Below are 114,428 nucleotides of genomic sequence, written 5' to 3'. Positions count from 1 at the left end.
TCCAGACCCTTTATCTATCAGGGTAGAGGTCTATACTTCTATTGTATTTTTCTATCACGTTTTAGGAATAAGTCTATCTCTGAGTACTGACAAAATGAATCAAATGTGTGACTCTTAGTAGACTTTACATGGACCCTCCTCCTATGTCGTGAAAAAGGTGTGAATGTCGAGAACAAGACCTCTCCCTTACAAAAAAGAGAATCCAGACTCGTGGATCATAGCCCATTGACTTAAGGTATAGAGAGGGAGAATGAAAAAGATGTATCTTACTCTTTTTTTTTTGGTAAACAATACTTCATTCAATACAGAAAGAAAAGAACAGACACACAATTGCATGAAAGCACAAGGTTCACACCGAACCAATGTACCTTACTCTTTCTAGTGATCCCAAATCTCTCTTTTGTTGAAAATTTTTCCCTGTTACTTTACCTACACATTCAGAATTTGCACAAAAAGGAAAACCAGTGCTCCTAGCTTTCCAAGAAAATGCACCCACCCCACTTTCAATCTTCCTTGCTCATGTCCATTACCATTTTCTATATAGATTTACAAAAACCTATACAAAATAGCTTCTCTTTTTGCTAAAAGCCAACTAGCTTATGCCCTAATCTTAAGCAAACATTAATTTATTTTTCCATGGTAGAGCGTTACCCTTTGCACATAAATGATAGAATTGTGTTATGCTACCAAAAAGAAAAGTTACATAATTGGATTTGTTAGCATTTTCTACCGTAAATCATGTTCTAATGAAAAATTGTTCAAATCTTCAATTTGCAAAGGGTCAACTCTGTTTCCACTTTCTATCATGTTTTGGGAAACTAGCTTAGAATTTCAACCCTTCTGTGGTGGGCCCAAACTTGGACTTCTCATTATAAATAAAGTTGAAAGCTTTTTACTTTTCTTCAAATATGTCTACATTTCTACCCAAAAACCCAAAAAATAATTTATCTACAAACTTTTTCCCTTTTGTCATTTGATGGGTTCTAATTATCGACACTGCATTTAGTAAAAAAAATAAAGAAATTCTTGAGAAAGGTGAAACTAAGGATATCAAAGTGGGCAGGATGAAAATTCTAACATTTGTGATTAATTACTTTCATAAAATAAGGTACAATTAGATTTAGTATTCATATGGTGAGTCTAGATCGGATTGTGCTCTTCTGATACCTCTCCACCATATATTTAAAAGAGGATTCTGAGCATATGGTCTATGTAGTCAATGCTAAGAGGCGAATCATCCCTTAAAAATGTGTAGGGACAAGTGGCTGGAGCAAAATTAACAGGGGGAAGATCTCAACTCATGGAATAGATCTGAACTCTGTATAAAACATAGAGTTTCACACTTGAAGGTGAGTTTCAACCCTTTGTAAAAGATAGAGATCTGCTTCCATTGTTGTGAAAAAGATGGAGACAGAAAGTGAAAAAACTGTTATATGAAAAGAGTGAGGAAAATATGGCAACATGTTGTGACTAAAATATCCCAATCCTGGTTCAGGCCGGTTCGCTTCGGTTTTGTGATGAATCAATCCATCAATGGGTTCACCCAGAAAGTCAAATGAAGGTTTGATCACGACCGACCAGTTCATTATTCCAATCTAACGGTCATAGTTAAAAGGAGATCAGACGAGAAAAGTTCTATATAAAGGCAGCATATTCGCTCAAAAGGGAAGGACATTCGAATTCACTGGAACTCTCACTCGATTTCTATCTATCTCCATTAAACTTCTTCGGAAGCTCTACCTGAATGATCATCTAACAAAATCGTCGGAGATGCGACGCCGATCAAGATGATCGGCTCCACTTCTGATCAGTTCAGTGTTTCGCAGGAGGTGAGAGCTTGATTCAGTCCAATGAAGATCCAAATCGATTCAGATCTGCTTGGTTCGGTGCTAGATTCTCGGTCTAGAGAACGCGGTGAAATTTGCCAACACAACATTATTGTAATTTATGTGAATACTTGAAAGCTTTTAATTATTTATCAGTCCAATCTGAAAAGATTGGCTCAATTAACAAAAGACCAACATTTTATAGTATGAGATTAAGATTTCAAATCTCTTTTGAGCCAAAGACAAAATTTTACCATCTACTTAAATTATATATAAAAAAATATATATTTTAAAAATATAATCCAAATACACATAAACAAGTCTGAATGAACCTCAAACACAACATAAACAGAAGATGATTAATGAACTAAGATTTGGTCAACAGATGCTCTAAACTAATAGGACTGTTAACATCTTCATCTTCTACCATTTACTTAATTCTAATAAATAAATAAATTAACTAACTGTGCTATGATGACTTTGATTATTTATTTTTAATAGATCTCTACAAGACATCAAAGTCATGGTAATCCACGAAAGGAGAATCCCTTTGCATTGGCCACATTTCTAATTTTTCTTTGTTCTGTCAATTGGCTTTTTAGCAAACAAGATCAACATTTAAGATAAGCTTTTCCAATAAGAAAAAAGTATTTCACTTTATTTTATCATCTGACATGTGTTTTTTTCACTTTTTATGTTAAATTTTTTTGAATGACTTAAAGGTTAATATGGCCAACAGGTGGAATTCTTATAAACCAAGGAATGACTTGTACTCATCTCTAAGGGAAAATTAAGGAAATTTCTTTCTACTAATGTTCAAGAATTACAAGGGGTTTTTCCTCCTCTTGAATAACAAAGAAAGGTCAAAAGAGATGACGAGCTAGTTGGTTGGGAGAGCTAGTTGGTAAGGCAGATCGCCACGAAATGCAGACAGCACGTAATAGAAAATAATCGACATAGAGTATAAGGCATAGAGCGTGAGCCACGTTGCAATCTTTGTCTAAAAAATCTTGGTGAAAATCCTTCCAGTTTGGAACTGCTGCCACTCGTGATCCCATCCCTGTAAGTCGCTGCAGAATATTAATTCTTGATTAGAAGGGTATATAAGAAGTAAGAATGAAAAGAAAAGGAACTGAACTGAAATTGTTTCATTTTATTGTCATAATAGTACAACTTGAATCCAAGAAAATACAAAGTCGGTGACATTATATAACATCTGAAAATAGACATTAAGGTCATCTACACAGCCATCAGCATCATAACACAAATACAAACAAAGTCCCATACGTTTCCAAGTTAGAACAATAAAACTTACAGCTCCCCACAACAAAAAAGAAAACCTCATTCCATATGATTCCAAGTTAAAACTAGTCATTTTTGGGGCTCTCAATCCTAAAAAGTTCCAAATCACGGGATGGTTAAGTGGAATAATTCTATTACACTATTTGGTCTTAGTAGATGGTTGCACCAAAGAGGTTGATGAATGAAACAGATTTTACAAGAAAAACAAGCGCAGATAAATCTTCTGGTGTTGCCAGTTACATATCTTTAGACCCAAAACATGCGCATATCAACCAAAAGTATCAGAAAAGCTGCAAAAAATGATAGTAATTGAGAAAACCTTCAAATGCAGTGGATGATCTTAGTCTTCATGACAGAATTTAATTATAAACCATATTCCTTTGAGATTTATAAGAATGAACTACAAAACACAGTTTACAACTCATGAAATCTAATGAAACAGTCGATCTACAATAGCTTCAGAAGCTTCTAATAGATCACAGAAACACATCATTGATTGCCAACCAAATAGTACTGATGAGGAGTTCCTTAGAAAAGAAATGGTCATCTAAAGTCCTGGTTTTTAGGAAGTTGTTAAATGTGACTATGACTTAGTCCAAACAAGAAATGGGTGATCTGAACTTTGTGATCGATGATATTATTGTCTTTTATGTTAATTCTTTGCATGGTTAGAAAAATGCTACGAAGCATAATGGTGAGACAAATATACATAGTTTACACAGCTTAATGAAATTTTGGATGAGTGGAGTTTTACGAAGGTCGAAATTTGTACTTATAAACGAAACAATAAAATTACATAGCTATAATAGCACACAAAAACACCTAAACAAATTGAGACAAAGAGTGGACAACCAGATTGGGTGGAGATAATCTAGATTCTTCTATTGCATAAGTGGAAATTAGGAAGTCATCTCAGCAGATTTGGCAACCCAAATAAAAAAAATTCATCCTCAAAAATCTAGAAATTGGTACATAATTTCAATATGAAAGTGGTACAACATACAAGACAAAAAAAATGATTTGGCTTTTAAGTTTGGTAGGTCAGAATTTGATAAAATGTTTTATCTAATTGTGTATGAACATGTTCAACACTTCAGACTTTAAACATGAATGTTCAAGTCTCATTGATCTATCTTCTAATCTTCTTTTTTCCTCTGGTAAGAAATTTTTTATGCATGTATCAAATGGTTGAACTATGTGACTGACTGTATTATTACAATATCACATAACAAGATAAGATGGAATTTCTTTATCCAAAACACATAGCACAGAGTGTTGAGATCAAATCAACAAAGCAATTACTATTAGTACGATAAAATGCACAACAGAATCCTCGAAGTCAGTCCCTTGAAACAGTAAAGAGATTGATTTCTGATAACGTGAGTGGTTGTTCTATGTATACCTTGTATAAGTAGATGAGGACATTATTTAGTGATTCTTGGGCTTGTGTGGGCAACAATTCGTAAATGATTTGATGATTTCGATTACTTCCTTAGCTTTCTTTTGCTGTTTCATCCCAAAGCCATGTTTTTCAGAGTATTTTCTACTCTATCTCTTGCGTTAATTGCTTTCCAGAACAACACCAAAGACATTTGAGTTTTTCAAAACTCGCTGAAATCATGGAATCAAGAAGATGAAAGAGGATGTTTTAGAAATTCAAAGAACAATTATAGATGATAAAGGGAATAAACAAGTCAAAGAGTCAAACCACGAAGAAACAAGGTTGAACAATACATGCGGAGCCATGACTTATGGAAGTGAGTGACTCATCATGAAATTAATTACAATCAGCATTATTAGATTAGATTAATTTAATTAAAAAAAATTACATTGAGTGATCAAGTGGACAATAATGAATGGTCAGATTGATGAACTCGACCAAAATCACCAAGAAAAGTCTCGCCAGAATTTTGAGATGCAATTTGGTAAAATGAAACTAGGCAACAAAATGCAAAAAACAAAGAAAGAAATATATTTTCTTCCTCTCATACATTAAAAAATACACAGAGAACAACTGAAGAATGCTAATTTCCCAAAAGGAAGTGCATATCATAATCAAGAAACGTGCACACAAACAACGACCATTAAACTGATTTCCCTACAAGGAACAGAGGAAGAACCAAAGAAGGCAAGAAGCTGAAGAAAATTGAACTCCGGAGGATGAACGATGATTAATAAGGATGATATGGCACTAGAAACCGGTAGCATACCGTAACGAATTCAAAACTGAAATTTTGTACTGTACCATACCGAATTTTGAAATGGTGCAGTTCTGCTTCGGTATGAAATTGAGGTCCTACGATGAACATAATTTTATAATTTAAAACCAAAAGATAGTATAAAAGTTTTATGTTCAACATATGCTTACCAAGTTAGTTTTCTCCAATGTCTCAATCTTTGTAGTAAAAAAATTTAACATTAATTTTTTTTTCTCATATTATTCTCACAACTTTCATTTAGAATGAGAAGATGAAACAAAGAAAGAATAAAAATTATGTATAGAAAAAACTATTTTAGACTTAATTTGTACTTATAACAATATTTTATTCCAATAATACATGCAAAGTTACATGACTACTGTTCATGATTAAAATACCTTCTAATAGTTATTCTAACAACATCTAGTTTACATTTTGTGAAGGCAAAGAATAATTACTATTTACTATTTTCATAAAAAAAGTTAAAAAAAGTGAGAAATTATAAGCTTTTGATAGATTGGATTATGACAGTTTTTTTTTTTTTTTTTTTTTTTTAAATAAACCTTAGCTCTTAACCCTAATTTAACGTTGGCTAGACCTTAGCCAAGTCAAACTCCTGGTCATAGCAACTTGGTTGAATTGGGAGAACCAGTAGGGATTACCGCAGGTCAATCTATTGGGAAACCCAGGACGACCGAACACTAACCCTAATTCAAGGTAAAATGTTCCAACCCTCATCTGACTCCTAGTGCAGAATTTTGAGCCCAAATCTCTTGGGCCATCAAGGTCAAATTCGCATCCGCATCCGCTAGCATACAAGGCTTGATTAAACTTTTAGGGATTTAAAATGTCTAATCTGCCAATGGTGGGTCAGTTGAGTGTTAAAAGTCGAGATTTCCATGGGGAGGTCTTGGGTTTGCACCATCCAACGGCATTTCATTTTCAATATTAAATAAAGCACCAATACCCAAAAAAAAAAAAAAAAAAAAAAAAAGGTCTAATCCAGCCACTTTAATTCATCAATGGGCTAGAGTTGATAGGGGTTAAAGGAGGCCAGGCCCAAATTTTGGTTTTCACTGCAAACTTGGGCTGGGCCGAATTAATTGAAATAATTACATGTAAAGCCTCGTTGTCAGCTTAATTTTATAAATATATAATAAATAGATCGAAAAGGTTTTACCATAAATAGTTAGGAACTAAATAAATCTCTTCGTATTTTATAGAGTACTACGATTTACAAGAACATGATCATGTGATCGTAGGTTCGACCCTTGCGAATCGCATTACTAGCATAAAAAAAACATCAATTCCCCCAACAAAAAATAAAATAGAATATTACCCAAGGTACTTGATTTAACAATTTCGATCTTCGAAAAAGGGAAAGAAATTCTTTAAAGGAGGTAGATAGAAATAATGAGAAACAAAAAGCATGAAGAGATGAAGATAAGAAGTGGAAAGAAAAGTCATTGACCGTGAGGTACATATCTATGGAATTGTAATCAAGTAAATGGGTCAAATCCATCGGATCATTTGGATTGCCTGTCGACAAGGCCAATCTTTCAAGTTAGGCATCATAATTTGAATTACATGCACATAATACTCAATTTGATATTTTTTTTGGGGTAAATTTGATATTTGTTTCATGGAAGAGTGAGATGGTGGAGAGGGGTGAGGGGCAAATGGGTCATGAGTCAAGATTCTTTATCTGCCAGGGTAGATGTCTATACTTTTGTTACGTACATTTCTCTATCACACATTAGGAATAAGTCTATCTCTGAGTACTGACAAAATGAATCAGAGGTGTAACTCTCAGTAGACTTTACATATGTCATGAAAAATATCGAACAGTTTGATGAGAGAGAAACCCTAAGAAGAAGTTGAGCATACTTCAGATCGCCGCTGCTCCTCCTCCCTGCAACTTCTGTTCTCCAACCTCTAAGCGCTGCTGCTCCTCTTCGCAACGACGGGTTTTGACAGCCTAAGCGCCGCCGGTTCTTGAGGCGGAGAGCTTGCTGTCTCTCCGCAGGCTCTCCGCCTCTGTTGTTTCTTGCCCCCCTCTCTCCACCTTTCTTCTCTCTTTTCATCCCTCACCTCCGTCATCTCTCCTCTCACTATTTGCCCTGTGTTTTCTTTTTTCCTTTTCTTCCCTCTGTCTGCGTTTTCCTGCTCACCAGATCTGCTCGCCTCATCGTCGGATCGTTTTCTCTTCCATCTCTCTTTCTCCTCTTTTTCCATCTCCCACTTCGTTCGGATCCAACAAAAAAAAAATCTCTGGTTGAAGCGACCTTGTGCATCCCCGGAACAATTCTAGATCTGGACTTACAAGTTTTTCTGTGGTGAGCTTTACAGGTATCCTCTACGGATAGTGATAAATGGCAGGTCAAAACCTTCTCTGCAGTCTGGATGCTACCAACGTGACAACCGAAGTTCCGCCTTGTGGCGTGTTTAGTCTCCGCCCTTGTGGCTTGTTTTGTCTCTGCCCTTGTGGCGTGTATCCACTTATGTGAATGTAGAGAACAAGGGCTGTCCCCCTGAAAAAGAGAATACTGATAGGTCATAGCCCATTGACTTAAAGAGTATAGAGAGGGTTTTAGTGGTCCCAAATCTCTCTGTTGTTGAAAAATGATTTTTTTTTCCTGTTACTTTAACTACACATTCAGAATTTGCACAAAAAGGAGAACCACTGCTGGTAGCTTTCCAAGAAAATGCTCCCACCACACTTTCAAACTTCCTTGCTCATGTCCATTACCATTATCTATATAGATTTACAAAAACCTATACAAAATAGCTTCTCTTTTTTGCTAAAAGCGAACTAGCTTATGCCCTAATCTTAAGCAAAACATGAATTTTTTTTTCTATGGTAGAGCTTTACCCTTTGCACATAATAAGAATGATAGAATTGTCATTACCATTTTCATTGTATACACTCTGCTATGCTACCAAAAAGAAAAGTTACATAATTGGATTTGTTAGCATTTTCTACCGTAAATCATGTTCTCATGAAAAATTGTTCAAATCTTCTATTTGCAAAGGGTCTATTTTGTTTCAACTTTCAATCATGTTTTGAGAAATCAGCTTAGAATTTCAACCCTTCTGCGGTGGGCCCAAGCTTAGACCTCTCATTTTAAATAAAGTTGAAAGCTTTTTACTTGTCTTCAATTTGTCTACAAACTTTTTCCCTCTTGTCATTTGATGGGTTCTAATCATCAAGCTGCATTTACTAAAAAAGTAAAAAAAAAAATTCTTGAGAAAAGAGAAACTAAGGATATCAAAGTGGTCAAGATGAAAATTCTAACCTCTGTGATTAATTACTTTGGTAAAATAAGGTATAGTTAGATTTAGTATTCATATGGTGATACCTCTCCATCATATATTTAAAAGAGGATTCTGAGCAATGTGGTCTATGTCGTCAATGCTAAGAGGTAAACCCTCCCTTAAGAATGTGTAGGGACAAGTGGCAGGAGCAAAATTGACAGGTGGAGGATCTCGGCTCATGCGATAGATCTAAACTCTTCATTGAACATAGGGTTTCACACTCGGAGGTGAATCTCATCCCTTTGTAAAAGATAGAAATCTGCTTCCATCGATATCCATATGGGTAGATAAGTTGGACATAATAAGTCGGAGACAGAAAGTAAAAGAAGTGTTATATGGAAGGAGTGAGGAAAATACGACAACATTATCGTAATTTAAGTGAATACTTGAAAACTTTTATCAGTCCAATATGAGGGGATTGGCTTAGTTGGCAAAAGATCAACACTTTATAGTGTCAGATTAAGAATTCAAATCTCCTTCGAATCAAGGACAAAATTTCACTTTTTTTTTTTTGGAATAAACTTCTTCTTCTTTTTTGGTTTGCCAACCCCGGTTTCCAAGGCTTTGTTCTGACTAATCTGGTGTTCGACCCGGGTAGCACACTTGGCTGTGATAGGTGAGTCTCCCAGCAAGAATTTTTGCATCCACAAGGTTGCTTAAGCGGACCAAGCTGCTTACCACTTGGACCAACCCCTGTTGGTGGAATAAGCTTCTTCTACCATCTACTTAATTCCACTAAATAAATAAATTAACTGTGCTTTGATGACTTTGATTATTTATTTTTTAAAGATAAACATCTAAGTCATGGTAATCCACAAAAGGAGAATCCATTTGCATTGGACATTTCTCATTTTCCTTTGCTCCGTCAATTGACTTTTTAGCAAACAAGATCAACATTTAGGATAAGGTTTTCCAACTAGAAAAAATATATATATTTCACTTTATTTTACCATCTGACATGTGTTTTTTTTTACTTTTATGTTGAAACTTTTTGAATGACTTAAGGTTAATATGGCCAACAAGTGGAATTCTTTTTGGTAGCAAAGTCAAGATTCCTTAATCACTTAATAATACTTTTGATTAGTTTGATGCTTAAGTTAATTAGACGTGTCTCTCCTTGTCACTTCACAACATATTAAAACATTTTATTGATTTGATTCAAAATAATTTATTGGATATGAACACATAATGTCTAGTTCTCAATGAAATCAAAGAAGGCAAAGAGCAATCGAATGTATGAAATGAGTTTTCATATAGATTGATTCTTAGAAATAAAAAAATAAAAATTCATATGTATAGAGTGGAATTTAAGTTTGTTCGGGGTCGTTTTATAATTATTTAATTATTCAGTGAGGTCTCACTCCGAGTCACTGGGAGATTCAAATTCTTGACCTAATACTATAAGGTGTTAGTCTTTGCCAACTGAGCCTACCCCTTGAAGTTACCAAAATCTATTTTGCATATCAATACATTATCTCTGAAGTAGTAATTAGGTCACTCACAATGGACCTAGCCTCGCCCATGGGAAAGAATCGGGCTTCTCTGCTTCCTGAAATTGCATATCCATTGTGTGTTCTAATCCTATGGATGTAGTATTGTCTCGACAAATAGATCGATCCAATGGTTGGCAATTGATCTCAAATTGAAAGTTTTAATTTTATAGCTACAGGACCCAATGTTCGAACTCTACTTTAAAGACCCATTGATCAATCGCTAATTTGATCATTTTATATTATAAATTTACAAGTATAGATGTACTTCTAGTACAATGGTTGCATCTTTCTATCTAGAGATAGTGAGATTAAGGAAGTCTTGGTTTGAATATTTATCTTTCTACACTTCCTCCCTAGAACGGATGGATCTTCGGTCTTTGTGAGTGGGTTGATGATGACAAAAGAGAATAATCTTACATCATAATCAAACAGTGTCAAGTCTATGCCATATGCTTGCATTCATTGCCAGTGCATCACTATAGATCATAAGCTTAAATTTTGAAAATTCCATTCGACGAGACTTGCCATTTTCCACTCAGGAATTTTTCCTCTCCTCATCAATCGCAATCAAACAACACAAAAGGTGAGGATTAGTCGGTCGATCATGGTCGTCTGATGCCCTCTTCGAAATAGTAATTCCACAAGGCAGTTATCCAATGGGGGACCAAGACCTCTATCTTAATCCAATATTCTTATCATCACAAGGTTGCTCTAAACATAATGACCAACACCTCTTTAGTGAAGAGGCTTTATTTTCTGTCCTAAACAATTGAGGGTAGTAGTATAGTGGTCCCAAGCTTACTTCCATGCAGTTTGGTTATTCGAATACTGTATTAGTAAAAGGTACAACGTCGCCACTACTGCATTGGAATTCGGTTCACACATCGTTGATATGCATCTAAGGAGTAACTCTGTAGCTTAGATGCACATTGCATATGGTCTACATTAGAGAGAAGATGAACACCTTATGTTGTTCCAAAATTCTCTGGTCGAAATTTCCATCTAATCTCGATTCAAGAGACAGTAATCTTTGTAAATCTCATTAGCTACGTCTGATGTTTCAAAAATTTCTCTTCCTTCAACTATTAAATGTCAAGTCATCATAATTCAAGTTTTGCGAGTTTTATTGACCATTTCATTACATTTGGAATTTTAACCCAAAAATTCTTTGATTTCAACATGTTCCAATCCATCTTGCCATATTTTCATTCTTTGCTGGCCGAAACAATCACAAAAACCGAGTTCTTGATCCTTAGATATCTGCACTAGTTATTCATGCATGCGATATAAATGTCTCATATTCCACATTAGTCCTCACATATATTGATCCTATGATTCATTGTTAAATATTATTTTTCGTTACTAAAATCTAAATTCTATATTTAAAATTCAGTGGGATCTCCTAAGGGTAGAGGATTGTGCTTCCCTAATATGTTACATATCTATAAGGGACTACAAAGGTAAGTGGGGTTGGTCCAAGTGGTAAGCAGCTTGGTCCGCTTAAGCAAGGTTTCGGTATCGAAATCTTGTGGATGCAAAAAATCCCTGCCGGGAGACTCACCCACCACAACCAGGTGTGCGACCCGGACCGAACACCGGATTAATCAGGGCAAAGCCTTAGAAACCGGGGTTGGCAAAAAAAAAAAAAAAAGTTTGGGTCAGTGGATCATCTCCTTATCTGGGGAAAACAATGTGTTCCCTTGGCTCTTCTTAACCATACAACAAGAGTGAGACCCAATAAATTTATATCTCTAATATATTTTATCAATATTCAAAATATGGTTATCACCTTCGTTAGTACTTGGAGGCAAATTTTAAAGTATTCAACAATATCATTCGATACTAGCTGGTATATATTTATAGCAGACACAACCACAAGATACATACATGTATGTTACTATATTGGATTGCATCAAAATACATTCGCAAGTACATACAATACTTGATGCGAGACAATACATCTTTTAAACTGACACAATATTCGATATCGACAATTAAACATCTTAAATATGTGATAGATAAATGTGAAGGGAACACGAGACAGTCTTTTACTCATATAGGTTTGAGGATCCAGAATTGTATAAAACTGAGGAACGTTACCAAATGGTAATGTGTACAATTGGCAAAGGCAAACATCGGGCAGTGGAGCCCACTGTCCCAGTCCAGTGGGCCCACCATTAGAACCAGCTACTCCAGGACAGACTGCACAAGCCGTAAATTTTGAAAATGGGTAGGCGGCCGACCAGTTCTTCCCGTATTCAAAGAAGGAAGACGACGAAATTAAGAAAATTTATTAGTGTTGTTCCCTTCGTAATTACCAAAATACCCTTCAACAATAACGATATTCTAAGGTTCGCAGCTTTGGAACTTCTTAATTTTTACCTTTTTTTTATAAAAAAAAAAAATAGCTCTGGTTTCATTGGTTGAATTGCTTGATAAAGCAAAAGATTAAAATATCAAAGAAACCCAGAACGAATTTCCCATACATTTCCACTTTGATTCATGGGTTTACAATTCATGGATGATCAAGAAATTCAAACGTCTTTGATAGGAAGACTGATTCAGAGAAGAAGAATTTAGAGAACTAGAAGATGGTCTCTCGAATCTCTCAGAAAGATCTTGAACCCAACAAAAATGGCGGAAAAACAAGAATTTTATAGAAATCATCGGATGCAGTACATACCCTTTTGTTATTGTCAAAGGTTTTTCACGGATCCCCATGCTGTTGCCTCGGAGAACTCAGAGGAAACAGAGGTAGAAGCTCAGGTGGGTCTGAAACTCTAGGAGTACTCAACGGTGATGGATGTAAATAAAACCCTTTCTCTGCAATAGCTTTCTCTTCTTCCGAAATTGCAGCCGGTGAAGATGGTGACTCGCTACCCGAACCAGAGTACTGAACAGAGAACAAAGTTTCAGAACCGAGTGGAGTTACTGGACTTTGATTCGGCGATACAAGAAGGTGATTCTGGTTTTGTCTAGGTGAGTAAGGTGGACTACGAAGTGAGGTAAGTCCGAGCTTGATTTCGAGTTTCCTCATGTTCTGTCTCCTTTCTTGAAGCTTGAAATTTGATCTTCGAGGTCCAACGATGTCGCCTGAAAGAGATGATCTTGCAGCTAATCTGGCCGGAAGTGTTATCGGAAGCCTCTCCTGTAGATCCTCGCTGGCTCCGGTGAGCTTCTGCACGAGCTCTCTGAAGGTGTGTGCATCTGCTTGAACGAAGGTTGTTGGTGTTGCAGGTGCTGTTGGTGATGGAGATCCAAGACTAGTTGCGTTCTTTTCCATCTTGTCCAACCAAGGTTTCTTCACAGAGAGAAGGAGAGAAAGAAAGAAAGAGAGAGAGAGAGGGGCAGAGAAACAGATAAGACCACTTGGTTATATAGACTTATAGAGAGAGATATCAACTCAAGAGAAGACTCAAGTGAGACTAGTGTGACTTTTCAGTGAGTGTTCTCATTGGGTTTTGATAACTTGGAATGGTTAAAGTCTTACAAAGAAGAGAGAGAGAGAAAGAGAGAAAGAGAGAAAGAGAGAAAGAAGGGGTACTTGTTTTTGACTCTTCTTACTTGCATGGCCCACCCAATCTTGGATTTTACATTCAAATTTTTCTTTAGAATCTCACCCAAAAAATTTTTTTGATAAAAATTTACATTGGGGGGGGGGGGTTGGTAATGGTGAGTGGGGTGGTTTCATGAACCCAAGGGAATAGTTGGGGAGAAGGCTTGGATGCCATGGTCCAACTTATCGGTCTAGATGAGTTTTATTGGTTTTGATGTGAGTCTTAAACATGGACCGATAAGGTTTAATCGGTTTTAGACCTCATTGGTGGTACTTTTTACAAATTTGATAGTGGTTATGATGTGAATATATCCTTTGATATAGAAAAGTGGAGGGTTTTGTTATAAGTTTGTATTATAGGTCATATGTGGTTTGATTTGACTTTGGTGCTACAAAACCCCAGTTTGAAAAAGGATCCAATGAGCTTATATCGGTTCTGGTTTCTGTCAGTTCAATTCGGTTTTGTCGGTTCGAAGTTAGGTTTTGATATCTGTAGTTTTATATGATTGAGGCGTTTTGGAACTTTGTTTGGAATTTGAGTAGAGATGAAGTGGGTTGATGAGGTTTGTGGAGCTTTTAGAACTTTGGAAAAGGTTAACAAGTAGTGTGGGTATGGCTGATTGCATGATCAATAGATTAGTGTAAGCATCAAGTTGCTTTAAACACTAGATTAACTTGTTTAATGTTCTTAGGTAAATAGATTAACTTATTTTATTCATGGTGCTAAATAATGTATCAATTTGGCTAGCGTGCAATGTACGAGATGTAGAGTCTCTCTCTCTTTCGTACATACAAAGAAGGAACATTATGAATATGAATCCTTTGACACAGGGCATTCAGTAAAACATCGAACGAGCCTATATACCTATGAGTACTCTACCACACCATGGAGAAATGTTCAATAATTAATTAAACAACTAATTAATTAAAGAAGAGAAAGAAAAGCTTAATTAATCATACATGGATTGTTCATTGAAGAATTGATCACTAATAGTTTAATTTGCCGTTCAATGAACAGTTAATAACTCATTTTTAATAGTCAATTAACTCACGGGTTATTCTTTTAATAATCAATCATGAGTTCTTCATTGTCTTAATGGTTAGTTGAACAAGAGCCGTATGAGATGCATAGATTGGATAAGATTGTTTAATTAGGAGAAGAAACTCATGTGAAGAATGAGTTACTTAGACGGCTGCGTAGAAAATTATGGATCTGTTTGATAATTCATTTATTTATTCTTCAAGTGGCAGAATCAATTTTGAGTGCTTTCATAAAATTTTGTTTATGGAAGCAAAAATAGTTTTAGCAAACGTTTTATTGAAAGTAACCGGATATAGAAAAGATGAAGAAAATAATTCCTTTGGCAAAGAATGATGAACGGACAATCATTTAAAATCATTGAGCGTTCGGTGCCAGAGACCACAATTTAATCACAGTTCATAGTTTCAAAAGTCCGAATACAGATCACAAACTGCAATGGTTATGTAGTAATCTCTTTGATAAAGATCTTTCTAGTTTCATTCTTTGAATCTCTTCAAAGCGGTGGTTGTAGATGATGCAGGTGGTCAACATGGAAGTGATGGTGATGGAAATGGTGATTGCGAAGGTTATGTTAAGAGTTCTAATATTAGAAGAAACGATGCCAAGCAAGAAGAGGAAGTCAAATTTTTTGGACTAGTTTTATAATAAATTTGTATAAAACCATTTTCAATATATTTCTCTAGCGGAAATTTTTTGCACCTTCCTAAAAACTTGCTTCTGGAAACAAAAAGAGTTTTAGCATGTGTTTATCATGGTAACCAGAGATAGTGAGATGAAGAAAAGAGACCCCTTTGGTAAAGATCTTTTTTTATCTCATTCTTTGTGAGGCTTCAAAGTGCGAAATTGCTTAGCGGAATTTCAGACCATCGGATCTGAAATTCTGGTCGAGATTTTGATTATACGGCTTGATTTGTTTGGCATGACAGTTTTGCGCATTTAATGGGCAGGACTGAAGCAAGGTCGTTCAAAGTGTTGATAATAGATGATGGAGGTGGTTAGCGTGGAATTGATGGTGATGATGATGATGATAGTGACAATGATAACGAAGATTGTCTTCAAAGTTTTGATATTAGAAGAACTAATGCCAATGGGAAGAGAGAGAATCGGATTTATTGGACTAGTTTTATTAGAAATTTGTATAAAATCATTTTGAGTGTATTTCTCTAGCAAAAAAAATTTCACACTAATGTGTTTAAATTCTGCTCAACCTTTGGAAAATTTGACAACTTGCAAAACGATGTTAGATGCGGTCCGACCTTGGATAGTCAGGAAGTTGCCTCCGACGATCAAGTGAGTACCAACACAACACTCGAGGGACTTTGAGAACAAGCAAAGCCTCAGCAGAAAACTCTCTCACAAATGGGAAGTACCTTGTACGTGTGTCGGTGTGTGGTTTTATAGATGTAACCTCTTCAGTGGTGATTAAACAGGCTGGCGTCTTCCTTTTCCATTAGATCTAGGTATTGTATTGGGTTCCCTATGGCCCTCGGATCTCCCTCTCCTATTCGGGCTAGATCTCTTTCATTGTTTGGTTTCGGATTCCCTCAGGACATGATCTTAGTAGGATTTCCATACGAGTAGGGCTCTTCTTATCTATCTCACGATTCCCTCGAGAAAGAGGGATTCAATTCCTTATCATCCGCTCCATGCTCATCGCTGGTTCAACTGCCGGGCTAACCAGGGTTAATTGTTCCTGGTCCAATGATGACCTGTTCTAGTTGGTCCTCAAGCATACTTTATACTCATCAACTCCTTCCCAACAACTTTTTTTTTGCTCACTAGTGAGTGAAGATGCTAAAAAGAAAAACTACTTAAAGAATATCTTAAAACTGACCAAAATACCTCACATTTTAAAATTAAAAAATAAAATAAAAGAGAGAACAGTATGAGATGCTAACAAAAGGACAGTAGAGAGGAAATCTAGCTAAGAACCATAATATTTTCCATGTGTCCCCCTTATATGGTGCAAGGAATCCCAGCTTTAAGAAAATGCCCTTAAGAAGGTCTTCCTAGCAATCATTTCAATCAAAACCATTATGTCATAGTAATCCTACTAAGAGTATCTCCTTTCTTTTTCTAGTAGCATCTCTATGGAGAATCCATTTAAAATTGAAAAAGAGTTTCAAGCCTTCAATAGAAATCGTCAACTTAAAACAAAAAATTTTCTTCCTTTTTATTATTTGGATTCGTTTCATTCATTTGGATTCCAACATGACTATGACAATATATGTCATTTTCTCCGGTAGGTCCTCAATGGTGCCCATGGTATTCTAATTTAAAGGTATTCATTGAATTTATCTTAATTTCTAGACTCAAATATTGCACGTAATTGAATTTCGTAACTTATTAGACACTCATGGGTGAACCTTTTTAAGGGACGATACAAACTACGACCCTCTTTGCTTCACGTATATTTTTCATTGCCACTAAGGTTGTTTAACGTATATTGCATATTTTGTTATATGTGAGAGGATTCATCTTCACTTGTCACGAAAATTAAGTTTGATTCATATCGAATAACTAAAATCAATCTGACCCATGAAAAGTCGTGAATTTTATTTTATTTTTTACATCTTAGAACCTTTTTTCTGGTAATTTGTTCTTCTTCACATTTTTTTTGGGTAATATCAGAATTGATTCCTTTCATATTTCTCAGAAAAGAAAAGAAAAAATTGTTCCTTTCACCTTTCTTAGGGGTGTTGACTTCTTGCCTTCTTGGGTTGGAAGATTCCTTCTTTCATCTTTAGGATGGTCCCTATCTGACATTTGTAAAATAGATATCATGAATTTCTCATTTTTTTGAAAGGAAAAAAAATTTATAGATTGACACTATAGAAATAAAAATAAGAGAGGATGTTTTCTAATGGATTCTTTTTTAGTTTTAGGTCATGAAATCATGGTCCAAAGTATAAGATTTAAAGTTACAGGTAAAATTGACACAATGCGATCTAAAATGCACATTTAAAACATATTAATATTCCCATCCCCCGGCTATAAAGCCCCTTAGTACCAAAAAAAAAAAAAAAAGCTTAACCTTGTAAGTCTTTGAGTTGTTGGTAGAGGACTGTGTTTTCTTTATACCTTTTCATCACATGAATAAGAGGGAGTTCATCTCTGAGTCTACTTTGTTAGTGCTGATGGATCCCCTCCTAAATATGTTGTAGAAAAGTGTAAGAGGAGCACAGTCATCTATCTCTGCAGGTGAAGGATTTAGACTCTAGTATTTACCATTGATTTCTAGTATAGAATCCTACTTCTTCTTCTATAAATAAATAAACCAAATTTTGAATCTCCCTTTATTGGCTTTAACATCCGACTTTCACCATAGGACTATAGAAGGACGGAGTTAGGTCAAGCTTTTTAAAGCCATGATCCTAACCCTAAGTACTCTAGCCTAACCTAAGGCTAACTATCACCTTGACTTTATAAGGCCAAGCTCGATTGAGTTAGGTTAAACACTTAATTCTGACCTTAATCCTAACCCCCTAAGCACGAAATAATAAAAAAAATATTAAGTTAGCTAATTCTAATCAAACACTCAACCTTGACCCAATATTAACCGTAATCAGGGTCACATTAATCCAGCCTAGACCAACTCTTACGGCCAAAATTTTGAATCCAAACCTTATTTGAACTCAAAATATTGGTTCAATCCATCTAGACCATACTTCAGGGCCTAAGGGTTTTTCTTTGATCAAATTACGTTTGGTTAGGGGGGAAAATAAAATCAAGAAAACTGTAATGGAGTCCTTTTATCCACTTTATCAAAATTTTATCATTTTATTTGGATAAGAATGGATGATTGCATTGTTGTTTGTAAAATTATTATTATAATTATTTTTATAATTATTTTGTATTGGTGCATTTTTTTAATACTGGAAATGAAATGTCGCCGGATAGGTGCGAACCCAAGACCTTCCCATGGAAAACTGGACTTTTAACCGCTTTACTAACCCACCATTGACTTTTTAAAAAATAGTGTAGGGTTTGTCTCTTCGGAGACATCCAATCCGAATATCCGATAAAAAATATTATTTGATAATCGGATTATCTGATGATCCTTCCAGATCCATCCTTTTGCTCAAAGTGGTCAACCCATAATTAAATTATGTGGGCCATTAGGTGATAAAATGAGAAAAAGGAAATGTTTTCTACCTGTATGTTGGTTGATCCTGTGGCTGAGGATGCTTAAGAGGATTAGAAGATTTTCCACATGTATGTGGATGGTGTGTGGGATAGGGACACTTTGAAAGGTGGTAGAGGCAACATCTTGTGGGACTCGAATGGTAATTTTAATATTGTTAAGTGAGTACATGTACACCTTGTACAGGTATGTTGGCTATCGCGGTAGAACTTGAAGCCATAAGAGATGGAATCTGTGTTGTTAGGTCTGTTGGTGTATCATAGCTTCTCATTAGCTCCGACTGTCAGTCTGTAATTCATGCTCTTCAAAGGCATGGCCAACCTACAGATTGGACGAGTAGCAGCCTTGTTCGTGAGATATTGAAGCTGAGTTCTTTCTTTTCATGTTTAGTTCTTTGCAATGTTCGTAAATCAAATAATATGTTTGTAAACCATTTGGCTCATGGAGCCAAGCTTTTCTCTTTGATTAGGGTCTGGTGGGGGTGTTCCCCTCTTTTTATTGTGGACACTGCCTCTGGAAGAGTTAGCATGGGGAGTTTAATTTGAATTTTCTTTTAATCAAAATATTAAAAAACAAAAAATAAATAAGTATTAGTTTATCTATCTAGATTACAAGTTTTCATATTTTTTTTTTGGAACTAAGATTTGTCCAGATTTGCTTACATGCACCTCGACTAATCCTTAAAGATATAGTTGTATGTATTACCTTGGGAAAGGGAAGATAACTATTTATGTACATGAGACTATACCAAACCCAAGGAATTTCGAAGTTTTGATCTCATACTATGGTAGCATTTGGTCATTGCCATTTTAGATACAACCAACGTACAAGTGTCATGAGATGTCGCCATGTTGATGGTAGGCGACACGAAACGATAAGGCTGAACAGTGGCGGAGCCACGTTGGGACCGGAGGGGGCCATGGCCCCCTCCGTTTTGAATTGTAAATATCCTTGTTTTTTCCTTATTCCATCTTTAAATGTGAAATACCCTATTTGGCCCCCTCCAAATTAATAAATTTAGATAGAGGTGGGTACTATGTCTTCTAATCTTTTCTTGGTTTCTTAAATCCCTAGTTTTGGAATAAGGTTAATTATATTAAAACTAATTCCGATCCTGTTTCTCCTTTTTTCTCTCTTTTTCTTTCTTTTTTCTCTCTGTTCCTTTTTTTCTTATTTTTCTCTTTTTTCCCGTCTCGGTGTTGCCTTTGGTTTTCCTATTTTCCCTCGGTTTCCTTTCTTTCTCATTTTCTTTCTCTCCCCCTCCTTTTCGTTTTTCCTTTTTTGTGACTCCACTTTATAATATTTTTGGTGGGACCTCTGGGTCCCCTTGGCCCCTCTTCGGCCCCTGTTCCCCCGCCCCTACATCGATTTTTTTCAAAAATGGCCCATATATTGCAGAAAGATTAGCGATATATCGTAAAAAGTCGATTTTTCAATGATATATCATCAAATTCACGATATTTAGAAAAATTTTGCTAGATTTTTCACCGATTTTTTAATTTGATTTTTGCCAAAGTGACATAGGACCTCTACAACAACAAAATGTGAAGCATGAGCCATACTCAACATAATTGTATAATAAATTGTATACTTTAATATTTCTCTTCACTAGTTGTGAATTTGGTGTTATTTTTGCATGTTTATATTCATTTATATGAGTTTTCCAGACTTCCAGTTTTGCCCTCATATAGTCGGACATGTGCCAATTAGGAACTTTAGATTAAGTAATGTTTTAGGCCAAAATAATTCTCCCAATGTGTTTATTGTCCTCAAATAAGGCTACAAAACAAAATTTAAGCCGAAACAAACCTAAATACCCCCGAAACCAGGGGTCGAAATTTCATCGACATCCTGCCAAAAGTCGCCGACATATCAAACCTTGGATAGAACTATTAACTATGAGCGTGTGAAAAGATACAGAGGGAGAGAGAGTTTGGAAAACTAAAATTAATGTTTAAGTAATAAAAATCATGGAGGAAAACTTCATTGTAAGAAAACTTACCAGAAAGGATGGGGGACCAATCGACTAGACCCAAGAGAAACCCAATTTAATAGCTCCCTTAGCTAAGAAACTGGCTTTTCCTTTGGAATTATGGGGATCAAACACAAGAACACTATGGGGAAATGAGAAAGTAAACAAATAATGTTGAGAAGGAAGCAATCCTATCAAATTGGAGTTATCTAGCATGTCCTTGTGATTAGTAAAAAGAGAACTAAGTTTATCTTGAAATCCACAACTTGAAATTCTCCAGTATTCAGTTTACATACTCTGCAACTAGATAATAAAATAACACAAGTTGAGGATTGGTGCAAGAGTATAAGTCATTTTATTATAATCAAAGTGTTTATGACCTAAGTGTGGAAATAGTTTTATTGGGTTTCCCCCTTTTTTTGTGCAAATTTTGATTATCTATTCACATTCCCAATCATAATACCTATATCAGAGAGTGTTGGTTTCAGTGAGAACTTATCAATATCAGAAGGAGCTGAAAGATAACTCTCCTTCTTCATTGTTGCTTACAGTGGTAGTTGGACACTTATATCAGAGCATTGGTTTCAGTAAAAGCTTATCAGTCTCATAAGGACCTGGAAGATAACCATCCTTCTTCATTGTTGTTAAAGTGGTTGTTGGACATACAAGAGGAAATGCAGGAGAAGGGATGTAATGCCTCACATCGGTACTATTATATTTAAAGGGTTTATACATGTTATAATTAAGTCCTAGACTCCCAGTGTGAGTGGTCGAGACAAGGCATTGAAGGCTACAAGATGTAAGGAATTAAAAAAATATAAATATAAAAATAAAAATCGATGAATGTGTATTTGCTAATTTATTGTTTTATTTAAATGATGGGATGATGGACTGAATTAATTTGGCTCTGGTTTGGTTTAAATCTAAACCAAATCATTTGAACCAACTAGCTTTTTAGTTAAGAACTAAAAATACAAAAATAAAACCTCTTTTCCTTGGAACAGGAACAATTGAGATGGGAAGAGAAAGGAAGAGAGGAATAGGAGAGAGATTGATTGTTGTCATGGAGATCATATCATGGGCTGTTCACTTTCAATCTTGAACTGACTTGAGCAAGGAAGGTGAGGAAGCTTCAAGATCTACATCTTGAGGGCTTTTGAATTGTTAAATTGAGGTAAGATTCTATAAAATGTATATATATTTCTCTTGTGGTTGTATGCATTTAACTAGGTATTCGGTGAAAACTCAAATGCAAGAAATACATGATTATGAATTGTTTGTACATATATATATGAGTCAAACTCTCAAATAGATTATCCATCTTGATCCTTTGATCTGCTTAGTTTAGCATTTTTTTTTTTTTTTTGGGTGTGTGTGTGGCTTTTTAACAGTTTGATACTGAGAGGAACTGTCACGTGCCTTGATTAGGGTGCTTATAATGTGGACCCCACCAAGTCTTAAAAACTGGGGTCATGACAAGGAATCAATTATCCCCACCGGAGAAGGGGGTCATAGAGTGAGAGAATTGTCCCCACCCAAAAATGGGATGTAAACCCCACCTCTAAGGTGTGGAACCTATGGCCCATGGATGACTTGGATTGGTTCTTTCATCCCAAAGTGGATGGCGGATCCAAACTAGACTTACAAGCCTAGCATCCCACCACCAAAGGGTCAGGAACCATGAATCAACTTAGAATCACCACCCAGACTAATGTCTATAATATCCAGAAAATAAACAATGATCTCATGAAGATTAACAAACCATGGGTTCAAGTACTGGACAAGATTATCTCAGTCAGTCTGGTCTGATTGCATTTGGTTTCCTCAGTCTCATGTGTTCAAAGGAAAATGAAACCAAACCATTAGGGTATTTTCAGTTTCAGTTTGGTTCAGTTTAACCCTCCCCCCAAAAACAAAGTGTTTATGGCAACAGTTTTGAAACTGTTTGGATTCGATTTTGTATTAGTTTCTTATCATTTGCTTGAATTTGGTTTGTCCCTGTTTTCATTAATTCCATTTCACATCTCATCATCATCATCATCAAAGAAATGCTTTCTAAAACCAACTATAGGACTAAAGTATAACCACATGGAGACAACAAGCTCTGCCAACTGCATTCCAGAGAAAAAGCAACTTCATTATAAGTCATGGAATGACAAAACAAGCTTGCTCTTTCCATTCTATAGTGTTCTATGTCCATGAACAAACATATTCTGACTAAGATATGAAAAATGTCTTCATCCCTAAAGGGATTGATGAGCTGCACCTGCAGGGACTGTAAGGAACAAGCTTCCATGCCAGATAAAAGCTTTGCTCAATAAAATAACAAGGAGGCTTACAGAATAACATCAGTACTCATCTTGCTGTGTAGACATCTTTGCTTCCTTGATGGAGTATTACAGTCTTGTTAAGATGACAATGGACTCCCACTCCAAAGCACAGATCACATCCTGTTTCACATAGCCAACCATCAAATTTTGAACATTGTGGTATTTTTTTCTGAGTTTGTTCATAAATGTAACGTCACCCTTGTTATTTGGATGTTTCTTACTTACCGCTGGGTTCTGTTGGTTAATATCAAAGCTATTGATGGCACAGGGCTCAGCCAAAAGCTGATGGGGCTCGTCACCTGCAAAGTAAATATTTCTTTCTCAATTGATGCTTCAAGATCAAAACTTTATGGAAATCAACATTTTGAGAGGTCTAAGTTTAGAAATAAAAAAGGGGGAAATTATCAGGAGATCTACAAGGATTTCAAAGCACACAAGTTCTACAAGTGAGATGCATATAGAAATGAGACAATAAGAAACCACAATCTCCTATGGTCAAAGGAAGAGGGTAAAAAATGCTCATCAGATCTAGTAAAGCTATATCAGACAGAAACTAGTACCTTGCTCAATTACAGCAAGAAAACCATCTTCTGAACACATCATAACCGGTAGGATCTTAGCAGATGACAGGTTGCTAATATCAGAAGATTGCATGTAGCTATCATAATGAACCTCCCAAACCTCACTTTCAGAAAATGGAGTAGCTGTCTCACCCTGTACAGACCCAGAAAGAACTATTGGCTGCTGTTGCCAACGAAGATCCCAGGCAAATAGAGTACCTGAAGAACCTCCTGCCTGTAAAACAAAAGAACTTGAAACTCGACTCATTCATCCAGATTCATCCGACTGATAAACTTCTGCTTATTTATTATGCAACTGATTATCTATGTTTTTAACAGCTTTGGTAAAGTAAGGTGGAATGACATAACACTTTATTTACCAGGCACACATGCTTCCGTGATGGGTGAATATCAATAGAGTGTACAATTCCAGATGTGTTGCCTTGAGTCCTGCATAACATATTACTGAATAATCAACTGAACTGGTGAACCTTCTATAGCAATATAGCAAATGCATCCAAGAGTGAGAAAAAAGCAACTGTATAAAACTATGCATCCACAGAATGCGAAGATGTTTACCATATAAGAACAAAACCATCAAAAGGAAAAAATATTAATAGAACCAGGCATAGAAAGAAAGGTTCCAATTGAAGTGTTGAAAAGCTTGAGAATCTGTGGTTTATCTTCGCTAGCCAAGCTATTTAATAACATTATGAGCAAAAGGGAAATGCTAGATAAAATTAGGAGAAGAATTATGATTCTGATTTATAAAAATAACGGCTGACATTCAACATTGCAATGCCTATGGAGACATAAAAATATGTTTTATATTATGAGATTATGAGATTTATTCAAACTCACCTGAGATTAAAAAAATAATAATTACTAATATGGAAAGCCAATCTAGTTTTATGCCTGGATGATCCATGACATAAGCTATTTACTCATAAGACACATAAAGCTACGATAGAGTCTCTAGAAGTTTGTTTGGCAAGTACTAAAGAAGAGAAGTGTATCAAGTAAATACATGGGCAAAGTTAAGAATATGAATGATGATGTAATGACAAATTAGGAACTACAGGGGGACAGTCAAGGCAGGAAGTTCCTAATTGCAATAAAATTACATAAATGATCAACTTTAAGCCCTTAGTAATTTATTACTTTCATCATAGATGATTTAACCAGAGACACTCAAGATCAAGTTCCATGGTACATGTTTTTCCTTGAAAATATTGTCATAGTAATGCAGTTGGGGTTGGAGATCAACCTTGGAATCAAAAAGATTTAAGATAAGTAGAATGAAAATGGGATATAGGGTGTACAGCTTTAGCTACAGCAGGACAAATAATGAGGTGGCAAAAATTAAGTGGAGATTCTTTCCACCCAAGTAGGGTAATCTTCCAGTTCTCCCAAGCTCACATAAGGCCTGACACAAGACCTGCTCGTGGAACATTGGTAGGCCATATGTGAGTGTAGGAGGATGATAGATCGGCTTGGCCAGGTGAATAGGATATGGACTCGTGAAAATTGATGAAAATGAGTTTCCACACAATGATTATTTTAGGTATACAGGCTCAATCATTAGTATAGAAGGTGATATAGAGGATAATGGATTATGCTTAATAGGAAATTAAAGTAAAGATCGATGAAGGTGGGGATGTGCATCCAAAGTGTTGTATGATAATGAATTACTTTAAAATAAAGATCAATATTTTTTTATAGGACAATCATACTAATGGTTATAATGTATGGGTCAGAATATGTTGGTATTCAAGAAGTATCAATAGATAAACTCAGTGTATCTGTGATGAAGATGCTCAGATGGATATGTAGCAAAGCTAGAAAAGACAAAGAAAGATCATATAAGAACCAATCTGGAAGTCGCTCCAATACTGCGAGGGTTGTCTGAGGACTGTAAATGCCTATTCCTTCCCCCCCAGAGATGGTTGAGCTGAATGGTTATAGAGTTACAATTCATCTGAGATCACCTTCCTTTGAAATTCAGTTGGACAAAATAACTACAAATCCATGCCCAATTGGAAGTGCATCTTCAGATCCATTGTTCCTCTTGGCCATTCAATCTCTAAGTTATACCAAATTGCTGATTAACTAAACAACATCATAACCAAGACCAGCATTGCAGTCTCATTGCAGTCATCTTTCAATTGGGAAATTATGGTCCCCTCTTTCAGGCATTTAGCAAACAAATTCCTTCAGAAACATGTATAATCAACCCAATGCTATTCAGACTTATGACCATTCAAGTCCGTGAATAATGAACTGGTTCACGGTAAACCAATTAAGGAATTTAGATGATCAACAAGAAGACCCAAATGTACGTGAAATTTAAATTTTAAAAATTTTAAAATAAAAAAATAAAAGACAAAGAAATTAAGAAATTGACTGCTATAGTCTCACCAGTTACCCTTGAACTGAGACACTGCTCCACCTGGTTTCCTCTGATCCCACCACTGAAGACTAAACCCTAAGCCACCAGTCGCAAACTCAGTCGGTGAAGCCCATTTTACAGTGGTGTAAGACACTAAACCCTGGCTATCAAACAACCGACGATAGTTCAGCCTTGAATCTCCAACAGTTATCACATTCACTCTCCCAACTCGATCTACACTAACACATTCTAATCCATTCCCTTGCAGATCGATTCCGGAAATGGGTTCTCTATGGAAAGACTTATCTGCAAGAGAGAGCTCCGATTCAAGAGAAGCATCAACAGGGTCAACAAGTAAGAAGTGGAGTGAGCCACTACAGGTAGAGGCCGCTAGAATGGGTTTTTGTGGGGTCTGTGAAACACTGAGAGAAGAAACTCTTGAAGGACAAACCCATGAAGATTGAAGTTGGAGATTTGTAGGGTTTGAACGGTTTAGAGCACGGATTTCAATCGAAGAAGCAGAGGTATCGGAGTCAAAGAGTGCAAGAACAGCGAATTTGTCGAATGCAGAGAGAGGTGAAAGCCATCGAACTGAATCCACGTATCTTGATTGTGGGATCCTGTGCACTTGCAAGTTCTCCTCAGCTTCAATCACTGCCATTTTCAGGGTTTCTTTGAGGTTTTTGCTTCTCCAGTCTATTTAGGGAGTTCAGAAGAGGACCAGATAATCTGGTCCAACCAGGTTGGCTCATATTCCGATCCAACCCGTATTTCTTGTGGTTGGTCCAGTACACAAAAGGCTCCGGAGCACCACAGAATGATCCTAGTAGCAGAAAATGCTGATCACAGAAAAGAACTTTTTCACCTGCAACTTCTCTTCTTATCTTCTTCGAAAGCATAATGGAAGGAAATTCAGACCCATATGGGCTGAAAAACGAGATTTAACTGAAAATTCAAGAACACAACGACAGCCAAATTTTCCTTTGAGGGTCCCAAATGTCTTGATAGCTCGATCTGCTGTTGCTGTTTTAGCATTGGGCTTCATCGATGCTGGGTATGTTTCTTTTTCTTCTCTCTCTCTTTCTCTCTCTCTCTGTTCCTGCACCACTGGTTGAATCCGTAGAAACTATTTGTACAGGTACAGTGGAGATTGGTCAAGAATAGGGGTGATTTCTAGAGAAACAGAGGACTTGCTGAAAGCTGCTGCTTTTGTTGTAGTTCCTCTTTGTGTTTTTCTGATTTTTTCTTTATCTAATCAAGAAGAATCTTGAATTTATATTGCAAATTCAATTTCATTGTGATCTGCAGACTACTTCTTCTTTTAACTTCTTTTTTTTGGGCCAGATAGTTTTACCTTAAGTTTGATCACTTTAGACTTTAGAGCATTGTAAGAAAATCTGTTCAAAAATCATCTGAATCTGTCTCTCCAAGGGATCATGACTCTCTTGAGTAGATTGATGGGTTTGGAATATGAGAAATAATTCCCTGCTTATTAAGTGGATGGAAGTGGTTGCTCCTTCAGTTCTGGTAAGCAAATCACTATCAGCTTCATGTAAGTGGAATTAGAATATATTTAGATGGCATTGGAAATTAGATTGGTGTCTGTGTTATAACGGTAGCTGCCATAGTTACTGTCTCACTACTAGTTTCTCTGTTTTCTATCGTGTTATAAGGGTAGCTGCCATTGTTACTGTCTCACTACTAGTTTCTCTGTTTTCTATCTTTTTTTTTGTTTGGAAAAAAAATGGAACAGTTCTGCATGCATCAACTTGAGTCCAAATGTGTGCTCTCTTCACACTCCTTCACCACATGATTAGGAGAGAGTCCACCTCTGCCCATATATGATCTACTAAATCAATGCTCAGAGGTCGGCTCTTTCTTAAACATGCTATGAAGGTGTGTGAGGGGAGAGCACAATCCTCTACCCACCTAACTCATTCAAATCTTGATTAGCTTGATTACAACTGGTTGAGCTCTCTTTTGTAACTCCAAGACCATCAGATTGTTTTAGTAAGTAATAAACATAGGTTGTTTACAAAACACCGCAGAGGACAAAGCTTTAGAGATAGAAAGCAACACGCTACAAAGGTATTAAACGTAAGGGCCAAGGTTGCATTGGATGCGAAAGAAATTGAACGCAACATGGAAAAATGATAGAGATAGATAGCAACAAGCCAACAAAGGTACTAAATGTAAGGCCCAAGGTTGCATTGGCTATGGAAGAAACTAAATGCAAGATGGAAAAATGATAAAGTTTATCAGCCTCTCGATAGCGAAGAACAATGTGTTCCCTTGACAGTTTTGAACCACACAGTAGGGGGATGAGGTCCACCTGTAAATAGTAATAAAAAAAATTAGTAGGGTCCACCCCCTACTATGTTGTTCAAAACCATAAGGGGGCACGTTGTTTTTCCTTGATGGGAAGTTGATCTGGACTCAAAATGATAAACCTATAAATTGTGGCTGTCTATAAATCTTGGTACAGTAAGCACTTCCAACTGCTGTTGATAATCTTACATCCATTATATACAATGCCAAAAACCCATTGACTAAAACTTAAGTTTGCACTTATGAATTTTGCATGAGAAGAGTAGTGTTAGGATAATAATTGATGATAATTGAATATTCCCTAACCTGAGCTTCAATTTTATGTATGGAACAAATATCCTTGATTGAGCTTTACTTATGCAAAGTTAAAACTAAAAGAAAAAATGAAAAATTTGAAGGACACTTTAACATAATTGGCAAAAAGCACATATACTCCAAAACTATGCCAAATTTATAATGACGAAGATACTCATAGTTGTATTATCTATATATTGAAATATAAAATGATGAATCGAGGAAAAAAAGGAACTTATTAAAGAAAAAAGAATATGAAATTTATGATTCTATTTTATTAGGAGAACATTGTAAAGTCACAAGAGATTAAAGGCAATATAAGAGTTATGAAATTATCTAATTATGACTTAAAAGATTTTGCTAGAGAAGTGTATCCTGTGCCAATTTAAGAGTTTTACCAAAAAAAATAATAAGAGATGTTTTAGTGGGTGATAGCCACCTTGTAATAGTTTGAGTAGATACTCTGTGGTATTAGCCATTATATGACTTGAAAAGTGGCTCCAAGAGGTGATGAGAGAGGTTTAAAGTGGATTGGGTATCCTCTATGAAGGCCATCAAATGTATCATTAAGAAGGTTGATAAGGAAATTAGAGGAACGTTTAGTGTGCAAATGCTATGGGTCCTAATACAACATGAAATAGAGTTGAGTAGAGATATGGTATTTGTGTAAATTCCATTAAGTTGGGATAAGATATTTCTGAATTGAGTTAAGTAATTTTTGAAAGTTGTCCCTTATAATCACATTATTCCAGTTGAAACCTTGCTGACTGCATCCAAGTTGTGAAGGTGAGTCAATAGCAATGGAATGATCTGTTGTGGATAATATCAAAATAATGCACTTCACATGTGTTATGGATAAACCATCAATCATCGGACTACGTCAAACCAATCCGCGGTCCAAACATGATATGAGGCTGAACCACGAACCATGGGATAAGATTCTAAATTGAGTAAGCCATTTTTGAAAGTTGTTCCATAATCACATCATCGGGTGACAATCTAGATAAGATATGGTTAGTAAAGAAAGTCTATAAATAGAGATCAGACCCAAACAAAAGGTAAGACACTTCCCTCACTCGAACCTGCAACTTCTGGCTTTTAAACACTTGAAAACCTATAATCCACTCGAGATCTAGAGCGACCACACTTTGTCTTTGCTGACTTGACCGTCAGAGACAGACTGGCGATCCAGCTGATTGGCTCTGTTTCTAACAGCTTTTTCCAATGATCTCGCGGGTGAACGAAGCTTGGACTAAATCAAACCAGATTTAAATCGATTGTTGTAAACTGTGGTTTGCAACCTCGGCAAATTCGACACCAACAACACGAGATAGTCCCAATTCTGTTGAAAGTTCGAAAAGCTGAAAAAAAAAAAATTCTTTCTTTTGGGGGTTACAAATAAAAGTTTTTGTACTTTTCTCCTTCTTTCCCGTTTGGAGAGTAAAACAGTAAGGAATAGATTATATTGGCAATTCCGTTGGTTTCAATACTCAATCTATGAAAGATGCGACAGAAATGAATGAAATTTAGCAGAGATAAAATATTTCCAGAAAATCTTTCAGAGGTCCAAACGAATAATTGACCTCTCTATGCAATAAAAACGTATCTCTTTGAATTATCACCTATGGTGCAAAAAGGAAACAAGTTCTAAGAATTAAGTAGCAAAGCGGGTAATGTTTATGTCGCAATTTAGATAGTGCCAGGAGTCTTTACTCAGATGATCTTGTTATACACACTGCAGTCTAAGTTGTTGATAAAGTTGGTTTATAGGCAATTTTACATAATAGGGGTAAAAGTTGAAGTTGAGGAAATTCACATGTTTTTTGCTTGAGGCTCTTAAAAAAGGAGAAGAGGATTACATGATTCTTGCCTGGAAAAGCAAGTACAAAATGGTGCTTTAATGATTTTCTGTATGTATCTTTTACTTGTCTTTTTGTGATTTAGCTATCACTTTAAAGTTGTTCAAATTTTGACTCATATGGGCCAACATTTTAGTTCAATCTCCGTTTTTCAAGAAACTGAGATGAAACCTATGGATTAGTTTTAGAAGTTCTAGGTTTGGACAAGTTTCGACCAATGATGGATTAGTAAAGCAGTTAAAGGCCCAACCTCCCTAGGAGAGGTCTTGGTTTCGCATTAAAAAAAAAAAGTTTCGACCAATATTTCAAAAAATTTGATAGTTTTGACCAATAAATGCCAAGTTCTAATCAATGTCAGCCAATTTCAGCAGTTTCAACAAGTTTTAATCAGCCTATCACATATTGAGTTTTACACCCAAAGATCCTTAAGTTTCGACATGATTCCCACCGGCCTATGTCAATGTCAATTTCTGGTTGGTCAAAAGACTCAAAAAAGGCCTCAAAACTTTTGATCTTGATGTTTGCGTACACCATTGCCACCCAATATTCTTTGAATTCAGTAGAGGCCAGTTTACTAAAAAATGTTTTCAGTCTTACTGAGAAAATTGTTTGTAGATTTGATTAGTAACAATAAATGTTAGGATTAGAGCAATCAATTAGACACAATCTCAAATAGAAAACAATGAAAAAAAGAGACGGATTTTATCTGGTTCACTCCAATGTGAAGCTACGTCCAACATTAGGTTTTTCACTATATTCTTATCAAAACAACTACATAAGATGTTTTGTTATAAAAGAATATATATCTACGCGCTTAAAAATCCTAAGCCATAGCTATTCATGGCCCAATCCCAAACTGTAAAGAAACTCCAAGGCCTAAAGAAACTTGAATCCTCTATAGACTCTGAGGGTGTTGCCTCCACACCCCCACCGGGACAGCCTCCTCAAACCTCCGCCTCATCACCAGGGAGTGGGACCTGTGTGAAGCATGAGCCATACTCAACAATGAAGGCCCATAGAGTCCAATGCAAATCTGTGGCTGTTGTTAGTTTCTTACTACAATTTTTTGTTTAATGAAATTACAGAATTAGGCAGTTGGAAAATATGCAAGGTTACAAAAAGAATTAAGGTTGTGACTTTAATAATTTGATTTTCGCTGTAGTTTTTATCCTCACTGAATGAACACCGAGTACAAGAAATTCTTGACTTTATTTGTTTGAGTTCTATATGATTTTTATCACCTTTTTTGTACTAATTGTAGGAGACTATGGCTGTTGTGTCATTCTCAATCAGGTTGGTTTCGCTAGCAGTGGGGAGAAGGATGGAGATGATGGTAATGAAGGTCCAACTAGCTCTAGTTCGTGGAAATTCTCACCAGATGGTGAAGACAACAATGAGATATTTGGCAATGAAGACATTGACGGTGATCCATCCGGGATTACAGACAGCAACAATGTACTTGATGTAGATAGTGTGCCTCCCGAGGGAGCTAAGCTAGTGACGAGTCGTGGTTGAAAGATCCGACTGAGAAAGGTGATATTTTTAAGGATATTGATTAGGAGTTTGGCTTGAAGAAGGGTGGCACAGGCGATGATCTTGATAAGGAGTTTGGCTCGAAGAAGGGTGACACAGGCGATGAATGGGAGAGGGTTATGTTCCCTGGGATTTTGGTGATGAAAATAAAGAAGAGGTTTTTGACATCGGAGAGAGTGTTGAAGGGCTTTCAGGTATTGGAGATGAGAAGCTGGAGAGAAAAATAACTGAGGAGGATAAGCAGCTTGAGCGTGAAGAACAAGAACCTTCTTTGCAATTGAAAGGTAAGCCAAAAAATTTATATTTTTTTCGTTATTACTTCTGTGTAGAATGCTTTATGTTTTGCCGAAGCTATCTTTTGTAGGTTTTGGGTCTTCAATTAAATGTGTTGGATTTTTGTAATCACGTTTGTAGAGTCCTCAATTTTGGAAAGTGATCCTTTCTATAATTCCTTTTTTTGTTAGGTAGGGATATCGAAGTTTATCTTTTAGGCCATACAAGTGAAGAGCTGGAGTTGTTGTGTTTAGATTCTCATTTCCCTGTTCTTCAGTGCGACTGTTTTTTCCTTCGTTTTTCTTGTTTTGTATTTTCTCATCTCTTATTGGTACAGGAAGAGAGTGGGGTTGAATTTGCAAGGGGATGGGTGGTGTTGCAGGTATGGAGTTAGTAAAAGTTTGCTGCTCTCTGGACTTTGTGGGTACAAGTAAGTTTCAGCAGCTGAAAGTGCTCCCTTTTTTTTTTTGGTATAGGTTTGTACTCTTTCTCATCTTTCCTTTACCTGCTTTTGTGGAGCTCCAGTGTGAGTCCCCAAGTATTGATTAGCTCTCTTATTCTCTTATGCCCTTTGAGTTAATATATGTTACTTCTGGAAAGAGTAACAGTTGTTATAGACAAGGAATCATCAGTTCAAAATAGCCTACAGATGATGGGCATAATAAAGGAATTAGGGCTTCATTTAATTGAAATATGTAGGAAAGAAACTAACCAATTAAAAAAGTTTGGAATTTCATATAGTAGGTTTAGGGCTTAATTGAGGGAAACTTAAATTTCAACTCTCTTCATCAGGAATCCACAAAACTCATTGGTTTCCTGAGAAGGGGATATTCTGGGTTTTTTAAGTAGTCGGAGCATAAGAAGAAAAAAGAGCATAAGGTATTGTGGGGCAGAAGAATTTGATCATATTTCCTCCTAGGTGTTGGCTTACCTTCCAATCAAGGGGTTATGGACACTCACAACTAGGATCCGTTATATTTAGGCCCACCCCAGAACACTGATGCAGGCACACAAAATAAAATAAACAAAAGAGAAAGAAAGAGGTTAAAGTAGATGTTTTAATGAACTTGCTCTCTGAGCTTTGAGGGTTTTGCTGATGGAAAGGGAGGGTCAAGTGTTGTTTTAGAGTTTTGATTTCACAACAGGGTCAGTATCTGGGCTTGATTTAGGAGCTTCAATTGTCTTAAAGGTGTGACCCAGCCTGTTGAAAATTGGGACTTCTTGGTTTTTGGCTGTTGTTAAGATATGAAAGAGTCCTCGTCTAATGAAAGAGTTGGTTTAATGGATTTCAAATGAACTCAACCAAATCTGGAAACTGTTGGTAAAGAAACACGTTATGGCCATGGTAGAAACCAGTTACACTGTGCTTATTATGGACTTCTAGCCACTAAAAATAGAAACTTATCATTCTAGGCAACATCTCAGGTGAAGAAACTACAAAACTACTCACACACAATTTCTCTCAACATATGGGCCTCTTGCGTCTAAACTTGGGTCTCCAAAGTAGGTCATTCTAGTCCAATCATCCTTAAGCAATGTCAGAAGTCCTTCTCATTTTCCTATACTCATCTAGATTGATGTGTAAGATGCTATGCTTATGTTGAATCTATCTGTATTAGTGACAATATTATTCCTTGGCACACTTCGCAAAAATAAAGGTATTATTGGCCACCATGTGGATTGCAGGTCCAAACCGTGCATTTGGAGACCTCATTACAGCTTCAGGGATTACTGAAGAAATGTTTGACAGTTTGATAGTTCTAAAGGACTTTGAAGGTGTCGAGGGGTCGCCTCCTCTGAGAGAAATTGAAGATATATGTCTAGAAAAGGATGAGAAAAAATCTACAAGGGCTGAAATTGAGCACAAGAAACAAGAGGAAATTGCAAAGCACAAGTGAGGTAAGTTGATGAAAAAGGTCGGGCTTATGGAACAGGAGAAGGAAATGCAGTATTGGACGTGTGTGGATTCAGCCTGGTGATGGACAATTTATTTTCAACGATAAACCCTTTGATGCATACTTCCCACTTCTTGACCATCATGCTGATGTCCTTCGGCCATTTGCTGAGACAAAAACCTTGGGTCTGTGGGACGTCAATTGCGCAGTGAAGGGGGTGGCATCTCAGGTAAACAACATCTATCTGATCCATAGAGAGCTGTGGGTATGATGGAGTGACAATACTTTTCCTATTGTAAGTTTGTAACTGTGCTTCACTTTGTTCCACGTCTTCTCTGGCCTCCCTTGCATTTTTGTGTTCCTTGCGAGAGATGCTGTATGGAGTGCAATAGAGCCTGTTGAATATAACAGGTGATCAGACAACCAAGACATGTTGGCTTGGAGACTGCCCTGTACCTAACCTGACCATATCGAATTCATAGACCAACTAAGCTGTTAGGCTTTATGTTGCCTGCATATCAGTTCATTGTTAAATTTGTGCCTGCATTTAATCCTATGCATGCATAAAATGTAAGTTGGTATGATGTGCAATACCTTGGGCCTGAAGTGTGTAAAAAACCCTTTACTTCTTAGGGAAAAAAAATCATTATTAAGTGTGTTGGACATGATCAGCTAATATACAAACTTAATCCTTTGTTACCTTCCAGGTCATGGTATTTTCTTTCTAACACATGAAATGCTGTTGATTTTCTATGTTCTTGACATGTCTTAATTGTAGTCCTTCCAAATGCTTGGTTTTTATTACTTTCTCTTTAATCAGGACAAGTTGGAGCAATTTGCCTAGGGGTCAGCAGGGCCTTGGAAAGGTGGGAACCTGATTTACGTCCATTCCTAAAATCAGGTAAAGCCCGAGGGAGTTTATTTTCATATTCACTTTTCTTCCATTTGACCTTGAGTGGAATATTGGAATAGGATTCTCGTCGTCAACCCCAAGAGATTTATTTTTATATCCTCTGTAGTCTTTGAGTTGACATATGTTATTTATCCCCCCTCTCTTGTCTGGCATGGCAACCTAGGGTTTTAAGGGAAAAAAGAATGTCTAACAATGATACCTACTCTTTGGCTAAATTTAAAAAGGTATTTTTGTTAAAGAACCAACAAACTCAGCCTTATACCAATGTAGTGAGATTGACTACGTGGATCAAATCATTCAAACAAGATATAGTGGGGAAAGTTGGGATAGAACAATAAGGGGGAAGAAAGAGATGGCAAAGTAGGATGGGGAAATGAAAAATGGAAACGCCAATTGAAAGATGGAAAAATGAATGATCAAAGTAAGAGGAAGTAGGCACAACCCAGCAAAATCAGGAGAACCTTAGTATGTTGGGTCAGCTACATGATCATATTGGAGGATAGAGTCACAACCCCCAATGGGCTCCATTAGAGATCATACTTGGTACATGAACTAGATTATGCATGTCTTCCACAACTTCTCCTATGGTTATTTAGGCCTGCCCTTTTAGCTCATTCAGTTGAGGTCATATCACGCCTTATTGGGCTCTTGTGTCCCTAAGCCTCTGTTGAATATGACCATACCTCAATGACTCTCACAGAGCCTGTTAGTGATGGTACTACTCCCCAAGTCAACCCTGATGTGATCATTTTCTACTTATATCCTTTGTAGTCTTCCATGCATCTTTCTTGACATCCTCATCTCTTCTATGCATACCTGGCCAACATTCTGTCTCATACATCATAGCCAATAATACAACATCAATTTAGAACTTTCTTTTAAGCTTTGAGGAATATGTTGGTTGTATAGCACTCTGACACACCTCACCGCTAAATCTATCCCACTTTAATACTTTGTGAAACATAATCCTCTATGTCACCTTTGGTATTTTTTGATGGACCTATTTTTTCTTGTTGGCTTAGATATCTAAAACAATCACTTTGCAGTATGCCTTTTGTAAACTCGTAGTGGTGGATTCTACTAGGAGTTAAATTAGAGTTTGTGTTCATGTAAATTTCTATTTTTTGTTACCCAAGTAAGGGTACTTTATTATAAATAAAGGGCTTGAGATCACACTGATTACAATAAGCCATTCTACCACTATTAGTTTTTTCAACATGGTATCAGAGCCTAAGTTTGATTAGGATCTTCTTCTTCGTTTTTTTTTTCTTTCCTGCAAAACCCATCGCAGATTTTCTCCAATCGTTGTAGAATTTTATGCGTAGAATTTTCTCCAACGGTTGTAGGAATTTTCTGCAACCATCACAGAAATTCTCAATTTTCTGTAACCTATTGTTCGATTAGGGAAGTGACCTACCTTCTTCTTCTTCTTATTTTTTTTAAACCCATCGCCAATCTTCCGTTCTACTGCTGGGCAGTTTTTCAGTACTGTCTTGGTCGTTGTTGATACGAAATCTTGCTCGTCCTTCCCTGTCAGGAACCTGCAAAATACGAGCTCGACCTTGGTGGGTCGAGGTACGTCTCCGACGAGCAAGTCAGTACCAATGATATAATTTCAACTACTCAATAGAGAATTCAAGTAATTGATCACACAGATTATGAATACTTACCCCATAGTGTTTACCTGGGGTGTTTATATAGTATATGATAATAGAGTTATATTCGGAATGTAACTCTAATATGAGTTGTTTTAGGAAAGTGACTCAAGAAAGAGTTCTTTACCTAGCTTACTCTCTCCTTCAGTTGTTAGGTGGTAGGAGTCTACCTTTGTGAGGTTCCTTCATCCTGTTAGGTGAATGTGCTTGTCATTATGGTCGGTCCTACCATGACCCGCCAGGTCGAACCTTACTAGGTAACGAACCTGGTCGGACCGTTCAACCACAAGTTTAGACTGGAAAATATAGAGTGACCATTTTAGTCATTAACATAAGCCCCCCAGTCCATTGTGGTCGAGAACTGTGTGCTCGGCTCAAGGGAGTATATTTATTCTTGTATATATTGGATGATTGGTCGGACTGACCAAAGCACTCTTTCTCGAAATCCGTAATGTCCCACTCATGAGTAGCCATCATTTTGTGCACATATATCGATGCTCGTTTTTCAAAATCTATACGCGTCCGCCACGTGTCATATTTGTCGTATCACATTAAATGCTAACATCATGACGAATTGACTCTTCATCTCCCACCATTCACCTGTGTGTCATCATAACTGTTGGATGTGAATTTTAAAAATTCTATCTTTTTACCGTCTGATGATGCACTTATATTAGTCCTTAGATTAGAATCTAAGGCTATATATATCTCTCTCCCTTGTCTATCTTCTTCTCATTTCTGCATAATCCCCTTAGTCCGAACACTTCGTGTTTGGTTTGATGGATTATGTCTTGTTTAAGTGACAACTTCTTGATCGGTTCGACCAACCACCTCATTGGAAAATGTAACATTTTCATCATGAGCAGCTGTCATTGAGACACGACTTCCCATACACGTTCTCCCATATCCACACGATAGGTGCCACGTGTCCTTCCCATTATGTTCCATTTAATGCATGTTAGGAATTTCAAATGTTAATGCTTTAATCATCGTCCATTTGTAGCATTTTAAGGACGTAGGATTGGAATGTGACTTGTGTAGAATATCAGGCCATTGATGAGCTTGTTTTAGATGGCGTTGATTTGGAATCTTCCCTGACTATAAATCCGTGTTACTTTCTTCTTCGTTTTTCATTTCATCTCTTCTTTCTTCTCTGCAAAGTTTCTCTCCTGCGACTGTTGAGAAACGAAGTCTCCTTGTCCCACTGTGGAAGGTCTTTGCTTTCGTTTATTCTTCATTTCCTCTGGACAGCTTCAAACGAGTAAGTCTTTTTCATCTCTTTTTCCATTTTCTTTTCTGTTGATGGCAGTAGTTGCAATGGCAGTAATAGTGATATCTTATTTGTTTCAAAACCTTATATGTTTCCCTTTGTTTTCTGTCCTTGTGTATGCTTTTCTTCTTTATCCTTCATATTCACATTATTTAGAGAATCATGGTAATAGTGAAGAAGAGTTCTACAGCTTTGAAACATAGGAGAGACTTAGATGAGGGACACTCTTTTTCTGAAACTCCCAAACATTCTCTAGATCCCGAGCACAGCCTTGATGATAGGTCCGAAGAGGTGCCTGAGGCATCTCTTGGTCGAGAAAACATTAGCAGGGATGGTGAAGAGGCAGTAGAGTCCCGTTCTATTATAGTCGGTCAAAGTGCTCTAGCCCGTTTTAAAGCTGAGAGGCAACGGTGGAAAGACAGTTTGACTCTCGAGGAATATAAGCTTGAACAAATTAAGGATTTGACTCCCGATCACATAGACTATGACCCATATTTGTCTGGTCCCGACTTCATACTTTCCCAAATGTCAGAGGAACGTCTAGAGTATCTTCGAGTAAAATATGAAATTCCTTAAGATCATATTGTTCGTGTCCCGACCAGAAATGAACGTGCCAACACCCCTTCTCCGGGCGAGTTTGCCCTTTACGAAGATGCTCTGAAGAGTGGTTTTCGTCTTCCCGTACAATCACTGTTTAGGGAAATAATGTTACACTTTAAAATGCGTCCGGGGATGTTTGTGCCGAACAGTTGGCGCAACGTTATTTGCTTTTGGGGCTTCTGTCAAAAGGTAGGGGTCCGACCATCCCTTGCTCTATTTCTTCATTTCTTCATGGCGAAGAAGCAGGAACAAGATGGTTGGCTTTACCTTTCTAAGCGTACCTTTTCCCAATGTGGTTGGGAAGGCAACTTTGTCTGGACAGGGACTCTTCCATCCAACACGAAAGGATGGCGTCCCAAATACTTTTTTGTTCGGCCGCCATCCAAACCTTCCTTTCCCATCTTCTGGGTTCGTGGACCGACTATAGGTTCCAATGACATCTCTATCCTTTCTGGAGCTGAGCAATGTGCCAGGGAGAAGATTCTTCGGCTTCCGTTCGAGGATAAGAACATGTTTGCCGTTCACAGCCATTGTCCAAAATACCCCAATATACTACGTTTTTGGGGGTTCCTTCCTGGTGAGTATCTTTTGTTGGTGTATATATATTTTTTGGAACTATCTTTTTGTGTTCGGTGCTAACTCCTCTATGCTTTTCCAGTGATGCTTAATCGGGCAAATTGTTCCCGGGCAGCCGATGAGGATATGGAAGAGGCTGAAGCCCGGATCCCTACCAAGCCTGATCGTCCTCGGTCTGAAAGAAAGAAACAAGTTCTATCTGGCCCGAAAAGATCGGCTGATTTGTCCAACATGCCCATTAGACCGAACAAGAAAAAGGCTCCTTCATCTTTTATTGCAGGTTCGGGAGTAGACGTGGATGTCTCTCCTTCCGCTCCTCCCAAGGATCCTCTGAGCACACAATCTGGCGATACTCCCTCCTTCAGACCACTCAAAGCTGGATCTTATGTTTTGAATTACACTACTGATGGTACTGAAGTTGCCAAGGCATGGTTGCCAACAGTTTTGCTTCCAACCGATCAACAATTTTTTCAATAGATTGGACCCACCATAACTCAAGACATAATGACTAGGTATGTGGTTTCTGCACAAGATAGATTTTCCCGTACAGTCCTCCTTTATCATTTTTTGTTCTTTCATGGTAGGTTGCTTTGCGCCTTGACCCAAGCTTGGGGAGGCAACTTGGAGATTGCTCAGAGGGATCAATCCACCATCTATCAGCTTGATGATAAAGTCAAGGATTTGAGTGGTTGACTGGAGAATGTAATCAGTGAAAATGAAGGATGAGAAGGCGACCTCTGATGCTCGGGCTTTGTTTGCTGAAGAACTAATATTAGCTCTCGAACATGAGGTTGCAAGTTTGAAGAACTCTTTGGAAGATAAAGATGTTGCCTTTACGAAGGTCGAGCAAGAGAAGGATCAATTTATAAAGGATTTGACCGATCAACTTGCTCGAGCATGCCCGGCCTCCTTCGAGAATCTTTCCGAGGAATTACGTCAGGGGGAGATTCAGAGATGGGTTCGTACAAAAGGTTGCATAGCATTCGTCTCCAAAGTTGTAGCCTCAGGCTTTAAATATGGTCGGAGAGATGCCTTTACTAGAATCATTAAAAATTATCCAGAGGTCGATCTTGAACTGTTACAGAAATAAATCGATCCGAGCATCTTTGATTAGCTTAAGCTTCCCCGACCATCTTGGGCTGTTGGTAAGAAGGCTTTCCCTTTGCTGAAGAGGGTGAATGTACAGGATTTTTTAGACTTCGACTGGGAACTGGCCCTTGAGGAGGAGGATGAAGCCGGCCCCTCGACGACCATCGATCCCACCGATCCCACCGACCCTGTAGCTTCGGATGATGTAGTTGCCGAATAGTCTTCTTTTTGTTTTGATCAATCTTTTTTGTTGTTGTTAGTGATAGCTTTTAAACAATGATAATTTTGTAATTGGTATTTCATATTTATCATACACAATGCTTGTCAATGATATTTTCCCTTTTTTGCACCAAGTATACTTCTTCGGTGAGATATCCTTGTTCGGTATGTAAGGTTTGCTCGTTCGTGGCATGCATTTGTATCATTCCAAGCCATGCTGTTCGGTATAGTAAGGTTTGCTCGGTCATGGACTAAGTAGCTGTTCGTCAACAACTGCTCGTTCATAACCCCTACCTCCCGGGCATGATAACTTGGTATGATTTTGAAGTTTTCGTGCCTAAGGAATGTTAGGACTTTATTGCCTATTGATTTTAGGTCTTTTCTGCCTAAGTAGTATCTTAGGTCTTTTATGCCTTAAGATTCGTAGGGCCTTCCTAAGAATCTTAGGTCTTTTCCGCCTAGTTATATTAGGTCTTTTCTGCCTAAGAATTTCAGGTCTTTTATGCTTGAGAATTTCAGGTCTTTCTGCCTAAGAGTTTCAGGTCTTTCTGCCCGAGAGTTTCAGGTCTTATCTGCCTAAGAGATTTAGGTCTTTCTGGCCGAGAGTTTCAGGTCTTATCTGGCCAAGAGACTTAGGTCTTTCTGTACGTCTTGTTGAAGTCGAGTAGTAACTTGTACGAATGTCTTTATTCATATATATAAAAAAATCCGAAGCCTTGGGATTATGAATCTCCCATGTTGCCTACACACTGAAATAAATAACAAGACTGAAGTAAATAACAAAATTTGTCGTGTTCGCGACATTCTCGGAGACTATGCTTATTGATAGTATTTTCGGAGATTGTTTGAATTCCATGATCGAGGGATCTTGTCGCTTGTTTCCTGGATCTTGTAAATGATATGCTCCAGGGGCGACTTGTCGTATGACTATGTATGGTCCCTCCCAATTTGGGGATAATTTCCCTTGATTGGTTGGATCTGAAGCAGCCGTTTGGCGAAGCACCAGTTCACCGGGCAAGTATTGTTCATTTCGAACCTTGGCATTATAATATGTCGCTATCCTTCGCTGATATTCTTCAAGTCGGAATTGGGCTTTGTCTCTTACCTCATCAATCAGATCTAGATTGGTTCGCATTCCTTCAATGTTTGCCTCTTCTTCGAATTCTATTTCCCAAAGTGATCCAATTTGGATTTCTACTGGGACCCTAGCCTTTGCTTCGTAGGCTAGTCGAAATGGTGATTCACCAGTGGTCTTCTTGAGAGTTGTTCGGTACGACCACAATACACTAGGTAGTTCGTCTACCCATCTCCTTTTGAGCTGGTCGAGCCTCTTCTTGAGCCCGTCAAGCATGGTCCTATTAGTAACCTCAACCTGGCCATTATTATGGGGATATGCTACTGAGGAAAATTTGTGCTCGGTCCCTTGTTCTTTGCAGAATGTTGAGAATGCTGCATTCTCAAATTGTTTTCCATGGTCGGTTACTAATATTTTTGGGACTCCATATCTGTATGATATGTTATGCTTGACAAAGCGTTTCATCTGCTCGGTATTGATAGTTGTAAGGGGTTCAACTTCTACCCACTTTGTAAAATAGTCTACTGCCACTACCTAAGTATTCTCTTCCTTCCAACGCTTTAGGTAACTTCCCTACTAAGTCTATTCCCCATCTTGCGAAAGGTATCAGGGATAGAATTGATGTCAAAGGAACTGTGGGGGTGTGGGAGACCTTTGCGTGTGCTTGACACTTGTCGCATTTCTTAACGAAGTCTTTGGCATCTTCTTCTAAGGTCGACCAATAGAATCCTTGGTGTAAAATCGTATTAGAGAGTGTTCGGGATCCTACGTGAGATCCGCAGATCCCTTCGTGCACTGCTCTTAAACATTTGTAGCTTCTAATGGTCCCAGGCATCTTAGCAGTGATCGGGTGAAGGATCTTTTGTGTAATAATCCGTCCCTGATTGTGAACCGGGTTGCTATTTGTCTTATTGCTCGAGCAACTTTTTGGTCTTGAGTATGATCGGCTCCATCCAACCCTGCTCGGTTGAAATTTGCATGTGGTCGACCTTGTTTACGCTGGGGCTATCAAGCTCTTCAAGGTAGATCACTGGTGCTTGGACATCCATTCCTTCCGTGGCCAAGCGAGATAATGAATCAGCCTGGTCGTTTTCAACCCTTGGTACTTGAGTTATCTCCAACTCTTGAAAGTATTGTTTGTAATTGTTGACCAGGTTCAGGTATTTCTCAATTCTTCTTTCTTTGGCTTCATAGACTCCCTTGACCTGATTTACAATCAGCTGTGAGTCACTTTTGATTTCTAGATGTTGAATGCTTAAAGCTTTGGCCATTCTAAGTCCTGCTAGCATGGCTTCATATTCAGCCTCATTGTTGGATGCTTTAAACTTGAAACGAAGGGCATATTTTATTTCAAATCCCCCTGGACTCTTCATCAATAGGCCTGCTCCGCTTCCTTGCGAATTGCTCGATCTGTCCACGAACAAAGTCCATCTTTTGACTGATTTTACCACTTGCTCGTCCTCATCCTGGCCTGTTTCTTGTATTTCAACAATGAAGTCTGCCAGGGATTGAGCTTTGATACTTGGTCGGGGCTTGAAATCTATTTGATGCTCGCTCAATTCCACCGCCCATGTCACCATCCTTTTGGCTAGGTCTGGTCGGTGAAGGATCTTTTTGAGTGGTAAATTCGTCATCACTATAATGGGATAAGATTGGAAATATGGACGGAGTTTCCTGGCCGCTACAACTAGTGCCGGGGCTTGTTTGTCCACTTCTGGGTAGCGAGTCTTTGCGTCATTTAGAACATGACTGACATAATAGACAGGTTGTTGTATATTACCTTCTTCTTGCACGAGAACCGCACTAACCGCCACCGACGAAGCGGCTAAATATAGTTGTAGCTCCTTCTTGTTGGTTGGCATCACGAGCAAAGGTGGTCGGGATAGTTTCTCTTTTAGTTCTTCAAATGCTCCCTGACACTCATCATTCCAGATGTTGCATTTTGATTTGCTACTTGCTTTAAAACTTTGAAGAATGGGAGGCATTTTCCCCCTAATCTAGAAATAAATCTAATCAGCGCTGCCACTCGACCAGTAAGACATTGGACTTCTCTGATGGTTCTGGGTGCTTTCATGTCCAAGATTGATTTGATTTTCTCAGGATTGGCTTCGATTCCTCTTTGAGACACCATGAATCCGAGGAACTTTCCAGAAGACACCCCGAAAGCGCACTTTTCAAGGTTAAGCTTCATCTTGTATTTTCGAAGTACTTTGAATATTTCCGCCAGGTCAGTCAGATGATCGTTCTTTGAGATGCTTTTTACTAGCATGTCATCCACATATACCTCCATGTTTCGGCCAATTTGATGTGTGAAGATTTTATTTACCGCCCTTTGGTATGTTGCTCCCACATTTTTTAGACCGAAAGGCATTACTTTATAGCAATAGCTGTCCCTGTCAGTCATGAATGTTGTATGTTTTTCATCTTTAGGGTGCATAAGGATCTGATTGTATCCTGAATATGCATCCATAAAACTGAGCATTTCATGTCCAGCCGTTGCATTTATGAGAAGATCGATCCTTGGGAGTTGATAGTGATCCTTTGGGCAAGCTTTGTTGAGGTCTGTGTAATTAGTACACATCCGCCACTTCCCATTCGCTTTTTTGACCATCACCACATTAGCCAGCCATTTCGGGTGGTCTGTTTGCTTTAAAAAGCCAGATTGTCTTCGTTTTTGTACTTCAGTTCGAATGGTTTCATGTTTCTCAATAGCGAAATTTCTTCTTTTTTGAACCATAAGAATTGCTTGTGGATCGATACAGAGTTTATGCTCAGCAACCTCTCTGTCAATCCCTGGCATGTCTTTAGCCGACCAAGCGAATACGTCAGAATTTTTCTTTAGAAACTTGGTGAGCTCTGATTTGAAATTTGCTTCTTGTTCGCACCCGATCATGGTGCCTTGTTCCTTCTGGTCGGGATTGAGGTGGATTCTTTCTAGTTTTTCCACTGGTTCGGCTCTTTGCAAAGTTTCTTCTTCGCGATCATCCCTGACTTCGATAGCCATGGTCGAGTTTGTCATTCTCTTCTTTCGCATGTAGTTGTTGTAACTTTGCCGGCTAGTTTTATGGTCAGCCACACATTCTCCAATTCCCTTTGTAGTCGGGAATTTCATCTTCATGGGTAGACTGTAGCGAGGAGACTACTGCTTCGAGTGCGCAGAGGGTTGGTCGTCCTATAATAGCATTATATGCTGATAAGTCTCGCACGACCATAAAATTGGATTGTACGATCCTATCTCTTGGGTGCTCTCCGATCCGTAGCTCTAATCGAATCGTACCTTCTGCTCGGGTAGATGATCCTATGAAACCATAAAGCTGGGTTTCACATGGAATGGGCATATTCTCCTTTAACTTCATCTTTTTGAATGCCTCCAATGATAATATGTCTGCTGAGAATCCAGTATCTACTAGAACTCTATGGACTTCAGTTCCTTTTAGGAGAACTTTGACTACTAGGGCATCATCATGAGGAATTGTGATGTCTCGTAGATCCTTGGAAGAAAAAGTAATTGGCTCAGTAGATATATTTTTATTGGTTTCAATATTCCCAATATATCGTACTTTTCTCTTTGTTTGTGGACTTGATTCTTCTGCCGGGCCACCGAATATAGTATATATTGGACTTCTTTTGCAACCGTCCGTCCAATGACCGTGATCCTTATGATATTTACAATACTTTTGCTTATCACGTTTTCCCGGTGGTGCTCGGATTTTATCTGGCCACTTCAGAAGTCCTTGATCTTTGATTTGCATCAAGATTTCTGATATTCTTACATTTAGTGGGAGATTACCGATCTCTTGATTTTTTGGGGGTTCTGCTCGACCATTCTTGGTCGAGCTTATCCTTAGCATCCTGGTCGGAGGTGCTCGTTCTCGACTGCTCCTTCTTTCGGCCCTAGGCTCTCTCTTTCGAGACTCTAGGGTTTCCGAAATTTCTGCTTGTTTATAGCACCTTTCGTTCAGTTCTGCATATGTTTTTGGCATATCCAGGAGTAGTCGCTCTAGCAATCCTTCATGGGTAAGTCCTTGGTATAACGCATGGAAAGCAATTTTTTCGTCTAAGCTTTCAATCTGCATAGTAAGGTTGTTGAATCTTTGGAGGAAATTACGTATGGACTTCATTCGACCTTGTTTTATGGCAAACAAAGTATCCTCTTTTTTCTTCATTCTGACTCCGCTCTGAAAGCGTAATACGAACACTTGACCGAAATGATCGAAACTCCTTATCGAGCAGCTTGGAGCGCCAAGAACCAATCCAATGCCGAACCGGTCAAAGAGGCAGGGAAACTCTGACACATAGCAGCCTCGCTATGCTTATATGTTAACATGATCGACTTGTAGCGAGTGATGTGATGTTTTGGACATCGTGATCCGTCGAACAACGTAAAAGTAGGGCATTTGAAGCTTTTTGGCATTTCCGCCTCAGAGATAGCTTGGATGAAAGGATCCTCTTTTAGAAAAGCATATAACTCATCTTTGTTTGGATCCTTCAACTTTTTTGCTCGGTCCGGGCTCGCTTCTTTTGTCCTTGGGTTCTTTGGGCGGAATGTTGCTGCTACCTCGGTTTTTTCTCGTCGATCAGAGGCTCCTTACTTGGAATTTCTTTTTCAGATGCTCGGGACTTCTCGCTTACCTTCTCTTTTAACTTTTGCCCGTTTTCTTGAGATGGTCGAGGCGTTTGATTGGGAATGACTAGGAAGTTATTCTTGCTTCCCTCAAGTACTTTCTGAGTTTCTTTAGGGTCTCAGTTGGGGGCAATTATATGACGCATGGCCATTCTGACTAGTTCATTCAAGGAGGATATCTCCATTCGATGTTCTATTTGTTCCTTCTGGAGTACTCCAACTTGATTTGCTAATGCGCCTTGCTCCGAGTGTTCGGGGTTTTTCTCCCCCTGTTCGGGATTATTCTCCCCCTGTTCGGGATTTTTCTCCCCTTGTTCGGGATTCTCCGGAATATCAGGTGGAGAATCTCCCTTAGTAACATCATCACCAACCTCCCTCTCGCTCACGATCTTTGATCTTGCTCGCACCATGACTTTTTGATGCAATTCCCACAGACAGTGCCAATTGTTGATATGGAATCTCGCTCGTCCTTCCCTGTCACGAACCTGCAAAATACGAGCTCGACCTTGGTGGGTCAAGGTACGTCTCCGACGAGCAAGTCAGTACCAATGACATAATTTCAACTACTCAATAAAGAATTCAAGTAATTGATCACACAGATTATGAATACTTACCCATAGTGTTTACCCGGGGTGTTTATATAGTATATGATAATAGAGTTATATTCGGAATGTAACTCTAATATGAGTTGTTTTAGGAAAGTGACTCAAGAAAGAGTTCTTTACCTAGCTTACTCTCTCCTGCAGTTGTTAGGTGGTAGGAGTCTACCTTTGTGAGGTTCCTTCATCCTGTTAGGTGAATGTGCTTGTCATTATGGTCGGTCCTACCATGACCCGCTAGGTCAAACCTTACTAGGTAACGAACCTAGTCGGACCGTTCAACCACAGGTTCAGACTGGAAAATATAGAGTGACCATTTTAGTCATTAACAGTCGCCAACTGAAGAATAAGAACAGAAAAAAGAGGAAAGAAGAAGAGAAGAAGACATTCGATTCAGTTTTGTCTCGATTCGATGAATAAGAACAGAAAACAGAGGAAAGAAGAAGAGAAGAAGAAATCAGCAACTTCCGCTGCTTTTGCAACTGCAAAGCTTCAGTTTCAGCTCTTGCAACTGCAAAAGCTTCAGTTTCAGCTCTTGCAACTGCAACAGCTTCAGCTCCTGCAACTACCGCTGCTTCTACAACTTCAATTATTATTTTTGAAAGGGTGAAGACTGAAGAATTGTGAGACAATCTTTTCAACATGGCAACCACTAATGGTACTACTGCTCCCACCGGCTCCGAACATTATCCACTCTTCGTCCTCCTTTGGTAAGATTTGATGGAACAAATTATTTGATTTGGTCTCGATCTACTTACTTGACTATTGTTGGAAGATGACTTGTTGGACACATTATGGGCACCACTATAAAACCTACTACCATAGGCGTTTCACAGGATAAATGGATCTCGAATGACTCTCTTATTATGTCATTCCTTTTGAATTCCATGAATCCAAATATTGCTCGTGGATACCTATTACTTGATACTGCAATCCAAATTTGGAAGGCCACTACTGAAACATATGGACAGTTGGGGAATGATGCACATGTTTATGAGCTACAAAAGAAGTTTCATGAGACTTCCCAAAAAGAACTGATTGTGGCCCAATATTATGATGAGTTGCGATCTCTTTGGCAAGAGTTGGATTATTATGGGGATTATCACCCCACTAATCCAGATGATGTGATTACTTATAGGAAGCACGTTGATAAGATTCAGATATATGACTTCTTGGCAGGTTTGAATGTGGAGTATGATTATATCAGAGTGTAAGTATTAAGTTGTTCTCCCTTTCCTACAGTAGAACAGTCTTATGCCCTTGTTCAGTGTGAGGAAAGCCGTCGATTAACCATGCTTCATGCTCATATTGTGGTGAAATCAGCCTTACAGTCTATAATCGCTAAATTTAATTCAGCTAAGGAGGTGCAGACTTATTAGAGGAAGAATTACAACCGGCTAAAGCAGGTGGAGAAAGGTGATATGTCACCACTTCAATCTCCTGCTCCAGAATCAGATTCTATTGTTCCCTTTGAGGTATCTTTCTTCTGATCTTCCTATTGCTGTGAGAAAAGGAGTCAGATCTTATATTTAGCATCCCATAGCTAAATATGTCTTGTATGACTCTTTATCTGACTCTTACCATGCTTTTATATCATCTATATCTGTTCCTAAAAGTTGGCAGAAAGCCAATGCTAATAAGAGATGGAAGGCAGCTATGGTAGAGGAAATGCAGGCAATGAAGAAACATGATACTTGGGAGCTAGTTACACTTCCTTTAGGAAAAAAATCAGTGGGCTGCAAATCGGTGTTTGTGACTAAACAAAACATAGATGGATCAGTTAACAGGTTTAAGGCAAGTCTAGTTGCAAAGGGGTTTACGCAGACCTATAGGATTGATTATCAGGAGACTTTTGCCCCTTTTGCGAAACTGAACACTGTCAGAGTCCTGTTGTCTGTAGCTGTGAACAAAGACTGGAGTCTGCACCAACTAGACGTAAATAATGCCTTTTTACATGGGGAGTTAGAGGTAGAAGTCTATATGAAAATCCCACATGGTTTCTCCGATGACAAAACTGTAGGAAAAGTTTGTTGGTTGAAGAGGTCAATTTATGGGTTAAAACAAGCTCCTAGATGCTGGTTTGGACGCCTCCTGAAGGCAATGACTTCTATTGGGTACAAGCAAAGCAATTCTGATCATACACTATTTGTCAAGAAGTCAGTTACTAACATCACACTTCTTATTGTTTATGTGGACGATATTGTCATCACAGGGAATGATGGTGAAGAAATTCAAAGGTTAAAGAACTTTCTTGGCAGAGAGTTTGAGATTAAAGATCTAAGGAAGTTACAGAACTTCTTAGGGGTTGAGGTGGCTCGATCAAAGAAGGGTATATTCCTATCCCAAAGAAAGTATGTCCTAGACTTATTATCAGAAGAGGGAATGTTGGGGTGTAAAGCAGTTGATACCCCTATTGAAGCTGGAGCTAAACTTAAAGAAAAAGAGGGAGAACCAGTGGACAAAGGAAGATACCAAAGGCTAGTAGGGAAGCTTATTTACTTGACCCACACCAGACAGACATTGCTTATGTCGTGGGGATAGTGAGCCAATTCATGCATGATCCATATTCATCTCATATGAAGGCTGTTACTAGAATACTACAATATTTGAAGGGAACTCTTGGAAAAGGAATACTTTTGTCACCCACTGATAATCTAAGAGTAGAAGAATACACTAATGCTGACCGGGGAGGATCTCTAGACAAAAAGTCAATTTCAGGATACTGTACCTTTGTTGGAGGTAATCTAGTTACTTGGAGAAGTAAGAAACAGAATGTTGTAGCTTTATACAATACCGAAGTTGAATATAGAGCTATGGTTCATGGAGTTTGTGAGCTACTATGGTTGAAAGGCTTGCTGCAAGATATTTGAGTCCAAGTTCCAAACCCTATGATGTTATACTGTGACAACAAGGTTGCTAAAAGTATTGCTAATAATCCGGTGCAACATGATCGAACTAAGCACATTGAAATTGACAGATTTTTTATCAAAGGAAAGCTGGAACAAGGGCTTATTTGCATGCCTTTTGTGAGGTTTGAAGATCAAGTGGGCAGATGTTTTCACTAAGGGTTTGAAAGAAAGAGATTTCCTTCCTATTGTGGGCAAGTTGGGTATGACTAATATTTATGCCTCAACTTGAGGGGCGTGTTGGATTCTACTAGGAGTTAAATTAGAGCTTGTGTTCATGTAAATTTCTATTTCTTGTTACCCAAGTAAGGGTATCTATGTGATGCGTCCAAAATCTGCTCAGCCCTTAAATCTCCTTGTGATGACCTGCAAAACGAAAGCGTCATATGTGGCCCAACTGCTGGGGTCGGGAGTCCACCTCCGAAGGCTAAGTCAGTTGATGAACTTAATCACAAACGGCTCTGCTAGAAGCACAAAGCTAAGGAATGAAAAACTGGGAAAGTGATCTAGATCGTAAGCCTCTGATAGTTTTACATCTACCAGTGTGTATGTGGATCTGAGTCCTCCTCACCTCGTAGGCAAGTAAGGTTTATATAGAGTGTACCTTCGAATCTCCTTCGTTGGATGCACTCGAGCCTTCTTCGGGTAGTCGTTGGATCTTAACAGTTAGATCCGTTGAGCGATAGACTTCTACTAGTTTGAACTAGTAGAGGACTCCTGAGATAACCTCCAGGTTATTCGATGATTATCCCTTCGATGATGATAAGTGACAGCTGTCAAGTTATGCCTGCCGTCATTAGGGTAAATAACCTAATCCATAAGTCGGATTAGGGCGTGCCTGTAGCTGATTTAGTTTTCTTCCTCAGCAAGCTATCTTCTGGACCCGGCTCGCTCGGAAGCGAGTTGATTCCCCCCCATTTCGACGGGGGACGAGGGTCAAACCGAGTATGAACCAGGTTTGATCATATTTCCTCCGTATCACGAGCTCCCGGGACCAAGCGTTTGGTCGATTCCGAAGGCTTGGTTTTTAACTGGGTTCTTCGTCAGGCAATAGTCTCTGCGTATCCCATTAAATGTCATATCACATTTAATGCGGTGGTCACTTTTCCTCGAGCGTTGTGAGGGCAATGCCACGCGTTTCTTTGCAGTCGATCTATCGTGGCTCAAGTAACCCAAGCGACGGTTTCTGAACGCCTGTTTTGGATTTGTGAGTTCAAACTTTCAAAACGTCTTGCAATCTCGACCGTTGATGCTGAATCAATCTCGATCGTTCAGATTCCCGAACGCTCGTGCGGGTGCTTAAAAGCGGTTCGTTGTCTTCGTAGGTTTCATTCTTCTTGTCTGGAATTTGAACCTTCGTCGTCTGCTTCACGCCTTCTCGCTCTCAAGCTTTTGCTTCACTGAATCAGTAAGTTTACTGTTCTTTTTTTTTTGTACCTTACTGAAACTAGTTATGGAGGATAATAGGGTTTCTTCTTCCCTGGTACCCAATGTCAGTAATAGTAGTGGTAACGAAGCTTTTGCTTCCCTTCCTTCCGAGCAGTCGGATAGTGATAACAAAACCCTAACTATCATTTGGCGCGAATTTGCTGAAGTTTTCCAAAAAAGTTTAGGGAGAAAAGCCGAAACTTCCTCCGCCCTTCCTGAGTCTGGGTCTTCCAAGACTCCTAGGGTGACTGCCGAGTCTTCTAGGCAGCCAAAACAAACTTCTAGGTCTAATGGCGGACTTGGTTCTGTCCCCTCCTCTTACAAGGAGGAAACCCTTCTTTTAGCAATCTAGGGTTTTGATTTTCCTTCTTCTTATCATATTAAGGCTCCTCATTTTGATGAGAGGGTTGATTCGACCCTTCCAGGCGAGTTTTCCCTGTACACAAATGCATTGGAAAGCGGGGTTCGCTTTCCTTTCTTCAATCCTTTGTTCTCAGCCATTCTGAATCACTGGGACATCTGCCCTGGAATGCTCCTTCCCAATAGCTGGCGTCTCATCGTCGGCTTCTTGGGTTTGTGTTTTGAACTTGGCGTTACGCCATCTCTTTCTCTTTTTGTGCACTTTCATATTCTTTCTATCTCCCATCCTCCCGGCTGGGTTTTTCTCTCCAAACACAATAAGGCTGAACTTGATTGGAGGGGCAGCATTCTTGCCAAAGGAACTTGCCCTTCCAACCACAAAAGATGGTGCGAACGATACTTTTTCTGTCGAGCGCCTCAGTTAGATCTCAACTTCCCGACCGTCTGGAAACAGTATACTTCCTATTCTGAAAATAACCGGGGCCTTCCCTTTTCCAAAGAAGACGAGGCGGCCGTCAGGAAGATCAAATCAATTCCATGGTATCAGGAAATACATGGACTTGAGGTGGAGTATAACTCCATCCTTCAGTACTGGAGCCTGGCTCATTGTGAGCTTCTAACCATCATCCTTCAAATTTACTAAAGTGATATGTCTTTTCGTAATTCTGATTCTTGTTCTTCTTTGCAGTGCCTCCAAGAATGAACCCTGAGAACCTGCGGACGAAGGCCGCTAGGGCCGTTGTGATGGTTGAGCAACGGTCCCTCCGAGCTTTAACTGCTGATCAAGAAGCTTCTGTTCCCTCTCCCGACCCTTCTTACAAGGGTATCAGGAACATCAGGCTCGTGGCTGACGTTTCGGGTAAAGGGAAAAAACCGATGGTGGAGAGGCCAAATGTCTCCTCCTCCGCTCGAACCAAAAGGAAGCATGATATAGTTGATGCTTCCTCCCATAAAAAATCCAAAAATTCCGAAGATTGTGAGGAGGTCTTCACCCCTCAGTGGACCTTAAAGCTGACTGATAGGGTGACACAAGACCCTGAGAAAGCTGCAGAATGGAGCTCTCTCAGTCTTATACCTTCTGATCGTCGGGAATTTGAAGCCCTGGACGATGATGCCCTTGTTAGTCAGTCCACCAGGTACCGGTCTTCCTGCTTGTTCATTTTTTTTTCATAATTTCTTATGACTTCTTTTGATAATCTCCTCTTCCCTAGGAATGCCGTGTTGAGTTTTTATCAACACATGGAAGCATTGAGCCGGGTTGGCTGCAATGGCTCCTTACTGCAGACCTGTGAAGAGAATTTGGCTAAGGCCAACTCTGAGATAGACCGGCTGTTGGCAGCTGCTAAGGAGCTGCAGAGAAAACATGACGAGGAGATGAACTCCCTAAAGATGGCCCTCGACTCTTCGACGGCTCACGCTGTTGCTGCCGAGCGCGAGGCTAAGAAGCAGAAAGCAGTTGCCACATTGTTTGGTGACAGACTTGAGTTTAAGTGCGCAGAGAACGAAGAATACTTGAAGCTGGCGGTTCCTAGCAAGCCCGAGCATATCAAGGCAGAGCTTCGAAAGGATCGTGTTCGGAAGTACTTGAACAACATACCTTTCTCCAAACTGCTGGGTGCCTTCAACATCCAAGCTTACCGTTTGGGGCAAAATGACGTCTGGGAAAAAAATTATTGAATCCATCCCTTCCTTCGATACAACTCCCTTTCGTGAGGTGTGTCACAGAGAGGTCTTTGGGAAGTTAAACATGGATCTCTCTGACTGGGCTCGGGAAGAGGATGATCCTTTTCCAGCTGACCCAGAATATGAGGAATATCTTGCTGATGAACCGCCACTCCAAGAGAAGTCACAGGCCGAGTCACAGGCTGCTGAAGAGGACTCTGACTACGACAATCCTGAGGAAGGTTCTCAGGATCCTGAGAAAGGCTTTCCTGTGCAGGACTCCTTGGGCAACAATGAGGAAGAAGCTTAGGGAGTTATCCCCTTTTTTTTTTTGTAAAGTGATCCTCCTTATTAATGAATAGATACTTCTTCCATGCTTGCCGTAATATTTCCTTGTCTCTTATCGAAAGCTTGTCTTGAATATCAAAATATAAATGATAAAACTTATCACTTAACTTCACATTCCTCGACGAATGATAATCTTGTAAAGATATCATGAAGAGATGTTTTTGGAAAGATGCCTTAGCCTTTATTCTTCCTTACTCCTTCATTTATTGCAAAGTCCACACGTTTCCCTTCTGCTACCTGAGAAGTCAAACCGTTTTCTTGCCTTGGTATACCATTCACTGTTTTCAATGAATTGGTAATACATCCATTATCTAAACGGTAGTGCGACGTTTGGAGGTATTCTCGTATTAGGTGCCTATTTCCACGTGGCCTCCTTTTGACCATTGATCTCACTTGTTGAGGATTTCGAAGCGTTTTTTTCGATCTGGGCCATTGGTTGCCTTTAGCTCTCAACCGTCGTCTTAATACCTGAGGCTATTTAAAGCCTTCGAGGGTACTCTCCATCTATCCTGCTATCTACAAGTTAAGATTTGCAAAAGCGACATTCCGTCCTCCTGCTCTGCTTCCTTATTCCTCATACTCCAACAATAACTTTATCAGCCTCTGAACAAGTGAGCTTTTTGCTATCACCAATCTCCTCTTCTTCCCCCCGAGTAAACTTCACAGTAGAATACTTGGGGTTTATTTATGGGTATTCGGAGTAGTTCATAACTGACAGAGAACTAGGGTTTTCCTTCGTTTCTTGTGTTGTTGTGTTTTTGTACTGATACGGCTGTTTCTGTGTACGCAGTGGCTCCCATAATCGATCCGAACTTTATTAGGGCGAAATCCTGTAAGAAAATCTTTCCAGTATTGGCGAATCCTCTAAACTGGTGAATCCTCTAAATATAAGGCGACTGCTGTTGGTGAATCTTCAAGTCAAATTCCCACAGTTTCTACGGATGTCACCCCTACGTCTCTTCTGCCTGAAGTTATCGCTCGTTCTTCCCAGGAAGATCTTGATCACTCCGTTGTTGATGCCCCTGCTGTAGAGACCGTTCATGCATCCCCGACGGAGACCCTTCGGACATCTGAGGCAACTATGTTGGCGTCTGATGAAGGTGCGGTCCCAGCAGGTGCTGCTTCTATTTCTAACTCTAGAGCTTGTTTGGCATCCTCTGCCTCTCCTTTGGAGCCGGAGGATTTTTCCATTAGGAAGCGTCGTTGGTTGGCAAGTGATGCAACTCATCCTTCTCTTAATGTAGCTCATCCTTCTCATCCTTCGCCTGAATTAGTGTCAAACGAGTTGACAAAGCGTTGGAATGGTGCATTGCTGCTCGAATGACTTCTGAGAGCACAGTTCTTTCCAAACTTCCAGACGAGGTCTTTTTGAAGTCAATGGTGATGTAAGTCTTTCTTCATTATCTCTTGATTCTGAAAGTCATTCTTCTGCTCCTGTTTAACTCGGAAGTTGTTTGCAGGAGTCTTACTGGTAACTGCCACAACCAAGTGGAAGCAGCCTCTAGACTCAGTAGGTTGAGCAATGAAGTTTCCAAGCTTCGGGAAATCTCTAAAGCTAAAGAGAGATGCTCGCCTTAGGAAATTAGCTTGGGAGGTTGCAGGAGAAAAGAATTCGGTGATCGAGCGTCTTCGGTCAGACTTGGATGATGCCAGGGAGAAGATCCGGCAACTGGAGCGAGGAGTTGGAAAGTCAGGAGCCAAAGGATCTGAAGCATTACCTCAAAGGCAAGCTGTCATTCCTTTGCTCGAATCCCTTCCAACTGACGTTCGCAGAGCCTGCATCTTCAAGTATTTACACAGTAAGCCCTTTGTTGATATGCTAAATGCTTATAACTTGCAGGCGTACCGGGATGGTGAGAACGAAGTATGTGAATCGATATTAAGGAAAGATCCTCATTTTGATACGACTCCCTATAGTGTTGTTTGCCATCCTGAAGTGTTTACCAACCTGGGTCTTCCTTCTCCTGACTGGACCAAAAATAAGACTAATCCTCCGCCTTCTGATCCGGATATTATGCATTACCTGGAAGATTCTCTTGTTTATTCTCCCCTGGAAGGATTCAATTATGAAGAGCTCACTTTGAATGCAAGTTTGGTCGAGGACCATACTTCTTCTGGACAAGCTGGACAAAGAGTATGAAATTGCAGAGGATTTTATACATACTGAAATGCTTTTTGTAATCCTCATTTCTCCTCTTCTTTTTCTTGAATCCATACCTCATGACTCATGTGTTTGTTCTAGCAAAGTTGTGCTGATCTTGTATGACTTCTTAATTATCACCGATGATGACTTTCTTTTCTGACCGAAGATTGTATCCAGCATCGGTCTTTTGAAGAAATAAGAAATTAACTTCATCCTGAACTTTGCTAGTCACTTGAATCGTTGTTGCACTAGGTCTTAGTTGTTTAGAACAATGCCTTTACTTAAAGATTTCCGGAGAAATTCAATAAGTCTTTGAAGGAACTCACTCGTGTTTTAAACCGATGCCTTGTAGAAGGAACTCACTCGGGTTTTAAACCGATGCCTTTACTTAAGGATTTCCAGAGAAATACAATAAGTCTGAGAAGGAACTCACTCGGGTTTTAAACCGTGCCTTGTAGAGGAGGACTCACTCGGGTTTTAAACCGATGCCTTTACTTAAGGATATTTCGAAAATTCAATAAGTCTTGAAGGAACTTACTCGGGTTTCAAACCGACGCCTTGCGGAAGGAACTCACTCGGATTTTCATCCAATGCCTTGACTTAAGAAATTTCGAAAAAATTCCATAAGTGTTGTAGGACCCACACGGATTTTCATCCGATGCCTTATAGAAAGATCTCGTTCTTTGAATGTGGTGTATGATGCTCCCCAATCAAAAGATAATTTGTTGAAAGCCAATAATTGCGTTGATTGAGTTGAAAATGGTTACATCACGAACAAAATTAAAATCATCATCAAGGATAAATTTTTTTGAGATGCCTGGCATTCCACGAACGATCCAGCTCTTTCTGGGTGTTGACGTTCTTTAGCTTGTATGCTCCTGAACCGACTGGTTTTACAACCATATAAGGTCCTTCCCAGGAAGGATCCAATTTTCTTTGGTGGCGTGGGTCTGAAGCTAAAGTGTTTCTCAACACCAAATCTCCTGTTAAGTACCGACGATGTTTTACTCGGGTATTATAATGTGATGCTATCCTTCTTTGATAATGTTGAGTTCGTGCTATTGCTTTTGCCCGAACTTCGTCCAACAAATCAAGACTATCAAGCAATCCTTGTTCGTTTGCCTTTTCCTCGAACTCTCTGTACCGTAATGTCTCCGCCATTATCTCCACAGATGCCAACGCTTCGGACCCGTATGCTAATCTGAATGGAGTTTCTCCAGTGGGTGTTCGAACCGTAGTTCGATAAGCCCACAGTACATTATGCAATTCTTCGACCCATAGGGCCTTGTCTGCCTAAAGTCTTCTCTTTATCCCTTCAAGCAACGTCGGTTAGTAACTTCTACTTGTCCATTCCTCTGGGGGTATGCCACTGAGGACATACGATGCTTGATCATGTAAGTTCCACAAAATTGCTCAAATTGTGGATAGTCGAACTGGGTGCCATGGTCAGTGACGATAATCTTTGGAATACCAAAGCGATATATGATTGACTCAAGCACGAATTTCTCCACTTTTTTCTCAGTGATTGTTGCCAGGGCACTGGCTTCAACCCATTTTGTGAAGTAATCTATTGCTACTACCAGATATTCCCGTCCGCCTGATGCCTTTGTGAACTTGCCCATGATATCAATTCCCCACATCGCAAAGGGGATGGGATCTAGAATTGAAGTCATGGTTTCCGTTGGGCGCTTCGATACCGTAGCATGAATTTGACAATTGCTACATCGACGAACATACTCCATAGCAGCCTCCTGGATCTTAGGCCAATATAAACCAAGTCTTAGAATTTTGTGTGCCAGGGCTCGTCCACCCATATGAGCTCCACAAATTCCTTCATGAACTTCAGCCAAAGTTGATTTTGCTCCTTCGGGACCTAAACATCTTAGAAGGGGTCCAGAATAAGATCTTTTGTAAAGTCTTCCATTCTGAATGACAAATCTTACTGATCGTATCTTGATCAATCTTGCCTCTTTCGGATCCTCGGGTAGTTTGTCATCTCTCAGATATTCAACTATCGGATCCATCCAGCAACGCTCTACTTTAATATAAGAAATTTCTTTCTCAGGATAACTTGGAAATGTTATCTCTTCAATGTAGACCGAAGGGTCTAGATTTTTATCTTTGGCATTGGTTAATCGGGATGGCTCATCTGCCACTGTATTTTCAGTCCTTGGAATCTGAGATATCTTCAAATTCCGAAATTGCTTTTGAAATGCCTGCACAATCTCTTGATATTTCTGCAAGTGAGGTTCTTTAATACCATACTCCCCCTGGACTTGGTTGACTATAAGTTAACTATCACTATAAATAGTAACATCTGCAATGGACAATGCTTTTGACAACCGAAGTCCAGCTATCAGGGCTTCATATTCTGCTTCGTTATTACTAGCTTCGAATACAAAACGCAAAGCATATCGAATGAAAAATCCTGTTGGAATTTTTAATAGAATTCCAGCTCCTGCTCCATCCTTATTACTCGAGCCATCCACATATACTTCCCAAATGGTTGGTATAATGGGATCTTCAATAGTGGTCTCCACTGGTGCAGTAGTCTCTATTACAAAATCAGCTAACGCCTGAGCTTTGATTGCCGTTCTGGGCTTAAAGCTCACTTGGAACTCACTGAGTTCAACCGACCAGGCCACCATCCTTCCAGATAAATCAGGTTTATTAAGAACTTTACTAAGAGGGAAAGTCGTAAATACCTCTATTGGATGAGCTTGAAAGTATGGCCTTAGCTTCCTAGCGGCTATCATGAGAGCCAAAGCCTGCTTCTCAATCTGCGAATATCGTGTCTCTGCATCAAGTAATACGTGACTCACATGGTAAATGGGCCACTGTTTCTTGTCTTAAACACGAACAAGTACTGCACTGATCGTTGAAAGGGACGCCGCTAGATATAGCTATAAGATTTCCCCCTTCTCTGGTTGGGACAAAAGTGGTGGTTGTCCCAGTGCCTCTTTTAACTCCTCGAAAGCTTTCTGGCACTCTTCAGTCCACTTTGCTTCCTTGCTGCCCATAGCTGTCACGGCGACGAGGCGATGCGAGGCGGTTTTAGCTAGTTGGGGCGATGAGTCGATGAGGCGCCCTCCGAGGCGCTTTTGAGGCGGTTGAGGTGTTTTAGTGTACATCTCATACACTAATTCATTATAAACATATCTTATATATAATAAAAAAACTAATATTAGCCATTTAGCCTACCTCAAGTCATCCAACATACTACAAACCACACATAGTAGGTCCTAAATAAATTTCAAGTATCATACTATCATTAACAAGAATCAAGATACGATAAAATGTAACTAAATACTAAATAGTAAACATATAGATGCATGAGCAAAACAAATAAACACTAGACAACAGAAATGGTGCAATTTGCAAGTCACAGACTCACAGAAATGGTGAACAAAGCTACGGACGACATATAACTAGTTTAACTATATAAGTATATAACATAGCTACAACGCAGGAAAAAAGAAAAAAAAACATTTTGGCGACTTACTTCACACCGAGATGGTGACCAGAGTGACCGGAAGCTACTGCAAGTCTGCAACTTGGTCGCTGACTCGTTGCAAGGCTGCAATCGCAACAGTTGCAACAGTTCCAAAATGGATTTAGGAAAAAAAATTAATGATCAATTGCAGAAGGAAAAAAAAAAAACATTTCGGCGACTTACCGTCGCCTGAGATGGTGACCAGAGTGACCGGAAGCTATGCAACTTGGTCGTTGACTCGTTGCAGCTGCAATCGGCCAATCGCAACAGTTGCAAAATGGATTTAGGAAAAAGAATGAATGATTAGTTGCAGAAGGGGAAAAAAAAATCGGCGACTTACCGTCGCCTGAGATGGTGACCAGAGTGACCGGAATCTACTGCAACTTGGTCGCTGAGTCACTGCAAGCCTGCAACTGAGATATGATGGAGTTTTGGTTGATGAAAAACAAAAACAGAGATTCAGAGTCCAACCGAGAAAAGGGTTCTGGGGTCTGTCTCGTTTTACTCAAGCTCTAGAGAAATAACGAAGCAGGGCCGTTGTAAGCATCAGCTTCAAGCTACATAAATGGTTGATTTGATTTAGACTTCAGGAGCTTGCTGGGATGATGAGATGAGCACATTGACGCTGAGGGAGATGGAGCTGTAGGGAAGACCTGGCTGTCGCCGGTGACGCTAGCTGTTGCCGGTGATGATGTTGGCTGTTGCAGGTGTCGCCGGGGGTTGTGTCGGAGTCGGAGACGAAGAAGTAGCAGAGGGAGAGGGAGAGTAGCAGAGAGTAGAGAGCAGAGAGCAGAGAGGAGTTAGGGCTTTGATTCGATCGAATGCTCGATTCGATCGACTATGCGAGTATCTCATTTTTTCTTTTCTTTTTTTAATTAATTTAATGTTATGATAATATGTAACACCTATATAACAATTCACCCCTTAGATTTTTTCTGATTGGAATCTACTTTTCAAATTATTTTTTACCTTTGATCTGGAATAAAATAAATTACAAATTTTAAAACTTAAAAAAGTGGTCGCGTTGTGTAAGATAGCGTCCGAGTCGTCGCCTCAGACGACTCGGAGACGACTCGGCGACACCTCAGCGCCGAGTCGAGCGCCTTATTGAGTAAGCCTGAGGCGATACTCGCCTTAGGCCCTTCTTTTCCGCCTGGACGCCAAGGCGTCGACAACTATGTTGCTGCCCCTCAAATCTTTGAGTGCCTTGAAGAATGGTAAACATTTCTCTCCAGACTTGGAGATGAAATGATTCAAAGCGGCAATTCTCCCTGTTAAACACTGCACATCACGAATAGTTTTGGGAGCCTCCATGTCAATCAGAGCTTGTATTTTGGCAGGATTTGCCTCAATACCCCTCTATGACACCATGAAGCCCAAAAATTTGCCTGAAGAAACTCCAAAGGCGCACTTTTCTGGATTCAACTTCATTTGATACTTTCGCAGTACTGAAAATATCTCAGTTAGATCTGCAATATGATTTGCTCTTGTAAAGCTCTTTACTAGCATGTTGTCAACATAAGCTTCAACATTCTTCCCGATTAAATCCTTGAAAATCTTGTTGACGGCCCTCTGATATGTAGCTCCTGCATTTTTCAAGCCAAATGGCATGACTTTGTAATAGTAGCTTTCACGATCAGTCATGAAAGCCGTGAACTTCTCATCTTCCTTATTCATAAGGATCTGATTATACCCTGAGTAGGCATCCATGAAACTTAAAGTTTCATATCCTGCAGTCGCATCTATGAAGAGGTCAATCCGAGGTAATGGATAGCAATCTTTAGGGCAAGCCTTGTTGGGGTCTGAGAGTCTGTACACATCCTCCACTTCCCATTTGCCTTCTTGACCATTATCACGTTGGCTAACCAAGTTGGGCATTCAATTGGTTCTATGAAACCAGAATTCTTTAGTTTTTCAACTTCGCCCCGAATGGCCTCGTATTTTTCAATGGAGAAATTTCTCCTTTTCTGGATAACTGGTTTCACCTTGGGATCTATCCAGAATTTGTGCTCTGCGACAACTCGATCAATTCCTGGCATGTCTTCGGCAGACCATGCGAATACGTCACTGTTTTGTTGAAGAAAAAACTACTCTTCCTTGAATTCCTCCAGCTGCTCAGACCCGATATAAGTAATCTTTTTCTCATCCTCGATACACAGTTGGATTTGCTCAAGTTTTTCTACTGGCTCGAGCCTTTGCATTTCTGCTTCTTCCCGATCATCTCGAACTTCTATAGGTAGGGCAGTCACCTTTCTCGGGCCTTCCTTGTCTTTTAAATAGGCAACGTAACATTGCCAAGAGATCCTCTGGTCAGAGGAAATTTGACCAATTCCCATGTCAGTCGGGATTTTTATCTTCAGGTGTTTTGTCGAAACAATAGCACCTATCTTGGACAAAGATGGTCGTTCGAGGATAACATTATAAGCTGGAAGTTCCCGAACCACCAAAAAATTGATTCGGACGGTCGCTTCCTTGGGAAAACTTCCAATAGATAAGTCTAACTGGACAGATCCTTCCGCTACTGCAGATGATCCTGCAAAACCATATAAATGCGTGGATGAAGGCTCCATCAAGTCCTCATCCACCCTCAGCTTTTGATACACTTCATAAGAAATTAGGTCAGCTGCAGGCCTTGTATCAACTAAAACTCTATGCACTTCTCGGCGCGCAATCTCTACCTTGATGACTATGGCATCATCGTGAGGTAGACAAACGCCTCTTTCATCCTCCTCGCCAAAGGTGATAGAATCCTCACCATTTGGCCTCTTCCGCTTCTGCGTCTCTCCGGTTCCGACAAATTTAGATTTTGTCTTTAACCTCCGAAGTGATTCGGGTTTTGGACCTCCGAAAATTGTAAGGATCGGTGATCGAGTAGCATCGATCACCTCCTTGCCTTTCTTGGACTTCGGAGCCTCCCTCGATCATTCTGAACTAATCGAATGATCCCTTTTAGGGGCAGCCTCGCGTGGCTCACGTGGCTCCTCCCTTCTTCTACTAACAAAATTGGACAAATGTCCCTGAGATATTAATCTCTCAATATCTGCTTTTAGATGACGACAATCATTAGTATAATGACCGTGATCCTTGTGAAATCGGCAATATTTTTCTCGGTCCTGCTGCTCTCCAGGCTTCAAAACAATTTTGGGTGGCCACTTTAAAATATTTCGCCATTTGATGATATTCAAAATATCAGCCCGAGGAGCATTCAATGGAGTATACTCACTTTTACCGAGAGATCTCTGCCGCTAGGCCTGAGGTTTTTCAACCCGATCGCGAACATTCTTCTTTGGCTTCTGCTTTTGCTCAGGAGCCTTCTGTTCCTTAGTGGAGGCTTTGTTGTCTCCCTGGTGCGCATCTAAGATCTCCGTGACTTTAGCTTTCTTTTGGCATCTATGTACCAATTCAGCATAAGTTGTAGGCATATCCTATAGTAATAACTCCAGAAGTCTTCGGTTAGTGAGTCCAGTGAATAGAGCAGTTTTAGCTACTTGCTCATTCAAATTCTCTATCTCCATCGTTACTTTGTTGAATCTTTTCAGATACTCTTTGATTGATTCGCTCTTTCCTTGTCTGATGGTAAACAAGGTTTCTTCGGTCTTCTTGATCTGGATTCCACACTGGAATCGCCCTATGAATTTGCGCGCCAACTCATCAAAGTTTATGATCCTTCCAGATGGGAGGTTCGAAAACCACTTTTGTGTTGCTCCGGTTAAGGATGAACCAAAAACCCAGCAGAGAATTTCATTAGAATTACCTGCAACTGCCATGGTCTGTTGATAATAGCCGATGTGGGCCGTAGGATCTCCGGAGCCATCGAATGTAGAAAAGGTAAGCAAACGGAAGTTGTGGGGAAACTAATATCCTGCAATTGGCTCGGCAAAGGGGGTCTTCCGAATAACTGAATAAATATCCTCGGTTATCCTTCCCCTAGCCAACTGCCCTAGTTTTTGATTGATGTTGGCCAACTCTTGACCAATATGAGTTGAGTGATCTTCTGCATTACGATCACGACCTCGAACAACACGAACTTCACGAGCTATCCGATCATCACGAACGGCCCATCTGTCACGAACATTCTGCTCATCGCGAACTGCTCGATCATCACGAACGGTTCGTCTAACAGTCGGTGAGTGAGTTCTCACTCCTATATCCAACCTTTTATTTGAATTGGTCGTACTTTCCTGCGGTCTGTCGAACCGATCGTCCCGCCTAGGATGATCGTCAATTCTCCTAGGCCCTCGGTCACCTTCACGGAAGTTCTGACCGATATTACGATCTTTAGTCAATCTTTGATCGCGTGGCAATGCAAGCCTCCCTGAATCGCGATGATTAGGTTCTTGTGGTAATACCACTCGTTTGGTGAGCATGCGGAGTGCTTGACTCACCTCCAAGAGTTGAATCTTTACCTGATTCAATTGATCTTGGAGTGTCTCTGGAGGATTATGTCCTCCCTGACCACTATCTACCTCAAGAGGTGGTAGACTTCCCTGGGGAATATCTGGATTATCCCCTCCAGGAATTTGAACACCGGTATCGCGTTGTGCAGCGGTTGTTGCCGATCTAGTCACCATGGCTTTACAAGTCTTTCCCACAGACGGCGCCAAATGATGCGTCCAAAATTTGCTCAGCCCTTAGATCTCCTTGTGATGACCTGCAAAACGAAAGCGTCAGATGTGGCCCGACCGCTGGGGTCGGGAGTCCACCTCCGAAGGCTAAGTCAGTTGATGAACTTAATCACAAACGACTCTACTAGAAGCACAGAGCTAAGGAATGAAGAACTTGGAAAGTGATCTAGATCGTAAGCCTCTGATAGTTTTACGTCTACCAGTGTGTATGTGGATCTGAGTCCTCACCTCGTAGGCAAGTAAGGTTTATATAGAGTGTACCTTCAAATCTCCTTCGTTGGATGCACCCGAGCCTTCTTCGGGTAGTCGTTGGATCTTAACAGTTAGATCCGTTGAGCGATAGACTTCTACTAGTTTGAACTAGTAGAGGACTCCTGAGATAACCTCTAGGTTATTTGATGATTATCCCTTCAATGATGATAAGTGATAGCCGTCAAGTTATGCCTGCCGTCATTAGGGTAAATAACCTAATCCATAAGTCGGATTAGGGCGTGCCTGTAGCTGATTTAGTTTTCTTTCTCAGCAAGCTATCTTTTGGACCCGGCTTGCTCGGAAGCGAGTCGATTCCCCCCCGTCTCGACCGGGGTCGAGGGTCAAACCGAGTATGAACCAGGTTCGATCATATTTCCTCCGTATCACTATGTTATAGTGTTGTTTCCATTTTATTATAAATAAAGGGCTTGAGATCACACTGATCACAACAAGCCATTCTACCACTATTAGTTTTTTCAACATGTAGCATGTTAAGTATCAATCAGATTATGACTAAAAGGCTAAAACTACACCTCACATATTGTCTGTGTTTTATTAATCTTAAAGCCTCTTGTTTCTGAAGTTGATCTCATAGCTAGAATTTAGCATTAACCAAAAAATAAAAAATAAAAAATAAAAAAAATAAGAAAATCAGCGAACTTAAAGAGAATGTTACCAGGTCTACAGTGCAATGCCCCTGCACCCAGAAACTGGGCTAACAAAACGACTGTTGTGCCCCAGGAATCTCTGCCTTTTGATGGAGGCAGGGTTGTCATCTTGCTCACCCTTGTTACTAGGCACAGGAGCAACTTACTGGTACACACCAGGTAGCGTTGTTTATCCCTGTATAAAATTCTCATGGCATCATAGAACTACGAGAACCCCCCATCAATAACTCTGTAATCCAAAGCCAACTAGTCGATCCACCTTCTGGATCATTGGCTACTAATTGGGCTCATGGATTTGTCTAGTAAATTGCAACTATTGAATGATCTTTTAGCTATGCTCTGATAATAAATCATGAACCAATATAACAGAATTCAATCATCTATAGGTTAGAGTTTGTTTCAAGTTTTGCATATGGATTTCATTTTTAACATGAAAAGCTAAACAGTTTATTATATGATAATGCAGTATGTTTAGGTTACAAATTAAGCTAAACAGTTTATTAGTTTGAATATTGATCCGGAAGGCCCATTTTGATGGGAGAGGAAGAGATGGAGGAGAGATAAACTCTGGAGAAAGAAGCTTTGGAGAAAGATGGTGCGCATAGGTCTTCGGATAGGGCTGCTAATGGCTTCTCTCAGAAGATGGACGGTGGGAGATCTTATGCTGGGGTGGTAGGGACTTCCATTATGCCTGAGATTGATTCCCTCCCATCCCCTATGCAGGCTGGATCTTATCGGCGTATTGTTATTCCTCAATCTGAGTATGAGTTGCAGCGTACTCAATTTCGTTTCTCCTTGATTGGGAGGGCAAACTTTCGTCAGACAACAATGGATGCTTTACGTGATATAGCTTCTAAATCATGGAAACTGAAACAAGGAGTTTCTTTTCATTCCTTGGGAAAGGGTTTCGTGATTTTTCAATTTAGATGTGAGGAAGATTTGTTAGAAGTTTGGAGAAGAGGTGCTCGGAATATTGGCAATCAACTGATTCGATTCCAACGTTGGCGTCCGGATTTTAACATTCATGCTTCTCAACCGTCTGCCAAACTGGTTTGGATTCATTTCCCTGATCTTCCTCTTGAATACTGGCATGCCAAGGTATTACTTTCTATTGCTAAGACGGTAGGTCGTCCTATTTCTTTAGACCGTCGTACTCGTCTTGGTTACGTCAGGGGGACATTACGCAAGAATTCTGGTGGAATTAGAATTGGAAGCTGAGCGTGTGTCTGAAGTTCAAATAGAACGCCTTGAACCTGGTTCTACACGTGTTTTCAGCTTCATTCAAAAGGTGATCTATGAGGATGGAATTCAAAGATGTTTTCGATGCAATCGAGAAGGTCATTTGGGCAAAAATTGCAATGTTAATATGCCTTCGGCTAAAGAGAAGTTTGTTCCTGATCACTTGGCGCATGAAGATGCGGTTCTGAATGAAGGTCCTAATTCTATTAGGATTGCAAAGACGCTGGAGTTTGAGGGTGAGAGTAATTCGTCCTCTCAAGTGGTTCATGCGGCTTTAGTGGAGGCAGGGCTAGTAGACTCTCCGTCGGCCAATGAGAATTTAGTTAATTCTTTTTTAAATGAAGGGGTTTTTGATAATGAGGTGTTGGTTTTGGGTAAGGACTCTTCTTCGAATCCTAGCCAAGAGAGCGACCCTTTTGAAATTCAAAAAATCCTTGATGCGGATAAGAGTTCTAAATCTCATGGAAACCTTCTTTTGGTTGATGGTTTTGATTTTCAAAATGGTGTGGTTATTGGTTCAGCCACAAATTTTGAATTTCAAAAATCCTTAGATGTAGATAAGTGTTCTAAGTTTATTGGTAACTCTCCTTTGGAGAGTTCACTAGTGGGACCCGAAGATAAGATTGACGATTGTGATTCAGCCAAGCATTTTGAATTTCAAAATGTCCATGTTTCGGGTAAGACTTCTATTCAAATTGAAAACCTTAAGTTGGGGGATTCATTGGTGGGACCCAATGATAAGAATGAAGGGTGTGATTCAGCCAAGCATTTTGAATTTCAAAATGATCATGTTGCGGGTAAGACTTCTATTCAAATTGAAAACCCTACTTTGGGGGATTCATTTGTGGGACCCATTGATAAGAATGAAGGGTGTGTTTCGACCAAGCATTTTGAATTTCAAACAGGTCATGCTGTAGATAAGAGTTCTATTATACTTGAAAACCTTAATTTGGGGGATTCATTGGTGGGACCCAATGCTGTAAATGCACTAAGAGGTTCGACCAAAGAAGGAAGGTATTTTAGAGAGAAAGGGGCTGACGTGGCAACTAGGGAGAATGCGTTGGACTCTAGTGGGGCCCAAAAGAGTTCGGCCATATTTGAAAATGATGGAACGCTGCAATTGGAAGTTGTTCCTCCTCCATCTTCTATCTCAATGAGGGATGAAGGCTCTCCTCGTCGGAAGCCTGGTCGTCCTAAGAAGGCTAATGCAGTGAAGAAAGTGGCTACAAGTAAAAAGGGTTTGTTGGCAGAGGAATTCAAGAAGGTAGATGCTGCTTTAGGGAAAGTCTCTACAAGTAAATAAGAGCCTCTCATTGGGAGAGGAAAGTGCTGCTTTGTAACTGTTGATATGAAGATTTTCTTCTGGAATATTCGCGGCATTGGTAATGCGTCTGGTAGGAGGGCTCTTAAAATGCTGTTAATGACTCATCAACCAGACATTTTTTGTGTCGCTGAACCAAAAGTGGATGTTAGTAAGTGCCCAATTCTCTTTATTAATAGATTGGGATATTCTTCTAATTTTGTGTATAATTTTCGGCAGGAGAAAGTTCCGAATCTTTGGGTCTTTTGGAAGAGAGAGTTGCAGCGGCCCTCTGTTCTCTCTTCATCTGACCAACAACTCTCTCTTCAATTCAAGTGGCAAGGTGTCCAATTTGGTCTATCAGTGGTTCATGCTTGTTGTGAAAGATCTGATCGCAGACGGCTTTGGGAGGATCTTATTGCTCTCCCTTTGTCCAGCTTACCATTTTTTGTTATGGGGGACTTTAATGCAGTGTTACGGGTGTCTGAAAGGAGGGGTTCAAGCAGATTCCAATTGGGTGCAACAGCTGATTTTCAGGCTACCATTGATGCTTGTGAGCTTTTTGAAGTTCCATCTTCGGGTAGGAAATTTACATGGTCAAACCAACGCAAAGTTGGTAATGTTCGTTCGGTCCTTGATAGAAGTTTCTTCAATGCCAGATGGTTAGAGTTGTTTGGTGATTCTAAACAGATCACTTTTCCAACACACTTGTCTGATCACTCTCCGATTTGTGTCTTTGTTGACAAAGGTGTCAAACCAGTAAACTCTCCTTTCGGTTCAATAATTTTTGGATGACTGGCGATTCTTTTTTGGAGGTGGTTCGTTTGGCTTGGGTGGAACCGATTGTTGGTGATCTCATTTTTGTACTAGCACAGAGATTGAAGAATGTTAAGCAACGTCTTAAAGCTTGGGCAAAAATGACATTTCCTAATCTTTTTATTGAAGTACAGCAAGCGGAGAAAGATCTAGCATCCTTTCAAACTAATATTGATCAACTTGATATGACAAATGAATATTTTGATCAAGAGGCTTCCTTGAAGTCAAAACTTGTACAAGCAATGGATCGTTTGGACTCTCTTCTTCGGCGAAAAGCAAAGGTCGGGTGGTTGAGGGAGGGAGATAGGAATTCAAAATTTTTCCATCTCTCTACTAAACTTAGAAGGAATAAAAACTCTGTTAAATCTTTGCGAAGAATGGATGACACTTGGACATCAAGTTCGGTTGAACTACGAGATTATGTGGTGACTTACTTTGAAAACTATCATAAAGTGGGTTCCTACTTGGGACACCCAGAGTTGTTGTCTGTGATTCCAAAAGTGCTGATGGATGATGATTGTTTATTACTTGAAGTTTTGCCCTCTAATGAGGAGATCAAAGGAGTGGTATGGGACCTAGATCCCGACAGTTCTCCGAGGACCGGATGGCTTTCCGGGAAGTTTTTTCCGCAAATCTTTGGGATATTGTTTCAGCCGATTTTGGGGCTGCTTTGTTCGATCCTTCTTTCGAAAAGGAAAACTTCCGAAAGGGGTAAATAATTGTTTCCTCACTTTAGTTCCCAAGGTGGAGAATGCAGCTACACTGGACAAATTTCGACCTCTATGTATGGGGAATTTTTTTTGCAAAACATTGTCAAAGATAATGGCTTCTCGGCTGAGTCCTCTTTTGCCTAAGCTTATTTACGAGGAGCAAGGAGCTTTCCGAGAAAGGTAAGATGATTTCTGAAAATATTGTTGTCGCTTACGAACTTACAAATATTTTACATTCTTCTGTTAGAGGGGGAGGGATGGGAATTAAGATTGATATTATGAAGGCTTATGATACCTTATCATGGGAGTTTTTATTCTTGGTCTTGAAGGCTTTCGGATTTTTAAATAGATGGGTTGGCTGGATTCATGAGATGCTTCAATTTACTAGAATCTCAGTTTTATTGAATGGGGGACCAGTTGGATTCTTTGGAGTTGAGAAAGGGCTTCGGCAAGGGGACCCTTTATCTCCTCTTCTTTTTCTTCTTGCGAGAAGAGGTACTATGCGGGGGCATTCATTCTTTGATAGGCTGCGGTAGATTGAGAGCTTTGCCGAGTCCCGGGGAGTAGAAGTTCCTTCCGTTCGATGTATCTTGATGATATTTTATTTTTTCAAATGCTTTTTTATGTTATGTTAAAGCTTTGAAAAATTTCTTATCGAAGTATCAACAATTTTCGGGTCAACATATTAGTTTGGAGAAGAGTAAGCTTTTTCTTGGACGTGTGCCTCCTAGTCGAAAACAGAAAATTGTGGACATATTAAATATCCCAATTGCTCTCTTTCCTACTCAATATCTGGGGATAGATATTTTTAAAGGAAGAGTTACTCGTGTCAGATTGCTGTCAGTTTTAGACAAGATTAAGAATCGGCTACAAGGGTGGTGTGGAAAGCTGTTATCTTTGGTAGGTAGAGTGGAGTTGGTACGTTCATTTATTTCTAGCATGCCAATTCATAATTTTTCAGTGTACTGGTGGCCTAGCTCTATTATTTCTCAAGCAGAGGCTTGGATGTGTAACTTCATTTGGACGGGGAGTATAGAGGCTTGTGAAGAAGGTTACTGATGTCTTGGGAAAAAGTATGTACTCCAAAATGTGAGGGTGGTTTGGGTATTCGAAGATTAAGAGATGTCAATTTTGCTTCCTTATGCAAGTTGACTTGGACAATTAAACATAAACACTCTGTTTTTGCTCATTTTTTAAAGGGGAAGATGGTGGACAAAAGGGGAAATTTAAAGATTTATGGGCAGCAGTCCTCTTTGATGTTGGGATTGAGGAAGGTTTGGGGTTTTGTTCAAGCTAATGAACGGTGGTCAGTTGGAAATGGTCAGAATATAAATTTCTGGTTTGATAGATGGTTGGGGAATTTTACCATTGCAGACTATGTTGGTATTCCTCTAGATTTAGAGGGTCATTTGAAATTGACTGTTGCAGATTGTTTACAGCAAGGGGAGTGGATATTTCCGTCAGTGGACAATGCCAAATTTCAAGAGGTAATCTCTCTTATTATGTTATATCTTGTACCTTGTGCTGGTTTTGTTGATGTTTGTCATTGGCAAGGTTCAGTGGGGGGAGAGTTTAGTTTTCGATCGGCATGGGATCTCTATCGTAGAAAAGGAGAACAACTGGAATGGGCTAAAAGTATTTGGAAGACTTCTTTGCAACCTAGACAACAAGTTTTCTGTTGGAGACTTTTTCATGATAGGCTACCTGTTGATGCCTTGTTGACTCGGAAAGGGATTATGCTGGCCTCTCGTTGTAATCTATGTGGTAAAGCTTCGAGGACATAGGACATCTCTTTCTTCACTGCTCATTTTCACGTGGATGTGGAGAAGCTTTTGCAGCAAAGTTTGGTTATAGTTGGACAAGTAAAAGATTCGATTGTAGAGTCGTTCAAGGCTTGGAAACACCGGGCTTCACGGTCTCCTTTCTGATTGCTTGGATTAATGGATGTTGTTTGCTTTTATACTTTCTTTGGATGGTCCGCAATCAAATCCGGTTTGAAAATTTAAATTTCGGGACTGATGAGGTGATGAGTTTAATTTTTTCAGACTTAGTACGGTTTGGCTTTAAAATGGATGGAAGAAAAGTAACTCCTACCATTTTTTCGGATGCAAGAAGACTGGGCCTTCACTTCTCTGTTTTTAGTGCTCCTCCTCCACAAGAAATTTTTTGGTGTCCTCTGCTTTGTAGGTTGGGTTAAACTAAATATTGATGGGTCTTCTTTAGGCAATCCAGGGAAGGTGCTGCGGTGGAGGAGTCTTTCGAAATAAAGTTGCTGCGGTGGTTTTCAATGTCAGTATTTTTTAAATGTTAAAACCAACTTTGAGGCTGAATTGGAAACTTTCATTCACGGATTACGTTGGGCAAGGCATTTACAAATTAATAAGCTTTGGGTAGAAAGTGATTCAAAAGTCGTGGTGACTTTAATACAGTAGAAGAAAATACCTTGGTATATCTTTCATATGTGGAGAGAGTTACAAGAATATTTGTTGACTATAGATTGGAAGATTTCACATTGCTATCGTGAAACTAATACAGTGGCAGACTTTTTGGCAAATTCGGCAGCTAGAACAGGAATTTCTGATATTAACATTCCTTGGTCAGCTTCAATCCTTAATGAACTTGATATGGATGCCTCTAGACGTCCTAGATTTCGTTTTATAAGTTAGTGGTTTCTAATCTGAGCAGGAACCAGTGAGGAAGGGTGTATTGGGGGCAACAGTTGTTGCGGGTAAGGAAGGTTGGTTCTTTATACGGTATTAATTGATGTATTTTTTAATATTTCTTCTTCGCTTAATATAATGATCCTTAAAAAAAAAAAAAAAATTTTTAAAATTTAACCCCCCCCACTTTATTAACAAACCCCCCACAACCCCCAAGCAGACTAATTGAAACAACCTTAATAAATCCAAGGTCAGATAAAATAAGGAACATCTGCCACTGCCATCCTTTTAGAGCTTGTTGAATTGATTGATTGATTCCAATATCTGCTTGCATTGCAGTCCACTGCCAGTGGCTACCTTCTTGAAGTAGAATCCTTTTTCAAATTGTACTTGGAGCAAAGAAATTGTATTACGGCCTCCACTTGTGTCCTGATGCAAAATTTGGTGAAGATAAGGAGAAATAAATGTTGCTTCCAGCCTAGCCTTATTTGTCAAAACTGCCTGTAATAATTTTCAGTGTTATTTTCTATTTAACTAGGTTAAAGGATTGATAATGGAATTAATTGTTAATTCTAGATCATCTCTCTATAAATCTGTTAATTCTAGATGGTCTCTCTATTCATTCAGAATTGATTCCAAATCTATGAAATTCCTTCTGCATCCTGTTGGGCAGTTTTAGGTCTAGATTTCATGCCTGAACAATTAGTGGTTGCTGTTTGAATTAAGAATATGTTGTAATATTAGTCCCACATCGACTGATGTGGGAATAAGTGGAGAGGAGGAGGCTATAAGAGAAACCCTCCCCCTTTTTCTTTAAGCATCCCAAAGAATCTTCTCTCTTGTATATTTTTTTATCTATAGCAGAGTTTTCTCCCTTGCCCATATATTCTTGTGTTCTTCTTTTATCTTATTTGCTGATTGTTCTATTCGGTGAGTTTTTCATAACCCGACAGTGGTATCAAGAGCGGGTTTTTCCGATGTATGCTCTGTGGTTGCAGCATAATCTGATCTTCCACATTAGAAAAGGAAAATTCCTTAGGGGTCTATTTGGTTAGTTTAGGGTGTGAGTATCTACTTATAGTATGCTTTGTGATTGCCACTTTAATATGGATTCTTCACATCAGAAAAATAAGTAAGATATTGTTTTTCATCCTACAGAGGTGCTGCAAAAGTCACTATTCACGTCGTTTCTTTTCGGGTATTATAAAAAGGTGTATTGGGTGATTAAGTGCATGTCTAGGAAAATTTTGTCTAAGGAGTCTGGTATTTAAGCAGATCGCTTGTGTCCCTCCAATCTTTCCTGGAAATTTTCCTGGTGCATTTTGGTTTAACCATATACCAGTTGAAGACAACCTGAGAAGACAAGTTTCACGTGAAATAGTGGGAGTTATTCTGCAGCCAATAACAGTTCGTGATAGAAGCAATGGCAGCAAAGATCGACATCGGCAAGTTTGACGGCACAAAATTCTCATTATGGAAAATGAAGATGAAGGCATTATTGATAAAAGATAACTGTTTGGAAGCCATCAGTGTTCAGCCGGCGGAGATCACAGATGACGAAAAATGGAACAGAATAGATGTGATGGCCCTTTCCAATTTGCATCTAGCATTATCTAATGATATTTTAGCTGGCATAAAAGAGAAGAAAACTGCTAAGGAGGTTTGGGATCACCTCATCAAATTGTATGAAGCCAAATCACTTCACAACAAAATCTTTTTGAAGAGAAAGATGTATACCTTACACATGTCAGAATCTACATCAGTTACAGAGCACTTACATACTCTGATTTCGTTATGTTCTTAGCTTTCAACGTTGGAACATAATGTTTCACCACAGGAACGTGCTGAAATTCTACTTAAAAGTCTTCCAGATTCATATGACCCAGTCATCATCAATTTAACCAGTAATATCCTCTCTGATTATCTTGTATTTGATGATGTTGCTGCTGCAATTCTTGAAGAAAAAAATAAACGAAAAGGCTAGGAAGATAGACAAGCAAGCTCACAACAAGCGGAAGCTCTATCTATGACGCGAGGAAGGTTAATGGAACGTGATTCCAGTGGGAGTCACAATCAAGAGAGGTCAAAATCCAGGGGTATGAAGAATTTCTAGTGCTACAATTGTGGCAGAAGGGGACACTTAAAAAATGAGTGTCGATTCAAAAAGGGTGTAGATAAGGCAGAGACATCTCAAGGGTGCATTGCTGAAGGAGATATTCTTTACAGCGAATCAACAATGGCAGCCAATGTTGGAGCATACTGATGCTTGGATCTTGGATTCGGGAGCAACATGGCACATGACTTCTCACAGAGATTGGTTTCACACTTATGAACCCATCTTTATAGGGTTTGTGTACATGGAAAATGATCATGCCGTGGAGATTGCTGGAGTTGGCACCATCAAGTTGAAGATGTACGATGGTATGGTACGCACTATTCAAAATGTGCGGCATGTGAAGGGCTTAAAGAAAAATCCAGTGTCTTTGGGACAATTAGATGAAATTGGGTGCAAGACACACATCCAAAATGGAATGATGAGAATCGTCAAAGGAGCACTAATTGTAATGAAGGTTGAAAGAATCGCTGCAAATTTGTACAAACTAATGGGAGAAACGAGTCTGGAGGCAGTAACATCAATTGCATAAACCGGTACGGCGGAAGAGATGACAAAAGTGTGACATAAAAAATTGGCCCACATGTCAGAGCAAGGGTTGAAGGTTCTCGCAAAATAGAAATTACTCTCGGGTCTCACAAAGGTTTCATTACCCTTTTGTGAGCACTGTGTTATAAGTAAGTAGCATAGATTGAAGTTCAATGCATCTGATTCCAGGAGTAAAAGTATTATGGAATTAGTTCACTCTGATGTATGGCAAGCACCGGTTACATCTCTGGGAGGAACAATGTACTTTGTATCTTTCATTGATGATTATTCCAGAAGATGTTGGGTGTTTCCTATCAAGAAGAAGTCAGATGTGTTTTCAGTTTTCAAAACATTCAAAGCGCAAGTTGAATGAGAAACTGAGAAGAAAATCAAGTGCCTCAGGATGGACAATGGCGGTGAATATACAGGGGATGACTTCTTTGATTTTTGTAATCAAGAAGGCATCAAGAGACAACTCACGGTGGCTTACGCTCCTCAACAGAATGGAGTAGCGGAGTGGTTGAATAGAACTCTACTCGAAAGAATGAGAGCCATGTTAAGAACTGCAAGTATGGCTAAGTCCTTTTGGGTAGAAGCCGTAAACATTGCCTGCTACGTGATTAATCGATCACCAACAAGATCGATTGATCTGAAGACATCGATGGAGATGTGGACTGGCAAGCCAATTGATTATTCACACTTACACACATTTGGGAGTCCTGTGTACGTGATGTATCATCCCCAAGAAATTTCGAAATTGGATCCAAAATCCAGAAAATGTAGATTCTTGGGATATGCTGATGGAGTCAAGGGGTATCGACTGTGGGATCCCATTGCCCACAAGGTCGTCATCAGCAGAGATGTCATTTTTGCAGAATATAAGCTGTAGAAGGAAGATGTGAGTAGCATTTCAATAGAAATTTCGGAGAGTACAACAGTTCAGGAGGAAGAGAAGTCCAATCTAGAAAATTCTTCTGAGCAGAATCAGAAAATGAGGAACACCAGTTGAGTCTACAACTGTAGAAGTTCAATTGTCAACTCGTGAAAGACATACACCAACCTGGGCATTCGATTATATTATGGAGAGCAATGTTGCATATTGTCTTCTAACAGAAGATGGGGAGCCATCAACATTCAAAGAAGCGATTGATAGCTCAGAAGCGTCACTTTGGATGGCAGCTATGCAGGAAGAACTAGAAGCTTTTCATAAAAATAAGACGTGGGAGCTTGTACCTTTACCGCACGGAAGGAAGCCCATTGGTAACAAATGGGTTTACAAGATCAAACGAAACAGTGATGATCAAGTAGAGCGGTATCGTGCAAGAATGGTGATCAAAGGATATGCTCAGAAAGAAGGTGTCGATTTCACATAAATCTTTTCTCCAGTGGTTCGACTTACTACTATCTGGATAGTTCTGGCACTTTGTGCTATGTTTGATCTACATCTTGAGCAGTTAGATGTAAAAACTGCATTTCTTCATGGAGATCGTGAAGAAGAAATCTATATGCTCCAACCAAAAGGTTTTGAAGAACCTGAAAAGAGGAACTTGGTTTGCAGGTTGAACAAATCTCTATACGGCTTAAAATAGGCACCAAGATGTTGGTATAAGAGATTTAATTCCTTCATATTGAGCCTTGGATACAACAGACTTGCTTCAGACCCTTGTGCGTATTACAAGAGGTTTGGTGTTGATGATTTCATCATTTTACTGTTGTATGTCGATGATATGTTGGTGTCAGGCCCCAACAAAGATCGGATCGTAGAATTAAAGGCTCAGTTGGCTAGGGAATTTGAAATGAAGGATTTGGGACCCGCAAACAAGATTCTAAGGATGCAAATTCACCGAGACAGAAATAACAGGAAGATTTGGCTATCTCAGAAGAGTTACTTAAGGAAAGTCTTGCGCTGCTTCAACATGCAAGACTGTAAGCCAATTGCTACTCCACTTCCTGTTAATTTCAAGTTATCCTCAAGTATGTGTCCTAGCAATGAAGCAGAGAGGATGGAAATGTCTCGAGTACCGTATGCATCAGCACTAGGAAGTCTGATGTTCGCTATGATATGTACAAGACCGGACATTGCACATGCAGTGGGAGTGATTAGTCGGCATATGAAGAATCCAGGACAAGAGCATTGGATTATAGTGAAGAGGATCCTAAGATACATTTAAGGAACCTTGGATGCTGCTCTATGTTATGGAGGATCATTACTGTCAGAGGATATGTTGATTCTGATTTTGCAGGTGATCTTAATTAAAGGAAATCCACTACTGGTTATGTGTTTACAATTGTAGGAGGAGCTGTGAGCTGGGTATCTAAACTACAGACAGTTGTAGCACTGTCCACAACAGAGGCTGAGTATATGGCAGCTACACAAGCTTGTAAAGAAGCAATTTGGATAAGAAGATTCATGGAAGAATTTGGGCACAAACAGGAGAAGATTCTCTTATATTGTGACAGTCAGAGTGCCTTGCACATTGCAAGGTGTTAGGTACCTGAATGAGGCTACTTAACAAGGTGGAATAACTCAAGAAGAAAAAAGGGACTTTGATTAAAAGTTGAATAAGAAACAATACATACTACCAGCAGTAGGTGATTCCTACGGCTACCCAAGAGCAATAGCTCTCACATAAACTTCCCCAATCCTCCCTCTCTACTCTTCCTTCCCCCCTATTTATAGCAATGATATTCCTACCGAATTAATTAACAAAATCAGCCTAATTCGAGTAGGACTCTTCAAAAGTAACCTAACTGTAATGTAGCTCTAACCTGAATGTATTATGACTCACTCTAACCTGAATGTATTATGACTCTCGACTCTCCAAATCTAATTCTAATAACCTGAACGCAGAAGGACTCTTCACGCTTCAAACTGTCAATCGTTTCCTTGGGATTGCTTTCCTTGTCGAATATGGACTCTTGATATCAGGGGCTTATCAATACTCCCCTCTAAAAGTTTCACCTTGTCCTCAAGGTGAAAATCTGAAAAGTGGGACTGCATTTCAGCATAAGATTCCCAAGTATTTTCACAAGGTGGCAGTCCTTTCCATTGAATCAAAACCTACAGCAACCCTTGAGTAGAGAAACGAATGTTGAGCAAGGCTTTGGGTGTGAGCTGCAACTCGCCGTTTCCCTGCAAACAAGTTGGAAGCGGCTGCGGAGTAATTTGCTGCCCCAGTGCCTGCTTCAACTGTGAAACGTGAAACACCGGGTGGATCCTTGAATCATCAGGTAAACGTAGACGATAGGCGACTGGTCCCACAGGCTCAATGATCTGGTACGGCCCATAGTAGTGATGGCTGAGTTCCTCATTGGGCTGTTTGGCGAGTTTCTGGAAGCGATAAGGTTGTAGCTTAAGATAAACTTCATCCCCCACTTGATAATGCACTTCCCTACGCTTTGAATCCGCTGAAGTGCACATCTTATCTTGGGCCACCCGCAGATTTGTTTTGAGATCCTCCAACACCCGATTGCGCTCTCGAAGGAACACATCAACCTCATCCACTTTAGATCGACCATCCTCCCAACACAGAAGAGAGGGGGGGTCTCGCCCATACACAACTTGAAAGGGAGTCATTTTTGTGGCTGAATGAAACGTCGTATTGTACCAATATTCGGCCCACGGCAACCAATTAATCTAGTCCTTCGGTTGGCGAGCGCAAAAGCATCGTAGATAAATTTCAAGGCTGCGATTTACCACCTCCGTTTGACCATCCGTTTGAGGATGGTAGGCACTGCTGAACTTGAGGTTGGTGCCCGCTAATTTGAAAAGCTCCATCCAAAAATTACTAAGGAAGACGTGATCTCGATCGGAGACAACGGTTCGAGGGAACCCGTGCAAGCGGATAACCTCCTTGCTGAACGAGATAGCCACATCCTTGGCGGAATAAGGGTGTGAAAGAGCAATGAAATGCGCGTACTTGGATAGCTGGTCAACTACAACAAGCACGGTATCTCCACCCTTAGTCCTGGGTAACCCACCAATAAAATCCATGCTAATGTCTTCCCAAATGCGATCTGGAATTGGCAGTGGTTGAAGGAGTCCAGCGGGTTTCATGGCTTGATATTTACTGCGCTAGCAAGCATCACAACTAGCCACAAATTCGCGGACAGTAGCCTTTGTCACATCCCGCCCTAAATCCACCAAGGGGGTACCCTATCTGGATTACCAGGGGGGTGAATCACGGTCCCGCCGATCAAGTTTAGGAACGATCATAGCCACTTAGCACAATAATATAATCAAAAGCAAGAACAATTCTTTGTATTCAAATCATTTAATAATAAAAGTCTAGAAAAGATCTCAGAAGGTTTCACAATTAATATCAGAGTGCGGAAATGATACAAATAGGACAAATAGTCAAAGTGTGAAAAGGAGGGGAAAACCCATCCTATAATAATAGCGGAAGGTAGATCGACTAAAATTAAGGGTTTACAACCGGTTCCCAACATGACAAGGGAACAAACTAAACTACGGTCTCAACAAATTAACTAAAATATTAATGGAACGATATCTCAACACTAGCACACAAGTACAAAGGCTGAACTGCTCCAGATAAGTCCCAATCTTGGAGTACTAGTCTTTATCAACTTGTACACCGTGACCAGTGGGGTACGGGTCATCAACTTGGTCTTCAGAGTGTTGACCATCATAGTCAACAATAGTGGTACCTGCAGTAGAGTCTAACAAAAATGTTGCAAAAAGGAGTGAGTTCAAAAGAACTCAGCAAGGTAGATTATTCCACAATAACATAGATACATGATACAAAACATAGCATGATGCAATTATGATTCTAACTCTATGTATGCTAGTCTCTATGGTAGACATGCTTTATGTCATAGCACCATACTTCTTTGGGTTGTCAATCACTCCCCCTCAATCATACAAGATATCTTGGGTCTGCCAGGGAAGTTCGGTAAAGTCATCTAAAAAAAAACCATGGTAGGGGAATCGATCACTGCTCTCTCACATCACCGTTTGGTATAAGTACTGGCGTATGTCACAGTAAAGCCTAGCCCAATGCAAGTCATCTACTCAATCGTATCAAGTCAGATCCAGATACGTCCATTCCTCGCCCCCGGCGATCCTTTCCGGTATCCTTCACACTAGAGTCAGCGTAATCCCAGATTACGGACTCATCAACCCTATTGGTCATCCACAAATAGTAAACGGGAAGCTCTCACGTCCTCTCACGGATTGGTTACCGGTCTTGAGCGCCCGTGAGCCCAAGTCTAGCTATTTGCAACCCTACCAATAAATGGCCCCTTTCGGGTATTCGTAGCATGGTTTATGTCCCCTACTGGATTGGTTACCGGCCTAGAGCGCCCATCAAACCATACACTACCACGGGTCGTTCGGTCTCAATGCCCTTCCGATTCGGGTCTGATACGACAGGGACATCCTAGCCATACATCTAGACAAGTCCTATGTATGTCATCCAATGATCCAGGAAAGCGTCGATGGGCATCTTCGGAGAACATCCCATACTATTCCCTCCGATGTCCAAGGACAGAAATGTCAATAGGACATTCCCCAATCCCAAATCATACATATTCAATCACATTCTCAATTCCATCATATCGTACATAAATGACATTTCATCATATAGAAAGGTACATACCATAACATGATCAATTACTTATGAATTTATTAAGAATACATAATCATGATAACAAAAGAATATGTAAACATGGCACTACTATACTTGAAGTACTTATAACAGTCATATACTGTAGGAAATACGATAAAGAAGGTAAACCTACTAAGTCTCTAACATAGAAGCAAGAATCACATAATCTATGTAGTTATGGTAACAACCGTCCTTACCTTAAGTCGCGATGATGATAATCCAACAATCTCAAAAGAATGATCCAAAGATGGTAATAAGACCCTAGACAAACATAAATGAAAGGTTAGAAAAGAAATCGGGAAAATCGGAGGTCGAACAAGTCAAAATGGAGCAAGGTTGCTGTCAGCAACAAGTTTGGTCGATGGCATCGACCAAAGAGGATCGACCAAAATGTCTTCGGGACAGAATAGTGGGTTTTGGGGATTTTGGTCCGAAATGGGTCTTCCGGGGTTCGGATCGATCTGATACTTGGAGGGATGATTCATAACAATGTAAGAACACTACCTAGAAAGTATTATCACAATCCAATGGTCCAAATGAAAACCCCCAAATTGGGGTCCTATGTTCTAAAGACAAGAATCCTAGCATTCATGAGAATTTGATGTAATTGAAAGGGAAGCTAGAGAATTAGTTGGGGAATAGGTTAGGAACAGTAGCAGGAGACTATGTAGCAAGAATTAACATGATCCAATGGTCAAATTGAAAACCCCCAATTTGAAGCCTTAGGTTCAAACTTGCAAGAATCATGTTCTTCAATGAAATCAATTGCAATTGCAAGAGAACTTAGGAATTCAATTAAGGGAATGATGGGCAGTAGATTATAGATACATACTAACATATAATCAGACCTAATTGAAAGAGAAAATCAGATTAAGAGATGAATTCATGTTGTAAGGAAGAGAAAAATCAAAATAAGAAAGCAAGAACATCATGTATGAGAATCATAGCATGGAAAGGATGAAGAGATGTTTAATCAAAGCAAAAGAGCTTGTAGAAGAGGTGGTTGCAAGGTTGCAGCACCTTCTTCACGAACTCAGAAGCAAGAACAAGATGAGGTAGAAGTAGATTAGAGAGAGAGTGAGAGATTACATACCTTGGAGAAGAGATTAGAGAAGAGAGACAATGATTCTTGTAGAAGATCATCACCCAAGCCAAGGAGGAGCCTAAGAGGAGCTTTCCCACGTTCTCAGATGTTGAAATGAGTGAAATATGGTTCTAGGTTCGAGGTTTCACTTAAATAGATGAAGGATATCCAAAAAGCATATTTTTCTCGATTCTGGGCACTTTGGTCGATGGTCCTTGGTTGATGCCATCGACCAAAGTGCATCGACCAAAACAGGTAACAGGTTTCAGCAGAAAATCCAGAAATAGTTCAGCAACTTCGAACAGGGATTCGGAGGGCTATACGGGGTCAAATTGAGTGAGGTTTTCTCCTACAAGTCAATCAAGAAGTCTAGTTTCCAGAAATACCTTTGGATCAAGCATGGGAGATCATTAGGTCCATCAACTAAGCTCACCTTCTTCGATGTGCAAGCAGGATTTGCTAGACATAGTTCAGCAACTTCGGACAGGGATTTGGAGGGCTATATGAGGTCAAATTGAGTGGGGTTTTCTCCTACAAGTCCATTAAGAAGTCTAGTTTCGGGAAATATATTCAGATTGAGCACAGGAGTTCATTAGGTATTTCAACTAATTCACCCCTCTTCGGTGCGCAGATTTAAAACTAACACTAACAATGCCCTCAAGTGAGGGACATCATCGTCAATGTCCATGGGTTGGGCTCCGACACCAAATCATCAACCAAAAGGGTCCACACGTCTCTTTTCCCCCACTTTGGGTCTTCGGACCTACAAACATAACAGATTCCGGGCCGGGTCAAGGTTAGGATAAGGCCAGATATTACAGATCTGCCCTCAGGGAAAGGTCTGGCATGACTTCTTACAGCTTTCAAAGATAGTAACACTGAAATCAGGGTCCAACTTTAAGGTCTAAAATCAAACAAGTCTTTCTTCACCCAAAACAAATAGGGTTTCCTGGCTAGGTTTGGGCTGGATGTCACAGCCTTCATTCCTACCCAGTATACCACAGCTGCTAATCGCCTGTAAGTCCTCAAAAACCCTGAATGCCCACCGAATGGGGTAGAATGATACTCTGAAAGTAACTTGGGAATTAATGGTGAACCATCGGGGATGACTAACCGATTCTTATAGAGTAAGGTGCCCTTTTGAAGCTGGTAGCCGGGGTAGTCCTGGGATCCCTTCAGCAAGGCTTGAACGATCTTTTGGTAACGGTCTGAGGCGTGTACCGCTGTATCTAGTCCCTCACTTTCCTGCCAAGTTGCTGTTGTCATTGAGTAAAGCTGCTTATCATCCTCCGACCGTCGCGAGAGAGCATCGGCGGCTTTGTTTTCGCTGCCCAGACGATACAATATCTCAAAATCAAATCCCAAAAGTTTCAAGACCCACTTTTGTTGATCAGTAGCCACAATGTGCTATTCCAGCAAATATTTCAGACTTTTCTGATCCTTTCGTACTTTGAAATGTCTCCCCATCAAGTAATGATGCCATTTCTGGATGGCAAGTACTATTGCCATTAGTTCTTTCTCAGAGACAGACTTGGTTTGTGCGCGAGGGGACAACACTTGGCTCCAGTAGGCAATGGGATGGCCCTCTTGCATCAAAACCGCACCCAGCCCAAAACCTGAAGCATCAGTCTCTACCGAAAACTCCTTCGTGAAATTTGGCGTCACCAATACTGGAACGGTTGTCATGGCTATCTTGAGGGCGTTAAACGCCGTCGTTGCCTCGTTACCCCATTGAAATGCATCTTTCTTCAATAAGTTTGTGAGCGGAGTGGCAATCTTACCATAATTTCGGACGAATTTGCGGTAATACCCGGTTAACCCTAAAAACCCTCGCAAGGCTTTAAGATTTGCGGGTTGGGGCCACTCCACCATGCACTTAATCTTCCGTGGATCCGCCGTGACTCCGTCTTTAGATATGATATGCCCTAAATACTCCAGTGCAGCAACCCCAAACATGCATTTTTTTCGGTTGACGACGAGGTGGTGCTGTGTGAGGAGTATAAAGGTGGTTCGCAAATGGCCCACATGTTCCTCCATGGTCTTGCTATACACCAAAATATCGTCAAAGAACATCAAAATAAAATTTCGCAAGTGTTCTCGAAATACCTCATGCATGAGTGATTGAAATGTGGCTGGAGCATTCGAGAGCCCAAATGGCATCACCAGGAACTTGTAATGCCCATTATGTGTACGAAAAGCCGTCTTTTCTTCATCACCTTCCGTCTTTCTAATCTGGTGGTATCCTGCTTTCAGATCAAGCTTGGTAAACACTGTGGCTCCGCCTAGCTCATCCAACAGTTCGTCAATTGTAGGAATGGGAAACTTGTCAGGAACTGTGAGTTTATTAGAGGGCACGATAGTCCACGCAGAAACGCCATCCGCCATCCTTCTTTCGAACCAACAGTACTGGACTGGAGTAAGGACTCACACTAAGTCATACCAATTTTGCCGTTAACATTTCTTGTACCAATCTTTCAACCTCGTTCTTTTGAGAATGTGGGTAACGATACGGTCGAATATTAGGTGGGTTACTTCTCTCGGCTAACCGTATTCGGTGGTCTTGCTTACTTCTTGGCGGCAGTTCAGTTGGTTCAACAAATAATTGAGCAAAGTCAGTTAATAAATTTGACACTGCTGTACTCTCTTGTACCTCTATATCGTATCCGACGGGATGCTGAGGTTGTAGCCAGTATCCATCACCGCCTGCTTGAGCACACTCTTCAATGTTGTTTCTAATCGCAGCAAGGTTGGGTCCCCATTTAGTTTCACGGGTCGTCCCTGCCACTCAAAGCTCATGGTTCTCAAGCGCCAATTACTGCGTACTTCCCCTAGTGTCTGCAGTCATTCTACGCCCAAGATTATATCAATGCTACCCAAATTGAAAGGGTAAAAATTTTGCACAAAGACCTCGCCACCCAATTGAATCGAAATTTGTTGACAAATCCCCGTACCTTTGCTAATCGTCCCATCGCCCAAAGCAACCTAAAATTTTGTTTTCTGGATTACCAATCCCAACGGCTCCACCAACTATTGAGCGACGAAATTGTGTGTTGCTCCACAATCAATCAGAACGATGACTTCATAGCCATTTATCTGTCCCGTCAACTTTAGTGTGTGAGGTGAATCGATCCCCACTAAAGAGGTATGCGAGAGTTCCGTCTCAAGCACTGGCTCCATATCGTCATCATTGATCACTCCTTCCGCTGTTGCAACTTTTGGACTATCATCGTCGTGGAGTAACAACAACCTTAGTTGCTTCAGAGGGCATCGATGGCCTTTGGAGTATGGGCCGTCACACCTGAAACATACCCCTTTGTCCATTTTATCATTGATTTCTTCCTAGGATAACCAACGTGAGCGTCCTGAGCTCACCGTCGCTGCTGTAGTTGCAGGTCGAGATTGTGAAGAGGAAGACGCGGGTTCACTTCTTTGGTTTGGCCGAACTGAACCATTAAAGCTTTGGTTCATTCCGGTTCCCTGAACCGTACTGGTTCCTTTAATATTGGTGTTGGGTGGGCTAAAGTTAATAAAACGTGAGGTTAAGTTTTGGGCTGATTGAGTGGGTTGGGCCAAAAAAGGTTTCTTATTTTTCCCCACTCCATTTTGTCCTCCACGGCTTGGGCCAGGTCCATTATTTGGCCCAAATTGGTGAGGCCAAATAATCGAACTTCAGCCCTTACTTCTTCATTTAAACCAGCTAAAAACACCCCTTTCAACCATTCTCCATCTACCGCTCCGTCTGCCGTTGCTAATTTCTCAAACCCTTCTCTATATGCTGCAAACGTTCCACTTTGCTTGTGATTAATCAATGCTTCTTGGGGAGTCTTCAGTTGTGCTGAGTTAAATCGATGGATCATCGATTCTTTCAAGTTTCTCCATGATGACAATGGCTGCTGCAGTTCTCGGAAGCGTATCCATCCTAGTGCTGCACCTTCAAAACATAGAGTTGCAGTTCTGAGTTTCTCTTCATCGCTGAGTTTGTACAGATCAAAGTACCTTTCAGCCCGTGCGATCCATCCCATCGGATCTTCCCCCGTGAAAATTGGCATCTCAAGATGTCTAGGAAGGAAGTCTCTAGGTTTCTCTGGTTCGATTGTACGCTTGCTGTAATCTGGAACTCCATCGGTTCTAGTCACCTCCGGCGTTAAGGTATGCATCTTTGCTGATTTTCCTTGCGATAGCATGAACCTTAATTCATCTCTGAACTCGTCATTGGCCTTTTCTCCTTTCTCTATGTTTTGTGCTAGGAGTCCCACTTGACCTTGAATCTCTTTCACGATACTTTCCAATTCCTTTACCCTCTGCTCCATTCGACTCTTGACCATTCCCCTGGAATCGATGGCTTTGATACCAATTTGTTAGGTGCATGAATGAGGCTACTTAACAAGGTGGAATAACTCAAGAAGAAAAAAGGGACTTTGAATAAAAGTTGAATAAGAAACAATACATACTACCAGCAGTAGGTGATTCCTACGGCTACCCAAGAGCAATAGCTCTCACATAAACTTCCTCAATCCTCCCTCTCTACTCTTCCTTCCCCCCTATTTATAGCAATGATATTCCTACCGAATTAATTAACAAAATCAGCCTAATTCGAGGAGGACTCTTCCAAAGTAACCTAACTGTAATGTAACTCTAACCTAAATGTATTATGACTCACTCTAACCTGAATGTATTATGACTCTCGACTCTCCAAATCTAATTCTAATAACCTGAACGCAGAAGGACTCTTCACGCTTCAAACTGTCAATCATTTCCTTGGGATTGCTTTCCCTGTCGAATATAGACTCTTGATATCAGGGGCTTATCACAAGGAATCCAGCTTTTCATTCCAGGAAAAACACATAGGAGTCCAATATCATTTTGTTCGTGAAGTGGTGGAAGACGGAAGGGTGGATACACAGAAAATCCACACGAAAGAAAACCTAGCAGATGCATTGACAAAGGCAATCAACACTGGCAAGTTCATTTGGTGCAAATCCTTGTATGGCTTACAGAGATGTAGACAGCATGGTGGTGGCAAGATAGAGACTGATGTGGAGATTGATTGGTTCTCAATCTAATCTCCAAATGGGAGATTGTTGTAATATTAGTCCCACATCGACTGATGTGGGAATAAGTGGAGAGGAGGAGGCTATAAAAGAAAGCCTCCCCCTTCTTCTTTAAGCATCCCAAAAATCTTCCTTCTTGTATATTTCTTTATCTATAGTGGAGTTTTCTCTCTTGCCCATATATTCTTGTGTTCTTCTTTTCTCTTATTTGCTGATTGTTCTATTTGGTGGGTTTTTCATAACCCGACAAAATATATTATGAAATACATCTTTATTCCTCACATCCAGAATAAGATAAACCAGAATTGCTCCTAACTTGAGGACCTATGTTTGCATGCCACATCAAGGCTGCTGGAATTCAGAACGGAGCTCGCTCAGTCAGCTACTGATGGGTGCCTGCCATTCCCAATGGTCTGATTCCAATATCAGATGGTTCCCAACCCTTCCTTGAATAATCATAAGATAAAAGGTCCTGCCACATGTTTTCTTTACTGTTGTTGCACAGGGAAAACTGGTAACATCAGTGAAAGTCTCAAATTGGTTCTTGTTGAAAGATGGTGATGGAACCACAGATCTAGGGTTTAGGGTAAAGCTATAATTTCTTTTGATTTGTGGCTGCCCAGGAAATTCCAGGAAAAGTTAGAGGGGTTTAGGGTTTCTAAGCAATCTAAACCTTCTGGAGATGAATTTCAGATCTGAATCCTTTTGAAGATTGTAAGTTCAGATGTGAATTTTGAACTCAAAACTCAGAATTGGGTTAGGACTGATTCGGCTAGGGTTAAGGTTGGGGAATGGGCTTGCTGACCCGCAGTTTAGAACTAACGAGGTTGCTATTCTGCAGTTCAGAAACTGCTTCAGAGAAGTAGGGGTTGAAGTGTAGGTGTTTTAGGGTTTCCTGGAATTTCTCAAAATTCTGCAGATTCACTGGAAGAAGATGAAGTGCAGATAATTTTGAACTCCAGAAAATAGGGTTGTTTTAAAGAACTAACAGTAGAAATGGTGCTGGGAACTGGGGTTATGCGATCCTAGTGGAGGGGTAAAAGGCTTAAACAGAGCTGGGAACTGGGGTTTCCTAATGGAAGGGGGATATGGGTGTTGTGGGGAAGGAGGAGGGGAAGGGTCGCCTACGGGTACTAGTCTACTAGAATAGGTGGGGGAAGGGGCTGGGAATGTCGTGGGGTTTATGGGAAGGGTGCTGAATTGCTGTAACAGCAGAGCGGGGGGTGGGGAAGGTTTGCGCAAGGCAAAGAACGGGTGGGAGAGGGTTGTGGACAAGAGAGAGAGGCTGGGAGTGGTGGGGAAGGGGCTGTGACTTACTTGGCTTGCTGGAAACTTTGAGAAAACTTGCTGGACTTGGTGATTCAATTTTCAGAACTTGAATGTAGGCTGTTAGAATACTGAAAAACAATTTAAGAACTCTCTCAAAGACAATTGCAGGGTACCTCTCAAAGGAACTGTCACTCAGACAATTCACAAACAATTCTCTTTAATTGATCAAATCTGAAAATAACAGTGCATGAAGGTGCTATTTATAGCTTAAAATAACAGACTTTGACTCCAACTGGGATCTCCTTACTGATAGGGTCCCATTACATATAGAACTAGAGTATTATTCAAAATCTTATCTTATCTAAACTACTACTAGCACTCCTTCCACAAACAACTCTTAACTCAAAATAAAATACTCCAAACAAATCCAAATCTGACTCATGACTGACTAAACGAAATTCTGAAAAATTTTCTAAATTAAATTCGGAAGTAATTAAGGGCTAAAATGCTTAAAATGCCCCTCATTAAGGGTTCAGCCAGCTCATGGAGGTTTCTTGGAGCCATCTCTAGGGGCCTCTCTTGTGAATTCGGCCAGGGGGTCTTTGTGTTCACATCAGATGGCTGTGTAAACATTTCTGCATGAATATAAATTACAGAGATAGGTTAGTTTCCCTAAAGATAATCAAGAACATGTGCCTAGTTTTAGTACTATGCTGGAATCTTTACCTAGTTCTAAGGATATTGATAGAGAGCTAAGGTCATGATCTTCCATGGTGAATTTTTAGGGAATAGTAAATATAATCTGTTTTTATATACCAGGTTTGCTATTGTTTTTGCTCTCTTATGCTAACATTTCAGTTGGTCTTTTTCCAGAAGGGTTTTTGACAAGGGACCCTCGTGTGGTCGAGAGGAAGAAGCCTGGAAAAGCCAAAGCAAAGAAGAGCTTCCAGTGGGTCAAGCTATGGACAAATTGTCATGTTTATTATGTTGTACCTGGTTTTCAGTTTTTATATCAATTTTCTTATTCCATACAAATAGTGTTGAGGTTTTTCTCATCCCATTTTCTGCACTGGCAGTTCTGTCTGAAAGTTCTAGATATTGCCTTAATTTGTTGAGCTTCAAATCTTTCGGATATCTATCTTCCTTTGCGTTTGTATCATAATCTCAAATTTATAACATTTGCACATTGGCCCATGGATTTAGTTGAAGATTGGAGCATTTTACAATTGAATATTTGAAGTTGCGATATATTGTTGCATTTTTTTCTTGGATGTGAAAACAGAGAAATGCTTTCATTCAGGAAAAAACAGATATTAACTGTTCAAGCTAAGTGATCAAGATGTAGCATTGAAAGACATCCATAGCGAGCGAGTCTACTCACAAGCTGAACCAAGTTTCTAGCCTTTTTACAGAAAGTTGCATGGTTAAAGGAGGTTGGAGAAATCTGCAAAGCATGAAGTGAAAAAGCTGGTGTGGCCAAGGGAACTGGTCCTGTAAGATCATCTATCTGCAGGCTTGCAACAACTCTGTCGATACTTCTTCTGAGTTACATCTTTATCACTGAGCATCTTCTAATCCTTGAAGGACTTCTCAGAGTTAGGATACTGCTGCACTTTTCTGGGTTCTGGAGAACAGCAAATTAATTTGTGGTTTAGGACCAGCAACCCTTCCCCACCTCCTTGTGAGGTTGAGTTGATGCTGCCGCAGTTATTACAAATGCAGTCTTTTTCGGTTGTTAGTTCTAGATATTAGTGAAAGAGTATATGGTGGTTCATCCTCTGGTTGGGTAGGAAGGTTTGGTTCTTGGTGAGGATCGAGGGTATTAAGGAAAGTATGTTCTCTTTGCTCTAGAATAAAGTTGGGATTGAATGCTTGTTATTGGAAGACTTTCCCATTCCTGTAGAACCGTATGAAGAAAGAACTAATTGCTGTGTAGCTGAGGACAGTACTGATATCTTGCTTTGAGAGATTTGTTGTTGAAAGAGATGACTGGGGATTGAGGTTTGGTCAGGACTTGCTAGGTACATGTAATTAGGTTGGATAAGTTCTGAAGAGAGGGTGAGTGGTAGCAGATGATAAGGAATCCAGAGATCATCCCATATGTTGATCTTTAATTCTGTACTGATTTTCCACTCGACCATTCCATTGATGTCTCAGGTAATGGTAATGTCTCTGATACTTTTCTATATCAAAGTACCTGATTTTGATAGAGGTTGGTTGGGGAGAAATTCCTTTTGGATGCTAAAACCTGATCCCATAGGCTGGTTGGTTGATTTAGTAGTCTCCAGGTGACTTTAAGGAGTGATTTTGTTGTGATGTATCTGGTGTTCTGATTTTCAGTTTGCCTAAAGAGTGTATTTATTGAAGGGTTTCAAAACTATACATTTGCACATTAACAAAATTTTGAGGATGAATCGATATCACACCAAACACCTATTTTATTCTCCATAGATTGGTTGTAATTGAAATGTATCCCCCGGCCCTCAAGGGTGATTGTGGATGCCGCGTTTAAGTATATGAGGATATTGGTCATATCACATTTTAGTGCAATTATAGGATATTGGTCAATACATTTTAGTGGAATTTAGTATGTGCCCTTAAAATTATCAATATTAATCGTATTGATTGTATTTAAAATGAAATACATATCGACTAATATCATATTGTAGTGTGGGATACTTTAAACCTTCAAGGATGGATATGGATTCTGTCAAACCTTGCCATCTCACCATTGTTGAAGTTAATGAAATGCTTTATGATTGTTAGATTGGAATATAACAAAAAATTCAGTCCTCACTCACCGTTCACCATGTCCGACGACTTCTAGACATCTTTGCCTGTAGAATCTCATTTGGTTCTTCTTCATCTTCTCCCAAAATAGTGGAGGATCAAGGCCAAGATATTCATGTCCAGCTGATCCGAATGAACTCAGTTCAAAAGGTGGTGAAGCCTCTGTTGATTTACTTGTAGAAAATGGTGGCGAAGCTAGCCTCAAACTCAAAGCAGACATCAAGAAATCAAAAGTTGTTGTTAAAGGATGGAAATCACAATGTGGGAAGAAGCATTATTAACAATTATGAAGGAAAATGGGAAACTATCATTGCCATGGACACTGAAATCTAATCTAATGTGTGATGTGTCCTCGTGAATCTCTATAATGAAATCAAAGATGAAATCCTGGTTCGTCTACCTACGACCACTGTCATGCGATTCAGGTGCATTAATAGAGATTACATTTGATTCCACAACCCACATTTCATGAAAATGCACTTGAACCAACAGATTAGAAAGGAAAATTGTTTCGATTATGATCATTACCTCTGCTTCCAAGACATATAAAGTAAATTTTTGACGTTCCCAATTGAACTTTACTTCATATATCTCAGAAGCAATTATAATGATGCTAGTCGAACCAGAGTCCGGTGTGCTCCCCGACGGCTTTCCAACCACACAAATACGTGGGAGGGGCCCACAGGTGAAAAACACTTTTTGAAAAAAAAAAAAAAAAAAAAACTTCAAATTTTCACCTGTGGGCCCCACGTGTTTGTGTGGTTAGAAAGCCGTCGGGGAGCGTCTGTGCTCCCCCGACGGGGTGAGGATCCGGACTCGTCGAACCATTCTCCTTTCTAATGTGTAGGTTAAGTGCATTTTTCATGAAGTCAGGTTATGGAATATAATATAGTCTCTGATTATGCACCTCAGTCTTTGATTTCATTTGGAAAATTCACGAGTCTTGTTCATGGAGACATCTCCATCTCTTGCCTTGCACAGTCTTCTCTCAGTCTCTTTGCCTTCTCCATCCTCTAAATTTCTCTGGTTTTCTCTCGCTTTGCAAGAGGAGAGGATGAAACTTTTTTGGGGAAGTACATCTAATTCCTGATTTTTTTTTCCTTCTCAAAGCTTTATACTCGTAAAAAGTGGGGTCATGGGGTTGAAATGATTTAGGATCAAAATTAAGTCCAACGGTAACATAACTGTAAGATAACGGAAATATTGATTCTATTTTAGATAGTTTTTTATTGATTTGTACTACGGTCATATTGAAACTAGTTTAGGTAACTTTTTGTATTTTTGTCTTCATGAAATAAAAAAAGTGAGGTCATGGAGTTGAAATGACTTAGGGTCTAATGGTAACATAAGGGTAATATTGATTCAAGTTTAGATAGTTTCTTTTACTTTGTACAATAGTCATAGTGTTTCTAGTTTAGGTAACCTTTTGTATTTTAGGGGACCATAGAGTTGAAATGACTTAGGATCAAAATTAAGTTCGACGGTAACATAACCGTAATATTTGTTCTAGTTTAAATAGTTTCTTATTGCTTTGTCCAAGGATCATATTGATTCTAGTTTATGTAACTTTTTGTATTTTGTCTTCATAGAATTGGTATGTGTTATTATTTTGTTGAGGTGATTGCTTCATTTTATGTTTATATATAATGTAACTTTTTCATTGGAATAAATCAATTCGATTCATATCCAATCAATACAATCTTAATATGGTATCAGAGCCTACACAATCTTATCATCCTCTTTAATGGCTTCTTCATCTCTGCTACCACCACCAACTTTTGATCCTATTTTCCCTTACTATCTTTGTAATTTTGATAATCCGGGCACTTTTGATGGTTCCAAGCAAAGGTCTCACTCTGCTACCATCGGCTGCTCTCTTGCAACATGCTTGATTTAGATTAGTGAGTCTATGTTTGTCTGTCCTTTTGTCTCCCCTTAGCTAGTTGTCGGGAAGTAGGTTCCGGGCAGGTTCGGCTTCTCGCTTCTTCCTTCTTATCTTCCTCATTCTTGTCGCTCATTGCATCCCTCGTGGTCTGGCGAATGCTCGAGCCCATGGCGGAGGGGGATACCCTGCTACCCTTCGTAGTTTATCCTTCAAGCAAATCCAACAACTCTTATCTCTCATTTCTAATGGTAATATCTACACTACAACAATGGCGCAGGTTTTGCTCGTCTTGCTACACCCCAATATCCTCATTATGAATTATTGATACTGGGGCCATAGACCACATGTTCAAAACCCTCTTGTATAACCTTGCCCAATGGCTCCATGGTTCTACCAGTTAACCCCTGTTGGTGCCATGCCTTTATTTTCAAACAAAATGCTTTCAAATGTTTTACTTGTTCCCTCATTTAAATTTAATATTTTATCTATTAGCAAAATTACTATGCAAATTAATTATTTAATTACCTTTCTTCCTGATTCTTGTCTCTTTTAGGACCAATGGAAGAAGATAACTTTTGTGTTGGGTAAAAGATGGTGGCTTTTACTTATTTGAATCCTCTCATTCATGGCTTTGCATCTACATCTCATTCTCATTTTGATTTTTTGGCATTAAGGACTTAGCCATCCTTCACCTTCTCTTTTTCCTAAATTTCACAATCTGAATGCTATTATTACTATTACTATTAAAAATAAAGATATTTGCACTATGTGTTTACTACTAGTTGCATTGAATTATTTCATATGGATGTTTGCAATGCTTATCATGTTCCTTTTCTTTCAAATACTCGTTTTTTCCTCATGAGTCGATGATTACTCTCACATCACAGTGTTTACTTAATGAACCACAAATTTGAGGCATACTCAATTATGTGTTATTTTTTTTAAAAGCAAACTTACCTTTACAATTTTGGGATGACTATTTTCTTATTGTTTGCTACTTGATTATCCACTTACCCACCCTTATACTACATAGGAAAAATTCACATGAAATTTTATTTCAAAAGATTACTAATTTTTTTCTTATATGGGTTTTTGGATGCCTTTGATTTACCCGCCAAACCAACGTCTAGCACAAATTTGATCAACGGGCCACAAAGGACACAAGATTTTTGGCATTTCTTAAAAATTTGTATACCTATTTCATGACATCAAATTCCATGAAAATATTTCTCTCTACCATTTACACTCGAACCCCTCCTTTAAATGTTTCTCCTCTCCTCTCAAGACTATGATGAACCATCTGAATCCCCTCTCCTACCACTTAACACCCCTACAACCACTCCACCATCTAACCCTCTTCCTCCCTTCTAGAGCTTCCTCTCCTCCACCTAAACATGCCCTTCCCATATCACCAAACCACTTACCTATCTCAAAATTATTTCTTGTTTCTTACCCAAGCAAATGCATCTATACATGTTGGTCCCAATATAACTTACCCTCTTAAGAATTTTTTTAAATTACCATTGTTTCGATTTTGTTGCTGTTCTCACTATCATAACTGAATTCAAATCATTCACTGATGTTGTGACCAATGATGATAAATTGATGAATATGCAAGAAATTGAAAGAGAAACACACACAATTGGTGACGGAGTTTGTCTTTTCAGCCTAATCTCCAGGACTCAAGATAAAGTTCAATCCACTATATCAAAGGGTAACAAAAGGCCTTACAAATTGTTTGATACATTCAACCAAAGAGAATAAGAAAGAGAGGGAGAGGAGAGAACACATGATTTGGGGTGACAATCTGTGGGCGCATGTGTGCTTGGTAGTAAACCGGTTTTAGGTTTAGATTGGTAGTAAGCTTCAAGGAGAGAAACAAAATAAGAAAACGAATGATTTGGGCCTTTGAAAGTGTGAACGCATCCTAATTCTTGCCGTGAATTTAATTGTGATTAGACCATTTAATCTTAAATTTAACCGTAATAGTGGACCACTGCAAGAAGTAAAATAATAGAAGATGAGATTGGAAAGAAGCCAATCCAAGAAAACAATCATATTTGCCACTATATAATTCTTCTTTCATGTAAATTTTATTAGTTGAAAATTTCAAAGTCTTATGTAACATGTTAAAAACAGCTGCTACTGAGTTCAAGTCAAAGTTTTTAAGTGAAGATACATTGAATATGATAGCTTGCGTTAGTGATCCATTTATGGTTTTCTTATGAGTTTGTGGGGGTGGAAACTAAATGACCATAATGAGAGAAGACCAAATTGTTCAAGCTTTCTATTTTCTATGTAGAAGCTAGTTCAACAACTGGAAAACTCAGTATGAAAAAGGCAAGTTGAGCAACTAAAGCCAAGTGGGTAGGGTGACAATAAATTAGACCTTTGACCTGAATTCATATATTTTATGAGACTTCTGCCCCTACCAGGTCGTTTTTGGGGGGCAAAGATATAAGATTATTCAAATAAAACATGTGAAATAACTGAGAGATCCTGGTTACAAAGATCTTATTAACATGTACATGACAGTGCCCTCTTTACTAGGGAATTCACCACTGCATTTTGATCTCTACAAGTATAAGATATTGAACAAGACTCAAACATGGACCTGAGCGGCCTAATATCAAGCACAGTATTTGATATTCCCCTCCTTGTTACAGTCATTGACCAGATTCACCAATTCCCTGTTGTTCGATTCCATCAAGATTCTATCATGGCCTAGTTTACAGCATGCAGAGTTCTGTAACTATAAATCCCCGGCACTCCTTAAATACCTAAACAACTTGGCTAGTAGAACTATTAGTAGTTATCTTATTAACAGAGGATCTATGTACTGTGCCTACTTAGCAATGCATTTCTTTACTTTCTTTGATAAAAAAAATAAAAAAATTCTACCATGGAGTTCACCCACAGCCCACCAACATAGCACCCCTCATCGCCAATGCTTCACCAACAAGAGGAGAACCGAATTAGACTGGTTTTTGAATTGGCTCACTTGCACCAACCATGTTCATCTCTAAAGATCCAACCCAGGCTCCCATTTCAGTTTTGGGCTTAATTGATGCACCACAATTGATTTCAAGGAAACCTCCATGCGGTGGAGTCCATGGCTTGTCTTTGCGTAGTGGCTCTTGCAGAAGGACAAGATAACAAAATATCCCCTTGACCAAATTGAGGCTTTCTGCATGAGAGCTGATGGAAGAGAGAGCCTGGGAACACAATATGAAAATGGTGGGGGGTTATGGAGCCTTTGATGGTGCTATGTATAAGAAGGCTGTAAGAGATGGATGTGATGCATGACATTACTAACGTTACCCATTTCTCATCAAATCCCAGTTCAATTCAAAAGCATTTTATGGATGAAGATCCATTTAATCTATTATAAGCTTTTTGCATATCCAGCTTCAGTGATAGAAACTTCTTTTTACCCTTTTTCTTTCCCTTGAGGAAGTGAAAAAACTTCATGCGCAAACAGCACATTGTCTGAAATAAGTTATGTTATGGATATTTTGGTTTAACTACTTGGACCTGAGTGAGCCACGCAGACCAGTTCGTTTGGCTTAGACCCGGTTCAAAGGGTTCTTTAGATACTTTACAGTAGGGCACTTCATGGTAGAATACTTGCGGAGAAGGACACTCATGGTGACTGCCAACTGGCATAGTGTACTAGTTGGTTATATTCATCTGCCACTTCCCAGCACAACACTTCTTGGAAGGTTGCTTCACGGGAAGATATTGGCAGATATTGGCTCTAAAGGACGTGTCTCTGTGCTTGCCATCTAGCACCGGGCATTTCTCGGATAACCCTTGTCAAGCGCTCAAGAAGCTTCATCTCGGCAAAAGTAACGTTGTAAGGGAATTTGGCGTATCCTTATCTCCACGTCAATCAAGTCATTAAATTCAACATTTAATGCTTTAAGACTCAATAAAATTATAGTTTCTTGTTTTGAATACTAGTAGTTCTTTTATGTTTATGTGGTTTCTCTTATGCTCAGAGCATGATAGTGAAGTTTCTTGTTTCCTTTCTCGGAAGGTTCTATCTTTCATGTGTAAGATAATTTAATATGATTTTATTTCTACATCAACGGTGCATGCGTAGCACAAGTCCCTCTTATTTAATCAATGAAAAATAGATCAAATTATGAAATTATTTGTTTGTTCAACATTTTCGACCAAGAAGACCTTGAAGGAGAATGCTTATTTGGCTTTTGAATCTTTCATATAATAATGTCCTAACTACATTTTTCCTTCTATTTTCAAGTTTTGTGGTCTTTCCATCAAAATAGAATGACTCATTAATTAATTAATTATTAGAGCAAACATAGGTCACGTGAGGATTCAGTCAATAAATATCTTTGGTTGACTAGAAGACCTGAATAATACAATTCCATTATTTATGGATTAAGTTTTGTACTATCAAATGCAACATTATTAGTTGTCTTAATCAGTTTTTGCTTTTATCAATATTGAAAATAATATTACTAAGAACTTGTGATTCATGTGCTAATGCGTACAATTTTTTCCCTAAAAAAAAATAGTATATGCATTCTTTATAAGAAGAAAAAAAAATAATCCAACAAATCTTCAAAGAATAAAAATAATAGTTCTGTATACTATAAGTTTATTTATAATACTTATTACATGCATGTCCATTTTCATTTACTATTGTTAACAAGAATAATGAAAGTGTGACCATGCATACACATACATTGCTTCTGTGTGTATATGGATGACCTCTAGCTAGGTTGATTAATTGATTTTGCTTCCCTGTATTTGAGTATGAGCTGTTATACTTACATGAAGGAAATAGAATGTTTTGTAATCTCTCATATTATGGAGATCTCGTATTTAGAAACCTAGTTCACTTTAGTTGTCTGTGATAAGCAATCACTTTAAAGGATCAAATAAGCAATTTATGTGTCTCGAGACATGGAAAAGCTATGCAAAACATATAGTCATGTTGATGAATTATACAATGACGATACCATCAATGTAGTTATACAATGATCAGAAAAGATAAAGAAAATATAAAAACAAAATTTATGAATTAAGAAAACCAAAAACCACATAAACCTCAGAGTAAATACTTAATAAAAAATTATCTCAAAGTAAATACGTAATAAGAAATTATCTAATTTTTTTTGCAGTCCAAGTCAGTCATCTAAGGTTATATCCATGAACTTCTAAGTTCTAATTATAAGACTTCAAGTCATTATATATATATATATATATATATATGAAAAGCATATTTCTTGCTAATAGGACATGTACATTGAAGGGGAAGAAGATAGACCTGTTAGGAGGACCAGGACCTAATTAAATTAAGCTTTTAGAAGTGGGTGTTCCTAAAGAGTTGCTAGACTACTGCTTTGTTTTCTTCTTTTTCTTGCTTTTGTTTTTGTATATATTTATTATTCTCATGCTTTTTTTTTATTTATTGGTTTTACCCCATTTTGTAAGAATAAAATATAAATTATTATATAAACTAATCATCTAAACTGACTACACCCATGACCTACTAAATATTTTTGAAGATTTAAGACTTCCAAGTCTTTAAGACTAAAAAAAGAAAATAACTAGGGATAATTATTGTTCTCCCTCTATTATAGTTTGATTACTACTTTATCTTCTATATTTTTTAAAGTTACTAATTCAACATTAGACTTTATTTATAATTACTGTTGCCTTCCTACCATTAAACTCTGTTAGTTAAATGATGACGTAATAGTTTTTATTTATTTAAAAATTTCTAAATAACCCTACGGTTTTATTCTACTTATTTATTCTACTTTATGTTAAATTATATTATTACCTTAGTAATTAAGAAAATTTTAACATTAATTTAGTAATTTCTTATTTTTTTAGTTTTTATTATTTACTTTATAATTTATTGTTATCAATTTTAGGAAGTTCCTACCTCCATTAAGTTTTCATTTATTTACTATTTAATTTAACGTTATCAATTTTAAGAATTTCTTTAATTTTCTTAATAATAAGAAACAATAATTTAGGTGTTTTTTTTTTTTTTTAATTCAAAATGATAAGAATACAGAGGCAAAATTGATACTTGATATGATATATTTTTTTAAATGATGATAGTATTGTATTTTGACTTCTTAATTCTAGAAGAACAAAATAGACATAAACATTCAAAGGTAATGCTCTTTTAACACTGTTGGAACAAAGGGGGGCAACAATAATTTTGTAAAGAACAGAATCCTTTTAGTAATTAAGCTATACTATAAGAAGACAACAGTAATTATCTCAAAAAACTAACTAGTTGCTAAGACTTGGCCTAGAGGAATAATTGAACTTGTATTTGCTGAGCCACCACAACAACTTTAAGAGGGAGTCTATTTGTTATTGGAGAACAAGAAAGTTGTCACCTTCACATACATCAATCGATAAAACCATAAGAAAAAAACATTCATCACTAAGGTACTCCTAACAGTTGAATCTATAATTTGTTGTAAGTTTCTACTGGCACTCAGATGAGTATAAATCACTAAAAGGAAAGGCATTTTTGATGATGGTTTTAGAGGCTGCATCGCCAATCATATTTTGTGACATAAGCCTATATTTTATATCGATTGAAATGATGAATGATGAATGAAACTAATGATGCAAAATGGCAGAACAGCATTACATAAGCTTTTACATCAATGTGAAATAAGAAACTTTGTCTAATATACTTGACTCCAAATCAAAGTCATCTAAAGTTTGTCCATTATGAAATCCTAACAAATCTTTTATTCCTATCTCAGTATTGTTGAATAATCCAATTCAAGACTTCAAAGTCTTTTAGCACTCTCAAAAGAAACTAATTATTTGCTTAAGCTTATCCAACGGAATTCATCTTGCTGTGCTTTCTGAGGTTTCATAATAAACTTAGAGGTAGTTCATGTATTAAAATGTAAAACAGGAAGCATCTATATATCTTCTTGACTCTCTTGACTCCAAGTCAGAGTCATTTAAAGTTATATCTATGAACTACTTACGAATCACTGGTTCTTAGTTGAACAAAGTTGAATAAATCATTGCTGCCCATTTCAGTATTGGTGAATAACCCAACTTCAAAGTAGAGGACTTCACCTAGTGGCTAGTGCTTTCTAAGATGTCACAGTAACGAGTTGTCCATCATGATAACCCTAGATGGAGTCGTGCTTGTTAGTGGAAAACAAGAGAACACATTTTGTTACCTCCACAGGCATCAAACAATAGAACTGTATGAATAAAACATTCATGACCAAGAATTAAAACTCATATCTATGATCTCGACTTTCGACTTCTATCTTCAATGAGAATGTTAGTAGCTGAAAACAAATGTATTCATGTCTCTCTACCTTGCAATTTACGAGTTTAAATAAAAAACGTTAAGAGGATGAGATCATTCATGCGCTTGTGCATGCAAGATGAGCAAATGAACATAAGCATGCATGTTTGCAACGTAGTTAGTTATATGTCAGTGTAAATCTATTGTTAAGACATGCAATGTTTTTAATGCAATACCTACACTAGGAGTCTTTGGTCATGGAAGACCATAATCACAGCACTTCTAATGAATTAGGTTGAGTAATAAAATTAGTGGTCATGTGTTAATTAAGGTAGACTGAAAATTTAGGTCAAGGTCAGGGTCAATCAAGGTCAACCGGATCCAATCAAATTAAATCAACCAAAGTTGTGTGAGACTTGGAGAAAAACTTACCTTAGAAGGGTAGGTTTTGAGCTGAGAGTTCTTATAGAGGTCTTAGTAGGGCTGGTAGTGTTTGGATTTAGACTAAGATCCAAGGAGCTAAGGGTTTAGATGATCCAACCCAATCTGGCCCATTCATAGCTTATCTACATGGTTTATCCATATATTTTGGATCTAGATCTTCTGTGTCCGGGCAAGGCGTGTGTTTGTCAGTCCAACCGTATGATGCATTGCCTCTGGTATCAAGCAGTCAACCCGCATACTACAAGGAGCACATTGTGCAACTGGATGGATGCACACACGCCGTGCACGAAAGTAGAGGACTTGTGTGCTAATATTTTTCTTCCATTTCCGGCTCCAATTGTATGAGGACACCCACACACAAGGATTATATATCAGGCCCATTAAAATAGCATCCAAAAATTGCCAACTAATATTTTAGCTTTTGCATTCACTTCACATTCTCATTTTGATCTTTGACATTGGGGACTTGGCCATCCTTCACTTTCCCTTCACCCTTAATTACATAATTTGGATGCTACCGTTACTACTAAAAATAAAGATATTTGCATTGTGTCTAGTAGCCAAATAAACACTTATCATTTCAATCTACTAAAGTTTGTACTCCTAATTGCTTTGAATGAATTCATATAGATATTTGGGGGTGCTTATCATGTTCCTTCTCTCTCAGATCTTCATTATTTTCTCACTTTTTTTAGTCGATGATTACTCTCACACCACATGTGTTTACTTAATAAACCAAATATGAGACAAACTTAATTATGTGTTATTTTTTCAAGCAAACCTTTACAATTTTGGGATGACTATGTTAATTTTTTTCACATCCCCTGACCTCCGAAGGATCCACTACATCATTAAGGTCACCCACCACAAGCCAAGGACACTTAAAGGTCTACATTGCAGAAAAAATGACATCCCAACAGTCTTGTCTAGAAGATTCAACCGGACTAGCATATGTAGCCGATAGAACCGGCCCATTGCTTCTCTCTTCCCCATTTAGCTTTTGTAGTTGTTCTCACTATCATAATTGAACCTAAATCCTTCGTTGAGGTAATTAATCATCAAGAATGGAGAGATGCCATGCAAACTGAAATTTTGACACTCATCCTCATTGGGCTGGTGGTTCTGTGGAATGATACAACCTTCAGTATTAGGGTGTTTTAAGGTTAAAATCAAACTCTGTGATCAGAATTAAATTCACGATCAAACCTAGGATGGGCGAACCTTCAATGGCCCAAATCAGGAGTTGGAAATATGTTTAAAACTTTACGTATATTAATTTTATTTTTTATTTAAATCTATGTTTTAATCATGTTTTATCTTATGATTTCTATAACGGAAACTTTAGTCCCACATCGGGCAGAAAGGAGCCGATTATCTCATTTATATATAGTAAGGATCTATGTAATATATCTTTGAGGGTAAGGATTGAACCCTTGTGCAACGCGAACCAAGCTTGAACCCTAGAGTGACCCAACCATATGGTTATATAACTATATATATTAATTAATATTAATAGTTTTATATGACTTGAGAATTGGGTCATAGGCCTTGATCTGAAAGGCCCATTTTATCATGGGCCCTAATCCTGAAAGCCACTACTGGGTGGAAGTGTGGAGATGCCATTAGAGAGGTACTTTCCCTTACAGAGGTCAGCTGAATAAGTACATTTCTGTAGGGAGTTGAGCTAAATAGGTACCCTTACAAAGGGAGGTGACTTTGCCCTTCCACCCACAACCTTTTGGGCTCTATATAAACTCGTTTTTTAGTTCATTTTTTACACTGAATTTCCTATTCCTCTTTCTCCCTCTCTCTCTCTCTCTCCCTGTTGTTATTCTGTTAAGCAGTGAACATAACCTGATTACACCTTAAGTAATCTTTCTGGGGTGCAACCTTAAAGGTTTGAGCTGATTGATTTTGGGAGTGAAGACACGTTTGGTACCCTTATTGCACAAATTAGGATATCTAAATACCTTAAAGAAAATACATTTGATACGTTTCAGCTCTAACAAAATATTGTGATTACTACAACTTTTCAAGTGTTCGTACAAATTCTTCTACAAGTTGTCAACATCATGTACTATCTTATTTGTTTTTATATACCCTTTGAAGCTTACAACCAATCTAAACCAAAGACCGGTTTAGTACCAAAGCATGTGCCGCCCAAAGATTGCCACCACAAATCATGCATTCTCTCTTCTCTTTCTCTCTTTCTCCAACGCAGAGCTGTTCTAGTGGTTGAAACCAACACCTCTTAGTAAAGAGGTCGTGGGTTCGACTCTCGCTGAGGCATATTAATATCCCCATCCCTAGGCTTTATAAAGCCCCTTTGTACCAAAAAAAAAAAAAAAATGTTGCCTTCCACTATCCCGTCTGGACCACTGCAATGACATTGCTACCATATAATTCCATTCCCATTCTAATCCTGGAGCAGACTTCATAATTTTTCTTTCATGTAAATCTTATAATTGAAAAATTCAAAGTTTTGGGGGCAAGTTATCTGCACCTACTGAAAAAGCCCAAAAGACAATGGATTTGATCTATAAGGATCTCCTACCAACAACAAAAATCTATAAGGATCAAGAACCCACTAAGTAAATAAAATTGGTCATTGTTTTCCAGTTGAGTACAGAGAAGACCTTCCTAGCCGGAAAATGAGCAGTACAATTCATCATCATGGGAAGAAAAAAAACGAGAACCCCCTGGCTGCTCCTATTCATAGTCTCCTGGATACCAGCAGCACTAATACTGTCCAAATACAAAGAACCAGTTTTTGAGTGCTCTAAGTGGATCAGTTTTCAAGTGATTTTAAGAGTACACGCATTGAATCTGATAGCTTGCACTACTGGTCAACGTCAAGGTCTTCTTACAATTTTTCGGGTGGAAAAACTAAATGGCCATAATGACAGAGTGGACGAAATTAATGAATCTCCCTTAAATATTTTCATGCATGAATCAACTGAAAACTCAGTATGAAAGATATAAATAAGACCTTTGATTTGACTCTCTCTCTCTCTCTCTCTCGCTCCTAAATATTTTCATGCATGAGGGCCTGAGTCCATGAGCTGGTTCATCGATCAACTGAAAACATACATTACACCTTTGATTTGATTTGACGAAATCTAATGAGTTGAGAATCTGACAGACATTTAAGAAATCAAAGGTAACTCAACATTAGATATTTGAACCTTCCAATCTCTAATGCTTAGTATAAGAGTGATAATATCTTCCTGTAACTAAAAGTAATCAAACCAATCTTTGAAGTGGAATATCTTTAAAGTTAAACTATGATGATTCGATCTCTTTGTAAAAAATCAATTTTCAAAAGAAAATAAGAAACGTTGGCATCAGAATTGAAGAGAATGATGTCTGGAAATGAGGGTACTTTGATCATTCTTTTCACTAAAAGGTCGTTTATATTAAAGTGAAAAAGTAATACAATAGCCATAAAAAACCATATAGATTAGGAACCAAACAAACCACTCAACCTGCAACTTCAGTTGTACCCAATGCACCTAATTTCACTGATTCTACTATCAACAAGAAATAATAAAACTAGGGGGAGGAAAAAAGACATTGTATGATATACCACTTTAAAAAATATATATTTATTGTGAATAGTTAAAGGACATTTTAATCATTACACATTGTATTAAATAACGTGAGGGCATTTTGGTCCCTCTAGGTTTGAAATTTAAATATACTTAACGGGGCTTAACAATGTTAATATGGTTGGAACCTACACGTAAAAATTTCCTTAATTAATCAAACAATTAATCGATCAACGAGCAATCAATCAAAACCAAACAATGACATTACCAATCAATAAAGAAAAAAAATCACTTATCTCCTAAAACTATGACCTTTGGCATCTCCTCTTGCAAGCTTCCCCAAGGAGAGATTTACTTCCATTTTATTAAGTTACATGCATTTGACAAACTATGATCAACTCTGTGCCTACAACAACTAATGTAATCAATTAGTTTGGGTGAATACTTGATATTTCATGTACGTAATTTTCATGTAAATCACATAAATCTTCGTCAATACTTGTGTTTTTCTATTTCTTTCTTTATGTATATTGCGTTGCTTTGTTAACAGCATTTTAGGAGCACCACATCCTACACAAATCTGTTGTCGATGTCCTACTACTCCTAATACCTTCTTCAATGTGGTCGTAGCTTTGGAAATTATCCTTTAGTTAATAAACAAATTCAAGCTTGTTCAAATTATTGTGTCCTGTTAAGAATACCCATTGCTCCTTTAAGTTTATGTGGTTTCTCTTACGCTCTAAGCATGATAGCGTAGTTTCTCATTTCCTTGCTCGGAAGGCTCGGCCTTTTATATCTAAGATAATTTAATATACTTTGAATTTTACATCAGCATTGCATGTGTATCACACATCAACGAAAAATAGATCAAATGATGAAATTATTATTTTTTCAACATTTTTGACCAAGAAGAGCTTGAAGGAGAATGCTTTGGCTTTTTTGATCTCTTATATAATGATGTTATAGCTACTTCTTTCTTCAATGTTGCAATATTGTGACTTTCCATGTCTCATTTATTAGTTATTAGAGCAAACATAGGTCATGTGAGGATTCAGTCAATAAATATCTTTAGTTGACTAGAAGACCTGAATAATACAATTCCATTATTTATGGATTAAGTTTATACTATCAAATGCAATCTTGTCAGATTTCTTATTAGCTATGATATCAGCTTTTGTTTTTATCAATATTGAAAATAATATTACTAAGGACTTGTGATTCATGTGCTAATGTGTACAATTTTTTCCCAAAAAAATAGTGTATGCATTTTTTATAAGAAAAAAAAATTCCATCAAATCTTCCAAGAATCAAACACAGATGTAGATAGGTTGATTAATTAATAGCAGGGATGTTGCTTAACCATAATTTTCCATTTGCAGGGATGTTGCTTAACCATAATTTTCCATTTAGAACTTGTATGCTATAAGTTTATCTATAGTACTTATTCCATGTCTATTCTCATTTACTATTGTTAATACTAAGGATGAAATTGTGAACATACCTATACATACATTGCATCAATGTACATATAGATGGCCCCTAGGGTGATTATTTTGCTTCTTAGTACTCAAATATTAGCCGTTACACGTGCGTGAAGAGAATATAATGTTTTATAATATCTCATATTGTGTATATCTCATATCTTGAAACATAGTTCACTTTTGTTGTTTAGAATAACTATTACATGAGAATAAACAATCACTTCAATTCCAAGGATTAAAGCAGTTTGTGTCTAGGTATGGAAAAGCTATGCGAAACATAAAGTCACGTTGATGAGATATGCAATGACGATACCACCAATATAGGTACATAATGATCAATGAAGATTATATACATATATAAACAAAACTTACGAATTAAGAAAACCAAAAACTACAGAAATCTCAAAGTAAATATGTAATAAAAAATTATCTAAGTTTTTGCAGTCCAAATCAGAGTCATCTAAAGTTACATCCATGAACTTCTAAATATAAGACTTCTAAGTCATTGAAGGGCCCAATAAGCCTAGTACGAAGCAAATAGACTTGGCTGGAGGATCAAAGACCTAATTAAAAGGATGTTGCTAAGACTACTGCTTTGTTTTCTTCGTTTCCTTACCTTTTTATTTATTATATATTTATCATTGTCATGTTTATTTTCTTTTTGTTTTATGAGTTCCTGTGACTGACTCCATTCAGTATTAATTAGATATAAATTATTATATAAACTAATCATCTAAACTAACTACACCCGTGAATTGCAAAATATTTTCGAAGATTTAAGACTTCAAAGTTTTAAGACTCTAAAAAGAAAATAACTAATTAGTTGCTAGGACTTGGCCTACAGGAATAATTCAACTTGTATTTTCTGAGCCACCACAACAACTTTAAGATACTTCTAACAGTTAATCATCTCAGCCTTGAATCTATTATTTGTTGTAAGTTTTTACTTGCACTCAGATGAGTTTTATAAACCTACATCTTACATCAATTGAAGACCATGGAATGATGAATGAAACTGTTGATGCAAAATGGCAGAACAAGACTACATAAGCTTTAAAATTAATGTGAAATAGGAAACCCTGTCTAATATTCTTGAGTCCAAATCAAAGTCATCTAAAGTGAAACCATGAAATTCTACAAATCTTTTATCCTACCTCAGTATTGTTGAATCATCCAATTCAAGACTTCTAAGTCTTTCAGCACTTCCAAAGAGAAAAAAAAAGACAAAAAGACTACTTATTTGCTTAAACTTATCCTAAAGGAATCCACCTTGTGCTTTCTGAGGTGTTTGTAACAGGAAATATCTCTCTTCTTGACTCCAAGTCAAGTCATCTAAAGTTATGTACATGAACTTACTACGAATCACTGCTTCTTAGTTCAACAAAGTTGATTATTCCAAGAGCTTCTAATAAATCATTGATGCCTGTTTCTCAGTATTGTTGAATACCCGAGTTAAAAGTAGAGGACTTCACCTAGTGCTTTCTGAGGTGTCATAGTAACCCTAAATGGGGTTGGTTTGTTGTTGGAAAACTAGAGAACACGTTTGGTTACCTCCACACACATCAAACAATAAAGCTGTATAAACAAAATATTCATGACCAAGACTTAACTTTATGATCTCGACTTTCGACTTCCATTTTCAATGAGAATGCTAGTAGTCGAAAGCAACCTTATTCATACCTCTATCTTGTACCTCACAAGTTTAAAGTTACAAACGTCAGAGTATGAAATCATCCATGAGTTTGTGCAAGATGAGCAAATGAACATAAACATCCGTGCTTATAATATAGTCATTTAGATGTAAGTGCATATCTATTATCAAGGCATGCATGCAATGTTTTTCAGTGCATGCAATGTTGTCAATTCATGTTATGATCTCTCTCGACAATCCATGGATTTGATCCACAGCATTAAAATTTGGTTATACTATTAGTAATAAATAAAGCACACGATCTCCCAATCAATAGTAAGAAATAAATAGTTCATCAATTAATAATAATAATAATAATGTTCAAAAACCCAAAACAAATACTAAGAAGTATCTAAAAAAGGGTGTGAGCGGAAGCAAAGAAAATAGTTTAATTATGGTTTACAATTGTCCTTAAGCATTTTATGAGTCTTTTCCTCCAATTGCTCTACAAAATGTGTCATGAGTTTCTCTTTCATCCATTTATCCCAATGGCAAGCAACCATGGCTCCATCCTTGTTAGTGGTTGTCACACAAAGCTTCATACTCATCGTAACCAGTTCCCACTAGCAACTTCAGTATATCTTTAGTGGTGTTCTCCCATAGATCGATATAGAGTTTTTTCTGCACCTTCTTAGCCATATGAGAAAACAAGGAAATCCACAAGGATGAGCTCTATAGAACCAAGTGAGGCAATAATCCACATATATACCATGATAGCAACTATGCAAATACAAGAAAAATGCAATGACATGCTAAGTATGCAACTAATGAACCAACCATGCTAGTCCTCTACCTAGGTTGATATGCATTAAGATGAACACCAGCCCTCCTCTGGGAATGTCTCATCACTCTGATCCCTCACGGACTGGTTACCTCTGTTGGGATCATGGGTAAAGGGTTACGGTCCATATCACTGGACTAGGGTTATAGGGCCATACTCTCTCACCACAACCATTAGTCTGAGTACTAGTGCATGTCAGGTTATCCTAATCCCAATGCAAAGTCATACTGTAACACACTATATGTGGTTCAAATACATTTTCTCATGCCTAATGCCCTTTTGATCCAGTATCATTCTCCACCTAGGAATGTTATTCCTCATGGACTAGTTACTTTTGTTGGATTAACATTCCGAAACCCCATGATTATCCATATATGCTAGAGTAGATGTCTCTCATGTCTCCTCACGACACCCAAACCATCTTTTGGACGCCCATGAGTCCAATCCTCAACATATAAAACCTTACCATTACATGATAACAGTGGATATGTGTCTCTTCAAGGACTGGTTATCTCTTTTGGACGCCCATAGGACCCAATCACTGCCATCACGAGTCACTCAGCTTCAATTCCCTTGTCGAAAGCGTAGTAGCATGTTAATGGGAGATCTAATCATGCATCTAGACATCCTAACATGGATATACATTAGTAGCCAAGGGACATGCTAAAAGTCACCAAAGACAATGGTCTAGACCATAGTCCCTAACTTTTAAGTCTACCAATCTAGGCATCCGTCAAGTCAGAGCTACACAACCATCGTATAACATCATATATTAAAATAAAGAACAATAATTAATTATTCATGATTCACATAAAGTAAACAATCATACATAAACAATAATTATAGTATACTAATATGTCATAAACATGCTTAGAATATTAAGGGAATTAACATATCAAACAATCTAGTATAACATAATCATTTCCTTACTTGTCTTAATAGATAAAACCTAATTAATAACCCAATTCCACACAACCCAACACTCGAGCAGATCCCAGTAAGTGATCATGTTCATATAGTTACATTTATGCTTAGGATTCAAAAGAAGCAAATCAAAAATCAAAACAGCTCACTGGAGCAGGACCAATTGCTTGAGTCGGTTAGTTCAATCACTCACCTAGGCACACTAGAAAATTTTCAACTACAAAATTCAAACACCCGAGCATATCTCAGTAAGTGATCTCTCATTCTAGATAGGCTTTGGGATAATCCTAGGCTTAGATTACATCCCTGAATCACCAAAATAATATTTTTAACTTCGAAAACATGGAAAACTAAATAAAACTCAGATATAGAATTTACTCCTTGAAAGTATCTACCATTAAAATAGATATTTTGTTGAGAAATGTCATGTTAGCAATGCCACATCAGCATCATCTAGTTTTGAAGATAACAAACACAAAGTATTAATAACTATACTGAGTTATGTATATCCCATTTAATATTAAAGCAAGTGGACTTAATTCAACTCACTGGATGCTCAAACCCAAGTTAAGACCAAGCCAAGTTGAACAAGGAGTCTAAACCAAGATGAGCTTGAAGATTAAAACACAAGAAGATTCAAGAATATCAACTCAAGCTCAAGCAAGAAAACATAGGAAATTAAAACCTAGGACACCTCCATGCACAATTTAATGGAATTGAGCCCATTAGCATCAAATTCGTGTGCATCATATCATTAGATTGACCTAGGACATGTTAGTAGTGTGTTTGTGAATGTAGGGTTGATTAGGAGACTAACTTGTGCTTCTATGATACAGAAGGATGTCGTCTGTCTAGTCACAATAGCCTAGATTTTTTGTCTGACCAGAAGGACATCATTCTTATTAAAATGGCCTCAACGGCTATATTTTTAATGACTACTTTTCATGTGGACATCCGTCTCAATTAGATGGCAATCCGTCTAGACTGAAATTTCACAGAAATTTATATCCGTTGAAAGGTTGTACCAAACAATTAAATGTCATCTTTATAAGCCCAACCAACCCCCATTTGAGAGCCTCTACTTTTTCAATTGAGTTATATCTCCTAAAGGACTGTTACCTCTTTTAGACTTCCATAGGACCCATCCATTACCAGGACGGGTCTCTTGGCTTCAATTCCCCTACAGAAATTGTAGTAGCATGTGAATGGGTGACAGTGCATTTAGACTTCCTAACATGTATAAACAACAGCTAAGGGACACACTAAAAGGCACCAAGGACAGTGGTCCAAACCACAGTCCTTGATGTTTAAGGCTAGGAATACCAATCTAGGCATCCCTCAAGTCAAAGCCACACAACCAAAGTATCACATCATATATTAAGATAATGAACAATGAATAATTATTCATGATTCACAGAAAGTAAACAATCATACATAAACAGTAATTATAGCATACTAATATATCATAGACATGCTTAGAATATTAAGGGAATAAACATATCAACCAATCCAGTATAATGTAATTGTTTCATTACCTATCTTAATGGATAAAACCTAATTAATAACTCAGTTCCACACAAACCAACGACACTCTAGTAGATCCTAGTAAGTCCTATGATCATGCCCGTATAGTTACATATATGCTTAGGAATCAAAAAGAGCAAGCCAAACATCGAAACAGTTCACTAGAGCAGAACCAGTTGCTTGGGTCGGTTGGTTCAATCAAGCACCTATAGCAACCGCTTGGTCACACTCGCAGATTTTTAGCTCCAAAATTTAAACCTCTAATCTCCCATTTTAGATAAGATTTGGGATAATTCTAGGCTTATATCACATCCTTGAACTTCCAAAATAATATTCTATACTTCGATAACACGCAAAATTACTAATTACGAAATTCAATTCCGGACGACCGGAGCGGAAAACCAACCTCTCCCGACAATTGGAGAAGGAGAGTAAAACTCAGATCTAGAATTTAAAAACTCTCCCTGAAAGTATCCACCATTAAAATGGATGTATGATCTATTCTCCTGACATGATTTGATTGGGATCATAGATAATAAAATTTTCCCAATCGAATCCTCTTCCTGCAAAGGTTTTGAAACAAAAACCACCCTCAGAATAATAGAATAAGGAAGAGAGAGAGAGAGAGAGAGAGAGAGAGAGAGAGAGAGAGAGAGAGAGAGAGAGAGAGAGAGAGAGAGAGAGAGAGTAGTTAGTCTATACTTCTACGTCCGAAAGTCAACAAAGTTTCAAGAAATTTGCCTCAAAAATGGGTATTCCTTTCACCAAGACGTGCTCTCTGACCTTGCAACAGTCCATAGCCGCCTATTGCATTAAAATAATGCAAAAAAGGGTTTAGGGGTCTTTAAATATGTTGTCAAGGGCAAAGGGGTCAAATTCAATCAACTCCCCTAAGCGACCGTCTCCTAGTACTTTGTTGTACTTGAGTGTTTTGCCCTCTCAATTGGTCCCAAACACTAGCATAGGCCTAAAGTTCATTAAAAGGCTCATACTTGACTAAGTGGCATTTCCCAACATTGTCTCCCTTGAGCTGGATATTCACTTACCCAATCCATTTGGATTCTGCAAGATTTCCTTCCAATTTCGCACAAGGTAAACGCTTCACTATCTTCACCTTGGTCCATGGGTTCTGGGGCCAAATCAAGGGTTTCATTTTGGATGGCCCACACCTTCATCCTTGAATTCTCAGGTTCTCGAATCTGCAACTCAAGGTTCAGGTTTAGATCATGGGGTTATCACAATCTCTCTTTCTCCCTTAATATTTTTAAATGACCATATTACCTTTGGTTTTCACTCTTTTATCCATTATTTTAATTCTTTTTACTTGTTTTTCTTTGTTTCCTTCTTCCTTTATTATGTCTCTTTTAATAACTACCATGCACGATTAGATTTATCTTCTTATAATTTATATAATTTTTTCTCTTTCTTCTTCTTTTAGAGAATTTTTTTTTATAGGAATCCTTTTAATGTGATATATTTATGTGTTTTTCTTCCTCCATCTTTATTATAATCAATAGTCATGATTAGAAGTATTTAGTTTATTTCTCCCTTTTTCTTATAAAAATAAAAATTCACTAAAAGAAAAGGAAAGAAAAGCATAAAAAATATTCTTAAAATAAGAAATTCCTAGAAAACGAGGAGAAAGGAAAAAAAAAATTAAAAATTAAAAATAGGCTACACATATAACGGGTTCCTTTAAAAAACAAGAAAATGAAGAAAATTATATTAAAAATTATCTTAATCAATTAAAGAGGTAAAATTAATGGATAACTTGATCATTTTTAAATATCAGGGAGAAAGAGAGATAATAGTTCATCTTTTTACGTAAATTAGAAGCGAAGCTTTTAACAGGATAACATAAATGAATAGGGAATAAATACAAGGGAGAGTTAAGAACCAAATAAAAATAATTTCATTAGAAAACTAGTAAACATTGGCCGGGCTATTGATGTCACCTCAATTCTAAGGCTATTTTGATGAACATGATATAAAATGGTGAGTTGTTGGTATCCAAAATCAAAATTTTTCGAAAGTTATGAAAGAAGACCTGAATAACAGTTTCACAAGATAACATCTACCAATGTAAAAGAAAAAGAACAATTGAAGACGGAATTCCAATTCTAAATCCTTTAACCAAATTTGGAAAACCTTATAATTTAAGGTCAAAGTCAAGATTTGCTTGCTCCATGCTTCAAACACAGATTGCATTAAGAACTAACATGTAGATTAGCTTCTTAGCTAGCTAGGTCTTCATGTTAGGTTGATGGTCACTAATCATCGCATAATTGGATTAAATTCTCTCTCATAATTTTACGGAAGCCCACCTTCACTTGTGAAATTAAAACAAACATAGTAGAGCCTAGGCTAGGTTGCCTAGATATAATTTTCTTGGAACTTCCTTCCTTCCCGTTACATTCAAGAGGAAAATAAATATATACTATAACATCGAGATGAATCTGTGGACTAGATGATCATGTTTCTCATGTTACTGTTCTTCCTGCAAATAAAAACCAAAACCATTAGTCAGAATCGTACAGAGATTTACCTCTATAGATATAATTAAGCATCATTAAGAATGTGTTATATAAGTGGATAGATCCACTTCAAATATATGAAGTCTTCAACATCATTAAAAAAAAAAATTTTTATCTGTGGGTCATTTTAGTTAATCATAAACTAATATTGGGTCATCTTAATGCAATATATTACATGTGGGTCCCAACTAGACTAACATTGTTAACTGTTAAGTATATTTAACTTTCAAATTTGGAGGGACTAAAATATGCTTCAGATTATTTGATATAGTTATAACATATTATATCAAATAATCTAAAGCGTATTTTGGTCCCTCCGAATTTGAAATTTGAATCACTTAATGGTGGCTAACGATGTTAGTCTGTTGGGGGTCTTGAGACCCAATATTAGTTTATGGTCTACCAAAGAAATGCACATACAAAAAAATTCTTAAAAAAATAATAATAAATAAAGCAAAGCACTTTAAAGTCTTTTTTGTTTGGTATATATTTCAATGTCCTAACAATAACATATAAAGAAGTCTCAAAGATCTTTTCAAAGACATATGTTTTGTACACATTCCAACTCTGAGATGGTTTACCCAAAAAAAAGAAAAAACTCTGAGATGCTCTTTGTCACATACTTTGATTTCTTGGTTTCACAACAAGGCAATCTTCGTAGAAGTATTCCAAGGCAACTTTGGTTCTGTACTTTGTTTTATTTAGCTCAAAAGAAGAAGAAAATAGCATAAGGAAGCGATGAGGAAACCATCTTCCTCAAACTTTCTACCATGCATTAGGGCTAATAACTATTTGTAACTAACGGGGGGGGGGGAGAGGAGGGGGGGGGGTCAAAAATATTTTGTTTTTTTGTGGGGGCCCGGGGGGGGGTGGGGTAAAGGGGGTTGTGTGGGGGGGGCCCCCCCCCGCCCCCTTTTTGGTGGGGAGAGAAAAGGGGGTTTTACCCCCCCTTTTTGCACATGGAAAGGGGCGGGTTGATGAAATTGGACAACCACCTCCTAATTACAAAGCTTTCTGCCATGCCCATTAGGGCTAATAACTATTTGTAACTAATCAGAGACAGCAAAAAGATAAAGAAGAGATGAGAAATAAGATGATATTTATTGAGAGACTTTTAATATATTTGGTAAGTGATTTGGAGAAATCTTCACCACAAAAGTAAGTATGTATGATCCAGACAGAAGGTTCTAATCTGATCACCCTCAATGTGTCGATGTGTCCAGACTTCTAATATATCTGGCAGGTTATTATTGTCGCACAACTACTCGATGTTTACAGGAATGAGATGATTAGAATGTTGGCTAAGTTCATATTATTCAAATTCTTTTGAAAGTAATGGAAGAAACCAAACGCAAGATATCAAGGATAAGAGAGAGCTTCCATTAGTGCCACCTAGCTATTGACATAACCCACATATCCATCTACCACATATGATGTTAACATGACAAATTAAACTTTTCTAATCAAATCTGCACCACTAATATCCCTTTGCTGGAGGCTTTGTGAATCATCTCTCAGCCTTATATGTCTTCAATAAAATTGGAACACTTCAGAGTTTAAGGTCAGAATGAAGATTCATTCATTTCATGCTTGAGACACGGGTTGCACTAGAAACTGACATATAGCATCTTCTCAGGCAAGCTTAGTTAGAGTCTTCAAGTTAAGTTGATATGGTCATCTCTTGTTGCCTATCTGGGTTTTTTTTTTCCGACAAATCAGAAAGTTTGGTAACCTACAAAATTCTTACAACTTCCTTGCTCCCCCGTTACATTTAATATGCATGTATCAATATTTCAAATTTTCAAGTCTATGTGTTTGATGGAGATGAATTTGTGGACTTAAACAACCTTATTTTTCAACAGTATCATCACTTCTTCAAAGAAGAACCAATCAAGGTCATTAAAATATATTTATCTTTGCTCCTTAGAAATAATTGATGAAGTCATTTGCTTTCATGAAGGTTTTTCTACATTTTTAACTTGAAGGCTTCAACGCCCAAAAAGAAGGTTGTGGACTCTTAAAGTCTTTTTCTTGTAATCCAATCAATATCATAAGGAAGTTAATTAGCTGGAGAGCCAACTTCGTCAAAATTTTGCCAACCCTAATGCATTAATTGTAAACTCATGCTTACTCATGCAGTCTTCGTATAATAAATCAATACTCCTATCATCTTCTTTTTTTCCTTTGTTTTTTGGGGAGGGAATACTAAATCATTTGGTTGAGATTCTTATTATTGTAATGTATTAATATGTATTTCATTTTGTCCCTTTCATGTCTACGCATGAATAGTGCATTTTGCTATTTTTAATCATAAACTTACGATTAGTTTATACATTA

The 114,428-nt window shown here is 38.6% G+C and overlaps 3 protein-coding genes and 1 pseudogene across 4 annotated transcripts; 2 read left to right on the top strand and 2 right to left on the bottom strand.

Annotated features, from left to right (window-relative positions):
- Positions 1-12,505: 12,505 nt before the first annotated feature.
- LOC148999866 (VQ motif-containing protein 33-like) lies at positions 12,506-13,509 on the bottom strand. The gene has a single exon (XM_089140469.1). The coding sequence runs from the start codon at positions 13,415-13,417 to the stop codon at positions 12,842-12,844; it is 576 nt and encodes a 191-aa protein (XP_088996595.1). The 5' UTR covers positions 13,418-13,509; the 3' UTR covers positions 12,506-12,841.
- A 9,135-nt stretch (positions 13,510-22,644) lies between these two features.
- LOC148999865 (Transducin/WD40 repeat-like superfamily protein) lies at positions 22,645-26,964 on the bottom strand. Its single transcript, XM_089140572.1, has 5 exons — positions 26,157-26,964; positions 24,119-24,188; positions 23,739-23,973; positions 23,404-23,477; positions 22,645-23,298 (listed from the first exon to the last, which is right to left on the bottom strand). The coding sequence occupies exons 1-5, from the start codon at positions 26,786-26,788 to the stop codon at positions 23,245-23,247; spliced, it is 1,065 nt and encodes a 354-aa protein (XP_088996698.1). The 5' UTR covers positions 26,789-26,964; the 3' UTR covers positions 22,645-23,244.
- LOC148999864 (DNA-directed RNA polymerase subunit beta) lies at positions 26,962-28,756 on the top strand. The gene is made up of 2 exons (XM_089140573.1): positions 26,962-27,181; positions 27,266-28,756. Exons 1-2 carry the CDS (start codon positions 26,964-26,966, stop codon positions 27,396-27,398), a joined length of 351 nt encoding a protein of 116 aa, XP_088996699.1. The 5' UTR covers positions 26,962-26,963; the 3' UTR covers positions 27,399-28,756.
- A 3,027-nt stretch (positions 28,757-31,783) lies between these two features.
- On the top strand, positions 31,784-88,894 carry LOC148999863 (small ribosomal subunit protein uS9m-like; annotated as a pseudogene). Its single transcript, XR_016170628.1, has 5 exons — positions 31,784-32,425; positions 32,797-32,844; positions 34,101-34,538; positions 35,130-35,210; positions 88,085-88,894. The product of XR_016170628.1 is annotated as a small ribosomal subunit protein uS9m-like (transcript).
- Positions 88,895-114,428: the final 25,534 nt, after the last annotated feature.

The sequence above is a fragment of the Hakea prostrata genome, chromosome 11 (assembly GCF_041222555.1).
Source record: "Hakea prostrata isolate BN-2017 chromosome 11, UWA_Hpros_2, whole genome shotgun sequence".
In the NCBI taxonomy this organism is placed as follows: Eukaryota; Viridiplantae; Streptophyta; class Magnoliopsida; order Proteales; family Proteaceae; genus Hakea; species Hakea prostrata.
This window is presented reverse-complemented; position numbering and strand designations above follow the sequence as displayed.

What these genes read in the sequence shown, in the direction of transcription:
- LOC148999865 (XM_089140572.1), bottom strand. Translation starts at nt 26,788, where the DNA reads ATGGCAGTGATTGAAGCTGAGGAGAACTTGCAAGTGCACAGGATCCCA. An exon ending in TCTTGCTGTAATTGAGCAAG is followed by an intron (nt 23,478 to 23,738) that starts GTACTAGTTTCT and finishes TTTACTTTGCAG; the next exon opens with GTGACGAGCCCCATCAGCTT. An exon ending in TTAACCAACAGAACCCAGCG is followed by an intron (nt 23,299 to 23,403) that starts GTAAGTAAGAAA and finishes TATGTGAAACAG; the next exon opens with GATGTGATCTGTGCTTTGGA.
- LOC148999864 (XM_089140573.1), top strand. Translation starts at nt 26,964, where the DNA reads ATGCTGATCACAGAAAAGAACTTTTTCACCTGCAACTTCTCTTCTTAT. An exon ending in TTGGGCTTCATCGATGCTGG is followed by an intron (nt 27,182 to 27,265) that starts GTATGTTTCTTT and finishes CTATTTGTACAG; the next exon opens with GTACAGTGGAGATTGGTCAA.
- LOC148999866 (XM_089140469.1), bottom strand. Translation starts at nt 13,417, where the DNA reads ATGGAAAAGAACGCAACTAGTCTTGGATCTCCATCACCAACAGCACCT.